Raw genomic sequence first — 128,043 nt, forward strand, 5'->3', positions numbered from 1 at the left:
TAGTAAATACCATACTGACGGTTCAGTATTCAGCTTCCTTATCGTTCTACATGTACCCAGACTACCCTGGACAAAACCCAAAATAAACTAAACTTCCTCCTGGTCTCAGTGTAATGTTTGTATAATTAAAGGAACACTCCAAACACATGAAGCATTTCAGCTTGTCTGATGTCTATTCTCCACCCCACAGTTTACAAAAGTGCTGATTTTAATAGAAATTGCGAGTTTTATAAGAGCATGCCAAAATGCCTGCCCAGCAGTCAATCACGGCACAGCTACTGGAAGTGGCATATATGGTAGGCAAGAACGTGCCTGCATTCCCTACTTTTCAATGAGCTGTACTGCAGCTCACTAACCATGAATAGAAGCCATTTGTGTTAGCTTACGGCTCCAGCACAGAGACTTTTTAATAAGAAACCCCTGATTGGTCAATCTTCCGGCACTGTGCCAGGGATAAAGGGGAGGGTTTGCAAAGGCTGCAGACAACAGATCTGCAGCTTTCACAAGCTTTTTTTTTTTTTATATACAATACAAAGAAAACATGTATAAAAAAAATACATGCATGTTGTTTGGGGGTATATTTACTAAACCGTAAACTACATGTGTTTTTCGTACCGCTTTATTGGCTTCCAGAAAGTGAAGTAATTACACAAAAACAGATTAGCAAGTTTGATTTATTTAGAGATCTGGTAAGTAGTACACATTGTTCTGTCAGAACAGAAGCCAATACAACTGTTCTACAACTCAGACCATTCACAAAAATAACTTAAAATGACAAAGCATGGAGAAGTGATATTCCAGTATCCAGATTGATATTAAAAGCTTTGCCTTATTATAGGACACGGAAATCACAACAGACATTTCATACATCTAAAAGTAGTGAACACCAAGGCCAATGGTTTTACGAAGGACAAGAACTGACTGCACTTTCTCCCTTCCATGTAAATGACATGTGGCCAGACACTGACAAAGTCTCTTTACTCCAGATGTGTTGTGCTGGCCACACTGATTATTCCAACCTTTGCATCCCAGGACCATTCACTAGCCTTCAACATCTGCTCAAATTTTACTTGGCCTTCACCTCTAGCCCTCTCTCAATACCAGAATCTTCACAGTCACCTGGTACAGACCTCCCATTTAGCTCCTATTTTTCTTAAAAGGGTACGACTACAGCCGTTCTCTATTTTATGCCTTGCTGCTCTGTCTGGATTCACTATTAAGTCTTCCGTAACAGTGAGAGACACCAGGATCACTGCTTGCAGCGTTTGCTTTGCGACTCGGAGCCTGCGCTGCTCACCCTCTTGTTCCGGTGGTGTGGAAATGTTGGCATCAGTTGTGGCTTACAAGCTGCAGAAGACAAGATGTTATGAATTTAGTATTTATTTCTTCCTGAGACTTTAAATACGTGGCAATATATACTCAAAATGTTTGTAGAAAGAAAGCATGTTATAGAAACAGTGTAACGTGGCTGTTTACAAAGTTTTATTTTATCTTCTTGACCGTAATGGTTTTCACTTGTTTGCTTAACCCACTGAAAATTACAGACAGAACATTTATCAAACAGAAGTTTTTTTTTTTGTTAAACTCGGGATTCCAGCTTATGAGACGAATAGTAAAAGCTCAGCCACAGACTGGTCTTGCGGAGCATTGTGAACATTGAAATTAACAGAAAACCAAAGTTCCAGTTTAAATAGAAAGGTTCCAAATTGTGCTTATTGTTACTTACAAATCTGCATAAAGTCTACATTTTTAAAGCAGATACAGGGCCTCTATGATTCTCATCTTTGCAGTTTCTGGACACGGCCCATTTGAATTTTACCTATAACTTAGGCTGCAAGTCCATTTTGCTGAATTAAATTGCCAGTTCCTGGTATGTTACAGCAGAATTCACTTAAAGGGGAAACATCACTTTTCTGACACTTAAAACCGTGAATCTGTGTGTTAGAGAAACACTCCACACACCACATTCACTTTTGCCTGCTGTATGGTGCCAGGAATGTCTGGCTAGAGAGAAGGTGACACTGGGTACCCAACAGACCCTAGGTAAGTTGCCAAACTTTTTCACTGTATATTCTAGGAGGGCACAGGGCTGTAGTGATTATGGTGCTTGGCATGTTCCTTTTAAAAAAAAAAAAAATCATGTTATGCTCAGTTTTTTTTTCAATGTATACTAGCAATGAAGATGAGCAATACCATACAAGCCCTGTAAGGACACAATTTAAACATGGACAAGCTCAAATCAAAGAATACTCACGTAAAGGCTTTTCCTTGAAATAGGAGCTTGCCAGGCTGTCTTCGGCTGTAGCTCTGAAGGGGAAAAAGATCAGCTGAATGAATAGTGTAGGGACTACAATTCCCATATTCCTTAGCAGTAGCCCAGGCCCATTGATGCTGATTTTCTGGTGCCCCTTACCTCTTTTTCGGGTCGTACATAAATAAGAAATTGAGTAACCGCAAGCCAGCTTCAGAGAGCCATGGGAACTTGTGCTTCAGATTGTTATAGGGCTGTTTGCGCACTGTGTATTGGCCCACCAGGGGCAACTTGGAAAAGCCCTTCAAAGAAAAAAGGTGAGAATATTTCAGAAAAGTGACACAGCCACATCACTGTGTTTGTAGTGCGAAAGTAGAATGTGAGCATTATATAAAATATTAGCTCCACCATTTTGGGACATCGCCTTTAGGCACCAATTGAAGCACATCCCCTTTCTTTGTAGCCTCTCTAGTGTGTTCTCACCAAATCAGAATATGACTCAGCCAATCAGGATGCTCACTTTCTGCAACACTACTGATCTTATCCCGTATGTGGTGCATTCTGGATACAGCAAGAGTCTCAGGGAACTATAGTGTAATTGACGGCTTTGAAGCCTGAAGCAAAGGGGGAAACGCTGCATTCCTGAGGGAAGAGCAGAAAGGTGTGCTTCTGGGCAAGATCCGAACTATTATGCAAAGAAAATGAGGCTGGTTTACACCCTGGTTGTCTAACACCAAAAGACTTTGATCAAAGTGTCGGTTTTGTTTACTTATCATGTAATCAAGCACTTGATATTGTATATTCTGGGCCCTCCTTGATTAATTAAATTCCTTATAACCTTCTGCCACCAATTGACCAGGGGGTAAAATGTGGATACCCCTGCACTAATCATTATCATAACGTATTTCAACACCTCTGCTGCCTGCATTGTTTAGATGACAGATTCAGTTTAAGAGAACTCACCGGCCAGATGTTTTCGCTTGGTGTCCCCAACAGCTGTATGATCAGGTCAATCTGATGGATTTCAGAGGTTCCTGGTAACAATGGTTTATGCGCTAGAAGCTCTGCCAGGATACAGCCCACGGCCCTGCCAGAAAGGAGTATTACTGATTGAAAAAACGGCTTTGGGATGAGGGTTAACGTTCACTGAGCAAATACTACTGGAATGCCAAAAATCAGCAGGAAATTGAAAAACCCAACAAATGTTTCCTAATACATTAATAGAGAGCGAAAGACAATTTATACAGGTTTCAATTACAAATCTGTATATAGCGCCAACATATTCTATATCAACATCCTAAAAATAATAAGGAACCATCTAACTTCATTTCATAACTCAGACTAAATCCTTCCACGTTAAAATGTAGATGTTTTTTCCCCGTTTGTGTAACAGAAATTGGCGAAAAGATTTCAGAATTCTATCCGATTTTGCAAATCGAAAAAAATTAATAAAAATAGAACATCCATTTACTGTCATCAAGTGACGTGACTATTCGCTTACCAACATCAATATTTCCAAAACTGAAGGAAATAATAATTATTCACTTTGAATGTTGGGCTGCCAGTAGACTATCCCTTGAGGTCAACGTATTCCAAACACCATCTAAGTCTTAGGTTACAGTATTTACAAACCAGATTGTGACATCTTACCACATGTCAATGGCAGTTGTCTGCGTTGTACTTCCTAATAGCAACTCTGGAGCCCGATACCTAAAAAAATCAAAGAAAAAAGAAAACACAAATATAGATCCGTTGGTGGGAATCTTGGAGTTTTGAGGAGAGTAATACATAGTAAAGAAGAAGTACAGATCTGGTTTTGCGTTGGTGACGGTTCTGTTTTCACTCAGTATAAGCTACTGAGTGAAAACAGGGGTGATGTTTGCAGAGGTGATTAAAACTCCCATTTAACTGTTCAGCAATTTCCCTACAAGTACTGATAGCTTGAACGATGGTGTGCAATCATGTAAGCCATTCATCTAAGGATGGAATACAAGCACATGTGGATTCATGGAAAGCATCTATTGCATCATGGGAGAGGAATACATTTTCTGGAGAGCAGGGGGGAGGGGGGATATCTTTTTTTTGTAAGCTGGCTGATTGTGCAAAAATCTCTAAGGCAGGGATCTCAAAATCTGCTCCCCCTGATGTGATGGTTTACAGCTCCCACAATTCTTTGAATGCAGTAGAGATTGCCAGAGAATCATATAAACTGTAATTCAGTCACATCTGGGGCGAGAGTTTGAGATGTCTGCTCTAAGACCGTCCTTCTTTAAAGGGACTCTCATGTGACAGGCTAGAATAAGGAGCAGACAGAAACAACACTAGAGAAATAAAACAGTACTGACATGTGCATAGATTATGTCTTATATTCAATTCTACAACTTCACAAAATGTGAGACAGGTGAAATTTCACGTTTATCCCCATTACTGCAATGACTTACCAGAGAGTTACTACTTTAGGAGTCATCTGCTTGGCAGGGACACTAAATGCACGGGCAAGGCCAAAATCAGCTGTGAAATAAGACACAATGAGAGACAGGTTAGAGGTCTGCTACAGACGTTAAATTGTTGTTGTTTTTTTGTTTTTTTAATAAACTAGCTGGTAGTGTTAGGGCTTTGTCAGATGATTTGCTGAAAATGACTTTTAGAGGATTTTGATGGGGGGGAAAAAAATAAAACTAGAACATGCAATGAGGGGTTAAAGCAGGCAGACATAAATTCTTAAAATTCTCACAAAATAGCAGTACCGCACTCAAAAGAACTTTTTTTTTATTTTTTATAAAAGAGGTCTTCTTTTCTAAGAAAAAAAGTATCCTTGTGTTGCAGATTTACTACAATATTACGAACAAGACAAGCCCATTATAATAATAAGCAGTGATAGGAACTGTAGCTAACACATGTCTGCACAGGGTATAAAAAAAAATAAAAAAATAAAAAAACACTGTTTGAGACTGGGAACTTATACTGATTTTTTTTTTTCCCTTCACTTTGTATAAAATAATTCACAAGCAGGGGTAGGCAACTGTTGTCTGATTACGTCTTGTACTGTCTTAATTGCCATGGTTTCCTTAGTGTACACATTTCACTCTGTTATGGAAAATTACCATAACCACAACAGCTCACTGGGATCCATCTGGTGCCTCTCCAGGCCTCCACCACTAATGCCAAAGTTTCCTAAGCAGTAGTTTCCTTTAGTTTTCTGGAACCAAGCCCACCACTGTGGTTTGACAAGTTACAGGGGTAGGCACTAACATTTAAAGGATCACTATAGGGTCAGGAAAACAAACCCGTTTTCCTGACACTATAGTGCCGTTAGGGTTCCCCCACCCTCAGGGTCCCCCTCTCTTGGCACTTCAGCAGCTTACCTTAATCCAGCGCTGGGCTCCCTCGGCGCTGGTGACCTCTCCTCCCCCGCCATCAGCGCCCGAGTGGAGCGGAATGCACATACGCGGCAAGTGCCGCGCGCGCATTCAAACAGTGCATAGGAAAGCATTTCTCAATGCTTTCCTATGGACGTTCTGCATGCTGGATGCGAATTTCGCATCCAGCGTCTTAGATGCGTCTCTAGCAGCTGTCAGGAAGACAGCCACTAGAGGTTGGATTAACCCTATGTAAACATAGCAGTTTCAGAGAAACTGAAGGGTTAAAACCTGAGGGACCTGGCACCCAGACCACTTCATTGAGCTGAAGTGGTCTGGGTGACTATGGTGTTCCTTTAACTATAACATTTCACCATGATGACTTGGTGGCAGTTTGTGGCTGTTTCTAGTTTTTAACTGCCAGTGAGTCCACTTAGTGAGATTCCCCAAGAAGTTATCAGATTTAGGAAACAGCCACAGACTGAAAAAGTTAGGGTCACTAAAGGTGGAGCAATCACTATACATATATATATGAGCTCCTAGAAAAAAGGGACAGAGAAATTTTGCGCCTCTTAAAGAGGTACATTTGGAAGAAATGTTTCCAGGCTCCATTCAAGTTGGCAATCAGTCAAAAACAGCCACTGGACCACTATTGAGAGACTGTACTGCAACTCGAGGTTTTCATGATGGTGTTGATGTTTCCAAAGGAAAGAAGACACTCACCGATTTTTACACAACCTTTATCCGTCATGAGCAGGTTTGACACTTTCAAATCTCTTTCCATCATGGAGGTGGGATCAGAGCACACGGCAAGAGAGAGAGATTAAGTTATTAGAGAAGATAATTAGTGCACACATGATATTAAGAGCTACAAAGAATGCACACACTTCCAAAATCAATGTGAGAGATCCTATGTTGCATGAAGTAAATATTATGGCAGGATCCATCAAAGAAAGAACACCAGCTGTTCTAGAACTACAACACCCACAATGCTGATAGTCCCAACTGATTTCTGTAAGAGCCGTGTAAAATCTTTTTGAAGAACTCATAGAGCAAAGTGATCATCCTACCTGTGCACAATGAAGTGCTCGTGCAGATACTGGAGTCCAGTGAGGAGTTGAAAGCAGATACATTTTACCTGTCAGGGAAGATTGGTTTACAGCGTTAACCCTCACAGTGGACTACAGTCACCTATGGTTATGTTGGCTTGTAGCAGGTGGTACAGACTGATAGATGACTGAAGGCTATATATATATATAATGAGAACATCTAGGTCAAAGGTCTAGATATGAAACAATCACCACGGAAACAAATGGAATGTTTTTGCCGTCTGCTCCATAGGTAAAGCAATCACCATGGAAACCACGCAATGTCCATCTAATTGCTTCAAATGGAACATGCTGTTTTTATAATAATTTTCTTTTTACTGGAGTGCACTGGTGTCTTATATATATTGTTAGGACATCAAAAAACAAATACATTGTGGTTTTTCAGACGCTGTCTGTGTAGGAGACAGAATACAGTATTTTTGCATTTCTTCAGTCTATGACACCTGTACATGATGGCCAAACCCAACAAATTCACCATGCAGCAGATGATAAATAGAAGTGTTTAAGGTTGGTACCTGGGCTTCAGAAAATGGAGTCTGCATGTTTTCCAGAAGACTGGCAAGGTCCTGCTCACAGTAACCCATAACCAGAAAGATGCTGATAGAAAAAAACAAGAGAAACATTTTTTTTTAACCAAATAATGCTGTTCATGCTGACATCCTGTGCTAAATACTGCAGTGAAATATCCTGTGCAGCATACTACTTTCTAACACACCCTTACCTTTCCAGATGATTCCCAACTACCACTTCCTTCAGCTCCACGATATTGGGGTGTCGCAGTTTCAGGAGCAGTGTGATCTCTCGGAGACTGCTGATAGGAATACCTTGGGGAATCAAGAAGAAATAACAGTGTTTGAGAACCGTAAGAAACTCCACTGGAGAAGGAAGAGACAGACCTTGTCATTCCAGCTTCTCTGGACAAAGTCACCGATTGGTGCTTAGTCCCTAATTAATGAGACTCACAGACCACTAGATGGAGGGACAATAGTTATCCTATAAAGCATCATCGTATTCTCTTATTGTAGAACATGCAGAGTTTTCCTTTATGATTCTACAGTTAGATAATTCTACAAGATCACCTAGCCCCTTAATATCAGACAACCATCACGTTCAGCTTTACAGGCATCTGACCACAAAAAAAAAATAATCACTGCCTGACTCCAATTTTGGCCTGAACTCCCTATGAGCTGGCCAGTGTGGGAGAAAACCCTCACTTGTAGACAGTGTTGGTAGGGATCAAAGAATAGATTATCTATAGCTCTTCATCATAGTCTGGTCTTAATTATTTATACAATATCCACATAACTCCGCTTGAAAAGACATCCTATTACTAAATAAAAACATTTTAATTACCCATTGATATACTTTAAATTAGCCTGTAATTTTCAAGAACCAGATAATTATTTTAAGTCAGACCATCTCAGAGCTGAACGACACTGACAGCATTAGCATAAAGTCACTTCAATCAGATGATGTTTTGCCTCATTAGGTGGTCCATTAAATAAAAAAATACATGGGTAAGACTGGGTCATGATATAAACAATGCACTACAAAATGTAAAAAAAACCAAAAAAAAAACCTTTAAAGGATCACTATAGTGTCAGGAAAACAAAGCGGTTTTCCTGACACTATAGTGCCCTCACCCTCAGGGTCCCCCTCCCGTGGCGCTGAAGGGGTTAAAACCCCTTCAGCAGCTTACCTTATTCCAGCGCCGGGCTCCCTCGGTGCTGGTGACCTCTCCTCCCCCACCGACATCAGCTCCCCCATCCGGCGTCAGCGGAGCCGAATGCAAATGCGCGGCAAGTGCCGTGCGCACATTCAAGCTGTCAATAGGAAAGCATTTCTCAATGCTTTTCTATGGACGCTCTGCGTGATGGAGGCATAATATGCCTCCAGCGTCGCAGAGGCACCTCTAGTGTCTGTCCGGAAGACAGCCCCTAGAGGCTGGCTTAACCCCAAATGTAAACATAGCAGTTTCTCTGAAACTGCTATGTTTGCATCTGAAGGGTTAAAACCTGAGGGACCTGGCACCCAGACCACTTAATTGAGCTGAAGTGGTCTGGGTGACTATAGTGTCCCTTTAACTAATAATGGTGCTTGGTGTGACTCTTGAAGATATGCTAAAATGATAACTTGCTTTTAGACCCCTTGCCTTTCTAAAATACTATTTGGGCACTTACCATCCTTTTCTTTGTCCATTCTCACCTTCTTCAAGGCTACAATTTCATTGTTTATGGTATCTCTGGCACGATCTGAAACCAGAATAGTGGCCAGGCATTAATTGCATTCATCATATTGTGTATCGTGCTGGTTTAAAACCGTCAAAATTAAAAATGACGGGGGAATTTTTTTTAATATATACATCTCAGAAAAGAACAAAATAGGTTTAAGTGGAATTGCATTCTGAATTTAAAATGTTAGAGTAATATAGCATTAACAAACTATTTTTTATACTTACATACGATACCATATGTGCCCTCTCCAATACGATTTAATTTTAAAAATTCTTTGACACTTCGACATCTTCCAAGCTGTGCGGTATTGGGAGGAGAAAAAAAAAAAAAAAAAGGATAGTACAATGTTTAAATACAGCATGCCAACAAGCTGCTGCAGTTATTTTACCTGCAAACACACAAAAATAAAGTTACCATCATACGTATGTGTATATAATGCTGGTATGTTATTACTTTTTTTTTTCAAATGTATAATTTTTTTACAAAACACATTTATTTTTTAAAAGAGCACCCACTGTGAATTTAATTAATGCATCACGGTCAGGATGCTAAAGAAACTGATGTGTTGAGTAAAATGAACACTCTAGGCACCATGACCATGACCAGAGCTTCAGGCTGGCTGGCTGAAGTAGAAGGAGCGGAGTCCAACGGACTACAGGTAAGAAATCAGTCTGTTCTTTAATGGTTTGAACACTTACAACAGGGGGTTCCAGGGTATTCTTGGCACCATAACCACTACGGTGCACTGTAGTAGCTATGGTGATTGGCGTGTACTTTCAATTGATTTCACAGTGGAAGCATACAAAAAACTACTAACTACCAGGCAGCCTTTTCAAAACCTGTCTATCAGAAAACAGAATTCATAAGAATCTGAAAAGAAAAAGATCAATTCAAAAGAAAAAAAAGAAAATTGAGCAAATGAATAGAAGGAGGATAGAGACAGATAAATATAATTTATAGAAAAAAATTGGGGGGTAACCCCTAAATGGTTAATTCAATGAAAGAAAAAAGCAAAACAAAAATAAATATAAATAAACCTCAAAGGTGTATGTATCCGTTTATTTATAAATATTTTTTTAATTTTTATTTTTATTTCTAATTATTGTCTATTGCACACATTTTAACTACGTAACTATAATAAAAGTTAAGTCTTAAAGATAAAATAAAATACTGACATTGACGGAGTAAAAAGGATATAATCCAAAACTATAAAAGGTGGAGCTACGTCCATCAAGTTTGGTCAATTCCAGCAGCCATCACTTGTGACGGCTGAAGGAAAAAGGCATTGTCTCACAAGACAACATCTATGGAGGCCCACAGGATCCTCCATAGGCATCAGTGTAGTACTCTCATGCATGCGCGAGTAGACCACTGACAAAAACTGACTGATGAAGCCCAAGGAGCTGAAAAATAACATGGTGGCGCCCACGAGGGACAGCATCAGGCATGTACATCTCACCTGCACCCCAGCCACCATACACCAAGTGGCGATGTTACCCTCGGAGGCCTTGGCACAATATGCATTGACCCCAGTAGGTGACAGAGTTATTTAGTTAGGCTACCAACCTTTGATTCACTAACGACGAACTGGTCAGGAATTCAAAATGAATCAACTAGTAGGACAAAAACGCTTAACTGACAATACAGCTTACGTGGGTATTTTTTCCTAATTTTACAATTTTAGTCTACAAATTAAAATTCACTTTATATTCCAGACACTTTACAGGGTTATTAATTAAACTCCGAATTTTCACAAACTAAATCCAAATGGCAAAACGGAGTCAAAAATGGCCAAGCTATGCCCATAGCGGAGTTGGATAATTTTTCCAGATGTTATTTTTGCCTGGGGTTTTCCCTGTGTAGTGAATAGCTCTGTATTGGAGTTAACCCTGTGTAGTGAATTACTCTGCTTAGTGAATAGCTCTGTATTGGAGTTAACCCTGTGTAGTGAATAACCCTGCTTAGTGAATAGCTCTGTAAGGGAGTTAACCCTGTGTAGTGAATTACTCTGCTTAGTGAATAGCTCTGTATTGGAGTTAACCCTGTGTAGTGAATAACCCTGCTTAGTGAATAGCTCTGTATGGGAGTTAACCCTGTGTAGTGAATTACCCTGCTTAGTGAATAGCTCTGTATTGGAGTTAACCCTGTGTAGTGAATAACCCTGCTTAGTGAATAGCTCTGTAAGGGAGTTAACCCTGTGTAGTGAATTACTCTGCTTAGTGAATAGCTCTGTATTGGAGTTAACCCTGTGTAGTGAATAACCCTGCTTAGTGAATAGCTCTGTATGGGAGTTAACCCTGTGTAGTGAATTACCCTGCTTAGTGAATAGCTCTGTATTGGAGTTAACCCTGTGTAGTGAATTACCCTGCTTAGTGAATAGCTCTGTATTGGAGTTAACCCTGTGTAGTGAATAACCCTGCTTAGTGAATAGCTCTGTATTGGAGTTAACCCTGTGTAGTGAATTACCCTGCTTAGTGAATAGCTCTGTATTGGAGTTAACCCTGTGTAGTGAATTACCCTGTGTAGTGAATAGCTCTGTTTATAATGCATTATTGTATATTTATTGTATTTTATTATGTTTTATCATGGTAGCCCCTATTCCTATAGTAATTGTCCTGTGCAGGTGCCCCTCTCCGATCTATCACGGACTCACTCTATCTCCCTCGGGCACGGTGATGAATTGCTCCTCTCTGACACTTTTCAGGCGGATGTGTTCCAGCTCCGGCTCGGGGTCGGCGGTGCTCTCCGCCATGTGTGTGCCGGGCTGGGGCTGCGACGCTGCGGCTCGAGGATCAGGAAACCCCGCGGTTTCTGGGCCTGTGCGAGGCCTTGTGACTGATTGTGAAATTAACCGGGTATGGTGGGTACAGTGTGCCCGGGGAGGGCCTGGGACCACCTGCGGTATTCAGAGTCACTTCACAGCCCAGACTAAGGCTTCTGTATGGGGGAGCTGTGAGGTCTGCCCCTCTGTCTGCAGGAACCTCCCCACGTGGAGCCCTGGGCAGCTCTCTGCAATGCAAACACTCTCAATGGATGACATGGGATCATGTAAAGTTTAATTCATTGTCAGAGATTGAATGCAGTACCTGGGCATGGTCCCAGAGCTCAATTACATATCGATACCACCCAAGTGTCCCTATTTAGGAGGGGCAGTCCCTAGTTTGGACCCAAATCACTCTTTCCTTTTCAAATAATTTTTATTAAAGTTTTACATATTTGTATAACAACAGGAATATAAACATTGTATTTGGGGGTAGGAAGGGAAGGGAAACTTGGAAATGGAAAAGAATGACCATCCAGTATTACAATAGGCATAACAGTGTATATGGCAAAAATAAAAAAAATATGTTTTTACATCAATGCACTTTAATAACAAATATGTCAAAGACCATATGCTGTTTTGATTTTTTCTTCCCACTTGTCCCAATTATATTTTAATATTGGGAAACCACGCATATGAGCTCTATGTGATAATTCGTGTGCCTTGTTTTCTAGAATCAAATTAAAAACTTCCCTGAGAGATGGCACATCTTGGGACTTCCAATGTCTAGGTAAACAGGATGTAGCAGCGATCAAAATGTGACCTATGATTATTTTGTCTGTTCTATTAATGGATTCCGGGAGTTTTTTAAATAAGGCTAGTTCCGAGGTTAAAATGCTAATGGTCCTGTTCACTTTAATAATTAGGTCGTGAATCAATTTCCAATATTTAGTTAATTTAGGACAGAACCACCAAATATGGGCCATATTGCCCACACCCCCACAATCCCTCCAACACCGGTCAGAATACATATTGTTCATGTTGTGCAATCTAGACGGGGCTAGGTACCAACGATATAAAATTTTATAATGATTTTCAAAGTGGTCGGTGCAATACGAAATACCTTTTAAAGCTTTAAAAAAACCGAACCATTCTTCTAGATCGTACTGGGCACCCAACTCCGTCTCCCATGACAACATGTGTTTTAATTTAACTAGGGGCTTGGTGTTATAAAACGAGTAGCATAAGGATATCGTGCCTTTACTAGTGGGGCTGCATAAAAAAGCTTTCTCTAATGGAGACATCTCAAGCGTTTTATAGTTTTTATCCGTTTCAGGTACTTTATATTGTTCTTTCAATTTGTCAATGATTACCTTACATTCCAACTCACATACATCCGTTAATCCATACTTAAGTTTCAATTTTTCCAAAGAAAGAATAGCATTGCCGTGGAAAAAGTTGTCAAGATTAGTTATAGAGCATTCCTTCAACAGTTCTATTTTTAAGGTTGGAATATAATCTTTCAATAATTCAATAGGCATTGCTCTATATAGGCTGGGAGAATGATCATTTTTAAAAACAATATCCCAGGCCTTAAGTGTAGTCTTGGTAGATAAAAATAACTTTGTAATTCCAGGTCTTTTCTTAGAGTTTAACCAGGGTAATTCCGACAGTCTAACCGGTAAAATTCTGGATTCTTCTATTTCCATCCATCTGGGTTTATCAACCTGATTGCCAAAGCTCACAGCCACTGCAGCGTTAGTGGCGAAATAATATTTGCGGAAATCGGGAACACCGATACCGCCATTCGATTTGTGGTGCTGCAGGGAAGTGAGCTTCACTCGAGCAGGCCTATTCCCCCAGATGAACTTCATAATTGTCGAATGAACTTTATTAAAAAATGATAATGGGATGGACAAAGGGATGGTCCTAAAAAAATATAGAATTTTTGGAAGTATCGTCATCTTAACAGATGCGACCCTCCCCAGCCATGAAAGTTCCATTCCGCCCCATCTCTCCATCTCCTTTTGTAGGTCCGACCATGCTTTCCTCAAGTTGTGATTATGCATATTTACCAAATTTTTACATAAATTAATGCCAAGATATTCCATGTAGTCAGCTCTCCAATCAAATAAATATAATTTCTTAAGGGCAATAGTTTCCGAATTTTTTAAATGAAATGGAAGGGCCTGAGACTTAGACTCGTTTAATTTGTAGTACGATATTTCGCCAAATTGAGTTAAAATGTCTTTGAGGTGGCTCAAAGATTCTTTTGGGTTTTTGACAGCCAGAATTATATCGTCTGCAAACAGGCCAATTTTGTGAGCGGATTCTTTAACAACAATTCCTGCAATTTGTGGGGTTATTCTAATTAGTTCAGCCAGGGGTTCTATTGCTAAAACAAATAGAATTGGGGATAAAGGGCACCCCTGTCTCGTCCCATTGGTTAGAGAGAACGTTTTAGACGAAAAACCGGAAGCCGAGACATGGGCGGAAGGTGCACAGTATAGCGCCTTAACTGCTGTGATAAAGGATAGTGGTATGTTGAATCTTTCTAACGTTCTCCATAAATATCCCCAATGTATCCTGTCAAACGCCTTCTCTGCATCTAGAGATAGAAGCAATGAAGGCGTTTTGGTCATATTGATGTGCTGAATCAAGTTTATGAATCTTCTAGTCCCATCGGGCGCCTGTCTATCCTTTACAAAACCCACTTGATCCTTATTTATTAGCAATGGGATTAATTTGGTTAATCTATTTGCGAGAACTTTAGAATAAATCTTTGAATCATTATTAATTAGGGAAATGGGTCTAAAATTGTGGCATCTATCAGGAGTTTTACCTGGTTTTGGTAAGGTGACTATTCGTGCGCTCAAGGACTCCTCTGGCATCGTTCCCCCGGACTTATAGGAATTGAATAATTTGGTCATGTGGGGAATCAAAATTTCTTGAAAAGTTTTATAATATAAAATAGTGAATCCATCGGGGCCAGGGGCTTTTCCGGATGGCATAAGTTTAATCGCCTCAGCTATCTCTTTTGCTGATATTTCACATTCTAAACTCTCCAAATGTTCTGGAGACAACCGAGGCAACGTCACTCTGTCTAAGAATTTATCAATGGTTGTTGCAGAAGGCTGGGTAAGGTTCGAATCGCGTTCCAAATTATAAAGTTTACCATAATACTCTGCAAACATGTCACTTATTTTAGTAGGATGAAACACTTTTCGCCCCTGATCATCAAGTAAATACGCTATTTTTGATTGTGCATTCACATGCCGTAGTTTGGATGCCAGAAGAGTAGAGGCCCTGTTGCCTTTTAAGTAAAACGTTTTCCTGAGACGTCTCACCATAAGAGATGTACGATCTAAATTAATTTTGTTAATTTTAGCCTTAATTTCCCCTATCATTGCTGATAGGGAAGACGAGGGACCACATTTATTGGCCTGGTTCAAATTGTACAGTTCTTTTTCCAATGTTCTTAAATTATTGCTATTAAGTTTCTTCAGGTGAGACGCTCTAGAAATAAAATGACCTCTTAACACAGCCTTATGCGCATTCCAAGACACCTCGCCAGGAACCTCGGGTGAGGCATTTTCCAAAAAATAATCGCTCAAAGCTTTCTCCGTCAATGATCTATTCACAACATCGTTTAATAAATAATCGCCTAATTTCCAGGATCTATTCGGGGCTGAAGAAGCAATTTCGTCAATATGCATTATGATTGGAGCATGGTCAGACCAGTTAATGTCTAAGATATCAGATTTCAAGATGTGCGGAATTAAAGCGTTCTGGACCATAAACCTGTCTAGCCTGGAATACATATTTTTAGAAACAGAATAATACGTAAAATCTCTTTCATTCTCATGCATCAGTCTCCAGGAATCATATAAACCACATTCAATCATGTATCTGGAACATTTGTTTGCTAATCTGTCGCTGTCCCCTCTATGTTGTTGATCATTGTCTTCTCTAGCGTTATCCAATTCACCGTCCATAACAAAATTCGTATCGCCACACATTACCAAGCTGCCTCTCACATTCTCATTCACTAAGTCCATCAATTTCCTAAAGAACTGCAACTGACCGGTGTTGGGAAAATACACGTTCACTATGGTATAATCAATAGTGTTAAGTGAACCTATCCATATTAAATACCTCCCTTCATCATCCGTCATGACTTTGTTCGTCGAACATGCTACATTCCTGTGGAAGAAAATTGATGTACCTCTAGACTTGGATTTATAAGTGCTATGATATTGGACTGGGAAAAGCTTTGACATAATCTTATGTGTTCTATCATTTTTAAAATGCGTTTCCTGTACACAGATGACATCTGATTTGTTGGATTTTGCTTCTTTGAATAGTAAGCGTCTTTTGTGGGCGGTGTTCAGGCCTCTCACATTAAATGACATATATTTTAAAACCATAATTTATGGAACAGCAATGCTTGATAAAGAGTAAAGGAATATTCAACTTTGTGAGAGTCCGAACAGCCGCCTTCCAATAAAGAAACATCCAACAATACCGTCACAACAAACTCAAGATGTGTACATGTGTGTACGGGAATAAATGAACGAATTTGTGCAAGTCGCTGATGCCACATAATATGCATTTTTGTGTGAGGTATTTCTGTGATTCGTGGTCTGTAAACATTTCTACCAAATTTTAAAGGATGGATGGTCAAAGAAAATATAAAAATAAAAATATCAACGGGGTACAAAAAACTTGGGTATACACCCCTATCAGGGGAAGTAAACAAACAGTGAAAAAGGGCCATGAGGGAGAGCAAAAAAAGTCTCTCCATCTCAGGGTATTAGGCCCAGGTTGGGGGGAGAGAAGGCTGCTGGATACAAGGGGAGCAATATTAATGAACAAAAAAAAAAAAAAAAAAAAAAAAAAAATATAAATAAAAATAAAAAAAAATAAAACAAAGAGGCAGCTGTAAAATATGACATTTTGAAAGGACAAAAATCACGAAAAAAAAAAAAAAAAAAAAAAATAATAATAATAAAATTAAATATGCAATGATATACAAAAAAAAACAAGGGACCATAGAATAATATTGATTGTAAAAGTTTGGAAAGGTTTAAGTGGTCAAATCGGTTTCTGAAATAAACCGTTAAGTCTCATGTCAAATAGTCATTGGTGTGCAAACTCTAAGGACAGTCATAACCAGGAGAAACAAGTCAAAATCCAAAGTAATCCCGCTAAAACTCCAGACTAGAGCAGAACCCAAAAGCCTGTTGCAGAGATAAAGTTTTCTCAGAACCAAGCCATAAAAATCAATAGAGAATAGAGAAAAATCATGAAGATAAACGTGTATATATAAAAATAAAAATTAAAAAATCCTTAGTGAAAATAGGAAGAACATCTGAACTTGAAGTGTCGAACGATTTACGACCGTGGAAAATGAAAACTGTAGCCCTATGAACTGGAAACTCAGGAAGCGTCCGATTTGCTTCTCTTGCTGGCCTGCAGAGGAGTAGATGGCGATAGTCTATGAGGCGATACCTGACTCCTATTCATGGATTGGATGAGTTCCATTCCTTCCTCAGGCGACGTGATTATAAAATTCCTGCCATCCATGCGGAAAAGGACTTTAACCGGGAATCCCCATCTATATCTTATCCCTCTTCGTCTTAGTTCCGCGGTAAAAAGTTGAAATTCTCTGCGTCGCCTCATTGTTTGGGCAGAGAAGTCTTGGAAGACCTTCATGCCGCTGTAGTCCCCCGTGAGACCTGACGTGCGTACTGCACCCAGAAATTCCTCTTTAATGTGGTAATAGTGAAATCTCACTATCACATCTTTGGGTGCAGCCGCAGGCGCATTACCAGGTTTAGGCAATCTATGGATGCGGTCCAGTAGCAGATCCGTATTTTTAGCAGTTGGTAGAGCTGCCTTCACCATTGCCTGGAAATAACTTTGTAATTCCAGAGAGTCTATATTTTCAGGGATCCCCCTGATCCTTAGGTTATTACGCCTACTTCTATCCTCGGCGTCCGCTAATTTTTCCGCCTGTTGGTGTACTTGCTTCTGAAGCTCTTTTACAGTTTCAACCAAATCCAGGTGAGATTGCTCTTGAGAGTGCAATCTATTCTCTATTATCTCTGTCCGCTGATTAATGCCCTCCATGGCTCCATACAAAGTGTCAAAGTCCTTCTTAAAGTCGTTTTTCAGATCGACTCTCAAATCTTTAATGAGTTGTATTATCATGCCAGCTGATGGTGGCAGATCATCCGCCAATTCAGGTGGCATATTAGGATTGTAAGTCGCAGCCATAAATGTGGTGGTAGCCATATTGGAGGTGGCAGTGGCCATCTTGGGAGTGGAATATGCAATGTCTGGTCTGGCAGCCATCTTTGTTAATGCATCATGACCTTTTCTCTGTGGTAGTGCAGAGAAAGTACTTGTTTGGAGCATTTCAGCTCCTATTTCCATATTTTGGTCCTCTGGGCTTTCCATAGCCCGTACTGTGCCTTTAAGAATTGTGGGTCGGATAGCAGAGCCCCCCCCCACCGGGACCGACAACCTGGAGGTCGAGGATCCCGATGGGGAGCGAGACCTCACACTACCCTCCCCTTTACTTGCAGCCCGGTCACTTTTGTAAGTGAGTGACCGGGCTGCTCTATGCTGAGACCGCGAGCGGCTTGCTGGGTGGTCCTTGCCGCTCGCGGGAGACACAGCTCTGTGCTCCGAGCATGCTGAGTGCTCGGAGCACTCTGAGCCGCACACAGAGGTGTCGGCTAGTGCGGCCGCGGTCCCGCCGCTCTCTGGATGCCGCGAGCGGGTCGCGACCGCACAGGCATAAGTCTTAGCGTGTGAGACCGGGAGGGAGGTGGGGAGGGATTTCCCCGGCGCCACCAACGAGATTTTAAGCGGCGAAACCAGCCGCGAGCCAGGCTTGGAGGCAGGGGAGTGAGCCTGGGAACCCTTACTCACCCCAGCAGCTCCTGCTCCCGATTTCTTCATTGCAGGTACAGATTTTTCAGCTTTCTTCGTCCTCTCCATGTTAGGACTTGTATTAACTGTTATGATTTAAAAATAAAGTTTCTCCATTTCAATTAAATTGTCATTTTATGAATTAAATTGCCCCCCTTGTCCAGGAGCCTCTCTAAAACGTGGCCATCTAAGATGGTGGCCAAGACACGCCCCCCAAATCACTCTTTCCCTCTTTTATATCGTAATGTCCCTCTTTTCTAGGATCTCTATATTGTCGGTGTGTCTGATGTGTATAACAGAGCTCCACGGCAATAATACTCCCAGTAATGTGTCTGAGTGTATAACAGAGCTCCACGGCAATAATACTCCCAGTAATGTGTCTGAGTGTATAACAGAGCTCCACAGCAATAATACTCCCAGTAATGTTTCTGATATGTATAACAGAGCTCCACAGCAATAATACTCCCAGTAATGTGTCTGAGTGTATAACAGAGCTCCACAGTAATAATACTCCCAGTAATGTGTCTGAGTGTATAACAGAGCTCCACGGCAATAATACTCCCAGTAATGTGTCTGAGTGTATAACAGAGCTCCACAGCAATAATACTCCCAGTAATGTGTCTGATATGTTTAACAGAGCTCCACAGCAATAATACTCCCAGTAATGTGTCTGATATGTATAACAGAGCTCCACAGCAATAATACTCCCAGTAATGTGTCTGATATTTATAACAGAGCTCCACAGCAATAATACTCCCAGTAATGTGTCTTTAAACTACAATAAATGTGTTTAGAAATCAGTCTGTGTAAATAAGAGTCATTGTTCTTGTTTTAAATATACATAAATGAGCACAAATTGTTATTAGTAATTCACCTAAACCTAAAATGTATCCGAACAGGACACACACCGCACTCATGCTAAAATTAAAGCGTCCCTATACATACGTCTGAAATGTTGGGAGGCATGCTTTATAATGCGTAATAAAATGTTGTTGTTTTTTTTTCTTCCCTATTATAGTGATAATTCAAACTGAAGGCCACCATAGCCAAACTTTAAGAAGTCCTCAAGTCAGCTATGCTTCCTATGTGGCTACCTTGAAATTTGAAACTCCCTTTAACCCCTTAAGGACACATGACATGTGTGACATGTCATGATTCCCTTTTATTCCAGAAGTTTGGTCCTGAACCCCTTAAGGACACATGACATGTGTGACATGGCATGATTCCCTTTTATTCCAGAAGTTTGGTCCTTAAGGGGTTAAGGGGTTAAATTCATATTTTAGTGAATAATGCGTCTCTCTTCTGTCATTACTCTCAGCTATCTGGATATTCAACAAAGTGAGAATTTAAAGTTAACTTCAACTTCAAGGCTAGAGAGTGGCCAAAATGAAAGCATAACTGACTTAGAGAATATTTCCATTTCACCTACTTACACCATAAATGTTAAATTCCCTTTGAAGTCTCACTTTAGTGAATAAATATGTCTGTCTTTTGGCTCTAGTAGAGAAGATGGATCAACAAATGCTAAATTTGTAATATAGAATTATTCACTCCATTCAAAATGTGCTTTTATTTTTTTCTTAACAAAAAAAAACATACAAAAAAACCCACAATATGTAAAAACGTCAGCCAGTAAGAGGTTGAAGTGACTGCAACTTGTGCAATAATCAGCATTTTAAGAATAAAGTCAAACTCAACCTGGTGTAGTGCCATAACACCCTTTTGGGATATAATTGGTTAAAACATATTATAATAAGCATATTATTGTAATAACATATTTATTATTATTAATAATAATAATAACAATAACACACTTCCTGAGCATGTAACTCTGGCTCATGTGACCAGGTATAGCCCACTGGGTCATGTGACCAGGTGTAGCCCCGCCCGGTTTTGGCTTCACCGCCTGTGTTGCCAGGCTCACGCAGAGTCTCGCGAGAGTTGGGCAGGGAGACAGGTGATAGGACCCGGAAGTGTCTCATTTCGGGATCTGGGGGACAGATAGCGAGAGTTACCAGGATGGACGGTGAGAGCTCACACAGACAGACATTACACACACCTTATTATTATCGCCCTATTTATTAAACACCGACACCACCAGCTCATCCTAGGAGGTGGGTTGGGTGTCTGTCTTAGATCTAGGGCCTATCCTGATATATCCATTATTAGGGACCCCCAAATAGCTGGCACCCCCCAGTCACCCCAGCACCCCTTAACCCCCTACCCACCTATCAGTTCATTAAACTAGCACTCATTATAAATTACCAAAACACATGGTCCCCTGTCCTGGGCTCCTCATTGGTCATTGTGGGGTTAATATAGATAATTGTGTATCACCAACCACAAATAATGCTCTTTAAATCATAAAAAGACCATCATGCCAGCCATCATGCTGCAGCTTGACTTGTTTTCTTATTAAACCACCATGTCACATTATATACATTTGTTTCTGTTTATTTTCTGCTTTGCCCTAGAATTTGTAATAATTGTGGTTTCAGGTGATGGTGTCATGATGTCATCATGCTTTTTGTAGTTTTGTAGGCATTGCTAATTGTCTTGTGACTGTGTTTGGGGTGTGCCCCTGTGACGTAAACACTCCCTAGTTCTGTGCTGTGTATTGATTCACTGACAGTGAACTTTGTGCTTCATATGAGCAAATGGAAGGTGTATGAGAGAAAGTACAGCCCCATCAGATAGGCTTGCCTAACTCTTCTGAAGGGTTATATGTAAATAAAGGCTGTTTATGCGTTAAATACCGAATAAAACAATATTTATTAAAAAATAAATAAAAAAAAATTATATGCTAATAATTTGTTTCTTGATTTGCAGACACAATGTTTCAGCTTAAGGTAGGTAAACACGTGGTTATGTAAAAAATCATTGTAACTAAAATTGTGTTTGGTTGTGCTTATATTAATAATTATTTATATTTGTAAAGACAACCCAGGCTAAAATAAATAAATAGCCACGTGTTAGAATCTAAGTGGGTTTTGTTAGCATAAAAAATAAGTTTGCCACAATTTCCTGGAGACATATGGTGTAGCTTTTTTTAAATGTATTTTTTTATGTTGATGGTCCCTACTTTAATTCATCCGGCAGCACTAAGTGCTTTCCAAATAGAATTGGTAAAAGCACACACTTAATTAAAATAATACAATGGTATTTAAAAAAAAAAAAAAAAAAAAAAAAAAAAAGCACACACTTTTCAGATTAGGGCGTCATTTTATAAAAAAATATATCCAGGCACAGAAGAAAATCAGAAAACATGGCCAAGTAATGTAATATTGCTAAATATATAATTAATTTAGTATCCTGATATTTTCACAATTTCACCAGCACCCACAATGCTTGTGGCAGACAGTGCATTTGGAGAAGTGACTGCTGCAGAACCTCTCATTTAAGAAGAACATTTTGGTAAAAATGTATATCATTCCATCTGGGCATTTCCATTTCTATTTGGTTAACATCATCAACTGGTGGAAAGTGATCCCCTACCAATGTAGACTTTAACATCCTCTCCTTCGTTGACTATTGATGTTAAATCTTTCCTAAATGCAGGGTTGTGTAAGGAAAAAGTGTATTTGCATTAATTTTCACTTTGTATATAGATAAGAAACCTAGATCAATGTTGAAATAAAAAAACATCTAAACATTTTCTATTTACCTGTATCTTGTATAATAATGCACACTGTTATACTGGTAGCCAACTTGCATTACTTAGACAGAGGGAAAATATTCCATGTATACATTTACAATTAGTTTGGTCAGCACCATGTACAGGTTGCTCAACAAATGTCAATTTTGTCATTCTCTTCTTTGATTGGTCCATATTAAATCTCAGAATCAGTCTTATGTAGGTATTAGGTTTTTTTTATTTTATTTATTTTTATATTTCTAATAACCCCTTACTCACTGTCGTGAGGATTTTCACTGGTACCCCAACACCTCTAAACAGAATAACAGGCAGCAGACAGTGACCAACAGGGAGTTATCACAAAGCGCGTCGGGAGATGAGACTCGAAATAACAGCACACAACGCTCTGTAAAGATTTCAAACTCTGCTCAATTTAATGATTCAAAATTCAGACCATATATAAGAAAAAATTTGTCTTATGACATACAGAAGGAAATTTTCCATAGTTAATGATCTATGTACATGGCAAAAGCAAAATGATAGAAGATGCAAGTTCCTCAATTGGCAATAATCATATGTCAAACCAACCTAAAATAAACATACGTTGTTTAAAATCATCTACTTTGAAACTAAATATGCATGTTTGCTAAAAGTAAGAAGGGTCAGCTTAAAAGCATAGGGTTTTCTTAAAGTAATATAGACTTGACAATACTCAATAATAACTATACTTAAGCAGTAATTCTTATAGATGAGAGAGATATATTATCTTGTGCTCTAATTATAGTGCTTATGATATAGGCCTTATCATCTTAATGGTGCGTTGCTAAATTACATCTTTACTAGATATATTTTTAATCCAATAATAGATCTACTAAGCATTGCTTTACTTTGTCTTTCCAGATCACCAATTGTTGGTATATATATAATATATTTTTTTCCTTTAGTTCACTGCAAAGCAGTTGGAGAAATTGGCGAAGAAAGCTGAAAAAGACGCCAATACCGAACAAGCTAAAGTGAAAAAGGTGCCACGATTCTGCATGCACGCGCTAACAGATATGTGATTGTTTGCTGGTTTTTAGGAATAGTTTGTGAAAAGTTTAAATGGGCGCATCGTCCAGGAAGTACTGTAGTGTCTTTCCCCACATTTCATTGTACGCCTTCTATTAGTACATAATTGCGGGTTTTAGGTTGTGTGTGTGTGTGTCACACCTAATTTATTTATTCAGCGTGTTTACATCATATACAAACAGTGTGTAGGGCAGGCTATTCTTTTTTAGAGTTACATAGTTGCTGGACTACAGATATGTTATCGAGCAAACTGACAATGCACAGCAGCCATATTTGTGTAGCAAGGCTTGTAGAGGTGGCATTTTTTATTATGGCTTGTAGATAAATAATGTGGAAGATAGTCGTTTACATGTGAAGTCTCTAATAAATCAGAGGTCGGTATGGGTTTACCTAACAATGTAAACCATTTCTAAAGCAAACGCTCGACTCTTCTACATATAGGGCAACAGGTTTTTGTATATAGAGTATAAGTGGCCTTTGATTTATTGAAACCATGATTAACGTGTTGTTGTTTTTTTTTTTTTTTTTTTTTTTAAATTCGGATAAAAAAAAAAAAAACCATTTAGACTGCAATTCACAGTTTGTTTTTCATGTTTTATTTTTTTCATTTTCTAGCTTACAATACAGTAAAAAAAATTAAACAAGGGAAATGTACCACATGTATGAAAGGATTGGGATAACTTTTAAAGACTTTTTTTTTTTTTTTAATTTGTATTATTATTATTTAAAAATCTAAAAAGTTGCTGAGCGGCAGGCATGTTTTTTGTATTTTTGCTTTCCAAACAGGCGTTACAACAGAAGAATGTGGAGGTAGCACGGGTTTATGCGGAGAATGCCATCCGAAAGAAGAACGAGGGGTTGAACTGGCTGCGGATGGCATCGCGAGTGGACGCTGTGGCTTCCAAGGTCCAGACAGCGGTCACTATGAAGGGGGTAGGTGTCTGACATAATCCTGATTTCTGTGTTCTTGATAATCACTTCCTCATTCCTGGTTTACAAGTTTAACCTGCTATGGAATCTCAACACCAGAAACACAAAGACGTACATTTTTAGGATGTAACTTTTCATGGGGAGGGTTTTTTTTTTTTTTTTTTTAACCTACTGCTCCTGTATGTCGAATGGGTTTTGTTAAAATTGTTTATTTTATTCTACCTGTAGTACAGTGCTGCAGAGTATGTTAAGGTTATATCAATCACAAATCTGTCAAATTCACCCAAGAAATAGGAGTCAAAGCCGAAGTGAATAAGGTCCTGAGGTTTATTCACTAAACAGTGAATTGCAAAGCATTGACCAAAGTAGCTGAATTAACCCCTTAAGGACACATGACATGTGTGACATGTCATGATTCCCTTTTATTCCTGAAGTTTGGTCCTTGAGGGGTTAAAACCTTTATTTTTTTTTCAGCGTGTAGAGGTTAGCATCAATTGTGAAATTCCGTTTTTAGATTACTACTTAGTGATTTTTCTTCCAAAACTTTAATTGAAAGTTTTATTTCAGTGTATAATTCTTGTTGAAACAGACATAGACCGAGAGAAGATATAAAATAGGGACTTCCTGTCTGGTCTGTGCCATGTAAAGGGCTCCCATTCTAATAATACTGTGCATTTTGTTAATTAACAGGGTTATTCACTATAGTGAGAGTTCAAAGTGAATTTGAATTTTAAAGGAACACTATAGGGCTAGTAACACAAATATATATTCCTGAAACCACCATTTAGGAGAAAATTATCTAAATCGTCTCGGGGCCAAACACCGGCTTGGCCAATCAGAACCTCCTCATAGAAATGCATTGAATCAATGCATCTCTATGAGGAAAGTTCATGGAGACGCTGAACTGCAATACTGCACCAGGAAGCACCTCCAGTGGCTATGTAATGTGTTTACACGAAAATGCCTGTAGGGACTGTCTATATTCACCAGAACAATTACATTAAGCTATTCTGGTGATCATAGTGTCCCTTTAAAAATAGCCGAATTGAAAAAAGGAATATTCTAGTGAAACTCCCTACATAACATTAAAGAGGAATCATGCGCCCTGCTCTTGTGAGCTTGCAAAGGAATGGGATGCATATTTGAAGGTAGTGGGTGACCCATAAGACGTGATCAGTTTAGAAATATTTATGGGAGAAAAGACTGGCCTTGGTTCTCTTTGAATTGGTGAGGTTTTTTTTCAGAGAATGTTTAAAGATTCATCTCTCTTCTGGTTTCTTTGTGCTTGGGAAACCCTATGGAGGTGCTAGGCTCTTTTCCATGCGTGCACTGAACTAACAACTGAAATGTTTTCCATTTACTTTACACTGTTTACTGCTTGACAGGTAACTAAGAACATGGCCCAGGTGACCAAGGCTTTGGATAAAGCTCTGAGCTCCATGGATCTGCAGAAGGTGTCCGCTGTCATGGATAAATTCGAGTCACAGGTTCAGAACTTGGATGTGCACACATCGGTGAGTAAGGGACCAAGACGTATTCACTGGATTTGGTTAGTCCATGTGATGTCCAGTTTTTATCTGTCTGATATTGTTCCCTCCCCAAATTGTTAAAATTCAGCCCCCATCACCAGTTGACTCTACATCCAGTATGTAGAAATACAGGACCCTTTTGGATGAAGAGGAAAATGGCTCATTGTTAAAGTTTTTTTTGGTAGAATATGAATATTCTATAAAGGATGGATTTCTGTAGCATTTGTTGTGACCACATGGTAGGCATTGCAGAGGGACACAGTGACGTATTTGTGTGCTACATTGGTTTCCCTCTGGTGCTTTCCCGTCACACTGGCTGCCCTTGCTTTGGTTTTTCCTCATCATCCCCCCCCCAAGCTCCCAAGTAGGTCTGTGCCTTCATGCATTTGATGTAAAGCAGACACCATTTGCCTCAATGCTGAAGCCAAATATTGAGATTGCACTGAGTCGAGATGCTGACTTGTTTTTCCTTTTCAACCCAATACATTTTCTAATTCCATGATAGTGGGAGGAAACTGTGTGGTTAATAACCTTCACAGTGTTTCTGTGAAACTTTAAAAAGCACACAAAACTCACATTTTGATTAATTAAAATACATTTTATTGTTTACACAAGCTGTAACAGTCTAGTTGAAAAAACTCAAGTCCGTATCTGGACTGGCAGTCAGGGGAGCAGGAGTGCTAGGGCTGGAAGACCACATTTGGCCATATTTGCATACTGATGAAAGTTATTTATCCCCTACAAAACCTCTTTTGTCTCCTTATATCAGGTGATGGATGATGCTATGAGCTCAGCGATGACCCTGACTACACCGCAGGAACAAGTGGACAGCCTGATCTTACAGGTTGCAGAGGAAAATGGGTTGGAGGTGATGGATCAGTTGAACCAGTTACCCCAGGGAGCTACTTCAGTGGGAGAAAGCTCCACGCGCACCCCAGAGGACCAGCTGTCTCGCAGGTTAGTATCCTGTGTCCTGTATTTATTTAGACAGAGAACACTGCATGGAGGCTCATGGTTTGGCTAGCTGTGGGTTACAGATATAGTATGACTTTGGTGTGTGTGTAAATAAAAGGACACTATAGTCACCAAAACAACTTTATCTTGGTTCAATTCTTTGCAATTTAGAAGTTAAATAACTTTTGTTTCTGTTCATGCAGCCCTAGCCATGCCTCCTGTGGCTGTGGGTGTCACAACCAGCAATACATTTTTTTTTAATTTTCAATAATATGTTAACTTTAGAAGTTTTTATCTCCTGCTGTGTAAATTGAACTGTAATTGCATACAGGAGACTCCTGCAGGCAGGGGTGTATTTACCCCCAGGCAAACAAGGCATTTGCCTTGGGCGGCACTTTCTGGGGGGCGGCAAAAAAAAGCCGCCCTCCAATCGCCCTGGCAAATGCCTTGCTAGTCTCTTGTCCTTGGGGGCCCAGGAGCTGGCCCGGTGGCCACCTCAGGGCCCCCCAGGCTTACAGCGGCGGAGCTTTCTGTTCGTGCAGCGAGGGAGCAGTAATCCTCCTGTTCAGCTCCCTCGCGCGCACCGCAGTGATGCCGGAGCCGGAATATGACGTAATTCCAGCTCCGGCATAACTACATGGCGCGCGAGGGAGCTGAACAGGAGGATAAGTGCTCCCTCGCTGACTGCAGTCGCCGGCCGCCCAGCAGCCCCACAGGACCCCAGGGAAAGTGTTAATCCGCTCCAGCATTCCCAAAAGTAAGGAGGCTGGGGGGGTTGAATTTTAAAAAAAGTGAGTGTGTGTCTGTTAGTGAGTGAGTGAGAGTGTGTGTGTGTGTATGTGTATTTAGAAGGGGGGTGCCTCAGTTTTGTCATGCCTAGGGCAGCACAAAACCAGGATACACCATTGCCTGCAGGGTCTAGCATTCTATTAATCGTGCAGCATGTAAAACATTCTAAATAAAACAGAATTTGCAGTATAGGAAGTGTAAACATTAGATCTCACTTTACAGGAAGTGTTTAGGAAGGCTGTGCAAGTCATATGCAGAAGGTGTGGCTAGGGCTGCATAAACAAAGTGATTTAACTCCTAAATGGCAGAGGATTGAGCAGTGAGACTCCAGGGGCATAATCTATACACCAAAACTGCTTCATTAAGCTAAATTTGTTTTGGTGACTGTAGTGTTCCATTAAGTTGTTTTGTTGTATAGATCATGCCGCTGCAGTCTCACTGTTGCCCATAATCTGCCATTTAGGAGTTGAACCTCTTTCTTTATTATGTCCTAGCCACTCCCATAGCTGAGAATCACACAACCTCCCTACACACTACTTGAAAAAGAACTCTTTACTTGTACAGTGTGTTTACAGTAGAATTTCCTGCTGTGTTAATTACCTATTCGAGCCCGCAAAAGTCTCTGACAAATACAACTTGATCTATACTTTGTGCCAGCAGAATTGCTAACAAATGTCTATATTTTTCTAAAATCAGAGACCATAAAACAGCCCTTTGCCCCTCCTGTCAATCAATTCAGAGGAGGCTGTGCTCTGCATTTCTGCTTTCAGAGATATCCTTCTCTGGTTGTCTCTCCTGTTTGCCTTCACCCTAAGAGAGAAAGCAATGCCTGCAAGGGGAAAGAGGGAAGATGGGCACATCACACGTGCTTTGGCCTTGGAACGCTAGGTGCTGTAGCGTTAGGAATACAGGCTTGTATTCATAACACTATAGTGTTCCTTTAATAAAGCAGGAGATACGAACCTTCAAACACACTGTGCTCTAAAAATGTACAAACATGTATTTCTGATCCTGTAGTGTTAAAAACACCATTTCCCCTCCCCCCCCCCCCCCCGCCTTACTAAATATAGTAAAAGTTTTCTTGTATTTAAGTCTGCAGCTGCTGCCTCTGCCCTTGTCTGTCTCTGACCTGCCTGCTGTTTGCTGACATCATCAGATGTGGTGGTCTGAGCCAATCACAATGCTTCCCCATAAGATTGGCTGAGATTGAGGCAGATCAGGGGCAGAGCCAGCACAAGTCAAACACAGCCCTGGCCAATCAGCATCTCCTCATTGAATCAATGCATCTATATGAGGAATGTTCAGTGTTTGAATGCAGAGGGTGGAGACACTGAATGGCAGTGCTTCTACTGCAATACGCTGTAATGCAATAAGCTGTAGTTGTTCTGGTGACTATAGTGTCCCTTTTAGTTTTTTAGTGCTCATGTATCCCTTTAATACTAAGACTATATAGAGTCCACCCCAAATATTTTCACTTAATGCTTATGTTTCTTTTCTTCTTTCAGGCTGGCTGCTCTGAGGAACTGAAATTTCACCATATCGGCTGTTTCCTGGAAATCCAGGTGTCACCATATCGCACTGTGGCATCTGCCAGTCTCTATGGGAGGGTAGTCTGTTGCTGTCCAATGTTTGTGCAGTGCTTGATCCCGAGACTGACCCAACCATGGATAGTATCCTCACAGCATCAGTCAATGCCCTAGCTTAGCTCTTATGTACTTGGCCAAAATCGCACTATGAAACAATCTCCTGTTCCTGCACTATCCCTGCTTTCATTAAGACCATTGCCAGATGCGGTCTCACGTAGAGACATTGATAATGGGTCTTTTAAGCATACTGTCCTAGAAATCCTGGGTTCCTGGTAGGGTCATCTCAACACTACTCTAAATTAAACATTTGTTCAGGTCTAACCTACCCACAGGTAATATGCTTCCTTGTTTTTTGGAGGTTTTATTTTGGCTAGTGTTTCGGTGTTTCTTTTTTCTGTACACACTAAACTAGTCCATCTCTTAATGCTCTCTGCTCCACAGCAGTGCGTCCGTTTTATCGTTATGTAGGTTTTATTAATGTTCGTTTTTGTTTTGTTTTTTTAATCCTACCTTGGATTAAGGACTCTGGTGCCTTAATACACATTAACTCTATCACTTACCTGTAAGATTTGGCAATATCATTGCAGTAATGGTCAAGTGACCTCTCTTACATTTAATGTCAAACAAAACCGAAGAAACTTCAGTCAGCCACCTCTTTTAGGAGCTGTAGATCTACAATTTGGGCATTTCTCTCTTGTATGTAAGTGTGGTAATTCAAAATGAATTATCCTTCATAGGTACAAAAATGACTGTAAACTAACACATTTTTAACTCCTTGTTCACGGGCCAGATTCAGGGTAATAAACGAGTAATATTTCAGGCAATCTTTGGAAAATGGAGCATGTGGTTTTGTGTGCAGATGCTCATATCCGCACTTTCTAACCGATGATGTGTGTGTTGGGTAGAGTGCTATTTGATAACTCTGTTTCACATTTTGCCATTGGAGTATTTGACTCCAAAGCACTAAATTCACATGGGTGCATTTTTTTTTACTCAAAGATTGCCAAACTCCTCCACAAAGTCTGTTTTCTGACTGCTGCTACCTCTAGTGCTGTAAAGGTTGCGACATGTTATTGTTTTTTGTGTGCCTGTTAACCTGTTAAGTGCTGGAGGACAGTACCAATAGCATCCATTATTTTGTGCAGAGAATAGCACATTTTGCAATGCGACTGCACACTGGGTACTGTATCTGTCGTGTATGTTAAAGACCACATACTTACAATTAGTCATTAGATATAAGGTAATCAAACTCTGCTCTGCATGAGTCGGTAGGTGTTTGTCCTGCAGCAGGAAAGCTCAATTTGATTACTCAATCCTATTAGAAATTAATTACTTGTTAACAGGCTGTCTACCGTGAGAGTGTCTCACAACAGGCTATCTCCTACTGGAGGTTTGCAGCATCACCGCAAAAATGAGTTGTCTTTTATATATCTACAAAATGCCTTGTTTATACATTTATTTTTATTTTTCCTTTCTTTTGTTTTTTTTTTTTTTTTTTGGGGGGAGTAAATTATCTGGTTTTTCGTTTTTGTTTGTTTTTTTCTTATGTGTGTTTCATTTACGTTTCAAAATAAAATCTGATTCCTAAATATGAATTTTGTGTAGTGTGTGTGTGTTCTTTTTATTTATTTATTTTTCTCGTTTTTTTTAATGTGACTATGTATAAAATATTATTATTTTTTTCCAGTTTTCTTCTTCAATGGGAAAATGACTTATTTGGTTAAAAGAAAATGGGAACACAAAAACCTAACTGAATGTTCCTACAATTTTAGGAAATGTAATAAAACTATTGTAGGTTTTGCTTCCTTAATTTTACTCCATAATATCACTGTATAGTTCTCCAAACACACTACAGAGGATCACTCTTGGTTTTACTGTGATCTTATATATTAAAAAAAAAAAATTACAATATAAATTTGAGATATAGACTAACTCCCTCCCTTATCTTCGTCTTTCTTAATATAAGACATTTGAGTATGTTGCAATGCAAAATAAACTATAAATGTATTTCAAGATGGTCTTAAAGGTATACTGTAAGTGCCAGGAATACAAAGATGCCATAGTTCCTTCTGCCTTCCCCATGCCTGTGTAAATAAAGGGTTGAAACCCATTTATTTACTTGACTTTTCCCAGTGCTGATGTCCTTAGGTGCTGGGCCGAAACTCTGGACCCACTGTGTTTCCTAGTAAATATTTGCCTCAAGTCCCTCCTTAACCCCCTTTAGAATAATATTTTGACAGTCTTTTATCTTGACATGTAACTGGTCTTAAAGGGGTTCATTTGTGCTTTTCCTGAGAGAGGTTACATTTTTGAATAGTGACCTCCTTTTTGTCTTTATTTTGGTGTTTACAATGCACGCCATCTAGTGGTATAAAAATAAGAGTGCACTGTAAATGTTTACTGTATATTTATATTTATGGGATACCAAAATGAAAATTGGCCCAGCCACCTACAAATAAATGTACTATTCCTACTTATATTTAATTTTATTTTTTCCATACCGTTCTATGGTTAACAAAAATCAGGAATTTTAAATGGTTACTCAAAGACTTTTTTTTTTTGGGGGGGGGGGGGGGAGGGAGGGGATCAATCTGAAATGTAATTTTGGGCTCTATTAAATAGGTCCCCCTCTACATTTTGCAGTAAACTTCTATCTGTGTGCTTACTGCTATGCACATAATAGCAGAAACAACAATTGTTTTTGGGAGTGCTGATCCATTTTTATTTAATTATTACTGGTGTGGCCATACTGGACGTATATACAGCACCCCACTTTACTAAGAGGTCATCAATTTTATGTTGAACTGCAATGTGTGGTCATGAGGTGCACAGGATCTGAAAAGAAAAGGGGAAAAAAAAAACACCTCTCATTCATGATTTGGCTATCTTCCATGACTGCTGTCCTTGTGGGGTTGAAAATATGTCTACTTGGGTTCTGGCTATCTGGCCACCATGCATTATTTGCTAAACCATATCTAATATCTCTGTTCTGAACTCCACACAAATTTTGGCATAAATCCCTGGTCAAATAACGTGGGAGACATGGTCTCATAGCACTGATCACACATTCACAAATCACATCTCTATGCAGTCAGAAAAATGCAACTATGCCCAACGTCTACTCTTGGTCCCACTGGCTAAAATGGCTGATTGCTCAGCTGAGGCTTCCAACTAATGAGCTAGCACTGCATGTGCGTGACAGCCCAATGTAAACTTGTCCTGATTTCTTCTGATATGCTGCTTGTTCAATGTTCTTTTCTTATGTAACTTATTTTTCCTCCCTATTTCATGCCATCATTTCACATAATTACTTTCTGTACATCATACCTTTTAATTGTTACCATGTAATTACTCCTAATATTTCAAATGAACAAATAGGACACTTTAATTAGGGTGTGAGTGAGTGAGCGAGTGGCCAGTTGAGGGTCTGTTTGGAGAAATTTTAGGTGGCTTACTAATAACTTATGAAACTAAAATGTAATTTAGATCAAGAACAATGTATCTGATTTCTAAACACATTTATTGTAGTTTAACGACACATTACTGGGAGTATTATTACTGGGGAGCTCTGTTATACACTCAGACACATTACTGGGAGTATTATTGCTGTGTAACTCTGTTATAGACTCAGACACATTACTGGGAGTATTATTGCTGTGGAGCTCTGTTATACAATCAGACACATTACTGGGGAGCTCTGTTATACACTCAGACACATTACTGGGAGTATTATTGCTGTGGAGCTCTGTTATACACTCAGACATATTACTGGGAGTAGTATTACTGTGGAGCTCTGTTATACACTCAGACACATTACTGGGAGTATTATTGCTGTGGAGATCTGTTATACACTCAGACACATTACTGGGAGTATTATTGCCGTGGAGCTCTGTTATACACTCAGACACATTACTGGGAGTATTATTGCTGTGGAGGTCTGTTATACACTCAGACACATTACTGGGAGTATTATTGCTGTGGAGGTCTGTTATACACTCAGACACATTACTGGGAGTATTATTGCTGTGGAGGTCTGTTATACACTCAGACACATTACTGGGAGTATTATTGCTGTGGAGCTCTGTTATACACTCATACACATTACTGGGAGTATTATTGCTGTGGAGATCTGTTATACACAGACACATTACTGGGAGTATTATTGCTGTGGAGCTCTGTTATACACTCAGACACATTACTGGGAGTATTATTGCTGTGGAGGTCTGTTATACACTCAGACACATTACTGGGAGTATTATTGCTGTGGAGCTCTGTTATACACTCATACACATTACTGGGAGTATTATTGCTGTGGAGATCTGTTATACACAGACACATTACTGGGAGTATTATTGCTGTGGAGATCTGTTATACACTCAGACACATTACTGGGAGTATTATTGCTGTGGAGCTCTGTTATACACTCAGACACATTACTGGGAGTATTATTGCCGTGGAGCTCTGTTATACACTCAGACACATTACTGGGAGTATTATTGCTGTTGAGCTCTGTTATACACAGACACATTACTGAGAGTATTATTGCTGTGGAGCTCTGTTATACACTCAGACACACCGACGATACAGAGCTCCTAGAAAAAAGGTGTTACCCGAATAGCCAATTCCCTCTGAAAAGCCTCTTCCAATGAACCAGTCAGAGGCCGGAATAGTATAGGATCAGGGCCGGCCTTAGGGGTGTGCGAGCTGTGCGGCCGCACAGGGCGCCATGTAGCCGCACAGCCGTTTTAAAAAAAAAAAAATTTTTTTTTTTTTTTTTTAAATTTGCAGCGGGGGCGGAGCTTACCGTGCGGCGGGGGCGGAGCTAAAAGCGCCGGAAAACTGCTGCAGGGGAAGCAGGAAGGAGTCCCTGCTTCCCCACCAAACAGTCACCAGGAGCTGCACTGCCTCCACAATTAACTCCACAGGTAACTGTGGGATTGTCAGGTGAGTGTGACTCTCTGCCTATGTGTATGACTGTCTGCCTCTGTGTGTGTGTGTGTTACTGTCTGTGTGTGTGTGTGTGTGTATGACTGTCTGCCTCTGTGTGTGTGTGTGTGTGTGTGTGTTACTGTCTGTGTGTGTGTGTGTATGACTGTCTGCCTCTGTGTGTCTGTGTGTATGACTGTCTGCCTCTGTGTGTATGACTATCTGCCTGTGTGTGTCTGTGTGTGTGTGTGTGTATGACTGTCTGCGTGTGTGTATGACTGTCTGCGTGTGTGTGTGTGTGTGTGTGTGTATATGACTGTCTGCCACTGTGTGTCTGTGTGTATTACTGTCTGCCTCTGTGTGTTTGTCTGTGTGTATTACTGTCTGCCTCTGTGTGTGTGACTATCTGCCTGTGTGTTTGTCTGTGTGTGTGTGTGTGTATGACTGTCTGCGTGTGTGTGTGTGTGTATGACTGTCTGCGTGTGTGTGTGTGTGTGTATGACTGTCTGCGTGTGTGTGTGTGTGTATGACTGCGTGTGTGTGTGTGTGTGTGTGTGTATATGACTGTCTGCCACTGTGTGTCTGTGTGTATTACTGTCTGCCTCTGTGTGTTTGTCTGTGTGTATTACTGTCTGCCTCTGTGTGTGTGACTGTGTATGACTGCCTCTGTGTGTATGACTGTCTGCCTCTGTGTGTATGACTGTCTGCCTCTGTTTGTATGACTGTCTGCCTCTGTGTGTCTGTGTGTATGACTGTCTGCCTGTGTGTGTGTGTGTGTGTGTGTGTGTATGACTGTCTGCGTGCGTGTGTGTATGACTGTCTGCCTCTGTGTGTATGACTGTGTGTGTGTCTGTGTGTATTACTGTCTGCCTCTGTGTGTGTCTGTGTGTATTACTGTCTGTGTGTGTCTGTGTGTATGACTGACTGTCTGCCTGTGTGTGTCTGTGTGTATGACTGTCTGCCTTTGTGTGTCTGTGTGTGTGTGTGTGTATGACTGTCTGCCTGTGTGTGTGTGTATGACTGTCTGCCTGTGTGTGTGTGTGTATGACTGTCTGCTTGTGTGTGTGTGGATGTCTTCCTGTGTGTGTATGGCCGTCTGACTCTGTGTGTGTGTGTGTGTCACATACAACCAATACACGCATATCACACACTGTTAATATACCCATTACAAATATCACACATAGCATACATATCACACACAGTCATCACACGTACTATTACATACACAGACAACACAAACATAACAGCATACATGGATGACGGGGGGGGGGGGGCGCTGTGAAGATTTTTCGCACAGGGCGTCTAAATGCCTAAGGCCGGCCCTGTATAGGATCACGTCTTTATTGCAATAGAGGAGAAGCCGTCAAACCTGGTTCTGAGTTAATGAAAGTAAATTCCTCTTTAATACGTAGCAAAATGCTGCAAACCAATGTCTGGCAAATATCCATATGGGAAAAGTTATGCCTGCTGGAGCCATTTAGTTACTGTGGTTTCAATGACCGTCACAATTCTACAGCAACAGCAGACACACACATAAGCAGGTGTTTCAGCTCACATTCCATTGCAGTTACTTCCCACTATTCAACTGACTGGTTAACTTTTAAAGCCAGTGTATCTATGCAAGTCTCATCAGCCATCCTTACTACGTTGCTTAGTATCCCCTTCTATTAGTAGACAGCAAGCCTATTCAATAAGTCTGTTGGATTATACTGGTTTGCATTTAAGCATTTTAGAACTAAATATATAGATGGATAGATATGTTCTCATTAAGGCTCTTATCATGATATTTGCCACTGAAGGAAATTAGGAGAGAAAAGAGGGACAGAGGCACCAAAATAGGGACTGTCCTTCCAAAATAGGGGCACTTGGGAGGTATGCATTTTACTCCTATCATAGAAGATTTGTGACAATGCTCGATTATTGGGTATTAGATGTTTGATGTGCTCGGTTCCCTCCCTCAGTTCCTCCAGTGGATCCTGACTCGAGGGAAAGTCCTCACAAACTTCTCCTCCTGCAGCCATTCCTGATCCTGAATTTATTATATTTATGTTATACATTTAATACATTTATAACATGCTTTTGTCAAACAGCTCCAGCAGTCGGAGAATTGCATCCACAGACTCCATGCACCATAACTACTACAATGAACTGCAGTGGTTATTGTACTTTTAGTGTCCCTTTTAAAGAAAACAAATACCGTTTGTACCATTAACTCCGCTAAGCAGAATATAAATCAGCACAACACATATAAGCAAGCTATAGAATTTATTAGATCTATATAAAACAAATTTCCCAAGTGAAAACGGAAATGTAATTACACATTAAGGCCATTAACATTTTTAGCCTGCAGTTGAATTAAAGAATCTTAGCGATGACAAGTCTCAACTTAATAGAATTACTTTCACTAGAGATGAATCTCCTGCAATAGCACTGCTTCCTGTAGACATTCATTTATACAATTAGGTGCTGGTAATAGTTGGTTCTGTTTAAGCGCCATTATATTACAAGATATATATAATCAGCAAACGCTAACAGGATTATTCACTAAAGTGGGAATTCAAAGTGAATTCAAAGTAAATTTCAAATTCAAGGCCAAAGAAGCTGAACTGGAAGCATAGCGGAACTATCGCATTTTTCTGATTTGGCTACATTTGAAATTCACAGTTTAGAGATGAACCCTTTAAGAGTTTAAGAAGTGCAATATGAAAAGGTCCAGAAAATATCAATCCTTCTTAAAAGAACACTCCAAGCACCATAACCACTAATGTGCTGTAGTGGTTATGGTGCCAGGAGTGCCTTAGCACCCCCCATTGTAAGCAGTCAAACAGTCTTAAAATGATTTGTCTATTCTTTCTGAAGCCCTCTTTCCAGAATGAAATTTGCCTGTGTGAATTCGCCGGAATGAAATCCGCCTGTTTGAATTTGTCTGTTTGAATTCGCCAGAATGCAATTTGCCAGAAAATTTAGAATTTTGACCCGAATGTAATGCGCTATCAAATCTAAAGCCCATTAAAAATTTTAAAACGTTATTTTCCAAAAAGGTGCGCATTAGATTCAAGTAAATACGGTATGTGTATATATATATATATATATATATATATATATATATATATATATATATATATATATATATATATATATATATATATAATATAAATAAAATATCAAATATCAAAACAATACCGGCACTCATGGGTTTCTTTCATCCAATTTATTGTAGGTTAGTTCTGCTAGCAGTTCTAGCAGAACTAACCTACAATAAATTGGATGAAAGAAACCCATGAGTGCCGGTATTTTTTTGGATTTGGCACCTGATACTGTTTACTTGAGTAGGAGTGCAAGAGGCTCAAATTTGTCTATATATATATATACACTGAACAAAATTATAAATGCAACACTTTTGTTTTTGTCCCCATTTTTCATGAGCTGAACTATGTCTAAATCTGTGTTAGTGAGCACTTCTCCAGGTGTGGCATATCAAGATTATTGCACAGGTGTGTCTTAGGCTGGCCACAAGAAAAGGCCACTCTAAAATGTGCAGTTTTACTGTATTGGTGGGTCCGGGGGGGGTCCTGCAGTCAGGTCGAAACCTCGATGAGGACAACGAGCATGCAGATGAGCTTCCCTGAGACGTTTCTGACAGTTTGTGCAGAAATTCTTTGGTTATCCAAACTGATTGTTGCAGCAGCTGTCCGGGTGGCTGGTCTCAGACGATCTTGGAGATGAAGATGCTGGATGTGGAGGTCCTGGGCTGGTGTGGTTACACGTGGTCTGCGGTGAGGCCGGTTGGATGTACTGTCAAATTCTCTGAAACGCCTTTGGAGACAGCTTATGGTAGAGAACTAAACATCCAATTCACGGGCAACAGCTCTGGTGGACATTCCTGCAGTCAGCATGCCAACTGCACGCTCCCTCAAACCTTGGAACATCTGTGGCATTGTGCTGTGTGATAAAACTGCACATTTTAGAGTGGCCTTTTATTGTGTGCCCTTATAGTGTCTGCGTAACCAGCAATAAACTGACATTGTTTTTAACTACACCTTACTGTGCGCTTCTTATTCCTGCTTCCAGAGGCCTCGTCCCATTGTTCATTCTCCATATCCCTCTCCTTGCTGATCAGATGTACATTGAGAGTGCCTGGGTAGAAATTCCTCACAACAGATATATATATAATATATATTTATTTTAAATTTAGTCTTCATTGTGAAAATAAACAGACCTATACACAAGGTGGCAGGAAAGGCGTTAAGGTTTTCCTTACCCAATGATTTGGTCCATATTTTGAAGCATTGAATAAGTATCCCAGTATCCCAGATTATAAAAACACTTAAAATGCAAATAAATAGGAAAAAGACGTACGAATAAAAATCGATATAAAGGAATGGAATGTGGCTCTTCAATCTGTCTACTCCACAGCCCACTGTTTAAACATTATGGAAGCTCATTATAAGTTGGTAAATCGGTGGAATATGACACCCGCTAGGATATGTAAGTTTTCAAACTCTGATAACCAGGGATGTTGGAGGTGTGGAGCAGAGGAAGCGGATGAAATGCATAGATGGTGGAATTGTATACCGATAAGGAGAGCCTGGGATCGATTTCTAGTAGAAATTAGTAGACTTCTGGGTATCACACATAATTAGCGACCTGAGATATTATTGTTACATTTAAAATGACCGCAATTAACTAAAGACAAGAAATACTTTTTGATTCATGCACTGGTTGCTTTTAAGATATCCATCGCTAGAAACTGGGAAAAGACAACAATAGATACATGGCAGCAAATTAAGGAAGCTATTAGAACTCAATGGACAATGGAAAGAGGCATAGCCTCTAACTTATGCATTAGTACGCAGACATGTGAAATTTGGGATAAATGGATTAAGATCCTTGAAAGACCCTCCTTGGAATGAGAGATTAAACTCATGTAATGCTACGCACAATTGTGAATTGTAATAATGGAAATTGTATATCTTGATTCAGGGCAATATTTAAACCCACAAACTTGTTGTATGGAAATAGAAGAGACAAATATATGTTTGTATGTTTATATGTTGTTGGTATGGTCAACAGGCATAGATGATATTTGTATAATCATTTTTGCATGTGTCCTTTCATGTCTTTTATACGTGGTTTTTTTTTTTGTATTAAAAAATGGAAAAAACTAATAAATTATGTTTAAAAAAAAAAGAAAAAAGAATAAGTATCCCAGTAAAGAGCTGCTTGAGTACACGAAAGAGCAAACATTGAACTGATTTCAGTCTGTGTTTCTCAATCAGAAAAAAAGAGTGTAGGCCAAACACAGGACAAGAACTGCTTTTCCCAAGAGCTGACGCTCTGCTGTGTTATAATCGTAGCCATAGCTTGTGCGACAATCACTCTTTATCTTTTCATATTCAATGGCGGCGTCGGTGGCAGGAGATGAACTCATACTATTCTTCACCTACAAAGGAAAACAGAGTGTTAGGTGGGAGTAATTCCAAGTTAAAGACCTACCTCGATTTAAAACTTTACCTTTTCCACTTCCCGAAATACACGCAGCAAATTCTGGGCAAGAGCTTTGTGAAGCTCATCGTGGGTCCAGTTTCTTTTTAATAGTTCAGCCACTAGATCTGGGTATTTGGAGACATCTTCTAAGCCTTCTGGAACCCTGTTGACAAGAGACCAGCATCAAACCAGGAGAACGATGGACAAACAAAGTACAGCACATTGACTGATAAAATATAGTCTTTTTGTTGTCTGGTCTTAGCCTCAGCTTCTTGCCATCTGAACCTTGACCCTGCAGTTCATACTCTTTGCTACCCACCAAGTTCCAAATTACAGTTAAAGGGATACTGTAGGCATCAAAACAACTGAAGCTTTAAGAAGCAGTTTTGGTCTATAGATCATGCCCCTGCAGTCTCACTGCTCGATTATCTAATACTTAGGAGTTAAATCACTTGTGTTTCTGTTTATACAGCCCTAGCCACACCTCCCCCTGGCTGTGAGCGACGCAACCTACTTGAAAAAAAGATTTTATTTTCAATCAGAAGTTAACTTGTTTTAGAAGTTTTTTCTTTCTCCTGCTCTGTACATTAAACTTTAATCACACACAGGATGCTCTTGCAGGATCTAGAAGGCAGGAGATAAAATATTCTAAATTAAGCAGAATGCACAATACAGGAACCTAAAATATCTAGGTTACTTTTCAGGAAGTGTTTAGGGAGGGAGGTGCAGGGAGGTGTGACTAGAGTTGCATAAACAAAGTGATTTAACTCCTAAATGGCAAAGAATTGAGCAGTGAGACTGCATGGGCATGATCTATACACCAAAACAGCTACATTAAGATAAACCTGTGCCATAGTGTCCCTTTAATGGAATACATAGCATTCGAAATACAACCATGTATCCCTAACGCTCTAGTATCCTAGTTCCTAGTTAACATGTAAACAAAATTATGAAAAGGTTTTATTTACCTTTTTTCCAGAGCGGAGACTCACTTGATGCTCCTTCTTCTGTGCCGTTATTTTGGAGGCATCACTTGCTGTCTTCTAACCCAATCCAATACTCCTCATACAGAAGCATTGGGGAGGCGGTTGCGTCCAGTCAAATGCTCCTGACAGGGAAGTATTGAATTCAAGGATTCCCGATCAGCCACATTTGATGACATTTGAAGTTCTCATGGAAGTCGAATGTCACATGACTGAGTAAAACTCGGTCATAGCAGTGCAAGCGTCTCTAGTGGCTGTCAGGAGGTTTAACCCTTAAATGAAGACACTGCCATAACTACTAAATGCTCATGCTTTACATTGCTGGTTCAAAGGACACGGTCACTGCACCCAGACCACTTCATTGAGAGGACGTGATCTGTGTGCGTTTTGTGTCCCTTTAAACAATCAAGCTTAATAATCATAACATCAATGTCAATGTGTATCTTAAATGATTCTAGGAGTTGAGACACAGCCACTTCCCTGCAGCTGTTGCTGATGACGGCTGCAGGGATTGACACTTATGCTTTGCCTAAGTCAAGAAAAGTTAGGCGGAGGAGAAATACAAAGACAAATATGGTCCAACAAAGTCATAATGAGTATTTCATAAAGATTTTAACTTTATGAAATGCTCATTTTTCAGAGGGGGGGACGGGATGGGGGGGTTTCTATTAGAAACCTCTCTTCTAACTTCTCCGAGAATGCCATGTTTTTAATTCGCCTTTTTTGGCATCAAATTTTAAAATCACTTTGCATACCTGACAATACACACTTAACTGAATAACCCTGTTTGTTTCTGTCTATTTCAGGAAACAAAGACATTCAGAAATGAGGCATTTCTACAACAGGCTGTATTTTACGTTTTACCTGGGAACACCATCATAGTCTCCCCCAAAGCCAACTGACTCAATACCGGCAACCTTCTTAATGTAGTCAAAGTGGTCTGTGAACGGAGAGCAGCATTCAGATGTGCAAACAGAGACACAAAACATAACCAGGTAGCAGGCACTGGGAGAATTAATCAGGGATCATCTGGAGAGGGATTAAGATTAGGGACGGAGATCCCAAGAAGTGGTACGCTGATCAATGAGCAAATTAAACATGACAAGCAGCCCAACAGAAGCAGACTAGACTAACCGACTAGCCTATCTGTTTCTTAAAGGACCACTCTAGGCACCCAGACGACTTCAGCTTAATGAAGTGGTCTGGGTGCCAGGTACCTCTAGGATTAACCCTTTTTTTTTATAAACATAGCAGTTTCAGAGAAACTGCTATGTTTATAATGAGGGTTAATCCAGCCTCCAAATCCTCTAGTGGCTGTCTCATTGACAGCCGCTAGAGGCGCTTGCGTGCTTCTCACTGTGAAAATCACAGTGAGAGCACGCAAGCGTCCATAGGAAAGCATTGTAAATGCTTTCCTATGCGACCGGCTGAATGCGAGCGCGGCTCCTGCCGCGCATGCGCATTCAGCCGATGACGTCTCGATCAAGATGGAGAGGAGGAGGAAAGCTCCCCGCCCGGCGCTGGAAAAAGAGGTAAGTTTAACCCCTTCCTCTCTCCAGAGCCCGGCGGGAGGGGGTCCCTGAGGGTGGGGGCACCCTCAGGGTACTCTAGTGCCAGGAAAACGAGTATGTTTTCCTGGCACTAGAGTGGTCCTTTAAACTATGAGACTACACTCAGGGTTCTGTACTGTAGGCTATACAATGTACTAGTGTGGGGGGGGGGGGAGGCGAGGGGACATACCACAGGGCCAGTGATCAGCACACTGCTAGGGAATATAAGGGAACATTAACTAATTTTAGTGGAAAGTGTCTGTTGGAATTGGATAAAAATGAGGTGAGTAATTAGAAACTGACGGGCCAGGGTGCAAGAATTAATGAAGGGCCCCCTCCTTGCCCCAAGTGTTGTGTGTATGTAGGTGGGAGTGGCTGGGTGTGATGTGTGTGGGGTTTGGTTGAGTGGGATGTGTGAGATTGGCTGACTGTGATTAGTCTGTGGGTTTGGCTGAGTGTGATGTGTGTGCATGGGGTTTAGTTGAGTTGGATGTATACAAGATTGGCTGAACGTGATTAGTCTGTGGGTTTGGCTGGGAGTGATATGTGTGTGGGGTTTGGCTGAGTGGGATGTGTGTGAGTGACTGCATGTGATATGTGTGTGGGGTTTGGCTGAGTGGGATGTGTGTGAGTGACTGCATGTGATATGTGTGTGGGGTTTGGCTGAGTGGGATGTGTGTGAGATTGTGGGATGTGTGGTGTTGTCTGTGGGAGGGTGTGTGTGGGGACCGGGAACCTGTGGGAGGATGTGTTGGAAGTTTTCCCTTATATTTTATTCTACTTATTTAATTAAATACAAAAAACTAAAATGTTACTAGCTCCTGCTTATCTTTTTCCCGAGAGGGCATATAATCAATTAATCCCTGTTGGTCACTCCTGAACTCCTATACTCTACCTGGTGGTCCAGGGAGTATGTGGTCTGTGCTAGTGCAGACCGGAGTAAATGCTCTTCTGGTCAGCGTGTTGCTATGGTAAACAAGCATCATACTGTCTAATTTACAGAGTGACGGGAGTCGGGACTGCAACAAGGGTGCATTTAAAGTGGTCTGCACCCATTTCTAATATTGTTTTTCTTTTCTATTAGCATAGTATTGTTTAGTATTTTCTATTATATATTCTCTTATCATAGTATTGTATATCTAACTTACCTGCCACATCAGAAATATTTGCAGAGTTACTGCAGGTGACATAATTATTATAGAAGTTAACCATCACCAGGCCATTTTTCTCTTTCTGTTTGTAAAAAAAAAAGCAAAAAAAAAAAACTGTTTTAACTGGTTTTTTTTTTATAGCATCCAGGAATAATCTAATTAAATAGGTCCAATCTATCTGCATTCTTTCTCTATCAATAATTGTAATTGTAATACATAATTGTAATATATAAGGTCATCAAAAGAGGCATAGGTGTGATTTACATAAGAAAAATAGAGCAATCCGTTTATATTTTTATTTTATGGCCCTTGCTACACTAAAGTGTCAATTGTTAGGACCTGAAACTAAATTAAAAATGTTAGGCTAAAATAGTTGGACCAAAAGCATAGATAACATTGTAATTTTTTCCAGTTCTGCTACTTTGGCCTCAAATGTGACATTTTCAAGAATAGACATATACTAGTAAATAAGCTTGAGATCGATGTATTCACTAAGCAGTTTTTAAGATGAGTTGCCTAGAGTTGTCCAAATAGCTCAGTAGACATTAGGCCATCACAACTCATTACACACAAACTAGTCCATACCCCTTTCCCCTGTCTTTCATCCTTAATTCACATGGCTATACTCAGATCTGTGCCTTGGTAAAAATAAAGGAAAAAATGAATTCCTAATATCCCCGATCTTCAGTACTCACCACTATCTGAAGAACCTCATCGGGGACGTTGCGGGCATGCTTACATACGCTGTAAGCAGACGAGTGGCTGAAGATCACAGGGGCTTTAGAGATCTCTAGAGCATCTCTCATCGTTTTCACTGAGACGTGGGCTAAATCAATGATCATCCCTAAGCGGTTCATCTCTAAGATCACTTTCTGTAGGGGGTATGATAATTATGAAAGGGAAAACTGTTATTATTTTTATTATGTGATAGGATAATTATATCTAAGCACCCCGCCATCTTGTCATCACCAGCCATTTTGTTATAAGGTGCTCTGTTGTACTCAGACGCCATATTGTACTCAAAGTCTATATTGTTGATTACTGCTTTAAACAAGATAATTTTTCCTAAAACAATCTATACATATATCTTATACTAACTCACTGGTAGCAGTGACATTTCACACATATCGTATCTAGACAATGTTTCCTGTTCAGCTGGGACTTTAGTGAACTAACAACATTGCAAATTTAGAACATGGTCAAATGGACCCTCGTGTGCAATTCCATTGTTCCTTTTGCACCTTAAATCAATTGTGGTGTATGGCTTAAGGTAACTTGCGCATAGTCGCCTTTATCGGCATGTTCAGTTAACCTTAGTCCCCAATCCCCACTAAAACACAGACTACAAGTTAACTTTGGAAAATATTTGTCCACAGCTTTATTCAAACATAAGATATGCATAAACACATAGGGTCATTGCCAACGCCTAACACACATTACTTAAACGCCCCTCACCCACCGAATGTAATTAATCCTGGCAATGACCCCCACATATATAAACCACAATGTAACAATAATAATAAATATATAACACATAACACACCAGCCAAGTGGCACGATTGCCAATATAAAGAAACTGAGCTCGAACCTACCAAACAACTGTAACCCCCGTGAGTATTTTCACACTCAACCTAACCCTGCACTTTATTCACTCACTCTACCCCGCCAACCTATCTAATCCCGCCACTGGGACCAAACAGGAAATACCGGAAATACCACAAGTAGTACAAAGGGAGGGAGGGACAACTACAGGTAAGTGTAGACTAATTAAAATGCCCACTACCTAAGATAGACAATATATATACCAACCCCTAAGACCACCCCTATTAACCCACTAGCCAATTAAATCAATTGCTTCTTATGCCTGCCTCCTAGCTCTGTCAAGGTCCATTCCACTTGCTATGTTCGTTACTCCATGGACTACATGTTCTTAGCATTTATCCAGGATGTCTTATGATTCTGTGTACTGCAATACCATTATATAACTAATATGCTATGCCAATAAAGATTAGAGTTGATTTGAAACCTTACTATCTTGGTGTCATGTCAGTCAATTCTCGGAGCTCATAGTTGTGGTGTGCTGGTTGGACTTCCAAGTATGGACTGCAGCCGTTAAGATTCCCCAGGGAAGACATTTAGCCCTTATATTATTGTGTATTATTTCAAATAAATGATTACACCTACTATACGGAGTGTGTCATTTTGCAGTAAAGTAAGTAATGAAATATATATTTTTAGTGCATCTCTGAGCTTACATTTGCATTGGGGGAGTAACCATCTTGGGTCATAACCATCTATTATTTGCTAGTGTGTGTTCACAAATCCTAATGACATGTCCAAGCTTTAGGCATCTCAAATATCTGAGCTCGTTCCAGCCTTTCAAACTGAGCATGGTTTACAGTCATATGTGACAATGCTGACCAAAGAGGACTTATACGTGGTTATCCACACAAAACAAGGGTTAGCAGAGATCTTCTTAGATCACTGATACTAACTATGGCCTCTAGACTGCGCAAGAATCATGGGAACTGTAGTTCACACTCTACTAGGATTACCAATCAGTAACACAAAAATAATGATGCTTTAGTTAAAAGGTTACTCCAACCACCATGACCACTTCAGTGATGTGACCACTTCAGTGATGCGCATGTGCTCTTAGTCAGCGAAACGGACCAATCACAGACTTCTCTATGGGAAGCCTGGAAGCAAAATACATACATGTTTTCTTTGAGGGTATATCTCCTAAATTATAAACAAAAATACATTTTTAATGGAGTGTTCCTTTAAAGAACATAGGAGAGACAGCCTTTGGCCTTCCACATGATAAAAACTCTTGATCCTACCCTACCAAGGACTAAATAGAGCGAAGAAAGCTCATACAATTCAAAAAGCTAGCTGAGGATAATGGAAGTTATGATTCATCAAACACGGATTTCTTGTCTGATTTAATTTTAAACAGATTTGATTATTTTCACAATTCTCATATACTCTGTATCATAAGGTCTTGGTAGATCTCCGTGTATTTATATCTGAGCACTTACCTTCCCAAATTCAGATATACCATTGTTTTCGGCAGAGTCACGTCCTGAATCTACAAGCCAGTTGTCAACCCTGAGGAGCAGAAGAAAAGACTACTAGCAAGATACAGAAATATGACAAAGGGTGAATTTTAGTGGACCCCATAATACGTATTCACTTCTCAATAATACACCACAATGAACAGACAGTGTTAGTGACAGCCGCGCGGAGCGCTGTGAAGTTTATACCTGATGTCCTAGTTAACTACATAAAGGAAAAAATGAAAACAAAAAACAAATTATAGTGAAGTATATTAAAGTGTAACTGGGAAGTGTATCACTGAATTTGTTAAATACCCATTTCCTAGAGTTGTAATGGATCTGGTTCTAGATATAACATACCTTGAGTCTAGTGCTTTAAACGTTAGCACTCACCCTCTCCCCAATAGGAGAATCAATGGAACACCAGAAAATGAGTTATTCTATCAACACTAGATGTCCTTCTCCTATAATGTTTTGGCAGCCTCTCACATTGTGGAGATATCTGCTAGTAAGCATAATAATGCCAAAACTTCTGATCTCCTCCAACCAGCCATGATTATACTATTTAGATAGGCCCCCTTTACTGGCCAGGTTCTAGGCATTTTCTTAGGGTGCACTGTTACAGACCTCCCAAAAGCCCCAAATTTAGGGTCTCAAGGAACTGCACTTTAACAGTACCCTGCACATGTGTATCCCTGAGTTCAGTAGTGGATTTATTATATATATTAGGGGGTGAGGGGCTTTGTGGGTGTCAGGGGGTTGATAGATTATCTTGGACCAGGGGCAGACACCATCCATTGGCTACTTACAACACTGATATACCTCTCCCAAGGTGCCTAGAATTAATCTGTAGAAATCAGATACTTTAGTCAGTGATATTACAGACGTCGTAAATCTTAGATACCAAAATAGCCTTAACCCCTGCCCACACCTCCAGACGCACCCCGTAAAAAGCAAAGTGTCCCCCTTTAAAATGTAAACTGTTGAAAGCTATACCTCAGTAAGAATTACAAACAAAATCTATATATTAAAGTGAAACCACATGACCTTTGAAGAGGATAGAAAACTGGCAAAGAGAATAACTTTTTGAATAACTTTTTTAATTAAACAGTGTTGGATAAACAAAATAACAACAGGAAAAAAAATAATTTTTGAAAAGTTTAATGTTTAATCTACCAGGTCCTACGTGCTCAGTACTCCCCCTGAACCTCCCCTCCCATCCAAAAAAAAAACCAGTTTGAAGTGATTTCTAACTCTGCAACTAAATGTGAAAAAAAAAAACCTTGTTGACTCCAATATGTCAATCAAAGTCCTCCTATTTTTTGGAAACAAGCATATAGGACATCATTCAAAATAAACATCTGTCCTTCTTCCTTTCTTGGCTGGTGTTAACAGCAGTTACAGATTATTATTATGTTATTTATATAGCGCCATCAAATTCCGCAGCGCTTCATTTGTGGCCTCAATTCTTAAGGGAAATTGGTTATAACAATCCTCAAATTTGTCTCCATCACTTTGTATCCTGATCTGGCCAAAGTTTCTCAGACTGCTTGACTTTTATAAATGTTCTTCCACAAGTTAGCTGATGATGGGTCCACCACGTCTCACGAGCAGAAGAAACTCTCTTTATTTTGGTTTTCAATTTTTATTTTGGCAGGGCCTATCACACCTCTATTTTTTCTTTAGAGAAAGAAAAAAAAACATGATAAATTGAAATAGTGGCACCAATAAGGTTGTTATCTTTTTCCGTAGGCACATCACACTGCCACCAGTGCTTTTTGCATTCCTCCACTTCTTTATGATAATGGTGGTAGACTGATATATTGGCACCGGTTTGTTGGTTTCTTCTTTTGCATATGCTGGTGAAATTTTGGCCCGTGTGACTCACGCCATGGTCAGGGCTTTGAAGTATAGCAATGCGTTGATCATCTCATGCAGTAGTGTCTCCACCAGGTCTTTTTGTGGTCTAGATTTTAGTAGTGTCTCCAAAAGGTCTTTTTGTGGTCTAGATTTTAGTAGTGTCTCCAAAAGGTCTTTTTGTGGTCTAGATTTTAGTAGTGGCTCACTCAGGTGAATTGAGCAAGAATAGTCAGCTTTCCTGTAGCGACACTGGCCACCGCTCAGTGTCATCCTCTTGTTCCACTTCATCTCTGTCCCGTCCAGCAAGCCCCAGAAAAACATAATGTTAAACTGTGAAATTAAAGTCTTGATTGGGATCAATACATTTCCATCTTGGGTCGACCACCGCTCTTGCGTCAGGTTTATCCATTCTGCCTGTTGTTTTATCGGTAATGTTATCTCCTCGAGCAAGCCCCCCAGATAAACATAACATCAGACTTTGAAAACAAGGCCTTGATATTCGTGTTAGGATCAATTACTTCCAACATTGGGTCAATCATGGATCTTTTGGGGGATTTTCATGATTCCAGAGCAGGATTGCCCTGGGGTCTTGTCATGGATTTTATCTGGTTAAGGAACCTCCTGCTCAGACTTGTCTTTTAGTTTAATGTTTAATATAAAAGATCCCTCCTCTTCTAACCCATTGCTTAGTAACCATCCTCCCAGTGACTCATTGCTCACAATTTTGCAACTGGTTGTTGCTTTTCAAACTCACCTAAAGAAACTACTGCAGGCAGAAAGAGCACATGATACAGAAAATAGCAAGGGACAGTTGCAAAATAGTGAGCATAGAGGTCAGATTACCATCAGAAGGCCAGGGTATTTCTTTAAAAAATATCTTATAAATGAATTTAAAAAAATAAAATAATATGGTATATTATAACATGATTATGTTAAGATATTAGAACATGTTCATTTCCTTTATAATACCTCCCGAATGTCTCTCTTCAGTAAGGACACTAATTGGTCTTAATCAAATCCTAAAATCCTTGTCTATCTCACTAACCTTTTGGTGCAGCAAGATTTTTTTTGAAAATAAATGTATTTTATTTTTCATTAGTACATCGTAGTATCTCAATACAGGGTGAATTATGAGTGTTTAACTGTAAATAAAGACACCGTACTCATGAGTTTTATCATTTAATCAGCGATAAATGATTTTAGAAATTCTGATTTTTATATACAGTATATTGCTCTGAGGCAAAGGCAATTCATTAGAGATGTTTCCTTTTAGCTGAAAGAAGCAAGCTGAATTGTTAGTTTAGGAGTCACCTAAGAGGTTTTGCCTTGGCAAGTGAGCTTACACTTTAATGGCTATTTAAGTGATACTAAAAAAAAACATAAACCTCCAGTTATTTAAATGTACATAGGGATTTGGTATAATGCAGAGGTAACTCTTTTTTTTGGTTTCTGTTCTATGAATTTGGGCTAAAGAATTCAAAAGCCATTGTTGCTGCCCAAGAGTAGTGGGAGTTTAAAACTGCAATGTTTTACATTGCATTTTTAAGGGAACAGGGACACTGCACCTAGACCACTTCATTGGCTGATTATATTGTCCCTTTATAATTTTGAAATGCTATCCCTCTAGTTTTGTATGACTATGATCAGTGACTGGCTGCAGTTTAGCTTCCCAGCCCATGGGCTGTTTTCGTTTGATTTTACCAGGAACTCTGTATATCTAGGATGGTGATACTCTGTTTACCGAGCAAGAGGGCTGCTGGGCAATTGTTCTAGTCTAGTGTATCTGGATTGGCAAAGTAATGGGGACATTTCTAAATACACTGATCCATACAAAGTATTGATTTAATACTTAATGGCAGTGGTGATCACTGACAGGCTTATGGTAATGTCAGATCATGACGTGGCTCTGGAAGTTAACCAATTAACGGCACCCTGTGTATACACTGGCCTGTCAGGGACCATTATCCAATCCCCGCAGACATGCACTGACACCTGTAAGATGGTGCTTTACTATAAACATCAGTTTAATCCTCTTTTAAAACTGTATTTTTATTTTATTATTTATTTTTAGCACCACTTATGAACTCTATACATTGTGGTCACTCCCTATCGAGTCACTTCACTGAGCAGCAATAGTATTTTGTTTTGCCAACAGCACTATGTTACACAACGATTCTGTTTGCTGCCAGGCGTATCGTACAGAATATAGCAGAATATATGGTTATAAGCACAGCAAAAATGCTCATTAACCCCTTAAGGACCAAACTTCTGGAATAAAAGGGAATCATGACATGTCACACATGTCATGTGTCCTTAAGGGGTTAAAGGAACACTATAGTGTCAAGAATACAAATAGGAAAGCATTGGGAGGCTATTGCGCATGTGCGGCAAAATGGCACGCTGCACCAAGCAGCATCTCCTCATAGAGATGCATTGAATCAATGTATCTCTATTAGGATCATTCAGTGCCTCCATACAGAGCCTGGAGACGCTGAACGCCAGTACTGCTCTGTGTGCAACACTGACCCAGGAAGCGTCTGTCGTGGCTGTCTGAGAGACTGGTCCGGTGTTAATAGGCAGCAATGTATACAATGCCTTTTTTCTTAAAAGGCAGCATTTACATGAAAAGGCGTGTAGGAACAGGCTATAGACACCAGAACAACTACATTAAACCGTAGTGGTTCTAGTGACTATACTGTCCCTTTAAGAATAGGGTGGTTAAATGGTCAGTAGTTTGTGCTCTGTGCTCTGAGATCGCTTTGTTCTGTCTGAGAGACAGTATGATCTCTGTATGGCCCTGCCTCCTCAGACTGAACACAACGATCAGAGGTAATTGCAGAGGAAGAGAGAGAACGGTGATAAATGTCAGAATGTCAACTTTTATGTATCATACTTAGTAGGTAAAAATATACACACAACATTGAAGAAATACTCAAACCACCATCACCACTTCAGGGTTTTATTACACATTGAGAGGGGGACCTTCCTCACAGTGCCTAGTAGAGCATATTACACCAGAAAGGTCCCCTGTCAATAGGTGTATAGTAACCCTTGAAACACTCCCCTACACTCATACAGAGACCATGCACACAGAGGGTTAGTCACTACAGTGACAATTCAATGTGAATTTCTAGTGGAAGGCCAAAGTAGTTGAATTGAAAGCATAGCTGATTCAGAGAATTGTTCCAATTTGACTATTTTGACCTTAAATTTGAAATTCAATACTTACAACAGGGTTATTCAGTAAAGTGATAATTCCAAAGTTCAAATTCAAGGTCAAATTCAATAGCCAAAATTGAAACACTCTCTAAGTCAATTATGCTTCCAGTTTGACTACTCTGGCCTTAAAGGGACACTGTAGTCACCAGAACAACTACACCTGAATGTAGTTGTTATGGTGTCTACATCCTGCCCCTGCAGGCTTTTTGCTGTAAACACAGCCATTTCAGAAAAAAAGGCAGGGTTTACATTACTGCATAGTAACACATCCAGTGGTTGTCACTCAGATGGCCACAAGAGGTGCTTCCTGGGTGCAGCACTGACTTTCAGAGTCTCCACGCTTTGCATGGAGACGCTGAACATTCCCTATAGAGGTGCATTGATTCATTGCATCTCTATGAAGAGATGCTGATTGGCCAACACAGCGTTTTTCCGAAGCAATGGATTGGCTGAGATTGTCAATTTTGCTGATATCAGCCAAGAAGCGGACTCAATAATAATAATAAATTGGTATACCATTCAGATTATATAGATCTTACCACATTGTACAGAAACAGCAAGTATCTAGGACATTTGTTAAAAGATACTCATTATTACCAGACAGACATCACATTTAACATGGCATTGATAAGAGCAGTTCTGTTTATATTTGTTCCCTAAAATATTTACTGGGAAACATCTTGTACAAGGTTATTCGCCCAAACAAGTTAGTGATAACTAACTATTTGAATACTGTCTTTAAAAAAATATTATTTAAGAAGCTTTGAGCACTTAAACCAGAAAATGTATTCTAATTACAAAATGGTGGGTTGGCTATATGGTTGTATCCTATTATACTGCTACACAAACTCACTGCGACACAGTATACACATTCTGCTATACACACACTTACTCAGACATATGCACAATGTGCACAATTACTCAGACATATGCACTCAGACAATGCAACGACACACACAATGGCACACTCTATACACAGACAAATTATACACACTGACACAAACATACAGACACCGTATACACACCCTGCTGTACACATACACACATTATTTAATAAAGTGAATATTAAATGTAAAGAAACACTACTGGCACTGTAACTGCTTTATCACATTAAAGTGTTTATAGTGTCTGGAATCCCCTGGCATGTAGCCCATCCCTCTGAACTGCTTGGGCTAATGAGTAGCTCAGAGTGCCAGCTGACCGCTTGTCATATTTGTCCCCTTCTCAGCCCCTCTCTGTCATTGTCCCTTTTGTGTGCCATTCTCTCTTCCCCCATTGCGCGCCTGTTTTCCTTCAGTCATGTAGCATGGCCAAGCACACCTAGGTAGAGGGGCTTCTGTTTCCTGTACCTGGACTAACATGAAGCTGTTAGGTGCTCTCACCGAGCACTTCCACGGCTTGGTCCAATCGGCCACGCTACATGAAGTTACCGGCAGGAGGGGGAGCGCTGAGCCCAGATATTGCAATCCCGGGCTGGTGCACCCTAAGGCAGCTGCCTGTGATATTTTATGGTAGCGACGGCCCTGCTGACACACTACCTATATACACCTATGAATATCGATTTAGTGACAAGTTGTTTTTTTTACTGCAAGTGGTATGCCTTGGGGAGCAAGTGTAAGTTATACCACACTAGACAAAAAATGTATACCATTTCAGTGCCACAAGGAACAGCAGTGCTGTGCATTAATCTTCTCTCCACTAAAAGGACAAATAACACCAAATTAAAGTATTTATGGGATTCATTTAGGCCCCTTAAATATCCTGAGAAACCTCACCCGATATTGTGTTTTTTATACCCCATCTCCTGTAGATTGGAAGCTTGTTTGAGCAGGGTCCTCATTAACCTATTGTTCATTTAACATTTTATAATTATCTAATTTATTGTTAAATTACCCCCTTTTATAATATTGTAAAGCACTGTGGAATAAGTTGGCACTATTTAATTTACAATAATAAATAATTGGGTAGTAGGGTGGAGGGGGTACTTAAAATTGTGTGGGACCACTGCAATTATCAGGAGATGCCTAGCATCTTGAAAATGACTCCTATGCCTTCCGCAATCTCCTGGTTGGTGAGCTGTAGAGTGATGCAAAGTATAAGGCTAGGAGGTCCTCAAGCATCCTAGCACCTAAGATACCCATTCCCTCACACCTATTTAACTATTTGTGGACCAAAGAATGCCCTGTTGGTCCAGGAACCACCCTCCATTTAGCCGTTATGATCCACCCTGTGTATATGCCTGTTTATTGGCCCCACAATGCCCAATTTTCCCAATAACAATGTCATTACATGCTGGGTATCTCCAGCTAACCTAACACGGCTGGATTCAAATCTCAAACTTGACAAAACTGATACAGCCTATGGATCTTACCAGGGAGCATTGCAGCTGTGTGTAAGTGTCATATATCGCACCCCCAGCTTGTAGAAGGTACGCAGGGTTCCCAAACTGCTGTCGATCGAATGAGCACCTTCCACGCCTATCAGACTGGCAATTTTTCTGTCATGAAAGGCGTCCTCAATCCCTGAATGGAATAGAAAATGAATACAATCAGAGATACACGCAAGACAGACGTTTGCACGGACAGTATCCTTTACTTCACAACCATGGTAAAACCAGCCTGTGCCAGTCACTTAGTGCTCACTTTTACAGGATATTGTCTGCTGTCTTCAAGACACTTTGTTGCTATTCCTTTGTACCCCTTCCTTCATCTGAACTCCCCATTTCCAGTTCCCTGGTTCTAGACTGCTTGTTAATGTATCTCTTGATTGGTTATACCAGGGGTAGGCAACCTTCGGCTCTACAGATGTTTTGGACTACATCTCCCATAATGCTTTTACAGCCATATTGCTGGCAAAGCATCAAGGGAGATGTAGTCCACAACATCTGTAGAGCCGAAGGTTGCCTACCCCTGGGTTATACCAACTCTGACCCTGTGCCATCTAACCTGACCTTTGTGCTCTCCTTACTATATATTCTAGATTGTCCTGATCCGTCCAATTTGTTAGAGGCCTATATCCTGTTGTTGGCTATGAGGTCTACACTTTCGTCTCTCTTAGGCTCCTTCCCTTATTCTGGGCTTGCTTCCCCAAGGACTCTTGCTAAACAATCTGTTACTGCCTTGGTATTGCAGTATGAGGATGTAAATGTAGTGGGAACGCACAATCCCGTTGTAATTGGTGAGGGTACATGGAACCTCATACATGCCAATAACAGCGAAGTTAGCTAGTTAATAACTGGTGTCTCTCTGAAGATATCAATTAAGTTAAAACAATGGTAACCAAAATGTATTAGCTGGCCCCTCAGCACTGCTCCATAGCTGGACTACTATTAGCCTCCTACTCTCTCCAGTCTCACCAATCCATACATTTTATAACCTAGTGACAATGGTCTCCCATGGTCCAGTCTGTGTAGAATAGCTATAGACAACAAGTAGCTTGCCAGCTTGTAGTCATTCACGACTTTCGTCATGCTCCATAAACCTAGGCATCTTAGAGGATTATCACGATGAGAACCACCGATAACCTGCAAATCACATCCTTCAGTGACAATTGTCTTGTTTAGGCTACTTGTAGCTGCCCGTTTATCAAAAAATCCACTACTCTATTGCTCGCCCAGTCAGTGGTTCTTGCCTTTAGCACTGTCCGCAAAAACGAAAACGTCGGGATACTCTTCGCACATTCTGTGAACGACATCAATCTGTTCCAGTGTCCTTTTCACGGCATCTTTCCCCTGAGTGTCACATGGAACATAGGCTGCCCAGAACTGCGGGGTAAAAGAGGGGGGGGGTTTAATAAAACTTCGCCGAACAATTATACACATTTTATAAATCTTATGTCAAACCCTTCACCAAATCTGAAGGGACAATCCTATGTAATGCGATACAAGAAGAGAAACATTCAAAGGAACATTTATTTTATTTAAGCAACATATGGTGACAAAGGTTACTGAAGGAAAAATACTCCCACAAGCCGTGGATCTCGTGTAGGAAGGTGAAAGGGGCTCAAAGTGATGGAAGATAGTGCTAAAGAGTTGCTCCAAGCACCATGATCAGTTCAGTGAGTCCATGTTCATGGTGTTTGGTGTTTGTATGAAACACTGAACATACTAAGTTTTACTCTTTACTACCGGAGGTTTAACTCCACCCATGGTAGTGTCATTGGGGCGTCATTATCCTGCCTCGAAAAAGAGTTCTGGCTAGTTAATGCCAGTTCTGTGCCTTCTGGACATCTGTCTTCGCAACACATGGCAAGCTGGCGACATTCTTCCAATGACGACATGGCCCCCTTTCCATGTCTTCCCCAAACATCCCTCCTCGGGGGTGCTTGGAGGAGAGATATCAGAGCAGGAGGATTGGGTTGAGTGGAGAACTTGGCCATCACACTGAAACAGTTACGTTTATTCTTTACAATTGTGGAGGGGGGACCAGGTAATCAAAAACAGTGTTTTCTTTAAACAGTGTTTTGGTTGGAGTAACCATTTAACCTCACCAATTATCACACATAACAGTCTGCAGAGCTGTATCATTTACTGACTTACCTGTGCACCCACCCTTCCTTTTTGCAGTTTGGGAATGTTTGTGTGAGTGTCTTCCAGAGTGTTGAGATTCACCTTGCTGAGTTGGTTGTTAAACTTGCTTAGAAGCTGCCAGGGCAAATCATTGTGCCTGTGTAGGAGAAATGTGGGATACTATAACATTAAGCCTGTAATTAAGGTGTTCTGATTTGTATAAAGATGTGATTTATAGGGGTGTAGAGACTCTACCTTAATCCTGTGCTTCACCTATTATATAATCTTTATAATTACACTTAACTGGATCTTGTTTACCTTTTTTTTTTTTTAGATATAAAAATATCAAGTCAGATTTATTGTGTAATATCCATTTAACCTGATGTAAGCCTACATTTCACTTTTTTGGATTTCAAAATCTTTATCATTAACTCATGGGATGTCGTTCCTTATATTACAATCCAATCTCCAAATATGCCCAGCCATAGACTTTGTAGGGCCACTCTCCTAACACCCATGCACCTCATCATGTTTCCCATGCACCCAGACTGAGTCCCTTTATCACCAGCTGTAGCTTTGATATGATTTAATCCTTTAATATATATTATCACTGTCTTACTGTATTATAGCATCCGATTTACCCACTTACAATAAAATATCCCCAAAGGGGGACAAAGCCAAAAGTCTTTTAAACTGTTTGGGAAAAGGGTAACAAAACCGTTATATAGTGGTTTAAACTTCAACTTCGTGACAGGTGAAAAGAACGCCTGGTCCGTGGTCTACGTGATGGGAAAATGCAGGAAATGGAGGAGTTTTAAATTGATATAATAAGGGGCTTTTGTAAGCGCCGCCGCCAGACGTGTTTATTATTTTATGGTTTCGAAATCCTCTATGTCTTGATGAAAGCCATGGAAACAACACATTCTTTATACTTAGTTTTTTGTTTTTTTATCGGAAAATGTTTTCTTGAAAGACATTCTTAATGTAGAAAATGTGGAGGCCTCTGTTTAAATGTTGGTTTTAAAGATAATGTTTTTATCTCTGCTAATTAAAAAAACCCAGCTGTAACAGAAAGTTGCAGAGAGACTAGCCGGTTCGCCTCTTAGTCAGAGACTATGGGCCCATCTGTGATAAAATTCCCGCCAGCCCTAAATGGGTAAACCATTGAGTACAAACTGCAGACTGAACATTGGGACATGAAGGCTTAATCCCTGTTGACACCTGAATGGTTAATACGTGGGTTGATAGACTCTTGTGGATGAAAAATGTTCACATTTGGGAAGAGCACAATTTAAAAAGGAGTATTGTAATTGGAGTGGTGGGACTGAAACAGTTGATTATATTCTTGTATTATAGGTTAAAATAAAGGCCCACCATTTTTAAAGGACCACTAATGTCACCCAGACGACTTCATTGAGATGAAGTGGTCTGGGTGCAGTGGTCCTTTATTTTCAGCCCTTTGATGTAAATCATTATCATTTTGTATGATGGTTCAACACCTTTAAAGTGAACCTGTCAATAATAATTTAACCTGCAATTGCTCCCATATACATTGAATGCACCATATATCACAAAGATGCATGATGTATTCAATACAAAATATAAAGATTTACTCACTTTTCCTTCGTTCCAGCACCGGTTTCATTGTGTTACTCTTCATGTAATGCCCACCTCCTGGCCAGCGTGCCGGCGTCTGAACGGAGTGACATTACATCACTCCATTCCTATACTCCCTAGCCTAGGATGGAGAGCAGAGGGACCTCCTGTGGAAGGTCTTTTCTGCTCTTCTTTGTCAGTCAATGTCGGGGAACGCCAAGGCGCTAACTCACAGCTGGGAGAAAAAACTATTTTTAAATAGGTGTTTCTCCTAATCTATACATTTTTAAGCTAAACTGCTAGCATAATGCATAGATAGAATCTTATGCTTAATCTAATGAGCATAACGTGTTTGGGGCATGATATATCTCAATGTTGGTTTTTATCTGATTCAGCAAAAATCATATTTAAAAAAAGAAAAGAAAATGTATTTGCTTTGAACCAGTAGGATACAGAGATCACATAAGCTGGTCGAGTCCAGTTTAAATACCAGCACTATGTGTGTCTGCTGTTACTGTATCATTCCTTCTAGAAAGGTCTCCCTTGTGTCGGCTCTTTATGTTCCTCAAACCCCAGCCTGGTGTGCCTCCTGGAAGTCTTTCCCCAGACCCAGGCACCGAGTACACTGTAGGTTTACAGGTACAGTTCTGTTATTGTTTGCTGACAATCGTAATAATTTCATATTTTAGCACAATTTACTGTGTCAGAGCAGGAATAGTGTAACTTACTAACACAAGCAATTTCCTGCATGCTAAAATTAAAGGGATGTCCGGTATACAAAGTAATATAGAATCGTATCTTTTAATCCTGGCAACTATTTACCAACGAGATACGAAATGACACCCCTAGAGTCTGCAGAAAAATTCACAAAGCAAAGGTTGAGTGTTCACTTTTTCAAAAAGACTTGTTTAGAGTTCGTTTTTCTGTTCCCTGTCGCAGAACACCTGCCAAACTGCAACCTCTATGGAGCCTTGCTTCATTTGCTAAATAAACCACTGAGCCCAACAAGTGTACCATTAGCCTGGGCTATAGAAACTGTGCTTGTCTTGCCCAGAGTCCCTCCTGAATTATGCGTTGTAAAATTCCTTCCTTCCTGGGATTCCTGTTCTTGTCCTGTGTCCGCCATATTTTACTATTCTTTTTTTACCTCTGTTTACCAGAGCTTTGGGTTTCGTAACCAGGCTTCAGTACTCCACTGACTGCCCAAACCTTTGGATTTGCAATGATTTGACACTTCTCTACCTCCTACTGGATTATATACATTGAATTATCTTAATCCCCGATTATAGTTCAGTGCTAAGTACAACGCTTCAAGGATAAGCAAATGGTAAATCTCCAGCTGGCAAAGCATTGTTAGGGTTGCAAGAATGATGGGGATCTACCTTTTTTTCCATCATTGCGAAAGAGGGGCCCAAAAACAAATTCTTGCACCATGGCCCGCTATACTTTAGTTCTGCCACTGCATTGAATTATCTTAATCCCTGATCCTAGTCCTACTCCCTTCTCTGTATCCCACACTCCTTATAGTGACACATCTCTCAGGCAGGGGACAAAACTGTATTGTGTTCTATCCCTGCTACTTGCCCTAAGCATGGTACTCTGTGGGTCTGAGTTCAAGATCTTCAGTGGTTGTCTGTCTGTAGATACTGATATATTAATCCTGATTAACAAGAAAATAAATATAAATTCAGCCTAATGCGGTGATTTCATGTTGCGTGGCCATTGCTTGATAAATGGAACTGTTACCCTACAACTGGCTTGGCCAAAAGGAGGAACCCCAGCTGATGTCGAGATTTCATGGCAGTGATGCTTTCTGGTAGCGTGACTGTGGTAATGTCTGGTTCCAAGTTGGATACACTTACCCATCTATGACAAAAGAGTTGTTCATGACTTCTAGAGCTTCCTGTATTTCTTTGCAAACTATTATTTACTAATTTAGTGCTACCAGGCAATCTTGGGCAATTTGTTTGAGAAATTTACCAACTAACCGTATGTCTCTAAAATGGCTTTTTTGAGTTACTGTTTGACAGTTAGGCTGGTGTCACAATAATCAACATTTTATATATACAGGCTACTTGGCAATCTTGACTATTTGTGTTAGTTATTATCTATCGACCACTGAATATACTGTCCTCTTTATAATTCCAGAGGGTGTTCTTTGTTAATGACAAGTACAGGGCAAAGTTTTTTTTGTATGGATACGGGAGCCCTTGAAGGCACAATAGGATGAGATAGTTCATACCCTGCATATATTCCTCCTGTCCTGAACTCAACGACTTTCCCTCGTTACCAACCCCACAGGTTGGTAAAGTTAATAAATGACACCAAGACTGTATTTGTCTCTACATATCGAACAGCCTGTTAATAGTTAATGGAGAAATCTTCGCATCACACACTCCCTCATGATATCTGCGACGTTGTATCTACTGGAACATATACATCCTGATACTGCTGCCAACTGCATTTTTGTTAATTAGTGGGCAATATTTCATACTTATCCTTAAATACTATTATGATCAAGGATAGGGTATATACAATCTTATAATATTTTGATGCAGAAACTTGTTTGTTAATTGTGCAATTATCTGGATGGTCATTACGACTGCAATTGCAGATTTGACCCAACACTGGGAGCTATAACAAATATACCATTGCCGTTACAGTAGTATGACATAGTGACATCACTATCTATTCTGGGTAGTCACATTTTTTGCACTCTATACCCAGTATCATTATTTATACAGGCATCCTTTTTTGTTGCTAGTGTCAAGGAGTATATTACCCTTTGCACCATACTACTATAGACATAGAGGTCTGACCCCTTTTACCTATTTACTACCTATTTTGTATTTTTATGATAGTGTATTAAGGTGCTAGTCTATACCTCTTTGTGTGGGCTATTTTAGCCATTATATGTATGTATTTTTCATTTATTATTGTTTGTGTTTTAATTTTTCACTTATATATTGTACTATTTGTATTTTTGTGTGTGGTTTATCTTGTTTCTTTTTGTCCGATTGGACTTTTTAGCCTATTGATGAAATATTAGGTTTTAATACACATTATTTTTGCATTTTTCATCTGGTTCTAGTTATTTCCTCCATTCCTCTATTTTTATCTTATATCTCCACCGGGGTTATCCCCCAATAAGGAAGTGCTGTAACTTTTTGGCTCCATTTTTTTTTCTCTCTTTTTCCTACCTTCTTTTCATTAATAATCAGCAAATCCTGGCACCAGGAGCCCTACATATGTGTAAGTGGTTGTGGTGGCAGTCCTGGCACTGGGAGCCCTACATATGTGTGCGGGTAAATTCGTCTGAATGTACATTCGGAACGAAACAAATTGCACATGTCTACTGTGTTGTAGACTCTCACTGCTGGCTGTGTTCTGCTTGTGTGGACTGTGTGCAGGTAATGCTTTTGCTACGCTCTCCTCTATTGCTGCCCAGAAGCGTTTAAGAATTTCTTCCACAAGCACTCAATATATCAGGGATATGCAACCTTGTCGTTGGTCTCCATGCGTCCACTGTTGGCCCTGCACAGCTTGTACTGACATCCGCCATCTGTATCTGTGTGTCGGTGTATTCGGGTGTGTCAGTGTGTGTCTGTATATGTGTGTTTGTGTCAGTGTGTGTGTAACACAGTGTATATGTTTATACATCTCAGCATTCAAACTCTAACACTTCACACAAATACACCCCTGCATTCAAACGTCAACACTACATACACCCCTAGATTCAAAGGATAACACTACACACAAGTAAGCCACTGCTTTCAGATGACAACAGTACATAAAAACACACAACACAACACTACATACAAATACACCCATACATTCACACACACATACTCCATACAAAAACACGCTTACATTTTTGCTCAGTGCTAAGTACAACGCTTCAAGGATAAGCAAATGGTAAATCTCCAGCTGGCAAAGCATTGTTAGGGTTGCAAGAATGACGGGGCTCTACCTTTTTTCCATTATTGCTATAGGGGGGCCCAAAAACAAATTCTTGCATACTGATATATTAATCCTGATTAACAAGAAAATAAATATAAATTCAGCCAAATGCAGTGATTTCATGTTACGTGGCCATTGCTTGATAAATTGAACTATTACCCTACAACTGGCTTGGCCAAAAGGAGGAACCCCAGCTGATGTCGAGATTTCATGGCAATGGTGCTTTCTGTTAGCATGGCCGCGGTAATGTCTGATTCCAAGTTGGATACACTTACCCATCTATGACAAAAGAGTTGTTCATGACTTCTAGAGCTTCCTGTAGGTAATCATTTGCAGCCACCAGTACGATAGACTTACAAAGCAGGACAAGCAAAGCCCACATCATAGCCATTATCCTAACCAATGTTGCTTCTTTCCCCCACTAGGTCAGGATGATGTCTATTGCTGGATCTCTTAGCTGTAGGTTAATTCCTATGCAGTGACTCTTCCTAATGCCAGAGATGTATCGAAGATTGAAAAGTGACAACTAGGTGTTTTGACGCTTTTATATTATAGTTTTATCATGTTTTGGAGTTAATCAGTAACTTGATCAATGAATAGTTGATAGAACCTTTGATAGCTATCACTACTGCACCCAGTTTACATCTGTTTTATTTCATATAATTAGTTGCAGTACTGCAATATGCTTTACACCCTGTTCCAAATTATTATGCAAATTCGATTTAAGTGTCACAAAGATTAAATATTTTGTTTTTCAGTTTAACTCGTGGATGGCATTGTGGCTCAGGGCTCTTTTGATCACTGAAAACAATCTCACACCCTGTGATTATTAGATTGCCAGGTGAGCCCAATTTAAGGAAAAACTACTAAAGGAGGGTGTTCCACATTATTAAGCAGAGCACCATTTTCATGCTATATGGGGAAGAAAAAGGATCGCTCTGCTGCCAAAAAGAGTGAAATAGTTCAATGCCTTGGAATCATGGGAAGAGAGATGGTCAGCCCCTTTAGGGTCCCCGAAGGTGTAAAGATGACCTCTGCAAAGTATGTGGAGTTTCTGATTGACCACTTTCTTCCCTGGTACAGAAGGAAGAACTATGCTTTCCGTAATAAAATCATCTTCATGCATGACAATTCACCATCTCATGCAGCAAAGAATACCTCTGCATGAATGGCTGCTATGGGGATAGAAGGAGAGAAATTCATGGTGTGGCCTCCATCCTCCTCTGACCTCAATCATATTGAGAACCTTTGGAGCATCCTCAAACAGAAGATCTATGAGGGTGGGAGGCAGTTTACATCCAAACAGCAGCTCTGGGAGGCTATTCTGACATCTTGCAAACAAATTCAAGCAGAAACTGTCCAAAAACTCACACGTTCAATGGATGCAAGACTTGTGAAGCTGCTATCAAATAAGGGGTCCTATGTTAAAATGTAACGTGACCTGGTTAAATGTTTAACTAGTTAAAATGTTGTTATAAGTTTGATTGAAATAGCTTTTGATTTCAGTAAATATGCTGCAAACACAACAAATGACAATTTTCAGTTCTTTACAACCTATAAAGTGTTTTGAAACTTACTCTGCGGAATAATTTGGAACCGTGCATTTTAAGTTTTTTATGTTTAAAAAAAATACTGTTATCATTAGGAGGTTTGTTCAATAACATTTGAATTGCACTCTTAATAGTTGATAACATGAGATTATGCTGACTGTTATTTACCTCAATTATTTAGGTAAATGAGAAAAATATGATCATAATAATTTGCATAATAAACAGGGTGTAATAACATCAATTTTAATAAGTGTGTTTTAAAGGAACACTATAGGGTTACGGATGCAAATGTGTATTCCCAATACTATAGTGTTTTCCTACTCCTCATTTATGCGACCCACCTCAATGAGTTTTAAAAAGGTATTTTATTTACCTTGTATTCTTCCTCGCCGTCTTGGCTTTTCCATAGGAAAGCATTGGGAGGCTAGTGCGTTTGCTCAGCAAAACACAACGCCTCGCCAATTAGGTGATCAGCCAATTGTCAAACATGGCACTCATACCACTTGATTGAGTGTCTATAGCAGTGGTTCCCAAACCTGTCCTCAAGGCACCCCTACCAGTCCAGGATTTGGAGATTACCCGGTTGTGTCTAAGGTGTTTTTAAAAAAACAAAAAAAAAAAAAACACCTTAGACACAACGGTGTAATCCCTAAATCCTGGACTGGTAGGGGTGCCTTGAGGACTGTTTTGGGAACCACTGGTCTATAGCATCTCTTATATATAGGATATTTAGTGTAAGGCGAAGAAAAGCTATTGTTTTTATTACAGTAAGAACTATAAGGATGTGGAATTCTCTGCCTGAAGATGTGGTCCATACAGATGTTTAAACTGCAAATGGATAAATACTTGCAAAAAACATAACATACAGGGATATAATTTCTAATTAGTGGGGTAATAGCTGCTTGATCCAAGGAGACATCTGACTGCTATTTTGGGGTCAAGAAGGAATTTTTTCCTAGTTTGTTGCAAAATTGGAAGTGCTTCAAACTGGGGTTTTTGCCTTCTTTTGGATCAACAGCAAAAACATATGTGAGGAAGGCTGAACTTGATGGACGCAAGTCTCTTTTCATGTAACTATGTAACTATGTGTATTTGTATATATTAGAATCCTGGTAGCTAAAAAATAAGTAACAATTATTTGAATCTTGTTATCAGTTTTACATTCCCCCACAAGTTTTTAGGGGCAATTTATCAACATACTCTGCCAAGCTTTTATCCACTGAGAATACAGTGTGAATATTCCAAATGCATTCTACACCAAAATAATATATTGGTGTAGAGAACACCAGAACAAAATGCACCAAAAGTAATACATAAATAAATGGAATGTGCTCTACAAAATGTAACACAAAAATCTGGAAAATTGCAGTTTCTTCTGAGATACTTTTTTATAAATCTCTCTAATGTCCGATATAAAATATCTAAAATGTAGTGTAGTAGTGTAGTACATATAAATGACAGGTGAAATCCCTCCCAATCTTGACAGCAGCAGAAAGAGGCCAGGCATTCGGTGCTGGGGTAGTTTGTTCTTAATCTGATTAGATGGTTTGACAAAAACTGGAGAGTCGGCATCCAAAAACTCCTAGCACCATAACCAAAAAATAATCTGTACTGTTTTTGGTGCCTTGACATTGTGCCCACACCCCAGGATCGATGCATCGAAAGTGGCCAACTGTGCCCGGGTATGGTAGCACCAGCCTTGCATTTAGAGTTTTTAGAAAAGAGGGACATCACGTTACAAATGAGAAACAGAGTGACATGGTCCCAAAAGAAGGAAGAGCCCACCATCATGTAGGTACCCCAAAACAGCTAACATTTTGAATTATCCTTTGGATTAAATGGGTTAATGTTTGAAATCCTAAAACAATTAACGAATAGACCTTTGCCCTGCATCATTCCTTAGCAATAACCATGATGATGACCAAGTGTTCGGGAGAATGAGTGACTAAAAAGCTAATCCGATTTATGGCGGTAATTATCAGGTTTGATAAAGGTCTTCGGAGGAGATAGAAACATCACCTCTTTTCGGGCTGTATTTACTTCTTCACTGCATGAAGGAGTGCTAGACCATCTTGTTAGTTTACTATCATTACGGGTGTTAGTCCGGCATCGGTTAGCCACCAGGAAATGCCTCCAGGAAAGGTCTACATGACAGCCACTAGAGACATACTTAGCCCTCAATGTAATTATTGTAATTATTGCAGTTTCTCAAAACTGCAATGATTTACATTGCTGGTTAAGTGGGGCTGAGACACTGCACCCAGACCACTTTTAATGAGCTGAAGTGGTCCTGGTGCCTATAGAGTCCCTTTAAGTAATTCTAGTGCCGGGAGTCCCCTGGCACTGCCCCTCCATTTAGTGTTGAGACATTCCAGTTCCCCAATGCACCTGGGAAGTCTGTTATTGGTCAGCCATAAAAAGTCTGGGTGGGGTTAGAAGGGGAGGGCTTGCAAAGGCTACAGGCAAGGGATTTGCAGCTTTGCAAGCTGTTTTTTAAATTAAATATACCCTCATGAACAAAATGCATTTGTATGCCACTGATGAGGTGAAAATGATCAGCTGACATTCTTAACTGATTATTGTACCTAATGTGGAAGCAGGGGACTGTAACCACTATAACTACTTCATTCATATAAAGTGGTTATAGTGCCTACAGTATCCTTTTAAAACGATTCAATAAAAACAAGACAGAACGTGGGAGATGTTAAACAGAAAGCCTATACATCGTAGTAGATGTACCATGATGTCACATAGTCTGAAGTGTTTAAACAAACCCATTGACTGCGCCAAACACATCTGCAGCAGCTCTGAGCTTTGTTCATCTCAAAGGTAGAAATGGACCTTCAACTCAACCCTCAACGGAAACAATTTAATTACCGCCATAAACAGGATTAGCTTTTAAAGCACTTATTCTTCCAAACAGCTGATCACCATGGGAATTGCTAAGAAACCATTCAGGGCAAATATCTAATTTGTTTTAGGGTCCCCTTAATTACCCAATTTCAATCAAAAGTCGCCTTTTGCCACGTTTGTCGGGATCAGATCTAAAAATTCTGCGCGCACAATCATTACAGTGCTGTTTACAGCTTGCTAGGGTTAAGGGCACTTAAAGGACCACTATAGGCACCCAGACCACTTCAGCTCAATGAAGTGGTCTGGGTACCAGGTCCCTCTAGTTTTAACCCTGCAGCTGAAAACATAGTTTCAGAGAAACTGCTATGTTTACCTATGGGTTAATCCAGCCTCTAGTGGCTGTCTCACTGACAGCCGCTAGAGGCGCTTCCGCGCTTCTCACTGTGATTTTCACAGTGAGAAGACACCAGCGTCCATAGGAAAGCATTGATAATGCTTTCCTATGAGACTGGCTAAATGCGCGTGCGGCTCTTGCCGCGCATGTGCATTCAGCCGATGACATCAGAAGAGGGAGGAGAGTCCCAGCGCCGAGGGAGCCCGGCGCTGAAAAAAAGGTAAGGGATTAACCCCTTCCTCCCCCTTCAGCGCCACGGGAGAGGGACCCTGAGGTCCTTTAAGTTTGTAATACCAGTACTCACGATATTGCGGACTATAACACCCAACAGCAGTGTAATCTGCCTGGGGGTGATGAGAGCTGCAACTCCTAGAGTTCCCAATGTTTACAGAGGTTGTACACCCCCCCCCCCCTTTAACCCCTTAAGGACCAAACTTCTGGAATAAAAGGGAATCATGACATGTCACACATGTCATGTGTCCTTAAGGGGTTAAGAACCTTAAGGGTTGCAGCTTGGGATACACCGCTGTACCTCGCTTTTTAATAATGAATGCTGTTATGGTACTATAATGACTGTGCTATTGTCAATGTAGTATCATTATAGTGTTGTTGTAATGATGCTTTTAGAAGTTTTAGAACTGAATGCCTATGTGCATCCACAATGAGCACTTTCTACCTCTGTGAGATTACAACACGAACCTCACCAGGATAACATTTAAATACTTACGGTAATTCTCTCTCACACTCTTTCCTTCCTGTACTTTACTCTATCTTATCTTCTCCCTATAGTTTCCAGTGCAATCTGTGCATTTGAAGGTTATTGTTATGATAAACACAAAGCAATATGATATTAAAGGGGCAGTAACTGTATTTATTTCCAATGTTGTATATGAAACCATTTACTTTACTCTGCAGAGATTGGAGAAGCATTTGTTATAGTAACACTGCCACGTTCCTTGCTCCTGTCTGTGACGTCCATTCCTTCGACAATAAAATGATTCCATACAAGAAGCCGTTTCTGTACTTTCAGAGTATGTATAAATGAGTTCATGATTTCGTCCTGTATTGCATTACGCGTGGAATACTGTTAGACAGGTTACAGACCTGCGCCATTGGAGGGGAAGGAGCCAAGAACTATAAAATATGTCTCTCAAGCACCATCTTATACAGTGACCCTAGTCAGCATCAAATGAACACTCCTTGAAATGAATGATGCCATCGAAAACATGTTTTTTTTTTTCTTGGGTTGGAAGCTTTAACCCCTTAAGGACCAGACTTCTGGAATAAAAGGGAATCATGACATGTCACACATGTCATGTGTCCTTAAGGGGTTAAATGACCAAGTTCTCCCCTTCTTAAAGGGAAACTATAGAGCCAGGAAAACAAAAGTTGTTTTCCTGACACGATAGCTCCCTTTAGTGTTCCCCTGACGGTGTAGAATTGGTTAAAAAAAACTTTCTGTCAGTCCAGCGCTGATGTCCCTCGGCGCTGTTTCGGATCCGCCTCTGCTCCTGGGCTGACGGCGGGGGAGACCTAATGCGCATGCGCAGCAATAGCCGCACTCGCATTAGTATTTCCCATAGGAAAGCATTATTTAATGGTTTCCTATGGGGATTCTGGTGACGCTAGAAGTCCTCATGCATAGCATATCCAGCGTCAGGTGACCAAAATGTGCCGATAGTCCCTCTAGTAGCTGTCTGGTAGACCGCCAGTATAGTTGGAGTTAACCTACACAGCTAATTATTGTAGTTTATTTAAAAAAAAACTGCAATAATTAGCTTTGCAGGGTTAAGGGAACTGGGAATACCCACCCAGACCACTTCAATGAACTGAAGAGGTCTGGGTGCCTATAGTGTCCCTTTAAACACGTGTGAATTCTTTATTTGATGTAACGTTAAGCTGGCATTCAGAATCACATGATGTTTAATGCAACAACCCCTAGCATTTGTCAATGTGCACTAGGGACAGCACTGTCCTCCTTCGTATCCCCTGCTAAAATAAAGTAAATGGAAAATTCAGGTGGGACTTCAGGCATTCAAAAATCCACTGGATCTCATACACACAGGGGGCGACAAAATTCAAAGTAGGGTTTGAGGAGTCAATAACTTTTTTGTATTAATGAACCAATTTAAATAATATTACACACACTGAATGCTTAATACATGGAGATTTGTTTCACTAGCTATGGAAGATTGAACACAATTTTAGTTCAGGCACTCAAGGATCAGTTGAACAGCAGATTTATTTGGAAAAGTGCAACGTTTCGATCCCACAAGGGATCTCTCTCCAGCTGAGAAAGATCCCTTGTGGGATCGAAACGTTGTGCTTTTGCAAATAAATCTGCTGTTCAACTGATCCTTGAGTGTCTGGACCACAATTTTGTTCAACTATTACGGTAGGGGCAGTCTGTATTTTTCTCAACAACAAAAAAATGACCCTTTTAGTGCAGGGAAAGTGTTCACAAGAAAGAAAAGCACAGAATAATATGTATCAATAAGGTCAAACCAAGAGATAGAAAGTCAAAGATCACGTGAATGATACAGGGATTTAGATAACAGAAATGATAAAACGGTTACCTGGTTAAATATTACTTCTGAAGATCAATTCAGACTGCAATGTCTATCAGTCTAATCTTGCAGAGAGGTAATCACTAATCGCAAATAACCTGAGATAAGTGAAATAAGATTCATACATTTTCCTTCCTTACTATTCTAGGAAGACCTGGTTGGATTTTTAATTTTTATATATTTTTTTGGCCAGGACAGCTGCTTGAGTCGTCAGCACTGCAAGGGTTAAACTATAGAGCTGTTCAGTTGGTTATTTCGCTAGGCAGTTCACTACATTATCAGTAAACATTAACCCCTACAGTGCACTACACTGTCACTAAACATTAACCCCTACATGGCACTACACTTAACGAAACATTAACCCCTACATGGCACTACACTTAATGAAACATTAACCCCTACATGGCACTACACTTAACGAAACATTAACCCCTACACTGCACTACACTTAACGAAACATTAACCCCTACATGGCACTACACTTAATGAAACATTAACCCCTACATGGCACTACACTTAACGAAACATTAACCCCTACACTGCACTACACTACAGAAATACAAATTTAGACCACCCAGGTGCAGTGCAAATAAACAAAAAAGAATAATTACTTCCTTTATGGTCAGGTATAGCAAAGGATTCCTCTCAATCCTCAATACACATAGAAAAATAGGATATACCTAGACCTATAAAATAAAGAAAGAATACGCTCATAGGGGATTAACGTCAATTCACAAGTGGCCCCTTATTTATATGTTACACTCACAAAATGGAAGTGATGAAATAAAATCACCTTACTACTCCTGAGGAAGTCTGAGAATACAGACGAAACGCGTAAGAGTTATTTGTAATTTTGTGATTTTATTTCATTTTTATTTGCTTTTCCAGCCTACATTTCTGCAAGAATCTTCCTATTCAACACTGATGGGACACACAGATTTGTACTGATGGGCCTTTTTACTTCTTTTATATTGTAAGTGCAACCATTAAAGCTGATTTTTTACTTCATGACAGCTGTACTATGATATTTTTATCTCTTACATGCAATACCAACCATGAGGAATTTGTGAGAATCCACTAAATTGATGAGCCTGAAAATCACTTCATTTTTGTGAGTGTAACATATAAATAAGGGGCCACTTGTGAATTGACGTTAATCCCCTATGAGCGTATTCTTTCTTTATTTTATAGGTCTAGGTATATCCTATTTTTCTAACTGCACTACACTATCAAGAAATATTAACCCCTACACTGCACTACACTTAATGAAACATTAACCCCTACGTGGCACTACACTTAATGAAACATTAACCCCTACGTGGCACTACACTTAATGAAACATTAACCCCTACGTGGCACTACACTTAACGAAACATTAACCCCTACGTGGCACTACACTTAACGAAACATTAACCCCTACGTGGCACTACACTTAATGAAACATTAACCCCTACATGGCACTACACTTAATGAAACATTAACCCCTACACTGCACTACACTTAATGAAACATTAACCCCTACATGGCACTACACTTAACGAAACATTAACCCCTACATGGCACTACACTATCAAGAAACATTAACCCCTCTATGGCACTACACTTAACAAAACATTAACCCCTACACTGCACTACACGTAACGAAACATTAACCCCACATGGCACTACACTTAACGAAACATTAACCCCTACACTGCACTACACTTAACGAAACATTAACCCCTACATGGCACTACACTTAACGAAACATTAACCCCTACATGGCACTACACTTAACGAAACATTAACCCCTACATGGCACTACACTTAACGAAACATTAACCCCTACATGGCACTACACTTAACGAAACATTAACCCCTACACTGCACTACACTTAACGAAACATTAACCCATACATGGCACTACACTTAACGAAACATTAACCCCTACATGGCACTACACTTAACGAAATATTACCCCTACACTGCATTACATTGTCACGAAACATTAACCCCAACACTGCACTACACTATCACAAAACATTAACCCCAACACTGCACTACACTATCACAAAACATTAACCTCTACACTGCACTATGTAACACTTAACGAAATATTAACCCCTACACTATTAACATATTGGTTACATATACAATGTGCTTCAGGGCGCACACACACACTGCTCCTTTCTATAGTCAATCCTTAGGTACCACAAATATTCTGGATCTAAACATCTCCCAATAGAACTTAATTTCTGCTATTCCCCTACTGTACAACAGGGGGAGCCAGCGGGTCTTTTTCTGGCTATTGTTCAACTATAGCGTGCATGACCTTTTGCCAGCATTAGTGTAGCAGCAGTTCTGTGAAAGCTGCAAGCTCCCTTGATCACTTTTCAGCCTAAAGGGATTATGGGGTTGTAGTTTTACAACTTCCTCTTCTGTACTCTGTGTTCATATTATTTTAAAATGTGTGAACGTATGTTTCTTTCAGCCGCAGGAGGACTTCTCTCTGTTGCAGCACTTGGTGGGTTGAGTTCGCTCTCTTTAGACAGTTTGCATACACATAAGGGGCAAAGGGCTGAGGGTTTGGAGAGATTCTGCTGGTTTCCATGGTGAGTGTTCCTTATTGACCACTTTGACCCAGAATAGAATCTGGTATTCCCTTGATAAAACCTTCACTCGCAATGAACACAACGAGACGAAACAACTCTCCCTGCTAAGTTTTTTTTCCTCATATCCAATTGACTTGCAGGATCAATTTCCTGGCGTGCCTGGGAGCCAATTAGTGAGCAAGGGCCACTTTTCCAGGTATTGCCTAGAAGTCAGTTGATGAGCAGGGGCCATTTCCCAGGGGTGACTGGGAGCGTATTGGCAAACAGGGCCACTTTCCTTGAAGGATCTTAGGTGGCTATTGGCAACCAAGGGTCACTTTCTTTGGGTGCCTAGGCACCTATTGTAAGATGGACCAATTTACTGGGGTACCTGGTTGTGTATTAGTGATCAGGGCCATTTTCCTGTAGAACCTGGGCATCTTTTGGCAAGCAGGATCACTTCCCCCACCTATTGTGGCCACTTTCTTGCAGCACTTGGAGCATTTATTAACAAGCAAGTGCCACCCTCCTGGGGTTTCTGGGCGATTATTTGCAAGCAGGGGACACTTTCCTTGAGGGGTTTATGATTGGAGCCCACCTATGGTAAATTTAACTGATTTGGAAAAAGAGACCCCCATATAAGGTTTCACAGCTATGAATGCATATCAGAGCAAAAACCAAGCCATGAGGTCAATTGAACTGGCTGCAGAGCTCAGAGGTAGGATTGTGTCAAGGCACAGATCTGGGGTAGGCTACAATAAAACTTTTTTGCTGCATTTACAGTTCCCAAGAGCACAGTTGCTTCCATAATTCTTAAATTGAAGACGTTTGTAACAACCATGACTATTCTTAGAGCTAGCTGCCCAGCCTAACTGAGCAATTGGTAAGAGAGGTGACCAATAATCTAATGGTCACTCTGGTTGAGCTCCAGATATCATGTGTGGAAATAGGAGAAACTTGCAGAAGGGCAACCATCACTCAATACTCCTCCAATCTGGCATTTATGGCAAACTGGCCAGATGGAAACCTCCCCTCAGTGCAAGACACTGCTTGGAATTTGCATAAAAATCACCCAAAGGACTCTGAATGTGAGCAACAAGGTTGTCTGCTCTGATGAAATGAAGAATGAACTGTCTGGCCTCAATTCCAAGCTACATATCTGGAGGAAATCAGGTGCCATTTTTCACCTATGCAATGCCATCTTTTCAATGGAAAAAAGTGGTGGTGCTAGTATCATGTTTTCGGGGTCTTTTTCAGCAACAGGGACTAAGAGAATGGTCAGGGTTGAGGGAAAGTTGAACGCAGCCAAATAAAGAGATATCTTTAATGAATATTTGGTTCGTAATGTGCAGGACCTCAGACTGGGCTGTTGGATCACCTTCAAACAGGAAAATTACCCTATGCACACATCCAAAACAATACAAGAATGGCTAATGGGCAACTCTGTGAATGTCCTTGAGTGGCCCAGCCAGAGCCTGGACTTGAACCCATTCGAACCTTTTCTGGATGGATCTGAAAATGGCTGTCCACCGATGGTCCCCATCCAACCTCACCGAACTTGAGAGGAACTGCAGAGATAAATGCCAAATGCTACCCATATCAAGGTGTGCAAAGTTTGCCACATTGTACCTGGAAAAACTTGAGGCTGTAATTGTTACCAAAGGTGCTTTAACCCCTTAAAGACACATGACGTGTGCCATGTCGTGATTCCCTTTTATTCCAGAAGTTTGGTCCTTAAGGGGTTAACCAAGTACTTAGTTAAGGGAGTGAATACTCCCAATGTCAATGTGATATTTCAGTTTTTTCTGTTTAACATATTTCCAGGGCTGCCTGTTTTTTGCTTTGAAGGGTTCTGAATACTTTCTGAATGCAATGTATCTCTCTCTCGATATTGATATCTACATATCAGAGCAATGAAACTCACTGATACACACTAGCATGTGCTGTTCCATTCTCCAAAAGAAGGGCTTTAACGTCGTTAGGACAGCATAGCACACCATAATGATCATGCCCTCACAGGAGTTCAAATACTTGAATTCCACAGCAATCCTGATCAGGGGGTTCTGCAGCAAATCCAGCTCATCTGCGTCATGTGATCATGATGACACTATGATAACGTGACATCAATGGCTGTAGAGGGACTGCCTGGGAAGGGCCGGCGCTACCATAATGCGGCACAGGCACCCGGGGGGTGCAGGATTCGGATGACCGACAGAAGGGGAGCGCACTGCACAGCACTCACCTCCTGCCAGTCTCTGTGTAGCGTGGACGAGATCTCAGGGGAGGATTTTGTTTCCCTTTCCCGGTCTGACAGGAAATACTCACTGACTGTTTTGTCAGAACTTGTACAATTGCTTCTGTATTTAAGGGGATTCTATAGTCGCCCAAACAACTACAGTTTAATGTAGTTGTTCTAGTGAGTATAGTCAGTCCCTGCAGGCATATTGCTCTTTAAATACTGTCTTCTCAGAGCCACTAGAGGTGCTTCCTCGGTCGGTGCTGCACGCAAACCACACGCACACACGCTGCAGACATTTGCCCTGAATGACAGCCAAGGGGGTTCATTTTGGGTGCTGGGAGATCCCAAGTGTTTTTTTCTTTTTTGCTTTGTTTTTTTTTTTTATCAAACCACTCAAATGAATTGACAAAAACACTGGAGACTGCGCCTAAATTCTCCTGCAGCAGTAGTGGATATGGTACTTATAGAAGATATGCTTGCTGCTTTTCGCTCAAACTTAAAAAAAAATAAACTGACATATGGAATTTGGAAAGCGCATACATGTACGCGATGACATGCAGAAAGAGACAAGGTGTTTTTTAAGATACAATGTAACCTTTCTCAGTGTCAGTGTGGGTGCTCTCCGTACTGCGTAAATCCCCTTTGCATTCTTCCCAGCATTTCAATACGCCAAAGACTGACTCCATAATTTTTGGGGATGTGACAAGAGACAAAATTTACATTTTAGATGGTCTCATGGACGCAGAAGCAGCTTTTTTTTGTATCATGCAGGTTCTTTAAAAAAAAAATATATATATATATATATTTAGATTTTATATATCAATCATTACATAGCATAATGTAATTGATCGGGAGTGGAACTCAATTCGATTTAGCTGAGAGGTATATCCCCTTCAAATGTGCGCTGGTTGCCAGCGGGTGGGGGTATCAACAGAACAGAAGATATAAACCAGGGATAGGCAACCTTTGGCACTCCAGGTGTTGTGGACTACATACCCCATAATGCTTTTGCACCCATAATGCTGGCAAAGCATCATAGGAGGTGTAGTCCAAAACATCAGGAGTGCCAAAGGTTGCCTATCCCTGATATCAACTATTTCCATAAGTGTCAAAGTTATCCGTGCTCTAGAGCTGGCTTAAGCGTAGAGTAGACTTATGAATATCCCTGCCACTCGTTATTTTAATGTTGGGAGAGGAGTGGATAGATTCAATCAATTTGATTGTGATTTAATACATTTCAGCCAGAGTTCCCAGGTAAGGAGGTATCGAGCGGATGAGTTCAATATAGAAAAACTAACTTTATCCATCAGTCTGATTGATTCTGTTTTTTTAATTCAGTCCCTAATAGGGGGGGGGGGGGGGGAGTAACGTATTTTTCCAATATATGATGAATAACGGGTTTGCTGCTATCAGGGCTGGTGTGTAATGCGATCTGGATATCCTCTTCTAGTTCCTTTCATGGGTAGAATTGCTAGGAGAGGAGCGAAAGATGTTAGTGAATATTGGTTGTATTCTGAGTCTGTGAATGTGACCTGTAAATCTTCCGCCCAGGAAGGCATAACGTTTGGGTGGATGGGAGGTGTCTCTTGTTAAATAAATTTGTAAAAACAGATAGATGTTTGGCCTTGTGGTTTTGTAGGTTTTACACATAGTTTCAAACAGTGACTCGTTTCTGTAGCCTTTTAATAGAATGGGGTAGGAGCAGGGGTCAAGTCCTGGGTAAAAAAGTGCAGGAACTCACCCAAGATCCACTCCACTCCCCGCCCCCTCCCCCTCCCGTCCCCACCCCAAAAAAATGATACGCTTGTATGCAGGGGCTGAGTAGGGGGACAGAGGCTGAGGAAGAGGGACAGGGGCTGAGGAAGAGGGACAGGGGCTGAGGAAGAGGGACAGGGGCTGAGGAAGAGGGACAGGGGCTGGTGCTCGTATGCAGGGGCTGAGTAAGAGCACTGGGCTGAGTAAGGTGGACAGGGGCTGAGTAAGGTGACAGGGGCTGAGGAGGGGGACAGGGGCTAAGTAAGTTGACAGTGCTGTGGAAAAGGGACATGACAGGTGTATAGTCGCCATTTGGGCAGTCGGAATCCAGGACAAACCACCCCCATAACCTAACCCAATAACACACGGACACTAAGTATTATGGGGAAATTTGTCCACAGCTTTATTAACCAATAATTATAATAATAATAATAATAATAATAATAATAATAATAACAATAATAAATTAACATATTAAACATGGGTCATTGCCCCCCATACTCCGCCCCCTGGCATCCTGTTCCTTCGGCTACCATACAAAAGGCAATGACCCCCCTATAATAACACCTATACATATTTATAACATATTTATAACATACACCAACATTCCAAAGTGCCAACCAACCATTAACCACGGCAGGGGTATACCCGGATACCCCTGCCCCACCAGGTTCTGAGTCACCTCCAGGACTCGAAACCTCTCAACCACCGATGACCACAATCTGTTATTCCACCTCACGTTCATCCAGGGGAGCCTATTTTCTCTCCTTCGGCTCCCCGTCCCGCCGCTGTGAAAGAAACGGGTTAAACAACACATAACAAACAAAGGGAGGGTGGGTGGGACAAACTCAACCGGGTAGAAAGTTAGAATGACTCACCTAAGATGGCTGCTCATTTAAATAGCCCATCCTACTTACCCATAATCCAACCCTTGCTTACTTCCTCCTAAGCCCGCCTCCTAACCCCTGTCAAGGCCTTTTTCCGCTTAGCTGCGCTCTAGCTACATGGGGCTACATGACAGGTGTATAGTCGCCATTTGGGCAGTCGGAATCCAGGACAAACCACCCCCATAACCTAACCCAATAACACACGGACACTAAGTATTATGGGGAAATTTGTCCACAGCTTTATTAACCAATAATTATAATAATAATAATAATAATAATAATAATAATAACAATAATAAATTAACATATTAAACATGGGTCATTGCCCCCCATACTCCGCCCCCTGGCATCCTGTTCCTTCGGCTACCATACAAAAGGCAATGACCCCCATATAATAACACCTATACATATTTATAACATATTTATAACATACACCAACATTCCAAAGTGCCAACCAACCATTAACCACGGCAGGGGTATACCCGGATACCCCTGCCCCACCAGGTTCTGAGTCACCTCCAGGACTCGAAACCTCTCAACCACCGATGACCACAATCTGTTATTCCACCTCACGTTCATCCAGGGGAGCCTATTTTCTCTCCTTCGGCTCCCCGTCCCGCCACAAGCTCAGACCTTGACCCCTTAAGCTGTCTGAGCTCCGCCACCCCGAAGAAACAGAGCCATCCGGATACCATCCTGCCAACCCAAGTTGAGCAGGTCCAAACCAACCTCCGAGAGGTGAACACCATCCGAGCGGTAGTATCCTGGCAACCCTTCCTCCAGCTCAGAGTGCCTTACTACCACGCCCCCAACTTTCCGCACAAAGCTTGCCATCAAGCTATTCACCTTCTTCCTGCACCTATCCATAGCTAACGGATCCCGAGCGTGCCGCCACCGGCGCCTCGGGACAATCTCCGACCACACCAACATGACCCCCGGAAGCAGGCCCCTCAACTTATTGATGTCCTGCTTCATCCACTTCACCAGCCGCCGTTGCGGCGTAAGACCCAGGTCATTACCCCCAATATGCAGGACCAGTAAGTCTGGCGCGTATCCCGCCGCCAGCATCCCAAACAGTTTACCACAAACATCCCCCCAGCAGAAACCCCGATACCCAAACCAGCGAACTGCCAACTGGCCCCTCGGAAAACCCAGCTGCTGGCCTTGCGCTCGAGCTGCGGCCCTCCTCTCGGCCCAGAAGACAAACGAATGGCCCACGATCCATGCCTCACGCCCTGGGGGGAAAAACAAATGATGAGGGAAGTCCGACAGAGACCCCCACCCCAGCCCAAATAACACAGAGAACCGTTACCGTACAGCCAGGTACAAGTCGCTCAACCCCAACATATATACAGTTTGTTTGTTTGTGTTTTTTTTTTTTTTTTGCATAAAACGGTTCCCCAACTCATTATTCCAACAGACCCAATCGGACATAGGAACGGAATCTTACTGATTCCCACCTCCCGATCCGTTTCACCACCTCGTCCCCCAATCCCAACCGAGCCGCCTCCGTGGCAGCCCCAATACGGAACGAGTGTGTTCCAGATCTTTCAGCATGAAGCCCTAACTTCCCCAAGCCCAACCGAAAAACTTTCGTGAACTGAAACCGGGAGAGGGAGGATCCGTCGGCATGCACCAACAGGGAACCCCCCATCACTGGCCTCCGCGCCAGGTACTCTGTCGTAGCAGCCAACGGGCACAAAGCCGAGCCCGGCAAGGCCCCCAGTGCCACGTCCCGGCCCACGCCGCGGACATCCGTTTTGGACCTGCCAAGGTGCACCACCACCTTCCCATCTAAGACACGAACCCCTGAAAATTGCAAGCCCCCCTGCACCATCTTATTAGCGCTTACCAATTCCCCAATTCGAAATGCCCCAAAAAACGCCAAAATAAACGCCACCTTAAACAGAGAAGCCTCGAACCCATCGAAACAGAGTTCGGGCAACAAACCCACCAAATCCCCCAGTAGTCGAACCGACACCGGGCGCCTGGTATCCGGCGACCTGCGTCCCTTGCGATATCCCTTCAGGGCCTGCCTGATAATGAAGGTCTTAGTAAAGTCCTCCTTCCCATGCCATCTGAACCAAAACGCCATCGCCGCCATGGACCTGTCCACTATGGCAGGCGACGCCCTTTTCGCCAGCAACTGACAAGTGTACCACAGGAAAGCATCCCGCAGAGCCTCCCCGCTGTCCATGGCCAGCCCGTCCAGCGACCGCTCCCACAGGCCCCAAACCTTACTGTACGAGGCCCAAGTGGCCGGTGCCAGAGAAGCCTTCACAAGTCCTCCAAGCAGGATGTTCCCAGCTGCCAAATCTCGTCCGGGCAAGCCTGCCCGTCCTTCGAAGCCCCCGGCGCCACCAGCCAGAATCGGGACCACTGAAAACGAGACAGAGCGTCAGCCACCTCATTCAAGTAACCGGGAACATGCCGCGCGCGAAAAACAACATTCCGAGACATACACAGCAACACCAATCGCCTAAGCAGCCTAACCACCGGCCTCGAGGCCGCAGACTGACTATTCACCGCGTGAACCACCGCCATGTTATCTGTGAAAAAGACCACTTTCCGATTACGCAGCCTGTCGCCCCATAGTGCCATCGCAACTACCAACGGGAATAACTCAAGGAAAGCCAAGTTGCGCATAAGAGGGCTCGAACCCCAAGAGTCCGGCCACCTCTCCGCACACCAACAGCCCCCAAAGTATGCCCCGAAACCCACACTGCCCGAAGCATCCGTGAAAAGTTCAAGCTCGGCCGATGACTGGCCCTCCTGCCTGAACAACACCGTCCCATTAAAATCATGCAAGAAGGCATCCCAAATGCCCAAATCCTCTCTCATGGCCGCCGACACCCTGATAAAATGATGCGGAGACCGAACCCCCGCAGTAGCAGCCGACAGGCTGCGACTGAAAACCCGTCCCATCGGGATTACCCGACACGCAAAATTGAGCAGCCCAATCAAAGACTGGAGCTGCTGCAGAGTAACCTTGCGCGCCCCCGCTACAGCGGCCACCGCCCCTCGAAGCTTGTCCAGCTTATCTCGAGGCAGCCTGCATTCACCCAACCCAGAGTCAATCTCCAGACCCAGGAAACTCAGACACGTGGTCGGGCCTTCAGTTTTATCCGCCGCCAGCGGAACCCCGAAGTGGCCCGCCACCCACTCAACCGTCCTCAGTAGGCGCAGGCATTCCAAGGAATCAGCCGGCCCCACGCACAGAAAATCATCTAAATAATGTACAATAAAACGATTCCCTGCTTCCACCCGTACCACCCATTCGAGAAAAGTGCTAAATTTCTCAAAATAGGAGCACGAGATGGAACAACCCATGGGCAGGCACAAGTCCACGAAGTAGTCCCCTTCGAAGAAACACCCCAGCAGGTGATGACAGTCCCGGTGGACCGGCAGCAGTCGAAACGCGGCCTCAATATCCACCTTCGCCATCAGAGCCCCACGCCCGGCCTTCCGGACCAAATCGACCGCCCGGTCGAAAGACGCATAAGACACCGAGCACAAGTCCTTATGAATACCATCATTCACCGACTCTCCCTTTGGGTACGAGAGATGATGAATGAGCCTAAATTTACCCGGCTCCTTTTTGGGAACCACCCCGAGTGGGGAAATCCGCAGGCCTCCCAGCGGAGGCACTGTGAATGGGCCCGCCATGCGGCCGAGCCCGACTTCCTTGCCCAGCTTCTCCCTAACCACGTCCGGGAAGTCAGCCACAGACTTCAGGTTGCGCAGCCTTCCCGATCCCCCCTCCCGCTCCTGAAACGGAATGAAAAACCCTTTCTCAAAACCCGCCCGGAGCACAGCGGCGTCCGCCCTGTTAACGTAGCGGCTTAGCCATGGCTCCATCGCGCTTAGCCTCACTGGGGTTAAGCCCAGGGGAAGCGGATGCTCCCCCTCCACCGGCCGCGGCCGCCGCACCGGCGCCACCGGACTTCCCTTTCTTGAAGCAGCGGTTGAGCCCATGAGCGCCTCCGCAGCCGGAGCACTCGTGCTTGAAGCGACAGGCGGTCCCCCATTTGCATTGGCCCTCATTATAGAGCCAACATAAGCCCTTTGGTAAGGCGGCCGACGAGGCGGACTGCCCCCTAGCGCCGGCCGAGTTTTGAAAGGGCTGCGCCTTTTGCGCCATCATTAACTTCATCCAGAGCGGCAGGTCCATTTGGTCCCACCGCATACCCGGGTTAGCCGCCAGCCGCTGCCTAAACTGCTCATCGTACCGCCACCACGCCAACCCTCCGTAAGTCCGGTACGCTTCCCAAATGCCATCCAAATAACAAAACAGCGAGGAGCATAACCCCGGCGATTTCTCGCCGAGCACGCTAGCCAGTACGCAAAAGGCCCTCAGCCAATTCCCGAAGGATTTCGGAATCTTGCGATACCGCTTCCTTTTCTCCTCCTCCTCCTTCTTCTCGTCCTTCTTATCCTCCTCCTTGAGGTCTATAAAGTCCTCCAAGGGGAGGAGGGAGAAGATCTCACAAAACTCCCCCTTCCATATTTTATCCTTTACTTCCTGCTTCAAATGGACCCCCAACGGGCCCGCAAATGACACATACGCATGCTGTCTAGCCGCGTCGGGAATGCCCCCTGTCAACTCAGCCCTCTCGCTCCCAAGCTCCCCTACTTCCTGCGGCAACACCATATCCCCGCCCGAACTAGGCCCTGTGGAGTTCCCAACCCGAGAGCCCGTAGCCCCAATGCCCGGAGCCCACACCTGACCGATGCCGCTAGTGTCACCCCCCGCCCCCAATGAGTGGAGTAGTGCCTGAAGTGTGGTAATTAATGCGTTAGAGTGTAGTGACCCACTGGACTCACCGGCCAAGCCCCCCGAAACCGGGACGGCGGGGGCTGCATTGCGGATCGCCCGACATCCAGGAAGAGGAACTTCCGCTGCTGTCTCGCCGACCGGAGAGCCCACCCGGTGCCCAGCCTGCGAGGAGGCGGAACGGCTCCGAGACCTAGGACAAGGAGAAGAAGTCCTGGGTAGGGTGTAACGGACATCAATACCCCTCCCGTCACGACCCCGGGAGCGCCTGCTCTGCACCGAAGCCTCCCGCTGACCTCTACCACCACGTGGCACCCTGGACCCCCTGGGGCTACGACTCCTCCCGTCTCTACTAGTAGGCCGCCCCTGCCGACCATACCTAGGGGCTGCCGCACATTCCCCTGCCGAGCTGTCCGAGGGGGAGCAGTGCCGACCCGACCTCCCCCGCGCCTCCCGGGACCCCTGCGACCTAACGGGTGATGGACTATCGCTACCACTCTCAGAATCCGGGCCCCCCCGCCGCCCGACCTCTACCGAGGATCCCGGTCCCCGACCCCCTGCCTTCTTCCGACTGGCCACCTCCGTAACCCTTTTTCCTGCGCCTATTCCCCCCGCCCCTTTACCCCTACCCCCCTTCTGACTAGACCCCGACAGCCCGGACCTACCCGCCACCCTTACGGGGGACCCGCTATCTGACCCGGCCACCTCTCGAGACCCCCCCCCGCCCCTGGAACTCAAACCTTTTGATCTGCGTTTGCGCTTAGGGGCCCCGGGACCCTCCCCCCTTGGGACTAAGGCCTGGGCACCCCCCACTGGCCTACTCCCGCCTCTCTCCGTGGCAGAGCTCCCCTTAACAACCTTCCCGCCAAGAGGGCCCCGGCCGGAGCCCCCTGCACTTGCCTGCTGCCTCCCAGGCCGGTCATGCGGTCTCCCGGCTCCGGCCTCGTCATCCTCGGTACTCTCCGATGGGGGGGAAGCCCGCCCGGACCTCCCCTCCGTGGGTCTTGCAACGCCAGGGGGCCGCCCGGCCACTTCCGACCCGGCAGCAGCAGCGCCCCCGTCTACGAAATCCTTCTGCCTCCGAGTGCTCGTCCGAGGCTCCGTCCGCACGCGGGGAGGCAAGGCCTCGACCACGCGGCTCCCGGGCCTGCTGCCAGTCGCAACCGGAACCCCACTGTTACCGGGGACAACTTCACCGGGCCCCATGCCCGGGCTCAGCCTCCTCGGGGGCCTCCGGGCCCTGACCGGTCTCCCGCCATCGCCGTCCCGATCCGCCGCCTCCGCCAGGGCAGGGCCCAGCTGTGCCCGTAGCCAGTCCGCACCCTGATGCCGTGCCGCCGACCTGATCCCCTCCAGCAATCGCTCCACGTCGTCCATTGGTCCTGCAGAGGAGACAAAGAAAAATCCAACCGAGCAAAGTCCGCGCACACCGAGGTGAACACAAACTCAACCGGGTAGAAAGTTAGAATGACTCACCTAAGATGGCTGCTCATTTAAATAGCCCATCCTACTTACCCATAATCCAACCCTTGCTTACTTCCTCCTAAGCCCGCCTCCTAACCCCTGTCAAGGCCTTTTTCCGCTTAGCTGCGCTCTAGCTACATGGGGCTACAGGAGCTTAGGAGGGGGGGGGACATGGGTTGAGGAAGGGGCCATGGGCTGAGTAAGGTGGCAGGGCTGAGGAAGAGGGACAGGAGCTTAGGAGGAGGGGGGGCATGGGCTGAGGAAGAGGACAGGGGCTGATGAAGGGAGCAGGGGCTGATGAAGGGAGCAGGGGCTGATGAAGGGAGCAGGGGCTGAGGAAGGGAGCAGGGGCTGAGGAAGGGAGCAGGGGCTGAGGAAGGGAGCAGGGGCTGATGAAGGGAGCAGGGGCTGATGAAGGGAGCAGGGGCTGATGAAGGGAGCAGGGGCTGATGAAGGGAGCAGGGGCTGAGGAGGGGAACAGGGCCTGAGTAAGAAGACAGGACTTGAGGAGGGGGGCAGGGACTGAGGAGGGAGACAGGCACTGAGTAAGGGGACAGGACTTGAGGAGGGAGACAGGCACTGAGTAAGGGGACAGGGACTGAGGAGGGGGACAGGGACTGAGTAGAGGGGGACAGGGACTGAGTAGAGGGGGACAGGGACTGAGTAGAGGGGGACAGGGACTGAGTAGAGGGGGACAGGGACTGAGTAGAGGGGGACAGGGACTGAGTAGAGGGGGACAGGCACTGAGGAGGGGGGCAGGCACGGAGGAGGCGGGCAGGCACTGAGGAGGCGGGCAGGCACTGAGGAGGCGGGCAGGCACTGAGGAGGGGGGCAGGCACTGAGGAGGGAGACAGGTGTTCTATCAAAAAACCCTACCCCGTGAAAATTCCCTACTCTCGTCACTTCCGGTGACGCAGCCGCACCGGAAGTGACCCTCATCCAATGGAGGAGGAGGGTGAGCGCCGCCGCGCAAGCGCACACCAACTAGGTAGGGATTTTTCACGGGGTAGGGGAAATGAATGCAACAGTGCGCACGCGCGGCAAAGCACTCCCGTCGGAGGTACAGCGCGCGTGCGCACGAGTTGCAAGGGAGCGCTTCACAAACCGCGCATGCGCAGTATAGGGGTAGGGAAATTTGATGGCTATTAGCCCTGTGAGATCTCCCTACCCCTATACTGCGCATGCGCGGACTCATCAGATTAAAGCCTCTCCCTGCTCCCAACACTCTCAGCCATCCAAGATTGAGGGTGAATTATGGTGGGACGGTGGGTGTTTATGTGCATTATATTGGGGGGTCTGCACAGACCCCCCAATATAATGCACATAAACACCCACCGTCCCACCATAATTCACCCTCAATCTTGGATGGCTGAGAGTGTTGGGAGCAGGGAGAGGCTTTAATCCGACGATCAGAGTTCGCGCATGCGCAGTATAGGGGTAGGGAGATCTCACAGGGCTAATAGCCATCAAAATTCCCTACCCCTATACTGCGCACGCGCGAACTCTGATCGTCGGATTAAAGCCTCTCTCCCTTGCAACTCGTGCGCACGCGCGCTGTACCTCCGACGGGAGTACTTTGCCGCGCGTGCGCACTGTGGCGTTAATTTCCCCTACCCCGTGAAAAATCCCTACCTAGCCTAGTTGTTGTGCGCCTGCGCGGCGGCGCACACCCTCCTCCTCCATTGGATGAGGGTCACTTCCGGTGCGGCCGCGTCACCGGAAGTGACGAGGGTAGGGAATTTTCACGGGGTAGGGTTTTTTGATAGAACACAGGCACTGAGGAGGGGGGCAGGGACTGAGGAGGGAGACAGGAACTGAGTAACGGGACAGGGCCTTAAATAGGGGGACAGGGACTGAGGAGGGGGACAGGGACTGGGGAAAGGGACTGAGGAGGGAGACAGGGACTGAGGAGGGAGACAGGGACTGAGGAGGGAGACAGGGACTGAGAAGGGGGACAGGGACTGAGGGGGGGGACAGGGACTGAGGGGGGGACAGGGACTGAGGGACTGAGGGGGGGGACAGGGACTGAGGGGGGGGACAGGGACTGGGGGGGGACAGGGACTGAGGGGGGGACAGGGACTGAGGGGGGACAGGGACTGAGGGGGGGACAGGGACTGAGGGGGGGGACAGGGACTGAGGGGGGGGACAGGGACTGAGGGGGGGGACAGGGACTGAGGAGGGGGACAGGGACTGAGGAGGGGGACAGGGACTGAGGAGGGGGACAGGACCTTAAATAGGGGGACAGGGACTGGGGAGGGGGACAGGGACTGGGGAGGGGGACAGGGACTGGGGAGGGGGACAGGGACTGGGGGGGGGGACAGGGACTGAGGGGGGGGACAGGGACTGAGGGGGGGACAGGGACTGAGGGGGGGGGACAGGGACTGAGGGGGGGGGACAGGGACTGAGGGGGGGGGACAGGGACTGAGGAGGGGGACAGGGACTGAGGAGGGGGACAGGACCTTAAATAGGGGGACAGGGACTGGGGAGGGGGACAGGGACTGGGGAGGGGGACAGGGACTGAGGAGGGGACAGGGACTGAGGAGGGGGACAAGGCCTTAAATAGGGGGAAAGGGACTGGGGAGGGGGACAGGGACTGGGGAGGGGGACAGGGACTGAGGAGGGGGACAGGGACTGAGGAGGGGGGCAGGGCCTTAAATAGGGGGACAGGGACTGAGGAGGGGGACAGGGACTGGGGAAAGGGACTAAGGAGGGGGACAGGAACTGAGGAGGGGGGACAGGGCCTTAAATAGGGGGTCAGGGACTGAGGAGGGGGACAGGGACTGGGGAAAGGGACTAAGGAGGGGGACAGGAACTGAGGAGGGGGACAGGGCCTTAAATAGGGAGACAGGGACTAAGGAGGGGGACAGGGACTGGGGAGGGGGACAGGGACTGGGGAGAGGGGCAGGGACTGAGGAGGGGGACAGGGACTGAGGAGGGGGGGCAGGGCCTTAAATAGGGGGACAGGGACTGAGGAGGGGGACAGGGACTGAGGAGGGGGATAGGGCTTGAGGAGGGGGACAGGGACTGGGGAAAGGGACTAAGGAGGGGGACAGGAACTGAGGAGGGGGGACAGGGCCTTAAATAGGGGGTCAGGGACTGAGGAGGGGGACAGGGACTGGGGAAAGGGACTAAGGAGGGGGACAGGAACTGAGGAGGGGGACAGGGCCTTAAATAGGGAGACAGGGACTGAGGAGGGAGACAGGGACTAAGGAGGGGGACAGGGACTAAGGAGGGGGACAGGGACTGAGGAGGGAGACAGGGACTGAGGAGGGAGACAGGGACTGAGGAGGGGGGCAGGGACTGAGGAGGGGGGCAGGGACTGAGGAGGGGGGCAGGGACTGAGGAGGGGGGCAGGGACTGAGGAGGGGGACAGGGACTGGGGAGGGGGACAGGGACTGGGGAGATGGACAGGGACTGGGGAGATGGACAGGGACTCAGGAAAGGGATTAAAAACAAACAAAAAAAACTAAAGTGCCTTCCCCCCTCCCTGAGGCTTACCTTGGGCCAGGAGGGGTGGGCCAGGATCTGGAACCTGCAGCCTGCAGTGAGTGGAGTAAGCCGGCCTCTCCTGATGATGTCAGGAGGAGGGGGCGTGACTTCCTCTGCTCCCCAGCGGTCCTGTGAGAAGAGCAGAGAAAGTCACCCCCCTCCTACTGACATTATCAGGAGAGGCCGGACGACTCCACTGACTGCAGGGGGAGAGGTGAGTTTAAAAATTCCCAGATTTTACTAATAACATGACGTAAAGTCATGATTTTATTAATGACACGGAGGCGAGTATTATGCTATCTCTTTCTTACTTTATTCCTCAGCAGCAAAGAAAAATATAACTGAAAGAGAATAATATGTAGAATATGAAATATATAACAGATACAACCATATCTGCCTAGTAACAGGGCAGCCAATCAGTCTCTAGGAACAGTCCATAAATCTCCATCCTTGTATTTCCACTTCCTCTTCTTTGCCTTCTGAACCGAAGACCCAAACCGAAACATCCATATTAGTAACGATTAACTTTCAAACTGGTAACTTCCACATAACGAAATCAAGCTGTAAAACAAAGAAATATGTGGTAAACTCCAAACTTAGGACCTGAGTGTAACATATCGTATACATAATACCTGTACATAACGAGTATCCTAGTTAGATTAATAAGATATATGTCACACCCGACAAGAATATGCATTCAAAAACAAGTAAACCAAGTGCACTTACCATGAGTGAGAAGATCACCCCGATTGAACCATAAACATAAACTTACCCAGATCCATGGGCGGGTGGGTGGGAATAATACTCGCCTCCGTGTCATTAATAAAATCATGACTTTACGTCATGTTATTAGTAAAATCTGGGAATTTTATTAATGACACGGAGGCTCCTATTATGCTAGTTTAAAGCTGAGCCACCACCAACGAAGAAACATGTTCAATCGGGCGGAAATAGAAATCACGGAACGTAGATTCTTTAGACCAGTCCGCCGCTCTCAAGATATCGTCCAGACGACATCCCATCGTAGAAGCCTTCGATGCCATGGCACCCCTAACCGAATGTGCCGAAAAAATCGAAGTATCAATTCCTGCAGCGGAAAGTAGACCCTTAACCCAGCGGGCTAACGTAGTCGAGGAGACAGGTAGAAACGGTGCCTTAAAGGAAATAAATAGTGGAGGCAAGTCCGTTGACCTCAACTGTCGAGTATGAGCCAAATAAACCTGGAGACAAGCCACAGGACATAAAGCCGGTCTGACGGAGCACCTAGGGTAGTCCACCGACTTGGAAGCCGACTTAGTCCTCCTTGAGATATTAAACGACACACCTTCGGGGGTGAACGAAATCGCGTTCCAATCCAGAGCCCTGACGTCCGATACTCTTTTGCACGAAAGTAAGCACAGAAGCATGACCAGTTTCCATGACAACTGTTTGAGAGTCAGGTCCTCATTACAGGGCCAGGAGTCCAAGAAACCAAGGACAACGTTAACGTCCCAAAATGATGAGTATCTAGAGCGAGGAGGCCTAGCGAAACGGATACCCTTCAACAGTCGACACACAACAGGATGTTGTCCAATCGGAGATCCATCTAGCCCTCTGTGTCCGGCCGAAATAGCCGATCTATAAACATTAAGGGTACGATAGGCCAAACCCGAATCGAAACGTTCAGTCAGGAAACTGAGCAGAGCAATTAAAGGGGCAGAAAGTGGATCCAGCAATCTTCCCAAGCACCAGCTAGACCACACGCGCCATGCGGACTTGTAGGCCTGCCTGGTACCTGGCGCCCAGGCATTCTCCAAGAGTCGAGCAGTCGCCTGCGAAACGTCCGTGACACACCAGGGTCCCCTGAGATCAGCCAAGCCGTGAGTTGGAGCAAGTTCTGATCCACCAATTCGTGCGAGTTCCCATCCGGGTCTAGAAGCACATCCGGCCTCATTTCGATCATCCGTGGGAAGTCTATGGCCATTTCCAGGAGACGGGGGAACCACGGTTGAGATTGCCACAGGGGAACCACCATTACCAGCGTGCAATCCTGCCTGGTCGCGTACGCCAGCGTCCGGGATATCAGATTGAACGGTGGGAACGCAAAGTGGCGCCCTTGCGGCCACGTCTGTAAGAACGCGTCCACCGCAGCGGCTGTCGGGTCCGGTCTCCAACTGAAGTACTGGGGCAATTGGGAGTTCAGTCTGGACGCGAACAAGTCCAGGCGTAGAGGACCCCATAGCCGGTCCAGCCTCTGGAAGGTTGAGGATAGTAAATGCCAGTCTCCTGAATCTTTCAGGTAACGCGAATTCCAATCCGCCCATTCGTTGTCCAGTCCCGGAATATGTTCGGCCGTAACCGATATAGCGTTGTGGAGGCAAAACTGCCAGAAGTCCCTTGCCAGGTTCGCCAGCTGTTTCGACTTCGTACCACCCAGGTGGTTTATGTACCTGACTGCGGACACATTGTCCATGCGCAGTAGTACGCAGCAATTCCCTTGAGTCGGAGATAGGCTCCGAATGGCGAACGAACCTGCCAGAAGCTCCAGGCAATTTATGTGTAAGGTCGACTCGACCTCGGACCATCTTCCACCGGTGGAGATACTGCCACAGCGAGCGCCCCAACCGTGTAGGCTCGCGTCCGACTCTATAACCATGTCCGGCGCGGAGCCGAAGATGGCCCGGCCGTTCCATGCCTCCATGTGGTCCAACCACCAACGTAGCTCGTCTCTGGAGTCGTCGTCCAGGATCAATACGCTCTCGTACGAGCCCCCGGCCCGAAGATGGGAACCTTTCAAACGTTGTAGGGCCCGGTAATGTAATGGGCCTGGGAAAATCGCTTGAATTGAAGAGGCCAAGAGGCCGATCACTCTCGCCAGTTGCCGGACGGAGAGAGAGGAGGCCCGTAGTGCACGCCGTATCTCCTTCTTCATCGATCGAAGTTTGCTTTCCGGTAGGAACAGAAACTGGGTGACCGAATCGACCTCGAAGCCCAGGAATTCTATCCTCTGTACCGGTTCCACAATGGATTTTTCCCAATTCACGAGGAAGCCCAGGCCTTCCAGGAGGTTTACCGTCCATCCCAGGTGTCTGAGAAGTTGGTCGGGGGACGAGGACATAATCAATATGTCGTCCAGGTAAATAATCATGCGGACCCCTCGGGCCCTGAGGAAAGCCACCACAGGCTTCATCACCTTCGTGAAACACCATGGAGCCGAAGATAGACCGAACGGCAGACAGGTAAACCGCCATCGACGACCTTGCCACGTAAAGTGCAATAAGTCCCAGTGCTCTTTTGCCATGGGTATAGTCAAGTAGGCATCTTTGAGGTCCAATTTGACCATCCAATCCCCTTGACGTAGCAGGTCCCGGAGACAGTGGGCACCCTCCATCTTGAAGTGATGGTAACGGAGGAAAAAATTTAGGTGTTTGAGGTTTATCACCGGGCGGACACCTCCGCCTTTCTTGGTGACAAGAAACAAATTGCTCAGAAATCCTGGGTGGTCGTAAGGGATTTCTTGAATGGCCTGTTTGGCAGACAACTCCGCGATCTCCGCGGTAATTAGCTCGGACTGATCGTCCGGCAGTCTCAGTTCCTGTGGGATAAAAGTCTGGACAGGGGGAGATAACAGATCCAGACGGAAACCCCTGACCGTCTCCAGAACCCATACATCTGTGGTGATCATACCCCACATTTCTAGAAATAGCGCTAACCTGCCCCCCACACTCGCTCTGCAAGACATACGTTTTGGGGTACTCACCGTAAGGGCGTCTGTATGAGGGTTGTCCACGACCTCCTCGACTTTGCCAAGGTCTCCCACGTGAGGGGAAGAAGGGTGCTGGCTTATACTCCTGGTAGGTTCGGGGGGCGGAGAAGGAACCTCTGTGGGTCCGCGAGGGACCTCAAACTCCACGGCCGGGCGGACGGCTCCTATACCTCCCGGCCCCATGGAAAACCTTAGGGCCAAAAACCCGCTTTAGGTTAGACTGCGCTTTATCAAGAGCGGTGAAGGTACGCACAAAGGAGCCCAAATCCTTGACAAAGCACTCCCCAAAGAGCATACCTTTGGCCGAGGCACCCGGCTCCTTCACAGCGAGGTTCACTAACTTTGGCTCAATCTTGAGCAAAATCGCCTTGCGGCGTTCAGCCGACATGGCCGTATTTACGTTGCCAAGGAGGCAAATCAACCTCTGGACCCACCCAATCGCCTCATCGAGGTCGATGGGTTTTGTCCCAGCTTTAGCTGCCTCCAAAGCTCATAGAGCTTGGCAGCGGGGCCCAGGGTGTCCAGGATCTTGTCCTGGCAGTTATGCAGTGAAAACTCCAGCCCCTTCCTGGGCTTCCAGCCTGTTTTAGCCAGGAATTGGGAGATCTGAGGGTCAACCTCTGGCGTCTTGCACGCCGCATCAGGCACGGAAGGCCTCGGGCACTCGGCCCTCAATTTACTGCGCCCCTCTTTGGAGAGAGGGGTACGCATACGCAGTGCCAGATAACTGGCAATGTGCGCGGGCGGGTCCCATTCCGCCGAGCGAGGGTGGCGGAGATCATCGGGATCGAACAGGGGGTAACCCTGAGGATCACAGATGTCCTGCCCCTCACCCGGAGGAAGTGCCGAAGCGTCAAACTCCGCCTCATCGCCGGAGCCCCCTTCCTCATAGGAGGCGTAATCAGGGGGGTCCGAACCCGACTCTCCAGTCTGATCGGTATCCGATCCATCATCACGGGCACGCGCCCGTTTCCATTTTCTGGCCGATTTTGCCCGGCCAGCGGCTCTCTTGCGCGGAAACGCGCCATCTTGGACGGCCATGGGCACGTCAGTCAGGGCAGGTAACACCTGCGTCACATCTGGAGAGACATGTTTAACCTTAGTTTGAGCCTTGCGACCCGCCTGAGTCTGAACTGCAGGCATGGGAGCAGGCAACATGACAGGGGTCAAAGGCAGTGTTAACGCCTGTTGGATAGTGTGGGAGAGGGACGAGGACACGGTCCCCATGGCCGAAGCCAGAGCCCTCTGCATAGTAGAATCAATAAGGGCCTGGAACTCCTGGGAGGGAGTAAGGCCTAAGTCCCCTGCATTAGGAGTCTGAGAGGGGTCCATAATGGGGTAACTGGGGCTACCAGAACCCTCACCTCCAGCCTGCATAATTTGCAGAGCAGAAAAATAATTTACGTACTGGCCCTTTAAATAACAATAATCATGCACCGAGCAACCGATGCAATACTGAGTCAGAGCAGTATTAGGGAGAACACACAAAGCTAACAATAAGGGGTTGATTAACCCACAAGCAAATACCTGCACAGAACAGTTATAAGGGAGAGGTAAGGGAGCCGACCCGCTGAAAAAGCCGCCCAGCCCTCGTGTGATGAGGCAGAAGATTGCCGGGGAGCGCGTGAGTCACACGCGGCCGGGAACTCCCTCGCACCAGCGGGTGCGAGGAGACAGCGATCGGGTCGGCAAACAAACGCGGCCACAACCGCAGCCGCCAGGGGAGAGGGAAGGGAACCAAGGAGTATAAAACTCCGATGTAAGTCTCCCCTGCTAGCCGCGAACCCTGTCTGGGTGAGTGAAAAGGCAACACAGACAGGGGAAGCGGCGGGAAAAACGCAGGGGAGCAAACAGTAATAAAACATCAATAAAAATAGACTAAATAAACGCAGATATACAGAAAATAGCAAACAATGTAATCAACAATAACAATTATGCAGTAAAAACAGGGTACAAAACCCTAGTAAATACAATCAAGCACACTATGTAGGAGAGAAAAAAAAATAATACTTAGCTGGTCTGAGGACAGCAGCAAAGAAAGAGGAAGTGGAAATACAAGGATGGAGATTTATGGACTGTTCCTAGAGACTGATTGGCTGCCCTGTTACTAGGCAGATATGGTTGTATCTGTTATATATTTCATATTCTACATATTATTCTCTTTCAGTTATATTTTTCTTTGCTGCTGAGGAATAAAGTAAGAAAGAGATAGCATAATAGGAGCCTCCGTGTCATTAATAAAATCCGAGTCCCCAGTCAGAGGCAGGGGATTCGGATTTGTGCTCCCCCTGCTCTGGCAGCCGCTTGTGTCAGCCCTGGGTCCTGCAGGACTAGTAATGGGAACGGCGTTCCTGCTGTGGAAAAAGTGCAGGAACGCCGTTCCCACGCGTTCCTGCAGGACTCGAGCCCTGGGTAGGAGGATAAGACATAGGAGAGTTGGGAGTAGTTAAAACGGTACATTCGTTGTTGGAAATAATGTCGGGGAGTGGTTTAACACCTCCAGTTTGGATCACTGATCCCAGAGTGAGGTGTGAGGATCCATGAAAGGTTTGAAAGGTGGTTGTGATTTGTTCTGGGCGAAACAGGGGACTGTGAACGAGAGGGTATAAAAGGTAGGGGTGGACAGACAAGTTGGGAAGTGCCCTGATTTGATGCCATGTTTTCAACATTGGTACTATAGTGGGATGGGAAGAGTAGGAGGTTTGTAGAAAGCCTCAACCTTTTTCATGCCATGAGACAATGTGAAGTGGTACAGTAAACCCTGAGCTTTCTGATTGGATCCAGTGGGTGTCATTTAGAGGTTTTGCCCATTCATATATTCTTGTTCGTATCATCTCTTTGTGGTAAAGCTCCAAGTTTGGAAGCCCTAGGCCGACCCTTGCTTTATGTGCAGTGAGTACTCGGAATAGCAGTCTCGGGTGTTTTCGGGACCATAGAAATGAGCACAATAGTTGTTTGAGTGAGGAGAAGAAGGAGTTGGGGGATTGCTATAGGCAATGCCTGTAACATGTAGAGTATCTTGGGTAGCATGTTCATTTTCAGGATATTGATGTGACAGAGCCAACCAAATAACGGTTTGTTCTATGACTTTAAGTCCTTTGTGATAGTCTGATAGCGGAGGTGGGAAATTGAGTTCATATAGACAGGTCTTGTGGGAGTTGGACTCCTAGGTTTTCGCCAAAGCAATCGGATACTGGTTCTGGTGTGGTGATATAAGTGTAGTGGTAGAATTTAACTTTTTGTAAAATTGACTTTAAAGTTAGAGAGTTTATTATAGAGGGAGATTCCTTCCAGCAGTGCAGCCATAGATGTCATAGGGTCTTAGATTGTAAAGAGGAGATCATCTGCAAAGGCTGCTAGGTTGGGTTCATGGGGGGTGTGCTTGGAGGCCTCGAATGTGTGGGTTGTTCCATATACCTTGTAGGAATGGTTCCATTATAAGGAGAAAAAGGCATGGAGAGAGGGGGCCCCACTGTCTCATGTCATTCCTTATGACTACCGGCTCTAATAGCTAACCACTGATTCTTATTCTAGCACATGGGGAGGAGTAAAAAGCCTGTATCCAGCGTAATCAGTTGGATCTGAAGCCCATTCATTTGAGAGTTTCTAGCAGGAGGGACCAGCAGGGGCGGCCTTAGGGGTGTGCAAGCTGTGCAGTCGCACAGGGCGCCATGGCATGCCACTGGTAACAGCTGTAGGTGAGGTGCATGGTCGCATGGCACCTAGGGGAAGTATTTCATTATCCTCCACCTGGGTCTATCACACAGAGGACACTGGACATTTTTGGGCAGGCGAGTACTAGTCTTATTTTGAATTTTTCTAATTTTTTGCATTTTTTATTCATATTTTAGTATTTTAATACTAATAACAATTATTAGGTTTTTTATATATGCTTAAGTTCCTTATAATGCGAAGCAGCGAATATAATATTTTTTTTTATTGTTAATTGTATATTTCCCCATCCCTTTTTTGTCCCATCTTTATACGGCAAAAACAAGAGAAGTGAAACGGAACACTTTTCTGGCGAAAACCTGTTGGCGTTGATACCGGAGAAACTGACGGAAGCAAAGCACAGAGAGATGGACACAGGTTTCTTCAGGAAGGAAGAGATTCTTTATTGGATCACCGATCGGGACTCAGAGGGACTAATGTCACCAAAATACAGCAAGTTCTGAGCCCCGGACAATAGTGCAGGCTCCTTATATAAGCACATAACTCCTCCCATATTAAGCTCCACCCGCACATTCTCTTGACCAATCAATACAAATAAGAATTAACTTCCTGCTTGACCGCATGGCCTGTCCAGCACAATGGAGGAGGGGAATACTACATCCTGTATTCTTGCACATGCTCCGTACACTACTGATCGTATCTTGCCTCGTGCAACCAACTGATCGATACGTCAGCATATGCACGTACACATGCCACGTGGTAATCTCGGCCTACTAAATTTATTTTTACCGAGATTCCACCACAGCGTGATTGATAAATCTACTAAGTCCCTGAATATAGGGAGAACATTTTAAAAATAGCAGTAAGGTGGCAAATGAGCAATAGCCAAAAAACACAATAGATTTAATAAATTGTGCCAAAAATAATTGCCAGCAAAGAAGATAGGAGCCGTACTCAATCCCAGCAGCCACCTGATGCTGTGGAGCAGGTCCAGGAATCCCACAACGATGAAGCAAACAAAAACAAAATATCAAGTCACCCAAAGTGTTCAAGCCGCAGGCAGTTTTCATGGAACAGAAAAGAGCAGCAATGTTTCTACCTGCTAAGAGGTCTTTGTCAAGTCACAAGAAATGTCTGCAAATGCTTTGATAAACCTCCCCCATCGTTTGTTTCTCCTACCCCAGAGCAATGTGCACTCTGGATTGTGCTGTCAAATGCTAAATCTTTGATATATATTTAAATGAAAAAGAAGCATCACCTCATAAAAGCATGATACAAGTTATACAAATGTATGTAGTGGTTATGGTGCAAAATGTGCTTTGCAGGACTTAGCAAGCTGTAGTGGTTATAGTACTCGGAGTGATCTTTTAATACATAGCATCTATGGAACAAGGGCTTAGCCCTTAATGGCCCGGTCTTCCTGCTAGGTGCAAACTCCAGTCCAGTGATATAACCAGTGACAGAGTGCACTTACAGAAAAAAACATAACATTTTAATTTGATGCATCAACATCACACAGCCACCATTTTAATCCCACTACCAAACTTTCCTTAATACATCGAGGCAATCATACTTACTCCTCCAGACTGTAAGCTTGTTTGAGCAGGGTCCTCTTCAACCTATTGTCCCTGTAAGTTTTTGTAACTGTCTAATTTCTCATTAAATCTCCCCCTCCTTTAATATTGTAAAGCGCTACGGAATCTTTTGGCGCTATATAAATGCCAATAATAATAAATAATAATAATAATTACGCTTTTATTGTCTGCTTACAATAAAGCCGTTCTTTAGTTTATTTTAAAGTCCTTTCGGTTCTATTTTTATTTCTTTGGAAACACTTTTAGTTTGAAGTTATATTTTCACCCTGAATAGCTGATCACTGTGCTGGTTGAATACAGCTGTTAACTGTTTATTCTGTGTATAATATACATATGGGGATAATTCCCAATACTGGCCATATAGGGCTGCTTTTAGTTCCCAGGAGGGGGCCAGAATCTGGTATCCTGCGCAGCCTCCGGACGGTTTATATTAGACTTCCTGATCACATAGAGGAGGGCGGACAGTTTTGGAGAGGAAGGGCTTGGAATGGGGGTGGGGACAGGGTGCTTTAAACATGAGGCAGTGTACTAAATACAAAGCTCAACCCGAGCTAACAAACAGGGTTTTGCCCAGCCACATCACAGGAGCAGAGGGGAGCAGATACAGGATGCAAGAGTGTCGCTTCCTGTGTTGAAATATACTCACTTTTTTTTGCCATTTACCAAGTCCAAGCACAGAACTTTTTACACAGTTTTTTCCCCTGAATGGGACATTCACTTCTGGCTGGGTACAGCTCACTGAGCCCTTAGGAACTGAATGACTTGTGATGTGGAAAGTGTCAAATTTATCCTTTGTGTTTTTAACCCTTTGTTAGCTGTTGCCAAGCATGGACAGGATGGATGTGACCGAAACCATCGCTGGTATCCAGCTTCCTGGTCACCTTCACACGGCTCAGTCCTTGCAGTACGCCCAGGAGTTCAAGTTCAGAGAAGGGGATATTGTGATCATCACCTACCCAAAGTCAGGTACCAGTGTTCTTCTGTTTCCATGGAAATGTATCATTGTGTTTTTCGCAGACTGAATATAGTTCGGGATGCAAGAATGGTTTGGTAGAGATTAGCATCTTTTAACATCTGTCCCATGGACCACAAGTGCAAGAACATCCCAAACACGTAACTGCAGAAGGTTTACCACTGAAGTGTGAATTGTTGGGAATGAAAAAATTTAAAGGGGCTTATTCACTAAATACATTTGTAGTGAATTGAAAACCGAATTGCAAAATTTAGGGCGGTTGAGGAGGGGGAAATCTACTTTGAAAAAAAACTCTCTAAATCTGCTGCAGTCATAACTTGCCTGTTTTAGACTGAATTGCGCAATTTGATATTTAGGTAACTACGAGTTTGCGTTCAGCGAATAGACCCCAAAATGAACGTCAAACCTTAGTACACAATAGCCAAACTGGGGTAAGCGTGGCCATTTTTACATAAATTACATAAATGTTATGCTAAACTGCTGCAAATTATGCACACAAAGTAGGAGGCAGGCACCAAAACCACTTCAGTAAACTTTGATAGCTTTGGATGTTGTACACCGCAGAAACACGAAGTAATCTGCATTTAAAAGGTGTATTGTTGTTTAATGTTAGGTTCATTATTATTTCTATGTGTACATCTAAGATGCACAAATACTTTATAACTAACCTGTTATAACTATTTAACCTTTTTGGCAAGTGTCTAATTTCATGATCCATAGAGTTTTGTTATTGATGCGTCTGGTTGCACAGTTCAAAGATATGGATTTTTTAAAATTTAATTCATGCCCACTTTAGCAGAGAGGAAAAACAACTTTAAAAAAAATCTTAATTTTTCCTTTCTGTAATATATAATTGACATATGTAATATCATATGGCTTTTGCATAAGCCTAAAAATGTTACTTTACCATACCATGCCATTGCAAAAACAAAGATTAAAAAAAAAAAATTCTTAATTGTCTAATCAAAATCAAACGTACAACTCGTTTATGAAATTGGTCAGATATTTTCTAAACCCAAAAAGGTATGTGTTCATTATTACAAAATAAATACATTAAAAAAATTAGAATTAATTTCGCAATCTTTCTATAGACCAACGTGATAAAATGTCTATGCTGGACACAAACATACAAATCCGATTATTTACATGTTAAAATATTTAAACTATTTTTTTTTGGTTTTCTGACAGTGCAGCTTGAGCAATGTTATCTAGAAAACGGTGGTTAGAGTTCTGAATAAATTGTTCACAAAAAAAAACTTTTCTGATAGGGCACCAGCGAATGAAACATTTAAAATAACTATAATATAATAATAATAATAGCTAGAATTTTTTCGTGACTTTTATTTCTCATGTGATGCTTCCTTGTCTTTTAAAAGTATATTGTCATGTCGCTTTAACCCCTGTATCACAACTCAACTTTGAATTCTATGTGTTGTCTTGCTCAGAAATGCTTCAGACTTGAGAAAGGAAGGTTCTCCCGAAAGCCTGTCATTAAAAATAATTCTGTTAGTCCAATAAAAAAGGTATTACGAGATACGAATTTTATCAGTTTATTACATCTACATCACTGGACAAATACGGCTACAATCTCGACTTGAAAAGTATATTGCAAATTTTGCAATTGCCCTCATAATGCAGTTCAGTCCGGGTACAGGCAAGGAATATAATGCATTGGAGGAGGAGGAAGACTATTCAATGACAGAATTGAGATTTAAACAAATAATTGACAGGAAGCCAATTTGGAGGTGTTCCATTATTTTACAGACCTAACAAAAATAAATTTGTTAAATCTAGGCGATCACAATACTATTCAAAGCCCTGGTTGTGACCATTACCTTGAAGTTGTTTACTGTTACCATTCTTCTAATTTTCAAAAGCGATATCAATGTAAATATATATCTATAAAAGGTCTGGAAATAAATCTGTAAAAATTAGGGGATCTCCAGAATGCTGAATGTATATTATGGTGTTTTCCGACTGACTGCCTCGACGTGTGGAATAAGGAAAACACTCCTTCTATGGAATCCTTAATTAAATTCCACTCCCTTTCTAAAGATGAGGTTGAAATTTCTGTCATTAACAGCGTTCCAGTTTTAACACCTCACCGATAAAATGTTTAGAAAGTTGGAGAAGTGATGGCCTATAAGAGCCAGACTTACATCAGCTAGTGGAATAGGTAAAGCTCTTCCGTAAAAAGACTGTACCGGGCACAAAGCCAGCAGAAAATGCAAACATTTCCCATGCCAAGAAATTAGGTAAAGTCACCAAATATTACTATGTAGGACAATGGTTCCCAAACCAGTCTTCTCGACCCAGCAAACGGTCAGGTATAGCGAGAATCTCCGTTTGATTAAAAAAAGGGAAACACATAAATCCTGGATTGTTCGGTGGGCCATTTTTGGAACCACTGATGTAGGATAGAACACGAGTCTCAGGTTATGTAATTTTTCCAAGTTGGAAGCCTTTAATATTAATTGTGTTGGTTAACTTTCAGATTAACTCTGTGCTACCAGCCAGAGCAGAAATGATCAGTCATTATTAAAGTCAACTGGAGATATTCACAATTAGGTTTAAATTGCGTTGGATAAAAACTCCAGACAGCAACACAAGTGCCATGTAGATTATCAATCACTGAGATTTGTTTTTTTATGAACGAAGCTATCTGCAATCAGATTTTTGACCACGAGCAAGTAGAGTCATTCATTGGTTTTATGACCCTTTTTATATTTACCCCTTTAAATAATTCATCTGAACAGAATATACACACAGACACATAGGATGACATTAGAGACAGAAATGGATAAGATGTTGCTTTTATTCCCAGGAACAACATGGATGCAAGAAATCTTGACTTTGATCTACAGTAAGGGGGACCCAGAAGTGGCGACCTCCATTCCTAATTGGGAGCGTTCCCCATGGCTGGAGCACATGTACTTCAAAGACGTTCTTAAGGAGGGAGAAGGACCCCGGATCATAACCAGCCACTTCCCCAGCGAGTTGCTAGCTCCAGCACTGCAAAACTCAAAGGCAAAAGTAAGTCTCCAAACAATGATGCTGTTGGCTGAATATAAGCTCACTGCCAAATATACCCACCGATTTTCCGTTTCTGCAGTGGTTCTCAGGTCCCCAAGGCACATCAATCATCCAGGTTCTGTCATGATCCCAAATGGAACAGAAGTAGCAAATGCTTATTTTCTGGACTGTTGGTGTGCATTGACGACTCAGTTGGGAACCACCTTGCTCTTGAGACCAATTTTTTAAAATAAGTTCCTTATAGTTTTTAACAAAGCAGAATACATGGACCTTTACCTAACCTGTTACCTATTTACTTTTCTTTATTTTTTTTTTTAAATTCTTTATTTTCTTTGTGCATAGTGGTAACAACCGTTTGCACTGCCACAACAGCTGGTGCAAGCAGATACATAAACATCATAAAACATTAGTATGGCATCAAAGACAGTGCACATTTTTAAATTTTTGAGAGTCAAGACATACGGGTTACAAGCACTATAATTTAGTTTGCGCATGCGAAGTTACATAGATCATTCTTTAAACTGTTAAACTAATGAGACATACATTTCTATCTTAGCTAGTACATACGACTTTAACTGGTATTGATCTAGCTATTATAACACATCCCCTCTGTACGACACGCTGAAAGTGCTAGCGATACTTAAAGGCTATAGGTCGGAGTAGAGTAAACTGTGTTGCCGTGGTGTGTTCAATATAGGTGCTATTCAGTTTAGAGGGAGAGGCTGTGTTACCCAGTTTATGGTGAGTCTTATCTAGGCAGTTATGTTCTTAGATTTTAGGTATAGGGAGGAAGGGAGGAGGGGAAGGGGGGGGAGGGCTGTCTGTTTGTGGTCTAGTTGGTATGCTAAGGTGCTCGCGAGCGGACCTGTGAGGTTCTAATGTCTAATAGCTACCGCCAGTTCCCTAGAGTAGGTTCAGAGATAGGCTATTTAAAGGCCAAATATAAAGCTGCTATATTCAGGAGATTAATCAGGCAGCCTGTGGGCTTTTCCCAGAAATGGGGGTTAGCAGGCCTATGGGCCGTCGTCTAAGTGCTAGCGAGCCTGTTGGTGAAGCGAACGTTGCTTTTAATAATTTGGCGTATAGCACGCTTGTAACACATCTTAATACGTTGTAACCTTAAAAACAATAATATAGGCATCTAGAGAGCAGTCAAATCAAAAGAAAGGAAAAAAAAAAAGGGAAAAAATCTTGAGAAAGTTCTTCCGGGAGGCAGGGGTGACTCTCAGCTGGTCATATTGCCCCGCTGCCGTATCTGAGTGGCATACAGTCCCGGTTAATGTGGGTTGTGTGGGATGGGTCTCTCGAGCCCTCTCAAGCTCCGGTATCCTCAGAGGGAGCCTGCCTAGGTCTTCGTGGCACAAATGTCTTGGTGCGCTCGGGGTCCCATCTGAGTGGCTGGGTCGGGTGCTCCCGGGGTGTCGGTCCAAGTATGGTCTCTCGGGTATTCCTAGGACGTGCTGTAAGTCTTTTGCGTTCTGGAGTGAGTGGACCACAAACTTGTCTTCGCCCTTCAGGACCATGAGCCATCTGTCAAGGCGCCATCTATATTTAATGTCCTTTTGCCTGAGGAGGGCAGTGAAGGGTTTCAGCGACCCCCGCCATGCTAGCGTGCCGCCTGTGAGGTCAGCAAAGAAGGTTAGAGAGTGGCCTTCGAAATCGACCTGGGGTCTGTTTTTGAGTGCTGCTTGGAGTGCGGCCTTATCTTTGCGGTGGGTGAAGCGGACTATAAGGTCACGAGTGGCGGTGGTCGGGGCTTTAGCCGGTTTTGGGACCCTGAACACAGACTCGATGGGGATAGCCTTGGCCTGTTTCGGCGTGAGTAGCTCCGTCAGGAGTCTGCGGACATAATGCGGCAGCTCCTCCGCCGGTACATCTTCCGGCAGCCCCCGTACCTTTATATTCGTGGCTCTGCGCTCTTCTTCGGCAGCGATGGATCGCCGGTCTTGTTCTTCGGTTTTGCGCTGTAAGGCGGTGATCTCTGCCTGCATAGCAGTGATGTGCGCGTCTCGTGCCGCAGAGGCGTCCTCCAGGGTTCCCAGCCTCCCAGTTATGCCCTGTAGCTCGGTGCGTAGGGCGGCCATATCCGCCTGTAAGGTGGTCTGGAGGCCTGCTAGCAGAGTTTTAAGCACGGAGGTGGTCACCGGAGCGTTGTCCGGGTCCAGAGGCTTGGTCACCGGATTAGGTAAGCGTGCAGTAGTCGGCATGTCTTCTTCTAGGTAGAAGTCGTCAGAATAGTCGGAGTATGTGTCCGCGTTGTCGGCCATTTTGGGCCTTACTGCCTCCCGAGCTTGTCTCCACAGGGCCCCAATGTCTTGGCCCTGTCTCGGTTGGTCAGGCTTCACTTTCTTTGTTTTGCGCCCCATATCGGTTTCGCCCCTTTTTCCCGTATCGTTTGATATTTTGGGGGTGATATAAAGGGCTGGAAACGCCAAATATTCGCTTTTTTCGCAGGAGCTTCAGCTGCATGCGACCTCTCCGCTTCGTGGCTTGGCTCCGCCCCTATTTACTTTTCTTTTTAAGTTGGTTCTTGCGTGTTAAAATTGTAACAAATGACAGTTCCAGTTTAAACTGCAGAAAAAGTCATGGTACTTTTTCACAATTAAAAAAATACATAAAAATGTGCTTTTTGATAAGTTGCTACATTGGTGTCAGCAGTAAAACCGGTTTAAACCTAAGGGTTGTAAATTGGATTACAGGCAATGTAAAATCAGCATGTTATCCAGAGGATCATATAAGGGAGTACCTTTGAGTTGGGTAAAACGAACATCAATATCCCAAGGGCAAGCATAGAATACAGATGCATCTCAATTATTTTTTCTTTGTAAAGTAGTTTTGAAATGTTAAATTAAGGATCTCATAATAAATATGTTTTTCTATGGATGGTGAGAACTCATGAATCATGATGTCTTTCCAACCGGAGGAAGTAGAAACACCAATATTGTAATTCTCCAGCACACTCTCTCTCTGTAGCCCCTTCCCTAGGACCCTAAGTCCTGTTTCTGCATCTCAGGAGGAAATGGGATTCATTGTAACTATGAGTAAAGCAAGTAAAGATTATTAATATTTTTTTCCCCCTCTTTGAAGTTGAGGATGTGCTCCGTATCGAAGAACAACTGTTTTTTCTGCTAAGTGTTAAGTGGCTCAAGGGTTGAACAAGCAATGCATGGTGTTGCTAATGTTCATTTAGTCAGTTAACCTGTACCCTGCATGACTTCACTACCTTTCCTAATAGTCCAATTATGCCTCACAATGTAAGTCCCTTGGGTTAACAGCCAGACTCAAGCCTATGACTTTGTATGTCCTCTCTTGAAGCACGTGCCTCTGTGTCAGTGTGCCCCCCAGAAGGTCAGGAGGGAACTATTACTGTGGAATCTCAAATAAACTGTCTGACTCCCATCAAATCAGTCAGTCAATCAGAAGAAATCTTAATAGTGCCTATGGTGGCACCCCATACCTATAAGTGACAATAAGTAAGAACAAAGAGCATGTGGAATTTTCTGCCTGAAGAGGTGGTTTTATCAGAGTCTGTACAGATGTTTAAAGGGACACTGTAGGCACCTAGACCACTTCAGCTCATTGAAGTGGTCTGGGTGCAAACTCCCATCAACCTTAACCCTGAGCATGCAATTATTTCAGTTTTTATAAACTGCTATAATTACCTTCTAGGGTTAACTCCTCCTAGACTTTTGGTCGCCTAAACGACGCTGGACGTCCTCACGCTATGCATGAGGACTTCCAGCATCACCGGAATCCCCAAAGGATAACGCTGCAGTCACACCCAGTTAAAGAGACATTGTTGCACTGTATCTGCTTTATCTTATTGAACTGGTTATAGTGTTTGGAGACCACTAGTCCTCTCATTCATTGTTAAAGGGTTTTAATGTTAAATGAGCATCTCCTCTGTGCTGCTTGGGCTAGTGAGGAAGCGTTAGCCTGAGCAGTCTTTCAGAGCATCCATTACTGGTACAAATTGGTATGGCTAGATGGAAGTGTGTGTGATCTCTACCTTTGACACACCTCCAGTAGGGGCCGGCCTTTGGGTGGCCAGAGACAATTATTTTGTTTTAAGCTGCTTGGAAATGGTTTAATGCTGAATGGAGGAACAGTGCCAGGGGACTTTAGGCACTATAACCAAGTCAGAGAGATGGAATGGTTATTGTCCCGACCGTGTTTTAATCCTTGGAGCTTGCCGTTTATTCCTTATAATTTGACTTTTCAAACCCTTTTAGATCATGATGTGGGTTTTTATCAATGTGGCTACTGCTGAGCATGCAAGGATGACTGTAATAAGAGAGTTTAAAAGTTTAAGGACCAATAACAAATTAAACAACTTATTACGTGTGTTACTGGTAATATTGCTTATATTTTATCATGCCCTGTGGTTTTAATATGTGGGAACTACCACATCTCAATTGCAGATTCTCATTGTAGAATGTACGCAGCATCAAAAAGGATTTTAAAGGGACATTATAGGCACCCAGGCCACTTCAGCTCATTGAAGAAGTCTGGGTGCAGTATCCCAGTCCCCTTAACCCTGCAATTGTAATTATTGTAGTAATGGAGGATTTATTATTCCCTATCATTATGTCAGACATAGTTTGAATCAGTCTGATGTCACTGCACTGGACAGGGTATGGAGCTGGGAAGACCATAGAGAATATATTGAGGTTTTCAAACACTGCCTGACCCAAGGTGCATCTATATGGCCAAAGGATCCGGTCATATCGTAAAGATAGAGATGAACAATAGATGAATACAGGTGATACTCGAAAAATTAGAATATCGTGCAAAAGTTAATCTATTTCAGTAATGCAACGTAAAAGGGGAAACTAATATATGAGATAGACGCATTACATGCAAAGCAAGATAGTTCAAGCCGTGATTTGTCATAAGTGCGATGATTATGGCTTACAGCTCATGAAAACCCTAAATCCACAATCTCAGTAAATTAGAATATTACATGCAATCAATAAAACAAGGAGTGTACATAGAACAATATCGGACCTCTGAAAAGTATAAGCATGCATATTATTATTATTATTATTATTGCCATTTATATAGCGCCAACAGATTCCATAGCACTTTACAATATTATGAGAGGGGGGATGTAACAATAAATAGGACAATTACAAGAAAACTTACAGGAACAATAGTTTGAAGAGGACCCTGCTCAAACGAGCTTACAGTCTATAGGAGGTGGGGTATAAGACACGTTAGGACAGGAAATATCAATCAAATATGGACTCAGTACTTGGTTTGGGCCCCTTTTGCAGCAATTACTGCCTCAATGCGGCGTGGCATGGAAGCTATCAGCCTGTGGCACTGCTGAGGTGTTATAGAAGACCAGGATGCTTCAATAGTGGCCTTCAGCTCTTCTGCATTGTTCGGTCTCATGTGTCTAATCTTTCTCTTGGCAATGCCCCATAGATTCTCTATGGGGTTCATGTCAGGCGAGTTTGTTGGCCAATCAAACACAGTAATCCCACGGTCATTTAACCAGGCTTTGGTGCTTTTGGCAGTGTGGGCAGGTGCCAGGTCCTGCTGGAAAATGAAGTCAGCATCCCCATAAAGCTCGTTTGCAGAAGGAAGCATGAAGTGTTCCATAATCTCCTGGCAGGCAGCTGCGTTGACCCTGGACCTAATGAAGCACAGTGGACCAACACCAGTAGATGACATGGCTCCCCAAATCAACACAGACTGTGGAAACTTCACACTGGACTTCAAGCATCTTGCAATGTGTGCCTCTCCATTCTTCCTCCAGACTCTGGGTCCTTGGTTTCCAAATGAGATGCAAAAGTTGCTCTCATTAGAAAAGAGGACTTTGGACCACTAAGCAACAGACCAGGTCTGTTTTTCTTTAGCCCAGGTAAGACGCTTCTGACGTTGTTTGTTGTTCAGGAGCAGCTTGACAAGAGGAATACGACATCTGAAGCCCATGTCCAGGGGCGGACTGAGAACCCTCAGGGCCCCCGGGCAAAATAAATCAAGGGCCCCCTTACAGGCCCCACCCATACTCCGCAGCAAGCGCCACCCATGTCCCGCCTCCATGCACCGCCTCCAGCCACACCCTACACAATCTTTAGACACAAGGAACAAAAGGGCAATAATCCCTTCAAGGCCCCAGTAGAGACTACAATTGAGGGCTAATGGGCCATGGAGGTGGGTCTTTCTAGCAGAGGCTATCTCAGTGTCCTTTAGAGAGTGTGTTAGAAAGAATCCCCTCCAGGCCCTATTAGAGACTAAAATGGAGTCTAATAGGCTTGGAAGGGGGTCTTTCTAACAGAGGCCATGTCAGTGTCCCTCCTGGAAACAGTCGCCTCCAGGCCCCAGTAGAGACTACAATTGAGTCTAATGGGGCCTGGAGGGGGGTCTCTACAACACTCTGGTTCCTATTCACAATATAGCAACACAACATAGCTCGCTGATACCTAGGCCAAGTTGGCTCCTCTTACCTTAATTACTGTTGTTGGCTGGCAGTCTGTGGGCTTGCTGGAAGGCTGTGGGCTTACTGGCTGCGGCTGGCAGGCTGTGGGCTTGCTGGCAGGCTGTGGGCTTGCTGGCTACTGCCGGCAGGCTGTGGGCTTGCTGGCTGCGGCTAGCAGGCTGTTGGCTTGCTGGCTGTGGCACTTGGAGATTATTTAAAGAAATAATCCATGCACAATAACCACTACTGCTCTGTGTAGTCGTTATGGTGCCAGGAGGGCCGGGCCCCCCTCCCAGAGTAAGTAGTCAAACCGTTTAAGAACAGTTTGACAACTTACCTGGGGTCTGCTGGGATATGAGGCTGTTGTAGGGTATAGGAGCAGTGGTGCAATGTGTAAGGGGTGCAGTGTGTGTGAATGGTTCAGTGTGTGTGAGGGGGTGTAGTGTGTGTGAGGGGGTGTAGTGTGTGAATGTGTAGGGTGTGTGGGGCAATGTGTGTATGGGGGGCTGTGTGTGTATGGGTGGGCAGTGAATGTGTGTGTGTGTGTGTGTGTGTGTGTGAGGCACTGTGTGTATGGTGTGTGTGGGGGCAGTGTGTGTGTATGGGGGGCAGTGTGTGAATGTGTATGGTGTGTGGGGGTAGTGTGTTTATGGGGCTAGAGTTCACTCTCACCACTGCAACCACCAGGAATCCCTGGTGGTCACAGTGTTGAGAGCGAACTCTAGCCCATAGCTCCAGGGCTAGAGTTTACTTTCGCCAGAGCTGTAACGTTGCCGTGGTAACCGCGGCAACGATCTGTGCTCGCGCAAGAAGGACCCAGAGGAGCTGCAGGCTGAGCTCCCGGGTCCTCTCTTCCTTCCTCCCCTGCCGGCTGCCCTCCTCTTACTCCCCCCTACCCCTCTCACTCTTCTTACTCCCACCTCTTCTTACTCCCACCTCTTCTTACTCCTCCCTCTTCTTACTCCCCCCTCTTCTTACCCCCTCCCCCTCTTCTTACTCCCCCCTCCCCCTCTTCTTACCCCCTTCTTACTCCCGCCCCCCCTCTTCTAACCCCCCTCCCCCTCTTCTTACCCCCCTCCCCCTCTTCTTACCCCCCTCCCCTCTTCTTACCCCCTCCCCCCTCTTCTTACCCTCCTCCCCTCTTCTTACTCTTCCCTCCCCCTTCTTACTCTTCCCTCCCCCCTCTTCTTACTTCCCCCTCCCCCTCTTCTTACCCCCTTCTTACTCCCCCTCCCCCTCTTCTTACCCCCTTCTTACTCCCCCTCTCTTCTTACTCCCCCCTCCTCTCTTCTTACCCCCTCTCTCTCTTCTTACCCCCCTCCCTCTCCTTACCCCCCTCTTCTTACCCCCTCCCTCTCTCTTCTTACCCCCCTCTCTCTTCTTACCCCCTCTCTCTTTTTACCCCCTCCCTTTCTCTTTTTGCCCCCCCTCCCTCCCCTCCCTTTCTCTTTTTGCCCCCCCTCCCCTCCCCTCCCCTCCCCTCCCTTTCTCTTTTTGCCCCCCTCCCCTCCCTTTCTCTTTTTGCCCCCCTCCCCTCCCCTCCCTTTCTCTTTTTGCCCCCCCTCCCCTCCTTTTCTCTTTTTGCCCCCCCCCTCCCTTTCTCTTCCCCCCCCCCCCCCACCTGTAGCGTGACCGAGCTGCACTCCGGTCCGCGGTGCCCGGCCAGAGTGATAGGAAGACCTGTCAGTCCGGCCGGGTACAGGAAACAGAAACTCTGCGCGGAACAGGAGTTTCTGTTTCCTGTACCCGGCCGGACTGACAGGAAGGTGCACAGTGTTTTTGCACCTTCCTATCACTCCGGCCGGGCACCGCGGACCGGAGTGCAGCTCTGTCACGCTACAGGGGAGGGAGGTGAGGTGAGAAGCTGCAGCCGCCTGAGGCTCTTAAGAGAGCGCTCAGGCGGCTGCAGCATTTAAAGGGGCGGCCGGGCCCCCTGATGGCGGGCCCCCCTCCCGGCCGGGCCCTCGGACCATGTCCGAAGTGCCCGACCGGTCAGTCCGCCCCTGCCCATGTCCAGGATCTGTCTGTGTGTGGTGGCTCTTGATGCACTGACTCCAGCCTCAGTCCACTCCTTGTGAAAGTCCACAGCACTTTTGAATGGCCTTTTCCTGACAATCCTCTCCAGGCTGCGGTCATGGCTGCTTCTTGTGCACCTTTTTCTTCCACACTTTTCCCTTCCACATAACTTTTATATTAACGTGCTTTGATACAGAACTTTGGGAACATCCAACTTCCTTTGCAATTACCTTTTGAAGCTTTCCCTCCTTATGGAGGGTGTCAATAATGGTTTTCTGCATAACTGTCAGGTCAGCAGTCTTCCTCATGATTGTGATTCCTACTGAACCAGACTGAGAGACCATTTAAAGCAGGGCTGTCCAACCTGCGGCACCCCAGATGTTGCTGAACTACAACTCCCATGATTCCCTGGCTATCTGTTTCATTGAACGAATCATGGGAGTTGTAGTTCAGCAACATCTGGGGTGCCGCAGGTTTGACAGCCCTGATTTAAAGGCTCAGAAACCCTTTGCAGGTGTTATGGCTTACTTAGCTGATAAGAGTGGGACACTGTGAGCCTAGAATATTGCACCTTTTCACAATATTCTAATTTACTGAGATTGTGGATTTGGGGTTTTCATGAGCTGTAAGCCATAATCATTGCACTTATGACAAACCACGGCTCGAACTATCTTGCTTTGCATGTAATGCGTCTATCTCATATATTAGTTTCCCCTTTTACGTTGCATTACTGAAATAAATGAACTTTTGCACGATAGTCTAGTTTTTCGAGTATCACCTGTATTCCTGTATATAATTTATGGGTTCTCACCATCTGAAAGAAAATTACTTTTTTTCAAGTAAAACAGTTTGGTTTAGTTTTGTCTGATTTTTTTTTTTTTTTTCTATTAACTCTTACTCTGTATCCTTCACAACCTGAACACAGAATTTCTGATCATATCTTCCAGGTGATCTACATCGCAAGGAATCCCAAAGACGTGGCTGTTTCCTTCTATTATTTCCATAAAATGGCCAAGTTCTTGCCAAATTTCGATTCGTTCTCAGAATTTCTGCAAAGTTTCCTGGAGGGAAAAGGTCAGATAATAGAAAATATATGGTTTGGGAGTTGCAGGATTTAGAAACTCCTCTAATATATCCCTTAAAGGGACACTATACTCATCAAAATAACTTTAGCTTAATGAAGCATTTTTGGTGTATAGATCATGTCCCTGCAGTCTCACTGCTCAATTCTCTGCCATTTAGGAGTTAAATCACTTTGTTTATGCAGTCCTAGTCACACCTCCCTGCATGTGACTTACACAGCCTTCCTAAACACTTCCTGTAAAGAGTAATCTAATGTTTAGACGTCCTTTATTGCATTAACTGTTTAGTTTAGGATTTCTCATATCTTGCTCTGTTAATAGCCGCCTAGACTCTGCACAAGCCTTCTGTATGTAATAAAAGTTAAATTTACAGAGCAAGAGATGAAAAACTTTTAAAGTAAGTTATATCTGATTGAAAATGAAACCATTTTGTTTTTATGTAGGCTTTGTCAGTCACAGTCCGGGGAGGTGTGGCTAGGGCTGCATAAACAAAGTGATTTAACTCCAAAAGGGTAGAGCATTGAGTAGTGAAACTTCAGAGAGGCATGATCTATACACTAAAACTTAAAGCAGCACTGTCATGCCGAACTTACCTTTCCCCAATCGATTCCTCTTCTCTCCCTCTCTCATGATCTGTTCTTCATTTCTTCCTGTCTGCTCTAGTTTTCTTTAAATGTAAGAGAAAGTAGGGACTATTTGTCTTGTGGAGGTTTCCTATGCCTGACCATCTCTGACCAGCGGAGGAGCAAAGTGTGCTTCATTTCCGGTGGTCAGAGAAATTTTCCCACAATTCTTAGCTTTCCTCCTTGTTCCCACGATGCTTCCTGTCAGTATTCCCGAACGTCCTGTCACTTAGACAGGACGCCGGCAAAACTGCCGAATTGCGTCCTAACAGAATGAGAACAGTTTCTCCATTCGTGTTAGGACACAATTCGGGACTTTGTTTGTATTGGAATTTCATTCTAATGAATGAAACTCCGTTCTGATTCGTGCCGCTGCCGCATCTTGCAGCCGCTTAGTAGATAACTCCCTATTTCCCAAGGTATTGGGGAGCTATCTACCAAAAGGCTGAAAGACCTAAATTGGTCTTTCAGCTACATTTACTAATATTAAGTAAACATTACTTAGTATTAGTAAATTCTGCCCCTATTTTCTACACCGCGAGTAGGGGAATGTGTATTAAACAGTACTCGGGTTTTTTTTTTTGGTTTTTTTTAACAGTGAGAAGCCACAGGCTGCTCACTGTTTAGTAGACATGCTCCTACTCACGGTATAGCTGGTAGGGGCCTTCATGGAAATTGTAATCTCCCTTATGCTATTATGGGGGTCATATTGATCCCCATAGAGTGAGGGAGGACAATGGGGGACTTAGGAAGTGGCGTGGAGCACTGCTCCCTGCCGCTTCTATCTTTACATTTTACAAGGAGGGAGCTGCGTGCCGGTAGCTCCCACCTTGTAATAAACTGAACGAACAAACAAACTAACACTGATATTCAGTGTTTGTTTGTTCGACTGATATTTCTATTCATTCATTCGCCTTTCTGACGAATGAATGAATGTATGAAATTCCCGTTCGCATGCCCAAGTGTTTAACTGGGCACGTGCGGGAATTTCCCAGCGCTATCTAGTGTGAGCAGATGACGTGTCCCACAGGGACTTCATCTACCCACACAAAGATGGCAGGGCCCTGAACATAGGTCCGGACACAAAATAAAGTAAAAAAATAGGTAATATGGGGAGCTTAGGGGCATTTGGGGGTGACTATGGGGTCTGTTAGAGGTAGTGGAGTAGGGAGGAGGGTTAAAAAAAAAAAACGGGATTCGGCCAGGACAGTGCCGCTTTAAGCTGAATTTGTTTTGGTGACTATAGTGTCACTTTAACTGCTAGTGATGTTGGGTAAAATAGAACTAAGGTACTAATTCATTTTTGTTGTAAACATTGCATGCAAACTAAAAGAAATCAATTCCGGGAAACAATACATTATACTGAGTCCCTTTCCTGATTAATCAAGATAACAAACCAGGTCTATCAGTGAAGTAAATATGGACCATGAACAATGATCCAGAACAACAAATTATGAAAACGATGATCGGAATTGTCCCAAAGTACGTAAGGTGGTAATGTGTCTTCTTTTCCCATTAGTGTCTTACGGCTCCTGGTTTCAGCATGTGAAGGGCTGGCATGAACAGAAGAAGAATCTGGATATGTTTTATATTACTTACGAAGAGCTGCACAAGGTGGGTGATCAGGTTTGAAGCCTCTATAGTGAAATATTGGTTACAGAGTAAGGCACTAATACTGAAACTAGTCCGTGAGTAAACTGGAATTGATCAGGCCATTATATAGACCACTGCACTATATGAGACCATCCTATAGACCAGGGGTTGGCAACCTTCGGCACTTTAGATGTTGTGGACTACATATCTCCTGATGCGTTCCCAGCATTATGGATGTAAGAGCATTATGGGAGATGTAGTCTCTGGAGTTCCGAAGGTTGCCTACTCCTGCTATAGACCTTTATATAGAACACTGCAGGACATTAGACCAGCTTATAGAACACTGCAGGACATTAGACCAGCTTATAGAACACTGCAGGACATTAGACCAGCTTATAGAACATTGTAGTGCATTAGACCAGCTTATAGAACACTGCAGGACATTAGACCAGCTTATAGAACACTGCAGGACATTAGACCAGCGTATAGAACACTGCAGGACATTAGACCAGCTTATAGAACACTGCAGTGCATTAGACCAGCGTATAGAACACTGCAGTGCATTAGACCAGCTTATAGAACACTGCAGTGCATTAGACCAGCTTATAGAACACTGCAGGACATTAGACCAGCTTATAGAACACTGCAGGACATTAGACCAGCTTATAGAACACTGCAGTGCATTAGCCAGCTTATAGAACACTGCAGGACATTAGACCAGCTTATAGAACACTGCAGTGCATTAGACCAGCTTATAGAACACTGCAGTGCATTAGACCAGCTTATAGAACACTGCAGTGTGTTAGACCAGCTTATAGAACACTGCAGGACATTAGACCAGCCGAGTGCTTTATATAGAATACTGCAACACATCAGATGAGCTGAGAGCTTGATATAGAACCTGGCAGTGCATTAGACCAGTGCTTTATATAGACCACGGCAGTGCATTAGACCAGTGCTTTATATAGACCACGGCAGTGCATTAGACCAGTGCTTTATATAGACCACTGCAGTGCATTAGACCAGAGCTTTATATAGACCACGGCAGTGCATTAGACCAGTGCTTTATATAGACCACGGCAGTGCATTAGACCAGTGCTTTATATAGACCACGGCAGTGCATTAGACCAGTGCTTTATATAGACCACGGCAGTGCATTAGACCAGAGCTTTATATAGACCACGGCAGTGCATTAGACCAGTGCTTTATATAGACCACGGCAGTGCATTAGACCAGTGCTTTATATAGACCACGGCAGTGCATTAGACCAGTGCTTTATATAGACCACGGCAGTGCATTAGACCAGTGCTTTATATAGACCACGGCAGTGCATTAGACCAGAGCTTTATATAGACCACGGCAGTGCATTAGACCAGAGCTTTATATAGACCACGGCAGTGCATTAGACCAGTGCTTTATATAGACCACGGCAGTGCATTAGACCAGTGCTTTATATAGACCACGGCAGTGCATTAGACCAGTGCTTTATATAGACCACGGCAGTGCATTAGACCAGAGCTTTATATAGACCACGGCAGTGCATTAGACCAGAGCTTTATATAGACCACGGCAGTGCATTAGACCAGAGCTTTATATAGACCACGGCAGTGCATTAGACCAGTGCTTTATATAGACCACGGCAGTGCATTAGACCAGTGCTTTATATAGACCACGGCAGTGCATTAGACCAGTGCTTTATATAGACCACGGCAGTGCATTAGACCAGTGCTTTATATAGACCACGGCAGTGCATTAGACCGGTGCTTTATATAGACCACGGCAGTGCATTAGACCAGTGCTTTATATAGACCACGGCAGTGCATTAGACCAGTGCTTTATATAGACCACGGCAGTGCATTAGACCAGAGCTTTATATAGACCACGGCAGTGCATTAGACCAGTGCTTTATATAGACCACGGCAGTGCATTAGACCAGTGCTTTATATAGACCACGGCAGTGCATTAGACCAGTGCTTTATATAGACCACGGCAGTGCATTAGACCAGAGCTTTATATAGACCACGGCAGTGCATTAGACCAGTGCTTTATATAGATCACGGCAGTGCATTAGACCAGAGCTTTATATAGACCACGGCAGTGCATTAGACCAGTGCTTTATATAGACCACGGCAGTGCATTAGACCAGAGCTTTATATAGACCACGGCAGTGCATTAGACCAGTGCTTTATATAGATCACGGCAGTGCATTAGACCAGAGCTTTATATAGACCACGGCAGTGCATTAGACCAGTGCTTTATATAGACCACGGCAGTGCATTAGACCAGAGCTTTATATAGACCACGGCAGTGCATTAGACCAGTGCTTTATATAGATCACGGCAGTGCATTAGACCAGAGCTTTATATAGACCACGGCAGTGCATTAGACCAGTGCTTTATATAGACCACGGCAGTGCATTAGACCAGTGCTTTATATAGACCACGGCAGTGCATTAGACCAGTGCTTTATATAGATCACGGCAGTGCATTAGACCAGTGCTTTATATAGACCACGGCAGTGCATTAGACCAGTGCTTTATATAGACCACGGCAGTGCATTAGACCAGAGCTTTATATAGACCACGGCAGTGCATTAGACCAGTGCTTTATATAGACCACGGCAGTGCATTAGACCAGAGCTTTATATAGACCACGGCAGTGCATTAGACCAGAGCTTTATATAGACTACTGCAGTGCATTAGGCCAGTGCTTTATATAGACCACTGCAGTGCATTAGACCAGTGCTTTATATAGACCACGGCAGTGCATTAGGCCAGTGCTTTATATAGACCACGGCAGTGCATTAGGCCAGTGCTTTATATAGACCACGGCAGTGCATTAGGCCAGTGCTTTATATAGACCACGGCAGTGCATTAGACCAGTGCTTTATATAGACCACTGCAGTGCATTAGACCAGTGCTTTATATAGACCACGGCAGTGCATTAGGCCAGTGCTTTATATAGACCACGGCAGTGCATTAGACCAGTGCTTTATATAGACCACGGCAGTGCATTAGACCAGAGCTTTATATAGACCACTGCAGTGCATTAGGCCAGTGCTTTATATAGACCACGGCAGTGCATTAGACCAGTGCTTTATATAGACCACTGCAGTGCATTAGACCAGTGCTTTATATAGACCACGGCAGTGCATTAGACCAGTGCTTTATATAGACCACGGCAGTGCATTAGACCAGAGCTTTATATAGACCACGGCAGTGCATTAGACCAGAGCTTTATATAGACCACTGCAGTGCATTAGACCAGTGCTTTATATAGACCACGGCAGTGCATTAGACCAGTGCTTTATATAGATCACGGCAGTGCATTAGACCAGAGCTTTATATAGACCACGACAGTGCATTAGACCAGTGCTTTATATAGACCACGGCAGTGCATTAGACCAGTGCTTTATATAGACCACGGCAGTGCATTAGACCAGTGCTTTATATAGACCACGGCAGTGCATTAGACCAGAGCTTTATATAGACCACGGCAGTGCATTAGACCAGTGCTTTATATAGACCACGGCAGTGCATTAGACCAGTGCTTTATATAGACCACGGCAGTGCATTAGACCAGTGCTTTATATAGACCACGGCAGTGCATTAGACCAGAGCTTTATATAGACCACGGCAGTGCATTAGACCAGTGCTTTATATAGACCACGGCAGTGCATTAGGCCAGTGCTTTATATAGACCACGGCAGTGCATTAGACCAGAGCTTTATATAGACCACGGCAGTGCATTAGACCAGTGCTTTATATAGACCACGGCAGTGCATTAGACCAGTGCTTTATATAGACCACGGCAGTGCATTAGACCAGAGCTTTATATAGACCACGGCAGTGCATTAGACCAGAGCTTTATATAGACTACTGCAGTGCATTAGGCCAGTGCTTTATATAGACCACTGCAGTGCATTAGACCAGTGCTTTATATAGACCACGGCAGTGCATTAGGCCAGTGCTTTATATAGACCACGGCAGTGCATTAGGCCAGTGCTTTATATAGACCACGGCAGTGCATTAGGCCAGTGCTTTATATAGACCACGGCAGTGCATTAGACCAGTGCTTTATATAGACCACTGCAGTGCATTAGACCAGTGCTTTATATAGACCACGGCAGTGCATTAGGCCAGTGCTTTATATAGACCACGGCAGTGCATTAGACCAGTGCTTTATATAGACCACGGCAGTGCATTAGACCAGAGCTTTATATAGACCACTGCAGTGCATTAGGCCAGTGCTTTATATAGACCACGGCAGTGCATTAGACCAGTGCTTTATATAGACCACTGCAGTGCATTAGACCAGTGCTTTATATAGACCACGGCAGTGCATTAGACCAGTGCTTTATATAGACCACGGCAGTGCATTAGACCAGAGCTTTATATAGACCACGGCAGTGCATTAGACCAGTGCTTTATATAGACCACGGCAGTGCATTAGGCCAGTGCTTTATATAGACCACGGCAGTGCATTAGACCAGTGCTTTATATAGACCACGGCAGTGCATTAGACCAGAGCTTTATATAGACCACTGCAGTGCATTAGGCCAGTGCTTTATATAGACCACGGCAGTGCATTAGACCAGTGCTTTATATAGACCACTGCAGTGCATTAGACCAGTGCTTTATATAGACCACGGCAGTGCATTAGACCAGTGCTTTATATAGACCACGGCAGTGCATTAGACCAGTGCTTTATATAGACCACGGCAGTGCATTAGACCAGTGCTTTATATAGACCACGGCAGTGCATTAGACCAGAGCTTTATATAGACCACGGCAGTGCATTAGACCAGTGCTTTATATAGACCACTGCAGTGCATTAGACCAGTGCTTTATATAGACCACGGCAGTGCATTAGACCAGTGCTTTATATAGACCACGGCAGTGCATTAGACCAGTGCTTTATATAGACCACGGCAGTGCATTAGACCAGAGCTTTATATAGACCACGGCAGTGCATTAGACCAGAGCTTTATATAGACTACTGCAGTGCATTAGGCCAGTGCTTTATATAGACCACTGCAGTGCATTAGACCAGTGCTTTATATAGACCACGGCAGTGCATTAGGCCAGTGCTTTATATAGACCACGGCAGTGCATTAGGCCAGTGCTTTATATAGACCACGGCAGTGCATTAGACCAGTGCTTTATATAGACCACGGCAGTGCATTAGGCCAGTGCTTTATATAGACCACGGCAGTGCATTAGGCCAGTGCTTTATATAGACCACGGCAGTGCATTAGACCAGTGCTTTATATAGACCACTGCAGTGCATTAGACCAGTGCTTTATATAGACCACGGCAGTGCATTAGGCCAGTGCTTTATATAGACCACGGCAGTGCATTAGACCAGTGCTTTATATAGACCACTGCAGTGCATTAGACCAGAGCTTTATATAGACCACTGCAGTGCATTAGACCAGAGCTTTATATAGACCACTGCAGTGCATTAGGCCAGTGCTTTATATAGACCACTGCAGTGCATTAGACCAGTGCTTTATATAGACCACGGCAGTGCATTAGACCAGTGCTTTATATAGACCACGGCAGTGCATTAGACCAGAGCTTTATATAGACCACGGCAGTGCATTAGACCAGTGCTTTATATAGATCACGGCAGTGCATTAGACCAGTGCTTTATATAGACCACGGCAGTGCATTAGACCAGAGCTTTATATAGACCACGGCAGTGCATTAGACCAGAGCTTTATATAGACCACTGCAGTGCATTAGACCAGTGCTTTATATAGACCACTGCACTGACTTAGAAAAGCCTGTTTGTGAGACCAATAAACGTATATGAAATCTTTGGTCATAAACAGAAAAAAAAAAAAAATCAAATGTATGAGTACACTTTTTTCCCTCTACTTTTTTCTAGGACTTTAGAAGATCGCTCAAGAAGTTGTGTAGATTTTTGGGATGTCCAATGTACTCCAGAGAGCTTGATGAAATCGAGAATCACAGTCGATTTCCTGTCATGAGTCAGAACTGCATGGTTAATTACACGCTAGTATCTCAGGACATCATGGATCATGAACAGAGCAAATTTATGAGGAAAGGTGAGTCTTATCGTATCTTGGTCAGTTTTACTAATCCCACAGTTAAAGAGAAAAAAAAACATGATTTGATTTTTGATTTGGGGGAAAAAAAGTGAATGTTTGTTTTATGTTCCAGGTATAGTTGGTGACTGGAGAGAGCACCTGACAGAAGAGCAGAATGCAGAATTTGACAAGGTTTTTCAAGAGAAGATGTCAGGCTGTGATCTTCGCTTTATCTGGAGCTTAGAATAGGTAGACGCCAAGAGGACATTTCGTTTACGTATCGGCCGGATGAAGTCAATCCAGGAGGCTGAGCAAAATGTCCATCTTCTGTCATCAAGTAAATGTTTGACACAAATGTCAAATATCAGGAGTTAGGAATGTTTGACACAAATGTTTCTTCTGGTTGATAAAATCTGTCCCTCACCACCATACAGGAAATCAAATTATTTGGATTATATTAATTATTGATTAATTTGAATTATAGTGCATGGTGGTGGTAATTGACTGAGAAAAGTAACCTCACAACGCTATGTCTATCACAACCGCCGATTGCAGGTATTTCAAATAAAGTTTGTAATCTCTGCCTTAGCCATACCTCCAGTTCGGATTGGGCTGTGGGTGGCCAGGGACCCTTAATGAATGTTAAACTGGTTGAAAATGGTTTGATACTGAATCTAGGGACAGCGCCAGGAAATCAAATTATTTGGATTATATTAATTATTGATTAATTTGAATTATAGTGCCTGGAATCCCCTGGCGCTGTCCCTAGATTCAGTATCAAACTATTTTCAACCAGTTTAACATTCATTAAGGGTCCCTGGCCACCCACAGCCCAATCCGAACTGGAGGTATGGCTAAGGCAGAGATTACAAACTTTATTTGAAATACCTGCAATCGGCGGTTGTGATAGACATAGCGTTGTGAGGTTACTTTTCTCAGTCAATCACCACCACCCAATGCAGCTCAGGGCTTCCCCATTACCCCAATCGGCACAGACGGGATGGACTTCTGAAGACTCGCATTAAGCCATGTATCAGCTCAACAATGTGCAAAAGGATAGTGCCGGGGGACTACAGACCATCTCATTTACTTTTCTTATATAGTTTTCTATTAATTTACTTTTCTTATGCCTTGTAGAAAGTCTTTTATGATCACCACCATGACCTAAGATGATTTGGGTTGGGTTAATTACAATGTTTAATTAGCCAGAAAAACGTAATGCAATAGATAATAGGATGACTACAACATGGCATTTTGGTTTACACAGAAGGTCTTTTTTGATATCTTCTTGTTCTGGTGCCCCCGAAATGTGCTTCTTTTAGACTTTATCACACTCCATATACAACGAACCACAAACTCAACGAGAAATCTCCACCCTCCTAGAAGTGATTTTGTTCTTTAATTCATACCCTGTTTAAAATCTAGGAAATAATTCCACTCCTAATTTTAGCAGAAGTTTCAACTTTGTTTTTTTTCTTACTTATACTATTTTCATATATACAATTATTTCATTTCAGCCCCCCTTCCCCTTCATAACCAACTTCTCCAGTGGTACTTAATATTTACAAAAATGATCTTGATTTCCACACCTCTTCTCATCAGCTGTTTCTCCCTCGCCAAAAATAGTTTATTGATTTACATCCATTTTTGTTCCTTACCATTTTCTTCTATTGGAACATTGGACTTTGGATATTGTTTGATAACTTGTTAAACCTTCTCACTGTTTGTTTTTACCTACCTCATTAAGCTGAATGTGCTAATCTATTCATTTTCTCTGTGAACCTGAAGTTCGGGATCTTTAAACTTGATTATATTTCTTTTTATGTGAATAAAAATAAAGTATAAAAAAGGTGCGTTATTTTATAAATATAAATTCCTATATTATCGGTTAGTGTCAGCAAATGTTTCGGGGAGCCTTTTGCATAGACGATTTAGACCGTATAGTTCAGAAGGTGTGAATGGTTTTTAGAAAAACATTACCTGCCATAAGTTAACTGCGTGCATTTTAAAACGAATAGCAGGATGTGGTTGGCATTTCACAGAAACGATTGTTTAATTGATTGCTGGTTACAGATTAACATTCTGACTCACAGAAATTGGAAAAGGAGCATTTTTGAAATTCAAAAGAGATGATTAATAAAAGCAAACCTTTGGCACAATTTAATAAATAGATTAATCCAAACACAGAATGGTGAGTCTAATGTATAAATATGTTGTTGTTGTTGTGGTGCTATCCCTTGGTTCAATGTTAAACCAATTATTTATAGTTTAATAGTAAACTAAAGTCCGTGGCCACTGCTCATTTTCTGGCTAACTCTTCCTTGTTGAGCAGTGATGTGAGTAGTGATAGGCTAAAATTATGACAAAAAGCATGATAAAGCATGCTTATAGATTTAAACAGAAATTAAGCTGAACTCGTATTTATGAGACAGTCCACACATAATACAAAATACTTTAAAACGGTGCCTCCAGGTTGCTAGAGTATTTACAAATAGAGAAGTTTTGGTGATAAATTTGAGGGACGTCTATATTGAGATATTTCACAGTCTGCAAGTACAATACCACATACAGGAAGTGGTCTCAGCAGTAAATTTCACAGAAAACATGATAAGATGTGTGAAATACACTGCACAGGAAGAAAAAAAAAAAAAAGGTCTAAGCATTGTATCATCATAGTGAACTAGATTGCAATGGATAACTGATACCGCCTACTTTGGCCTAGCCTCCGATAGGGCCACGGTGCTCGGGGTTCAAACAGTACCTTTCCTACAAAAGGTGCCCCCACCCTCAGGGTCCCCCTCCCGCCCGGCTCTGGAAAGGGGAAAAGGGGTAAAACTTACCTTTTTCCAGCGCTGGGCGGGGAGCTCTCTGCCTCCGATCCTCCTCCGTTCCGCCCCATTGGCTGAATGCGCACGCGCGGCAAGAGCTGCGCGCGCATTCAGCCGGTCGCATAGGAAAGCAGTTACAATGCTTTCCTATGGACGCTTGCGTGCTCTCACTGTGATTTCCAATCACGCAAGCGCCTCTAGCGGCTGTCAATGAGACAGCCACTAGAGGATTTGGGGGAAGGCTTAACCAATTAATAAACATAGCAGTTTCTCTGAAACTGCTATGTTTATAAAAAAAAATGGGTTAACCCTAGCTGGACCTGGCACCCAGACCACTTCATTAAGCTGAAGTGGTCTGGGTGCCTATAGTGGTCCTTTAATACCGGCTGAACTACTTGCTTCCAACCCTGCTTAATACCGGCTGAACTACTTGCTTCCAACCCTGCTTAATACCGGCTGAACTACTTGCTTCCAACCCGGCTTAATACCAGCCTGAACTACTCTGCATTCCTGTTTGACTTCTAACCTGCAAAATACCAACCTGAACTTAACAATTATCTAGCTTTATCCAACCATCCTGATATTTAACTACTCAAATCCAAGCTACCTCTCTGCTCTATACCTGCATCAAAATACCACTCTGAACTCTGCCTCATAATAATTACATGGTGTTATTATCCTGTTTAAGCAAATCTTAGTAGTGATGTCGCGAACATAACATTTTCGGTTCGCGAACATAACATTTTCGGTTCGCGAACGCGAACTTCCGCAAACGTTCGCGAACCGGCGAACCGGGCGAATCGCCATAGACTTCAATCGGCAGGTGAATTTTAAAACCCACAGGGACTCTTTCTGGCCACAATAGTGATGGAAAAGTTGTTTCAAGGGGACTAACACCTGGACTGTTGCATGCCGGAGGGGGATCCATGGCAAAACTCCCATGGAAAATTGCACAGTTGATGCAGAGTCTGGTTTTAATCCATAAAGGGCATAAATCACCTAAAATTCCTAAATCACAATGGATATGGATTGACACCTGACATATGACATATTGACACCTTGACATATGGATTGACACCTGTCCTCAGAGACCCTGATACACACTGACACAGAGCAGAATAGGGACTGTTCCCCCTACATAGGGTCACTTTGCAGATATGGATTGACACCTGTCCTCAGAGACCCTGATACACACTGACACAGAGCAGAATAGGGGCTGTTCACCCTACATAGGGTCACTTGGCAGATATGGATTGACACCTGTCCTCAGGGACCCTGATACACACTGACACAGAGCAGAATAGGGACTGCCCCCCCTACATAGGGTCACTTGGCAGATATGGATTGACACCTATCCTAAGGATCCCTGATACACACTGACACAGAGCAGAATAGGGACTGTTCCCCCTACATAGGGTCACTTGGCAGATATGGATTGACACCTGTCCTCAGAGACCCTGATACACACTGACAGAGCAGAATAAGGACTGTTCCCCCTACATAGGGTCACTTGGCAGATATGGGTTGACACCTGTCCTCAGAGACCCTGATACACACTGACACAGAGCAGAATAGGGACTGTTCCCCCTACATAGGGTCACTTGGCAGATATGGATTGACACCTATCCTAAGGATCCCTGATACACACTGACACAGAGCAGAATAGGGACTGTTCCCCCTACATAGGGTCACTTGGCAGATATGGATTTACACCTGTCCTCAGAGACCCTGATACACACTGACACAGAGCAGAATAAGGACTGTTCCCCCTACATAGGGTCACTTGGCAGATATGGATTGACACCTGTCCTCAGAGACCCTGTTACACACTGACACAGAGCAGAATAGGGACTGTTCCCCCTACATAGGGTCACTTGGCAGATATGGATTGACACCTGTCCTCAGAGACCATGATAAACACTGACACAGAGCAGAATAGGGACTGTTCCCCCTACATAGGGTCATTTGGCAGATATGGATTGACACCTGTCCTCAGGGACCCTGAAACACATTGAGGGGGATCTACTGTCCTCCCCCCGCCCCCACCCCTGCGTGGTGGGTGGGGGCCATAAAAATAATGAGGGGGGACCTACTGTCCTCCCCCCGGCCACCACCCCTGCGCGGTGGGTGGGGGCCATAAATCACAATGGGTTGGGGGGACCTACTGTCCTCCCCCCCGCCCCCACCCGTGAGCGTTGGGTGGGGGCCATAAAAATAATGAGGGGGGGGACCTACTGTCCTCCCCACCCCGGCCCCCACCCCTGCACAGTGGGTGGGGGCCATAAAAATAATGAGGGGGGGACCTACTGTCCTCCCCCCTGGCCCCCACCCCTGCGCGGTGAGTGGGGGCCATAAATCACAATGGGGGGAGGACCTACTGTCCTCCCCCCACCCCCACCCCTGTGCGGAATGGAATTTTCCCATGCTGTGTAAAATGACAAAGAGCACTCTGATTGGTGGGCTTGGAATCTAACCAATCAGAGTGCTCTGTGTCATTTTACACAGCGTGGGAAAGTTCTTTGGAATTTTCTCACGCTGTGTAAAATGACAAAGAGCACTCTGATTGGTGGGCTTGGGATCTAACCAATCAGAGTGCTCTGTGTCATTTTACACAGCGTGGGAAAGTTCTTTAGAATTTTCCCACGCTGTGTAAAATGACAAAGAGCACTCTGATTGGCTTAAACCAGCCAATCAGAGTGTTCTTAGCCTAATTGCAGGGCGTGGCAAGGCTTTATAAGCCTTCCCCGCCCTGCAGAGCTCAAAAGGATTAATTTTTTTATTTTTTTTTAAATTGCGTCGGTTCTTATGGCTTTTTATTTGGCCTTTTTTGAGGCTGAAAAAAGAAGAATTTAGAAAAAAGAAGACGTCAAATGGTAAGTTGAATTTTTCTTTACAGGTTAGTTATTTTATTCCCCCCTCACTATTTTTTTAGGGTGAGGTGGATAGATAGGGGGTAACTTCTTTTGGGGTGGGGGCCGGGGGGAGGACAGTAGGTCCCCCTCCTCATTATTTTTATGGCCCCCACCCACCGTGCAGGGGTGGGGGCCGGGGGGAGGACAGAAGGTCCCCCCCTCATTATTTTCATGGCCCCCACCCACCGCGCAGGGGTGGGGGCAGGGGGGAGGACAGTAGGTCCCCCCCTCATTATTTTTATGGCCCGACCTAATGCGTAGGGGTGGGGGCCGGGGGGAGGACAGTAGGTCCCCCCCTCATTATTTTTATGTCCCCCACCCAGGGCCGGCGCTACCATAAGGCGGCCCAGGTGGCCGCCTTAGGGCGCACCGGCCCTGGGGGCGCAAAATCAGGCTGACTGGAAGGAGGGAAGCGCACTGCGCTTCCAGCCGACGACCTATTGTAGCGTGGCCGAGCGCTACCAGGGTCGCAGGGGGCCCGGCCGCCCCTGCGACCCGGTATGTACCCACTGGACCAGCCTCTTCCCCTGGGGGGCCCAGGAGCCGGCCACCTCAGGGCCCCCCGAGGCTGGCCCTGGTATCACCGGGCGACCGGTTCTGCGGGCGCGCGAGGGAGCACTCTCCCATGTGTGCTTCCTCTTCAGCTCCCTCGCGCGCCACATACTGATACCGGAGCCGGAAGATGACGTCATCTTCCGGCGCCGGCATCCCTACGCGGTGCGCGAGGGAGCTGAAGAGGAAGCACACATGGGAGAGTGCTCCCTCGCGCGCCAGCCAGCCTACCTACCTGCCCAGGAGCCCAGCAGCACTCCAAAAGGTAAGGAGGCTGGAGGATTAAATAAAAAAAAAAATACATGTGTTAGTGTGAGTGTCAGTGAGTGTGTCTGCTAGTGAGTGTCAGTGAGTGTGTCTGCTAGTGAGTGTCAGTGTGTGTGTCTGCTAGTGAGAGTCAGTGAGTGTGTCTGCTAGTGAGTGTCAGTGAGTGTGTCTGCTAGTCAGTGTCAGTGAGTGTGTCTGCTAGTGAGTGTCAGTGAGTGTGTCTGCTAGTGAGTGTCAGTGAGTGTGTTACTGTGTGTCTCTGACTGAGTGTGTTTGTGTGTGTATTAGTGAGTCTGTTTGATGTCTGTTAGTGAGTGTGTGTGTTTGTCAGTGAGAGTGTATGTTTTGTAAGTGAGTGTTTATGTATGTCTGTCGCTGAGTGTGTCTGTCAGTAAATGTGTGTGTATGTTAGCTGGTGTGTATGCATCTGTTCGTGAGAGTGTGTGTGTGTCTTCTGCACTTACCTTTCTCCAGCGCCGGACTCTCGTGGCGCTGGGGATCCCTCCGCCTCTCAGCTCCGAATGCTCTTGCCGCGCACGCATTCAAACCGCCCATAGGAAAGCATTACTCAATGCTTTCCTATGGACGTTCAGTGTCTTAGAATAGCGGAAGCTTTTCTAGTGGCTGTCAGTGAGACAGCCACTAGAGGCTGGATTAACCCTCGGTGAAACATAGCAGTTTCTCTGAAACTGCTATGTTTTCAGCTGCAGGGTTAAAACTAGAGGGACCTGACACCCAGACCACTTCATTGAGCTGATGTGATCTGGGTGTCTGTAGTGGTCCTTTAAGTGTGTGTGCACTGGCGTACATACCGCGGTCGCAGGGGTCACAGCCCTGCAACCCCTGCGACCAGGTGCCCGCCGCCATGTATTGCGGCCCCGGCATGAGTAGAGTAAGCGCGGGGAGGGGGGGGGGGGGCGAGCCCACGGATCAATTTTCGCACCGCGAGGGGGGAGGGGGGCGGGCCCACGGATCAATTTTCGCACCTACCCTGGTGTCTGCCGCAGGCTGTGTGGAGGGGGCGGGGATATGAATGACATTATATCCCTGCTCCCTGTGTACCACACAGCGCGTCTGGCGCCCTGTGATGGGGCTGGGCTGCAGGACAGGACTCCAAGGAGCCGGACAGCATGCACCCAGGGGACAAGATTGAACTGATGTAAGTATGTAATTGTGTATGTCTCTGTATGTATGTATGAATGTCTCTGTATGCCTGTATGTCTTTGTATATATGTTTCTGTATGCCTGTATGTCTCTGTATGTACAAATGTATGTGTCTGTATGCTTGTATGTCTTTGTATGTATGTTTCTGTATGCCTGTATGTCTCTGTATGTACAAATGTATGTGTCTGTATGCCTGTATGTCTTTGTACGTATGTGTCTGTATGCCTGTATGTCTCTGTATACCTGTATATATGTACGTGTCTGTATGACGGTATGTCTCTGTATGCGTGTATGTCTTTGTATGCCTGTATGTATGTATGTGTCTGCATGCCTGGATGTCTCTGTATGTATGTATGTATGTATGCATGTATGTGTCTGTATGACGGTATGCCTCTGTATGTATGTCTTTATATGCCTGCATGTCTCTGTATGCATGCAGTGGTGTATTTCGGATTTGTGCTGCCCTAGGCAGGACGGTGCTTGCGCACCCCCACCCCTCTTAATTAAAATTTTCCCCACCCCTTCCAGTCAAGGCCGCACTTTGACTGACAGACACACACACTCACTGATAGATGCATACACTCATTGACAGACACACACTCTCACTGACAAACAATGACAAACACACACACACTCACTGATGTGACACACTGATAGACAGACACACACTATTACTCGGACACACACTGACAGACGCACTATCTCACTGACAGACGCATGCACTGACAGATGCACGAACTCACTGACCGACACATACAGATACACACATTCACTCACAGACACATACACACACACATTGACTCACAGATACACACACTCATTCATTCACAGACACACACACACACACATTTACTCACAGACACACACACACAGATATTACCACCAACACTCACAAATTATTATTTATTTCCCTGGGAGAGCTGGAGTGGATTACTTACCTGTCCAGTAGGGCTGCTGGGCGGGCAGGCAGGGGGCGGACAGGCAGAGTAGGCGGCGAGGGAGCTCTGATTTTCCTGCTCAGCTCCCTCGCGCGCTGCTTAGTGATGCCGGGAGTCGGTCTGACGTGATATTCCAGCTCCAGGCTTCATTAAATGGCGCGGAGGGAGCTAAGCAGGAAGAGCTCAGGTGAGTATACTCCCTCGCTGTCCACCGCCAGCCTTGGAGGGGGCTCAAAAGTGGCCATCTGGCCAGCTCTTGAGCACCCCAGGGGCCGAGGCAAGCAAGGGATCTGCCTGGGCGTTTGGGGATGGCTTTTTTTGCCGCCCCCTACAAAGTGCCGCCCAAGGCAGATGCCTTGTTTGCCTCATGTAAGATACGTCCCTGTATGCATGTATGTCTCTGCCTGTGTGTCTGTATGTGTCTGTATGTCTCTGTATGATTATTTCTGTGTTTGTATGACCCTTATTTTAAACGAGGGTGGGAGGGAACCAAAATGCATCTTCGCCTGTGTAACTAAAAATCCTAGCACCGGTCCTGCCCCCACCCACCGCGCATATCTGCCAAGTGACCCTATGTAGGAGGAACAGTCCCTATTCTGCTCTGTGTCAGTGTGGGGGGAGTATCTGCAGTAACACAGAGTGTCTGGAGGGAGTATCTGCAGTAACACAGGGTGTCTGGAGGGAGTATCTGCAGTAACACAGAGTGTCTGGGGGGAGTATCTGCAGTAGCACAGGGTGTCTAGAGGGAGTATCTGCAGTAACACAGAGTGTCTGGAGGGAGTATCTGCAGTAACAGAGTGTCTGGAGGGAGTATCTGCAGTAACACAGAGTGTCTGGGGGGAGTATCTGCAGTAACACAGAGTGTCTGGGGGGAGTATCTGCAGTAACACAGAGTGTCTGGAGGGAGTATCTGCAGTAACACAGAGTGTCTGGAGGGAGTATCTGCAGTAACACAGAGTGTCTGGGGGAGTATCTGCTTTTATATGCACACACAAAAAAAAATAATAATAATAAATTGAAAGAAAAAAAAATGAATGCAGCTTCCGAATGAATCTTAAATGGATGCTGTCTAGGAGGTGGGAGGGTCTGAAAGGGAGGGTCTGCTGCTGATTGGCTGGAACGTGTCTGCTGAATGTGAGGTACAGGGTCAAAGTTTACTCAATGATGACGAATAGGGGGCGGACAGAACATCGCATATGTTCGCCCGCCGCTGCGAACGCGAACACGCTATGTTCGCCGGGAACTATTCGCTGGCGAACCGTCCGGGACATCACTAAATCTTAGTAACTTAAGTTCTCCTCTTCCTGCAACCTTATTATTCTGTCTAATTTGTCCTTCTATGTAACCTATAATTTTATATCTATAGGTTTTCTTATTATTTACTTCCATTTCTGATTGTATTCTATTTGGGGCAGATTGATAGAATACTTTCTCTTGAAGGTTATTCTTAATTCTCCAACCTATAACTTCATTTATAGGTTTACCTGTTATCCTATTTCCACTTTGACCTTTTTGTCTAAACCCTTTATTTCCATAACCTAGTTATCCTTACCTGTAAATTCAGTTATTCAGATCTGTTTGCTGTCTCTTTCCTATTATTAAAATTATCGGATATACGGTTTATTTTATAGGGATGTGCATGGGCAAAAAGTTCAGACTTCCGAAATTTGGGACTTCGGCATTTTCCTAACCCTAACCCCAACCTTCCTCTACCCCTAACCCTAGTAGGGTTAGATTCCTGCATCATTCCCTTAAAGGGACACTAAAGGGACACTATAGTCACTTAGACCACTTCAGCTCAATGAAGTAGTCCCGGTGCCAGGACCCTCAGGTTTTAACCCTTCACATGTAAACATATGTTTCAGAGAAACTGCTATGTTTACATTTGGGGTTAATCAAGTCTTCTGGACAGCCACTGGAGGCGCATCTGCGACACTGGAGGCAAATTTTTCCTCCATCGCGCAGAGCGTCCATAGGAAAGCATTAAGAAATGCTTTCCTATGGACACTTTGAATGCACCCGCGGCACTTGCCGCGCATGTGCATTCGGCTCCAGTGACGTTGGATGTGGGATCTGATGTCGGATGGGGAGGAGAGGTCACCAGTGCCGAGGGAGCCCGGTGCTGAATTAAGGTAAGTGGCTGAAGGGGTTTTAACCCACTCAGCGCCACAGGAGGGGGACCCTGAAGGTGAAGGCACCCTCAGGGCACTATAGTGTCAGGAAAACCACTTTGTTTTCCTGACACTATAGTGATCCTTTAATTTTCCCTCCCTATCCTGTTTTGCTACTGTTAAGAAATCCGAAGCACATTGGACATTTGGAAACATCCGAATTGCTGAAATTCGTCCGAATATAAATTCGGACCAAAACTAATTACATGTGTCTATTTTATAATGTCCAATTCCAGCAATTAAGATCCTAATGTTAACCCTGGCAATCGTCTCCTACATGACCTGCTCAGGATAATGCCTACAAGGCCCGCCCATAAGTCCACCTACCTGACCTGCTCGGGATAATGACAATTTTTGATTTTCACAAGTTAAGTTCAATCATATCGGAAAGCCCCAGGCATTATTTTATTTTCTG

At 43.6% G+C, this 128,043-nt stretch overlaps 4 protein-coding genes across 4 annotated transcripts; 2 read left to right on the forward strand and 2 right to left on the reverse strand.

Annotated features, from left to right (window-relative positions):
• Window positions 1–707: 707 nt before the first annotated feature.
• On the reverse strand, window positions 708–12,046 carry CDK10 (cyclin dependent kinase 10). Its single transcript, XM_063438319.1, has 13 exons — window positions 11,607–12,046; window positions 9,178–9,250; window positions 8,900–8,971; window positions 7,441–7,543; window positions 7,235–7,316; window positions 6,681–6,748; window positions 6,334–6,386; window positions 4,693–4,762; window positions 3,902–3,961; window positions 3,215–3,338; window positions 2,414–2,553; window positions 2,255–2,307; window positions 708–1,347 (listed from the first exon to the last, which is right to left on the reverse strand). The coding sequence occupies exons 1-13, from the start codon at window positions 11,703–11,705 to the stop codon at window positions 1,250–1,252; spliced, it is 1,095 nt and encodes a 364-aa protein (XP_063294389.1). The 5' UTR covers window positions 11,706–12,046; the 3' UTR covers window positions 708–1,249.
• Window positions 12,047–20,564: 8,518 nt separating this feature from the next.
• Window positions 20,565–29,474, forward strand: CHMP1A (charged multivesicular body protein 1A). The gene is made up of 7 exons (XM_063437572.1): window positions 20,565–20,679; window positions 21,483–21,502; window positions 23,232–23,309; window positions 24,142–24,288; window positions 25,671–25,799; window positions 26,584–26,771; window positions 29,063–29,474. The coding sequence occupies exons 1-7, from the start codon at window positions 20,673–20,675 to the stop codon at window positions 29,082–29,084; spliced, it is 591 nt and encodes a 196-aa protein (XP_063293642.1). The 5' UTR covers window positions 20,565–20,672; the 3' UTR covers window positions 29,085–29,474.
• Window positions 29,475–38,376: 8,902 nt separating this feature from the next.
• Window positions 38,377–61,832, reverse strand: DPEP1 (dipeptidase 1). Its single transcript, XM_063437461.1, has 10 exons — window positions 61,717–61,832; window positions 55,916–56,042; window positions 55,009–55,141; window positions 53,750–53,900; window positions 46,282–46,351; window positions 43,936–44,112; window positions 43,238–43,322; window positions 41,404–41,479; window positions 39,584–39,719; window positions 38,377–39,512 (listed from the first exon to the last, which is right to left on the reverse strand). The coding sequence occupies exons 1-10, from the start codon at window positions 61,830–61,832 to the stop codon at window positions 39,345–39,347; spliced, it is 1,239 nt and encodes a 412-aa protein (XP_063293531.1). The 3' UTR covers window positions 38,377–39,344.
• Window positions 61,833–95,464: 33,632 nt separating this feature from the next.
• LOC134579293 (sulfotransferase 2B1-like) lies at window positions 95,465–117,132 on the forward strand. The gene is made up of 6 exons (XM_063438520.1): window positions 95,465–95,961; window positions 98,793–99,001; window positions 108,392–108,518; window positions 110,669–110,763; window positions 116,634–116,814; window positions 116,930–117,132. The coding sequence occupies exons 1-6, from the start codon at window positions 95,823–95,825 to the stop codon at window positions 117,043–117,045; spliced, it is 867 nt and encodes a 288-aa protein (XP_063294590.1). The 5' UTR covers window positions 95,465–95,822; the 3' UTR covers window positions 117,046–117,132.
• Window positions 117,133–128,043: the final 10,911 nt, after the last annotated feature.

This window comes from Pelobates fuscus, chromosome 12 (genome assembly GCF_036172605.1).
Source record: "Pelobates fuscus isolate aPelFus1 chromosome 12, aPelFus1.pri, whole genome shotgun sequence".
Lineage (NCBI taxonomy): Eukaryota > Metazoa > Chordata > Amphibia > Anura > Pelobatidae > Pelobates > Pelobates fuscus.

Coding starts and splice junctions, on each gene's coding strand:
- CDK10 (XM_063438319.1), bottom strand. CDS start 11,705: ATGGCGGAGAGCACCGCCGACCCCGAGCCGGAGCTGGAACACATCCGC. Junction 7,317..7,440: donor GTTGGGAATCATCTGGAAAG/GTAAGGGTGTGT, acceptor TTTTTCTATCAG/CATCTTTCTGGTTATGGGTT. Junction 4,763..6,333: donor TAAAGGTTGTGTAAAAATCG/GTGAGTGTCTTC, acceptor CTTATTTCACAG/CTGATTTTGGCCTTGCCCGT.
- CHMP1A (XM_063437572.1), top strand. Junction 21,503..23,231: donor ACACAATGTTTCAGCTTAAG/GTAGGTAAACAC, acceptor TTTTTCCTTTAG/TTCACTGCAAAGCAGTTGGA. Junction 24,289..25,670: donor CAGCGGTCACTATGAAGGGG/GTAGGTGTCTGA, acceptor ACTGCTTGACAG/GTAACTAAGAACATGGCCCA.
- DPEP1 (XM_063437461.1), bottom strand. CDS start 61,832: ATGGCTATGATGTGGGCTTTGCTTGTCCTGCTTTGTAAGTCTATCGTA. Junction 43,323..43,935: donor ATGAGGTTCTTCAGATAGTG/GTGAGTACTGAA, acceptor TTTTACAAACAG/AAAGAGAAAAATGGCCTGGT. Junction 41,480..43,237: donor AAATATTTCTGATGTGGCAG/GTAAGTTAGATA, acceptor CTCCGTTCACAG/ACCACTTTGACTACATTAAG.
- LOC134579293 (XM_063438520.1), top strand. CDS start 95,823: ATGGACAGGATGGATGTGACCGAAACCATCGCTGGTATCCAGCTTCCT. Junction 95,962..98,792: donor CATCACCTACCCAAAGTCAG/GTACCAGTGTTC, acceptor TTTTATTCCCAG/GAACAACATGGATGCAAGAA. Junction 99,002..108,391: donor TGCAAAACTCAAAGGCAAAA/GTAAGTCTCCAA, acceptor CATATCTTCCAG/GTGATCTACATCGCAAGGAA.